Source organism: Sorghum bicolor, chromosome 10 (genome assembly GCF_000003195.3).
Source record: "Sorghum bicolor cultivar BTx623 chromosome 10, Sorghum_bicolor_NCBIv3, whole genome shotgun sequence".
NCBI lineage: Eukaryota > Viridiplantae > Streptophyta > Magnoliopsida > Poales > Poaceae > Sorghum > Sorghum bicolor.
In genome coordinates this window covers 7,381,441-7,491,180 of record NC_012879.2, presented here as the reverse complement: position 1 = coordinate 7,491,180, position 109,740 = coordinate 7,381,441, and the positions used below count along the sequence as shown (strand labels likewise).

General features: G+C 42.2%; 14 protein-coding genes and 1 long non-coding RNA gene across 21 annotated transcripts; 6 read left to right on the top strand and 9 right to left on the bottom strand.

The window, feature by feature from the left end:
• On the top strand, window positions 2,681–9,599 carry LOC8080048 (LMBR1 domain-containing protein 2 homolog A). Of its 2 annotated transcripts, XM_021448858.1 has the most exons (14): window positions 2,681–3,003; window positions 3,644–3,726; window positions 4,288–4,446; window positions 4,728–4,941; window positions 5,025–5,111; window positions 5,201–5,340; window positions 5,619–5,699; window positions 6,358–6,422; window positions 6,702–6,877; window positions 7,268–7,398; window positions 7,504–7,591; window positions 8,032–8,245; window positions 8,578–8,684; window positions 8,859–9,599. In XM_021448858.1, exons 1-14 carry the CDS (start codon window positions 2,836–2,838, stop codon window positions 9,270–9,272), a joined length of 2,127 nt encoding a protein of 708 aa, XP_021304533.1. In that variant the 5' UTR covers window positions 2,681–2,835; the 3' UTR covers window positions 9,273–9,599. The 2 variants fall into 2 exon arrangements, with proteins under 2 accessions (XP_021304533.1, XP_021304534.1); XM_021448859.1 differs by lacking the exon at window positions 2,681–3,003 and having other exon boundaries at window positions 3,643–3,726; window positions 4,310–4,446.
• On the bottom strand, window positions 10,020–11,231 carry LOC8065481 (peroxisome proliferator-activated receptor gamma coactivator 1-beta). Its single transcript, XM_021448860.1, has one exon. The coding sequence runs from the start codon at window positions 10,815–10,817 to the stop codon at window positions 10,290–10,292; it is 528 nt and encodes a 175-aa protein (XP_021304535.1). The 5' UTR covers window positions 10,818–11,231; the 3' UTR covers window positions 10,020–10,289.
• Window positions 16,897–26,518, top strand: LOC8080047 (probable DNA helicase MCM9). 3 transcript variants are annotated; one of them, XM_021448787.1, is made up of 21 exons: window positions 16,898–17,080; window positions 17,171–17,273; window positions 17,372–17,471; window positions 17,584–17,722; window positions 18,610–18,673; window positions 18,903–19,077; window positions 19,400–19,499; window positions 20,052–20,143; window positions 21,211–21,276; window positions 22,017–22,109; window positions 22,763–22,879; window positions 22,986–23,058; window positions 23,598–23,664; window positions 23,757–23,838; window positions 24,473–24,591; window positions 24,730–24,797; window positions 25,012–25,121; window positions 25,197–25,244; window positions 25,343–25,495; window positions 25,848–25,997; window positions 26,328–26,518. In XM_021448787.1, exons 1-20 carry the CDS (start codon window positions 16,944–16,946, stop codon window positions 25,904–25,906), a joined length of 1,965 nt encoding a protein of 654 aa, XP_021304462.1. In that variant the 5' UTR covers window positions 16,898–16,943; the 3' UTR covers window positions 25,907–25,997; window positions 26,328–26,518. The 3 variants fall into 3 exon arrangements, with proteins under 3 accessions (XP_002438061.1, XP_021304462.1, XP_021304463.1); XM_021448788.1 differs by lacking the exon at window positions 25,848–25,997 and having other exon boundaries at window positions 25,343–25,371; XM_002438016.2 differs by lacking the exons at window positions 25,848–25,997; window positions 26,328–26,518 and having other exon boundaries at window positions 16,897–17,080; window positions 25,343–25,603.
• Window positions 26,994–29,367, top strand: LOC110431309 (transcriptional activator MN1-like). The gene is made up of 2 exons (XM_021450295.1): window positions 26,994–27,798; window positions 27,980–29,367. Exon 2 carries the CDS (start codon window positions 28,258–28,260, stop codon window positions 29,221–29,223), a length of 966 nt encoding a protein of 321 aa, XP_021305970.1. The 5' UTR covers window positions 26,994–27,798; window positions 27,980–28,257; the 3' UTR covers window positions 29,224–29,367.
• On the bottom strand, window positions 32,491–35,176 carry LOC8080046 (putative F-box/LRR-repeat protein At5g02700). Its single transcript, XM_002436677.2, has 5 exons — window positions 34,750–35,176; window positions 34,453–34,564; window positions 33,501–34,361; window positions 33,264–33,413; window positions 32,491–33,012 (listed from the first exon to the last, which is right to left on the bottom strand). The coding sequence occupies exons 2-5, from the start codon at window positions 34,555–34,557 to the stop codon at window positions 32,716–32,718; spliced, it is 1,413 nt and encodes a 470-aa protein (XP_002436722.1). The 5' UTR covers window positions 34,558–34,564; window positions 34,750–35,176; the 3' UTR covers window positions 32,491–32,715.
• On the bottom strand, window positions 35,757–37,007 carry LOC8080045 (blue copper protein). Its single transcript, XM_002436676.2, has 2 exons — window positions 36,585–37,007; window positions 35,757–36,463 (listed from the first exon to the last, which is right to left on the bottom strand). Exons 1-2 carry the CDS (start codon window positions 36,751–36,753, stop codon window positions 35,997–35,999), a joined length of 636 nt encoding a protein of 211 aa, XP_002436721.1. The 5' UTR covers window positions 36,754–37,007; the 3' UTR covers window positions 35,757–35,996.
• Window positions 42,779–47,730, bottom strand: LOC8070784 (cyclin-T1-3). 3 transcript variants are annotated; one of them, XM_021450379.1, is made up of 8 exons: window positions 47,575–47,730; window positions 46,721–46,836; window positions 46,326–46,594; window positions 45,895–45,976; window positions 45,116–45,250; window positions 44,705–44,880; window positions 44,473–44,624; window positions 42,779–43,943 (listed from the first exon to the last, which is right to left on the bottom strand). In XM_021450379.1, the coding sequence occupies exons 3-8, from the start codon at window positions 46,562–46,564 to the stop codon at window positions 43,297–43,299; spliced, it is 1,431 nt and encodes a 476-aa protein (XP_021306054.1). In that variant the 5' UTR covers window positions 46,565–46,594; window positions 46,721–46,836; window positions 47,575–47,730; the 3' UTR covers window positions 42,779–43,296. The 3 variants fall into 3 exon arrangements, with proteins under 3 accessions (XP_021306054.1, XP_021306053.1, XP_002436719.1); XM_021450378.1 differs by having other exon boundaries at window positions 46,721–46,768; XM_002436674.2 differs by lacking the exon at window positions 46,721–46,836.
• On the top strand, window positions 47,961–52,209 carry LOC8070783 (probable glucan 1,3-beta-glucosidase A). The gene is made up of 10 exons (XM_021448895.1): window positions 47,961–48,360; window positions 48,856–48,962; window positions 49,052–49,171; window positions 49,547–49,729; window positions 49,836–49,994; window positions 50,091–50,260; window positions 50,344–50,496; window positions 50,719–51,071; window positions 51,401–51,580; window positions 51,845–52,209. The coding sequence occupies exons 1-10, from the start codon at window positions 48,291–48,293 to the stop codon at window positions 51,928–51,930; spliced, it is 1,581 nt and encodes a 526-aa protein (XP_021304570.1). The 5' UTR covers window positions 47,961–48,290; the 3' UTR covers window positions 51,931–52,209.
• On the top strand, window positions 56,015–58,498 carry LOC8070782 (E3 ubiquitin-protein ligase Os03g0188200). The gene has a single exon (XM_002438014.2). The coding sequence runs from the start codon at window positions 56,200–56,202 to the stop codon at window positions 57,976–57,978; it is 1,779 nt and encodes a 592-aa protein (XP_002438059.2). The 5' UTR covers window positions 56,015–56,199; the 3' UTR covers window positions 57,979–58,498.
• LOC8080043 (chaperone protein dnaJ 1, mitochondrial) lies at window positions 63,446–74,063 on the top strand. Of its 2 annotated transcripts, none has more exons than XM_021450238.1 (19): window positions 63,446–63,765; window positions 63,876–63,915; window positions 64,460–64,552; window positions 64,633–64,724; window positions 65,228–65,311; window positions 65,404–65,442; window positions 65,576–65,710; window positions 65,806–65,847; window positions 65,942–66,029; window positions 66,854–66,918; window positions 67,014–67,076; window positions 67,148–67,220; window positions 67,666–67,757; window positions 69,077–69,148; window positions 69,594–69,650; window positions 70,519–70,567; window positions 70,642–70,705; window positions 72,938–73,027; window positions 73,564–73,701. In XM_021450238.1, the coding sequence occupies exons 1-19, from the start codon at window positions 63,706–63,708 to the stop codon at window positions 73,589–73,591; spliced, it is 1,326 nt and encodes a 441-aa protein (XP_021305913.1). In that variant the 5' UTR covers window positions 63,446–63,705; the 3' UTR covers window positions 73,592–73,701. The 2 variants fall into 2 exon arrangements, with proteins under 2 accessions (XP_021305913.1, XP_021305912.1); XM_021450237.1 differs by having other exon boundaries at window positions 63,447–63,765; window positions 73,601–74,063.
• LOC8080042 (GEM-like protein 1) lies at window positions 75,988–79,135 on the bottom strand. The gene is made up of 4 exons (XM_002436673.2): window positions 78,741–79,135; window positions 78,520–78,621; window positions 77,146–77,417; window positions 75,988–76,493 (listed from the first exon to the last, which is right to left on the bottom strand). The coding sequence occupies exons 1-4, from the start codon at window positions 79,042–79,044 to the stop codon at window positions 76,305–76,307; spliced, it is 867 nt and encodes a 288-aa protein (XP_002436718.1). The 5' UTR covers window positions 79,045–79,135; the 3' UTR covers window positions 75,988–76,304.
• Window positions 84,372–86,203, bottom strand: LOC8080041 (SNW/SKI-interacting protein). The gene has a single exon (XM_002436672.2). It carries the CDS (start codon window positions 86,098–86,100, stop codon window positions 84,580–84,582), a length of 1,521 nt encoding a protein of 506 aa, XP_002436717.2. The 5' UTR covers window positions 86,101–86,203; the 3' UTR covers window positions 84,372–84,579.
• LOC110431391 lies at window positions 91,310–92,274 on the bottom strand. Its single transcript, XM_021450482.1, has 4 exons — window positions 92,166–92,274; window positions 92,006–92,038; window positions 91,692–91,884; window positions 91,310–91,606 (listed from the first exon to the last, which is right to left on the bottom strand). Exons 2-4 carry the CDS (start codon window positions 92,035–92,037, stop codon window positions 91,310–91,312), a joined length of 522 nt encoding a protein of 173 aa, XP_021306157.1. The 5' UTR covers window position 92,038; window positions 92,166–92,274.
• Window positions 96,070–98,459, bottom strand: LOC8070781 (cyclin-D3-1). Its single transcript, XM_021449150.1, has 6 exons — window positions 97,893–98,459; window positions 97,612–97,698; window positions 97,403–97,501; window positions 97,105–97,303; window positions 96,883–97,004; window positions 96,070–96,728 (listed from the first exon to the last, which is right to left on the bottom strand). The coding sequence occupies exons 1-6, from the start codon at window positions 98,208–98,210 to the stop codon at window positions 96,507–96,509; spliced, it is 1,047 nt and encodes a 348-aa protein (XP_021304825.1). The 5' UTR covers window positions 98,211–98,459; the 3' UTR covers window positions 96,070–96,506.
• LOC110430711 lies at window positions 98,991–105,619 on the bottom strand. The gene is made up of 3 exons (XR_002448065.1): window positions 105,226–105,619; window positions 103,126–103,200; window positions 98,991–99,368 (listed from the first exon to the last, which is right to left on the bottom strand). It is a non-coding gene; the product is annotated as an uncharacterized LOC110430711 (long non-coding RNA).

Genomic DNA, 109,740 nt, shown 5'->3' with positions numbered 1-109,740 from the left:
TTGATCTCTCTCCTCGATAGCCAATAAAAGTGCTACTTTTTTATTATTTTTATACATCATCTCGTTAGCTATTTGTAAAGTACTATTAAGAGCCAATACAATTTTTCCTAGCTAGCTATTTGATAACCATTGCGGATGACCTTATTATTAGCAATTGCCATTGAAACTACACCCATAGTTATCATTATTATTGTTACTCCCTAAACACACGGCCATGTGGCCTCGCGTGAAGGTAACTCCACGGCATGCAAAGCCCAATGAATCTTACCGTTCAAGTCACACGAGCACCATGACATACACAACCAGCTGTGTTATGATTAGCATGTGATGAGTAACGGAGACGACTACTTTACTTTTGCAGAACCCACGGGGCGGGCTCTGGTTATCTAGAATAATTAAGGCCTTGTTCAGTTCGCAAAAACTTGTGAAAAACGGCACTGTAGCACTTTCGTTTTTATTTGACAAACATTGTTCAATTATAGAGTAACAAGGCTCAAAAGATTCATCTCGCGGTTTACAGATGAACTGTGCAAATAATTTTTGTTTTCATGTATATTTAATGCTCCATGCATGTGCCGCAAGATTCGATGTGACGGGAAATCTTGAAAATTTTTGCGAACTAAACAAGGCCTAAGCCACGTCCTACTTTTGAGCCGAGAAAGTATGTCATGTGCATTGCGTTGCGTGGCCGAGGGATGCGTACGCCATGATCATCAAACACTGCCTGTACACTGGCTATTCCTTGCTTGCTCCATCCGTGGCCCGCCTTTAAAAGCAGGATTTCGCCGCGGTGTGCCCGTGTCCTGAGATCGATCCCAAGTCCCAACGGAGTGGTTGATGGTTGATGCCTTTGGTGGTGCCTTGCGGAAGCCCGGGGGCGGATCGGAGCCTCGGAGGTGGTTTGTTAGAGTTAGAGGGGCTGAACCGCTGGTCGCTGGATAATACAGTAGCTTTTACAATTTTATTTATGAGCCGAATGGTTGGATATATATATATATGGTTCGTGCTGGACCATATATCAATCTTTTTAAGGAGAAGCCAACAGAAATGTCGACCTATGTAGTAGTAATAGAGAAGCAGGAAGCCGAGAAATATATAAATGGAACTATATAAGTTTCTCTTTTTTTTTAATAAACTGACATGAGAGTGCAACAAAGGCGCGATGAGCCCAGCAAAATAAGGACATGTACATAAATCCACGAGTCGTGGGGACATGCTACTTGTCTTTATAAGCTACTACCTCTGAAAAAAAATATTATTCTAGATTTAGATTAAGTCAAACTTTTTTTATGTTTGCTTCGATCTATAGGAAACATTATCGACCAAAAAATGTTATAAATATATTCTATAGTTAATCCACTAATATTTATTACACATCTCATAGATACTACTACTTTTTTTTGTATACATTTGTCAAACTTAAGACTCACTATCTACTAGGAGAATAAAAATGACACTTTCGAGGATAGAGACAATATATCGCAAGCTTTGCAGCAACTCGCGTACATTTGTCAGCTGCAACTAAGGTCATTTTTAATGGAGAGTTTCGTAGCTTGTTTTCAAGACTATCACGTCATGTGGAATGAAATGAAACACGAACAAAATTCATTTTTCTCTCTTCTTAAAAATATTCCCATGCCATAAAAAAATGCTATGTGATAGCTAGTTAAATACAAATGAAACTCATATAAAATTCTCATTGAGCCTAGCCTAATATGACTCAAACAAAGCCACAATCCATTTCACTAACTTGAGTATATAAATAAAGTTCATCTCGCACGCCTTCTCGAAAGGCAGAAGAAAAAACCAAAATAAAAATATTGTAACAAAAGGACATTTCTAGCCACATATATGCTGTTTATTGCAATAATAATAAAACATACAAGTGAAGGAAAGAAGTGATGCCTCAATAGTTATAGGCACAACTCCAGTAGGGGTGTAAAACAGTTTTTTTTTCTGTTTTGAATTCTGATGGGCCATGTCCTGATGGGCCTTCGCCTCTGGTTTGAAACAAGATACCGTTGCCTGTTGGGCCGCACGGGCGGTGGATGGTCGCGATTTGCCAAGTTTGCACTTGCTTCATGAGCAGCACCGGCAACATTGCAGTTGCGGACTGTAGCTACCGAGCAAAAGAGTTTTTTGTACATTGATGACGAAATTGAGGACTAGCAGTATTGGCAAACGCAGTTGACCGAACAAAGTCGTCGTCGTGGACGTCCCCTTCCGGGTGACAACATGATCTGCTCCTTAATTATTAGTAGGTGCGACCAAGTACAAGTAGCCCGTCTGTACATGCGCGTTGTTACGGACTTACGGTACGCAAGGTGCATGCGTTTCTGTCCTTTTGATTGACGCAGTCCTTCTCGTTCACCATCAAAGCTTTTCACGTTACAAAATGCCACTGTTATTAGTAGTTTATGCAAAACACGAAGCGTACGTGATTGGGCCCGATGCATTCACTTGATTGTGTACACGCTGATATGACGTTACCCGGCGGCGGCGGCGCTACGCCCGGCGATCAGGTCCGGTGGAGCTCGGACGACGCGGTCCCGGTCCAAGTCCCAGCTCCATGCAGCGCTGACGTGAGTGAAAGGCGAAGCCGACAAGAAAGAGACGAGAGCTCGGATCACCGGGGCCCCACCTCCTGACACGTGAGGAGCGGAACCGGTCCGGTCCCGGCCCCACCAGCCTCGCCACCCACCACTCCACCCAAAACGCCAAAGCATTTTTAAGCCCCCCGCCACGCCGCATCGAAAACCAATTCATCCCTTCCATTCTCTCCTCCCGATTCCCGTCGTAGAAGCGAGCGGCGGGAGCCCCGAAGCGGCGCGCGAGATGTGGGTGTTCTACATGATATCGCTGCCGCTGACGGTGGGGATGGTGGCGGCGACGCTGCGCTACTTCGCGGGGCCCGCAGTGCCGGCCCACGTCCTCGCCGTCGTCGGCTACGCGTGGCTCTGCTCCCTCTCCTTCGTCGTCCTCGTCCCGACCGACATCTGGACGGTGCGATCCCTCCGCCTCCTCGTCCTCGCCTCCCTCGCGCCACGCTAGCTGCTAGACTGCAGAGTGCTAGCTAGTGCTGCTTATCTCTGCCGCTCTGAGATCATTTGAGCGTACTGCGGACGAGTAAACTGTGTTAATTGGTTCCGTTGCTGGTAATGTAGTGTCGGAATCGGAGTTTGGATGAACCATATCCATTTGTGAACCTGTTGCTAGTTTATTAAGAAATTATTTAAAACAGGATTAACTTATAAGTAAATGGTGATTCGGTAGCGTACGCACCAGTAGTCTGGTAGATCATTCTGTGTAGGTAATTAATGTCGATGACAAGGTCCTGAAAGGTAGGATTTAGATGGTGAAATCGTCAAATTAGTGTTGGACTTGGTTCTATGACTTGTCAACGGAGGTTATTTTTTTCTCCCTGCTGTGCTGCTTAAAAACCTAAACAAACAATCAAGATCAATAAACCGAGTAGACTTTTGTTGTCGTTGTTTGTAGATTTACTTAAGTAATATGACTGTGGATGGAAAGGCCGACAGGGTGTTGTTACTTGTTACTTGTACGCTATGATGTGCACTGATCTGCAGGGTAGTCTGTTTTCATTCTGTTGGCCTGACCCGTTATGCCATTATCCAACTTGCAGGCAGTTTCTGGCAATGGAGATCAGAAGAGTGACGTTAGATTCTTCTGGAGCTGGTCGTATTGGAGTACATTTATCCTAGCATGGTATGCCAGTGACCACAAAGGCTTGTATTCTGTTCTCGTCCTTCTAGTTGCAGATTTTCAGTGCTGGAGGATTTGAAACGGCATTGCTGCTGTTCTTTGTGTTTCTAATGACATGTCCTTACTGGCTTTGCATAACGTTAATTTAGTGTGAAACTGCTGCGTAAGCATTGGACTTTTTTAACTGCCAAGTTGATCCGCATTCTTTTCTTAAGGAAAAATTGGTCAAGATTTACTGAATATTTTTCTCTCAACTAGATAAATTGGATCCTTTCAGATGGTCGCTTGTGTCCTGCATTCTACAAGTAGTACTATCCCTGGACAATATGATCAAATCCTGAAATCCAGATCGGCATTGCTGTTTTCATTATCAGGATACCATATTGGTGTGAACTCTCACTGATAAGAAAAGTTCTTACTGGCCTTCCTAGTTGCTTTTTTTTTGTTCTTATGAACAGCTTATTTTCCTTTCATTTCTCTAGGTTCACAGTTGTTAGGTCGTTTGTCGACATGTGCATTTTTGCAGTATTGTCATTTGAAACTTCTATCTATCTATCTGAACAGGTCTATTGTTCCCACTCTTCAGGGCTATGAAGATTCTGGAGATTTCACGTTCAGAGAAAGACTGAAAGCTAGCATCCACAAGAACATGACCTATTATGCAATTGTTGGAGCCATCGGCCTTTTTGGACTCATTCTAATTATAATAATGCGCCATGATTGGTATGCTTCTATTGTCTAGTGATCTTTAATAACCCTTGATCGATCTAATATGTTTATGCAACTTGGGCTCAAGTGATTGATGTTTTTAGAATGCACTAAATTTAACTTTTTTCTTAACACGATAATTTTTAAATCTACAAAAATTCATCCACTTCCTTCAATATTTCTTGATAATATTTGCTTTATTGTGTCGAGTCTATTTTAGCAAACTTTTTCAGGGAGGGGTTTATTTGAATTCTTGCTTCACTGTCTTAACTTTACAAAAATGCTATTGTTGGCAGGGTCCGTGGTATCTTGGGCTTTTCCATGGCATGCTCAAATACCTTTGGCTTAGTGACAGGTGCCTTCCTGCTTGGTTTTGGATTGAGTGAAATTCCAAGGAATGTATGGCGAAGTGCTGATTGGACTCGTCGTCTACAATTTTTATCTCATAGAGTTTCGAAGATGGCTACAAAGCTTGATCATGCTCACCAAGAATATTGCAATGCGATATTTGTATGTACTTTTCTAGATCCGAAACAATCATATCATGATAAATAACTGCATTTATCTGAATGATTGTTCCTTTTTAATCCAAGGTTGTTCAAGCCACCTCGAATCAAATGTCCAAGCGTGACCCATTAAGACCTTGCATGGATATCATCAATGAAATACTGACTCAAATGGTATGGATTCTCAGGTACCACGTCAAGTTTCGTTTAGAAATTGACATTAGTCTTAATAATTCATTACCTCATATCTTTTTTTCCCTCAGCTGCAAGATGATCCGTCATTCAAGCCTTCTGGTGGGAAATTAGGGGAACAGGATATGGACTATGATACTGATAATAAAACAATGGCTACACTCCGACGTCAACTTAGGAAAGCCCACGAAGAGTATTATAGGCGTAAAAGGTCTGATACGCTATGTTATTATGTGTTAGTAGCCTTTGTTTATATCATGCATTTTTAGTTAAAGTAAGTTACATATTTACCTCCCTGAATTGCCAGTGCTATCTAATTTAACCCTGAATCAGGGTCATAATTCTCATTTATATACTACTGTAGTTTAAAACAAAAACTCATGTATCCGGCGGAATCCAAACATTTTTTTTAAAGCAAGAGTCCAAAACAATTTTGCCTCTAGTTATTTGTTCACATCTGCTGCTTAATTCTGCGCTATACTTATGCAGTGATTATATGACTTGTGTTGTGGAAGCCCTTGAACTAGAAGACACTATCAGAAACTATGAGCAACGTGATGCTAGTGGATGGTGAGTATTGTTTATGTTGCATAGAAATGGCTATGACCGTTCATGAGATCTATTTTCATAGTGAAAAGGAACACCATATGACAGCATAGGTTCAGCACAGGTAGTTACCGGTCTTGACTATTAATAAACCTTCAATGGGAAACTTTAGAAGTTTTTTGATGTGTCTTTTGCTCTGTCTAATCGGGGAATTTTATTCAGTATTTTTGTTGTTGGATCAAATAATATTTTAGGTTTAATTTAGTCAACAGATAAATCATGAATACAAACTGATAAAATTGCACTAGCAGCAGTAGGAGTGATAGATGGTACTGCATATGAACCAAACATGTTTGCTGGGCTTGGTTTATCATGCAGAAGTTATAAGTAGCATTAGTGATACGAGCAAGTGCAAGTCCAACATTAGAAACGTTTTTCTACATTGGCCCCTTTTCGGCACTTCCAGACTTGGATGGTAACGAAACATGGATATTTCCGCAGATTTACCCTGGATATTTTGGTAGATTTACTTTGTGACATTTCAGCATATGTGCATTAAATTTGTCCGAACTGCCTCAATCATCAAGGCTTGCAAGCTGGTTAACAACTTATAATCATGTGAAAAAATTCGAGAGGTCTGTTTCAAGCATCTGTGCATCTCATTTATTATTAACTTTTACAGGAAATACATGTCAAGTTTCAGGGAAAATCGATCAGGCACACTGGGTTCTTTCCTTGACTCCACAGGTATTTTTCTCCCATTTGAACTTATGTGTCTATCAATATGACGTAACAGCTGGAGATGTCTTGCAAGAATCTACAAGTTGTACTGATAGTCAATAATTTCACATTAATTCAGTCCTAATTTTACAGCTGGCAAGCGTTTCAAAAAAACTTATAGTGAAGATATGCTGTTATACACAACACTCTCATATATCATATCCGACACATATAGGGTTCTGAGCTAACCACCCTGAAGTTTCAATAGTTCATGGTACTGATACAAAGGCACATTGACATTTTTAGAGTTCATTTGGCGCTGTTTACTGAGAAAGCAACTTATGAGAGTACTTGCTGTTATCCTTGGATGCATCTCGGCTTCCATACTGTTGGCTGAGGCCACTTTGCTTCCAAGTGATGTTGATCTATCACTTTTCTCCAATCTTATAAATGCTGTAGGAAAGCGAGAAGTTCTAGTCCAGGTAAGAAATTTGTCCATTTAATTGCTGCAGCTTTGCCTTGTCATCATTGGCTATTAGTTTGGAGTAAAATATACCATATGGATCCCATTTTCACACCCAGGCACATGTTCATTTCTATAAAATTAACTTCTTTTGCATGAGATTTTGTTAAACCTTTGCTTCTCAATTCTATTCATATGACGACCATTGTGCATTAACATGTGAAAAAAAATCCTGGTGGGTTGTCGAAATCTGTTTTTTTTAGAGGATCAAACATTGATGTTCCTTGCCATTCTTTTATTTTATAAATACCGTTGTTCTTTCTGCTTGGTATACTTTCATGAAAGAAAAACTTCCAAAACAATAAGTTTAACCTCATTCTTTTTGCTGATTAGAGTTGCCTCTTAACAGGTTGCTGCGTTTGTTCCCTTGATGTATATGTGCATCTGCACATACTATTCACTGATTAGGATAGGGATGATGCTGTTATATTCGTTGACCCCAGGACATACTAGTTCAGTCAGCTTGCTTATGATCTGCTCGTAAGCTTTCCAGTTTTCCACCTTTTGATACTTTGAATGGCATTAAATGTTAAAAGCTCATTTCTGCATTCCAATCCAGTTTTTACATCAAATGTTTCGCTGCAGAATGGTTGCAAGATATGCACCACCCATTTCTTACAACTTCCTGAATCTCATTCACCTTGGTGGTAATGCTAAAACTACTTTTGAAAAGGTGATAATCTTTGCATGTTCCTTTCTTGTACTGTTTTCACTACATTATTGGCAATGAATAAAATTAATATGTGGTATTGAGTAGCCATTCTTGATCTGAAACTTCCATAATTGTTGTTGGGTTGCTCAGAAAAAAATAATGAAAATATTTTTATTTTTTGATATTTGGGAAAAAAACCATAATTTTTGTGCACACCAGGAAAGATAAGTAGAAAACACATTAAATGATTGCGAGCTTACAGTTTGCATGCCAAATACAGCCCCCTTTCAGATAATCACTGCTCCAAAAATGATCAAATTCATCACCTTAATTTTGTGTTCTTTTAACTGCAAGTGCAGCGTGCAGGATTCTCTTTGTTCTTATATTGGTGTTTAATCTTACCATTACAATATATGTCCCAGTTGACTGCTTTACTGATCACCTCTTGTACTAATATGTAGAGAATGGGAAACATTGATGACGTTGCTCCTTTCTTTGGGAGAACCTTCAACAAAATCTACCCACTCATTATGGTTGTTTATACTCTATTGGTCGCCGGAAATTTCTTCGAGCATTTGATAGACTTTTTTGGGAGCTTGAAAAGGTTCAAGTGTTGGACTGACCAAGAAGATATGGATGGGTTGGATCCATCTGGATTATTTATTCTTCAGAAAGGTAAGAATTTCATTATGTACACATGATGATATTTTGTCTTGTTACCCAACATGCCTCCAGTAATTTGGTACTGCTTCGCTGTTAAGCGCTTATTGGGATTTCAGTTTCCTCTGTCAACAATCAATTTAGCATGCTAAACCCTGCTAATGGTTTCAGAAACTTCAAGCCTGTTGCTAATAGTTTTTTTAAATCATGCTTGGTTTTAGAAGTCATTTTACTCCAGTGCCGGCTTGTTCTATCACATGAGCCTGTTCGCTTGGCTAAAAAGTTATGACTGAAAGTACCGTTCGCTGATTTGTTGTGTCGTCTGATGTATTTGTTTTCTTCTACAGAGAGAAACTCCATGGAACAAGGACGCAAAGTCAGTGAGCATGCAACTCCACTAGCAAGAAATTTCTACTGTTTAGGCAAAGACGTCGAATCTGGAAACATACCACAGGTGCAAATTAATTTGGCTGCATCATGTCCTTTTTCAGTGATGGCCTTACCGTTTGTCTTCACCGACAAAAAGAAATTCCAGTTGTCCGAAACCTTCTTTTCGGCAGATTTTGAGCTCAAATTCAGTCCATTGGGAGGTTCTACTCTCAGCTAATCTTCAACTTGTTTCGTACAGGGCGAGGATACAGTGGAGACGAAGCCGGAACGAACCGCCCAGCCGAAGCACGGTGGCGATGTTGCTCACAGATATTCTTCAGTTAGGGAACAGTACAGCAGCTCGAAACCAGAGGAGCAAGTTCAGAAGGAAATTTCACCGGCCTCCATCAAGCTCGACACCGGAAATTCTGAAGAGCCGGCGGCTCCAGATTCACCGGCTGAGACGGCCTCAAGGTGGGCCTCAATGAAGATGGGTCTTCAGAACTTCAGAGCAAGCATGGGCTCCAAGAAGTTCCTCCGTTTGGGCCTGTCTTCTAGGGCCACCGGGACGAATGAATCTGCTACGGAAACACTCGATGAGATCTTCCGGAAACTGAAACGGCATTCGAACAGCACGGATGCGGATCACCTCGACGACGATGGATTGCCTTGACGACGGTAGGGGCAGCAACACGAAGATGCAACACTGTTGAGAGACCAGCAAGGTCTCGTTTTTCGCTTGACGGAAACAAGAAAAGCTCAGGCTGCGAAGGAGTAGAGGGTAGTAGTAGAAACACAAAGGAGTGGACACAGGATGACAGGGACTTGACCAAGGTACAGAACGTACAGAATTTTGTATGCTCGTGGAGGGACCCAGGTTCTGGAGAAGTGTAAATATGAACATGAACTGGTGTCGCAATGAGAGTAAAACACTAAAATGTACAGTACATGCAAGTCCTAAGTATCATCATCTGTGGGATGCCAGATGTGTTTCTGATCATTGCATAATCTTGCGGCACTGCATCTGCCATACTATCATCTGATGATTGCTTACTCTGAACAGATAACTCCAGAAAAAACATCCGCAACGGAGAATGTATAATAAACTCCCTAAAGAACAGAATAATGCAGAATGAAGGAATGGCAAAGCAGAGTTGTACACTACTGTAGTACTCCTTTATCCGAGAATATTAGTTACACCTGCCATGGAAGACAAGTGTCTTTTCCTCAGAAAAAGCAAAAGTTGGGGCCCCTACCCCTGCTGATGCAGCAATTATGTTGTGCCTTACGACTAGAAAATGCTCGTCACTACATGCCAGAACAGGTAAACAACTCGCTTCCACGACTAGCAGCTAATAACGGACCATAAGCCTGAAACAGGTGCATGATAAGCTTGATTGATCAGATCATGGCAGCAGAGTGACGCGAAGGAGCGAACAGACAGTGCAAGCTTTCATTTAGCGATGATGTTTACAAAATGGGCGAGCCATTAGGCCGCCTTTCGGCACCCGGCCATTCATTCCACGGCAGCAGTCACGCATGACATTTTTGAGAAAAAAAGATACCGAAAGATTGCTTAATCAACAGCGCAAACACACCAACAGCACAGAACCGAGCACCTCGACGCGCTCGTCCACGATCCGCATGCGCATGGTCACCGTCGGTCGCCACCCACCCCCCTGATCGAGCATCACACCACCGGCGCCCGCTTGTGCGCCGCGGCGGCGGCGTTCTGCCTCTCTGCGGCCACCGAGCACCCGTCGTCTTTCTTGTGCCAGCCACCGTGGTGGAGCTGCTGCTGCAGCCGCGTCCAGAAGTTGCCCCGCTTCGCCTTCCTCTCCTCCTCCTCCTCTTCCTCCTGCTCCGCTCGGCGGCCCTCGGCCAGCGCAGCCGCCTCCCTCCCCTCCTGCCGCAGCAGCAGCGCGAGGCTCCCGCGGCGGGCCGGCCGCGGCGCCTGTGCCGACGACGACTGGGCTACGGTCGCCTCCCACGACGAGCACGGAGGGGAGGAGGCCGACGATGATGATGGTGACGCGGACGCGTAGGCGGCGGCGCGCGCGGAGCGGCCGGAGCCGGAGGAGGCGGCGGCGGCGGAGAGGCGCGACAGGCGGTCGCGTAGGCAGAACGGGCACACCCCGGCCGCGTGCCGGTGCTTCGGGTGCCTCCTGCACCGCGCGGGGTCCGCCTCCTTCGACGACTTGCCGGCGCCGGCTGCCATGCTTGGCGGGCGATCTCGGGCACGGCTGCACGAGCACGAGCGAAGCAAAGGGACAAGAAATGGGTGGGGTGGGGGTGGGGTTGCGCGTGCGGGAGCTGGTGGTGGTGCGGCGTGGCCTGGCCGTGCGGGTGACTGCGTGGTGGTCCAATATATGGCGCGGGACCTGGAGCTGGAGCTGGAGAAGTTGCGCGGACGCGGGCGGAGGCGGAGCCAGTGGGCAGTGAGTTGGGTTGGGTGCCGGGGGGAGCGTAGCAGTTGGGGGCGTGCGGTGGTGGAGTGCGTGCGTCCATGGCGTGGTTGGAGCCTCCCTGGGGGTTTCGGTATTGGCTCGGCTGGATGGGCCTGGTCCGTCTGTCTGGCCGGCCGGTGGGCGGCGGGAAGCGCACGCGCACACGACCACACGTCCTGGAGGAGGACCTGACGACAGATGTCGCCGTGTTTTTCTTTTGGTTGAACCGCATCATCGAAAAATAAAAATTAAGGCCTTGTTTAGTTTAAAAAAAATTATAAAATTTTTTAGATTATTTGTTACATCAAATCTTACGGTACATGCATAAAACATTAAATAGAAAAATAAAAAACAACTAATTACATAGTTTATTTATAATTTGTGAGACAAATCTTTTGAGTCTAGTTAATCTATAATTATATAATATTTATCAAATACAAACGAAAGTGATATGGTATTTATTGTGAAAAAAAAAGAACTAAACAAAGCCTAAGCGGTCGACAAAATCAGTCAATATGATTAGGTTCATATAAGCAGATGAAGTACTTGGCACGTATACATAGCTACTCCTACACTGATGACAAAATCGGCCAGTGTGCCTCTTGACGCTCCAGATTTACAATAGCAGAAGGTGTATATAAAACATTTTTAGCGTTGAGCCATCGCAGTAGATTCTTGTAGAAGAATCGCGATTAAAGTTGGTAGTTAGATAGCGTAAACGATGGCAAAGATTGTCAAGTGTCAACACACAATAAATTCTTGCGGAGGAAAAAGATAAGCACACGAGGACAGTGGCGGACCCAGAAACAGACTAAGAGAAGAGCTAAATAACATAGCTAAAATTTTTTTTGCTCGCTCAATCTAGTACTAATAGATATAACTAAGATTGATAATTTAATATTGATTTAAAGTGCTTAAAAACAAAAATTCATAAAAAAACATAAAAAATACTAAATACATGAAGTTTTTTGCTAAAAAGAAAATATGTTAAAAAAATTTGAGTTCAAGAGGGGGGCTACAGCCACCCCAGCCCCCCTTGAGTCCGCCAATGCACGAGGAGTACTCGTATCGTGGTTCGTGGAATGGATGGACGAGTAGCTGGGCCTTGTTTAGTTTACCCAAAAAACTAAAAAAAAATTAAGTTTTTCCCTCACAACAAATCTTACGGCACATATATAAAATATTAAATAAAAATAAAAACAAAAACTAATTATACAATTTATCTGTAAATCGCGAGACGAATCTTTTAAATCTAGTTACTTTATAATTAGACAATGTTTATTAAATAAAAATAAAAGTGGTATAATGTTAAAATAAAAAAAATAGATCTAAACAAGGCCCGTTGAAATCCGCGAAAAAGATCAGTTGACTGCTGGAGTACTATCCCAATCTCTCACGATGCCTCAACGTGCGCGCCGTTGCATTTGGCACGTGCATACCGATGCACTGCCACGCATTTCCGAGGCTAGGTGGCCGTGCCACATCACCTGCAAAAACATGCACGCACGGAGGCTTCCATTCCACGCCCGCGCCGCGCGCGCACCGTGCACGCCACGCCGCAAGGTCGCCTCGTCCTCGCGGCCCGCAGGCCGCAGCTCCCCACGGCCGGCCGGCAGACAAAGCGCCGGCCGCCGCGCGTACGGTGTCCCCTCCGTCCGGGACCGCGCTGGCGAATGGCGACTACCCCCAGGCGCACCTCTTGGGCCTACTACGTGGGGCGCGCGCGCCTCCATCCGCCGCCTTCCAAGTTCCAACCCGCGGGACCTCCACACCCGTCGCCGCGTCGGTCGTCGCGATCCGGCCGCCCATCGTGTCCCAATCGACGGTGGACGTACAGCCGTCGGTACGCGGCACGTACTGACAGTACGCGCGCCTGCTTTTACACGGCACGGAGGCCGGCGTGGCGGCGTTTGACAGCTGAACAGCGCGGCTGCGCGGGCGGGGCCGGCCGCCCACCTTGCTTGGCCTGATTGGAACCGGCAGCCTGGCGCGGGCTGCTTTTTATCGCTTTCCTGTCCGCCTGCCCGCCGCCCGGTGCGCGGGGCTCCCGCCTACGCTGGAGCTCGGCGCTTTTTGCTGTCGCGACCGAGACCGATAGGCGATAGCATTCCCATGCATGGCATGGGCGCGCGCGCGCGCTTGTTTGGAATCGTCAACCTTTGGCTCTAGCTCCAGAAGATGGCGGCACGGGCAGGTGCTGCTTGGCAAGGGCACAACAAGGCACAGCTGATTTGGCTGGTCGCGCAGTGCGGCCAGTGCCGTGCCGTGCCGCGCAAAGAGCGACATGCACGCAGACGCAGGTAAGCGCTGGCGCGCAGCGGCACAGGCATTTGCACGGAGTGATTGTTTGTCTGTGCACGGTTGCGTGTCACTGTGTCAGTGTGTCGTCGTCAATGTTCTCGGGCTTCGTCAAAATAAAAAATTCAACATTTTTCATGAATCTTTAAACGTATGCACGGAGTATTAAATATAGATGAAAATAAAAACTAATTGCACAGTTCGGTCGAAATTGAGGAGGCGAGTCTAGCTAGTCCATTATTGAAATATTTATCAAATATAAACAAAAATGATACAGTGTTGATTTCCCAAAATTTTTTGAAACTAAACAAGACCTCGGTGTTTAGGGCTTGTTCCCAAAACATTTTTCATTTTTTTTTCATATTTCCCGTTATATCGAATCTTACAGCACGTGCATGGAGCACTAATATAGATGAAAAAATAACTAATTACACAGTTCATCTATAATTTACGAGATGAATCTTTTGAGCCCAGCCAGTCCATGATTGGACAATATTTATCAAGCACAAATGAAAGTGCTACTATTCCCATTTTTTTCTAAAAAAATAGAAGTAAACAAGGCCCTTATTTAGTTGCACCTAAAATCTAAGGCCTTGTTCAGTTGCCGAAACGAAAAGTTTTCAGCCACTGTAGTATTTTTGTTTGTTTGTAACAAATATTGTTCAATTTTAGGCTTAAAAAATTCGTCTCCCGATTTACAAACAAATTGTGTAATTAGTTTTTATTTTTGACAGTATTTAATGCTTCATGTATGTGCCGCAAGATTCGATGTGACGAGGAATTTTAAAAAGTTTTCGGTTTTTTGGGTAAACTAAACAGGCCATTTTTTTTCAAAATTTTCAATCACGTCAAATTTTACTTCAAATCTTACAACATATGCATAAAACATTAAATATAGATAAAAAAATTAACTAATTATACAGTTTATCTATAATTTATAAGACCAATCTTTTAAATCTAGTTAGTAACAATAAAGTGCTATAGTACTCAAACTTTTTTTTGGTAACGAACTAAACAAGGCCCGGTCAAGTTTATCGTTGACCTTGGCTAACCCTGTTCGATTAGGCAAGGCTAGTTGGTACTACTCCCTCCGTTCCAAATTTTAAGTCATTCCAAGAATCTTGGAGAGTGAAAGTATTTTCAAATTTAACTAAAAATATAGAGAAATATAAAGATTTATGTCATAAAATAGGTATAATATGAAAAATAAAACTAACAAAGAATCTAATGATACTTGGTTGATACCAAAAATAATATTATTTTGCTATATAAATTTGGTCAAACTTGAAAAACTTTGACTCTCCAAGATTCTTGGAATGACTTATAATTTGGGACGGAGGGAGTACTTTTTAAGGCCTTGTTTAGATCTAAAAATGTTTTGGATTTTGACAATGTAGCACTTTTATTTTTATTAAAAAATATTGTCCAATTATTGAGTAACTAGGCTTAAAAGATTTGTCTCGCGATTTACATGTAAACTATACAATTAGTTTTTATTTTCATCTATATTTAACGCTCTATGCATGTGCCATAAGATTCAATATGACACAAATCTTGAAAAGTTTTTGATTTTTTAGATGAACTAAATAAGGTCTAATTAACTAGTACTAGAACATATCTAGTGCAAACCACAACCTCCGTGAAAACCTGTGCAAACCATGGCAAAAAAGTCATCTAAATTCACCAAAAAAATCACACATGTAGATGATATGATGATACACAACCCTGTAAAATATCTTATCCAAACTCGAATTCATTTGTGAGATATAAAAATAACAAATTTCTAGCAAATTCTGTGGATACCTTTCTGGCTTGAAATTTGTTATTTTTATATCTCACAAATGAATTCGAGTTTGGATAAGATATTTTACAGGGTTGTGTATCATCATATCATCTACATGTGTGAATTTTTTGGTGAATTTAGATAACTTTTTTGTCATAGTTTGCACAGGTTTTCACAGAGGTTGTGGTTTGCACTAGATATGTTCCCTATTTGAAAGTAGTGTTATCGTACTAAACGGTAAATAAAGTCGGTCCCTTATACTATAGTATTATGTACTCGTTATGTATTTGGATAAACGACCGTGTGAACAATAAAACGGTCGATAAACGAAATTGACGTACCACTACGTAGCATTTAAACAAATGTATAATAGGCTAAATGGTGTATAAGAGCATCTCCAAATTCTAAAATTTACTCTCTAAATCATCAGTTAGAGACACGACCAAAATGGTGGAGTTTTCCTAGTGTTTTTAGTTAGTAATAAAACACTACCACTAGTCAAAACACTAGGGAATCCTCACTAGAAGGTATTTACTAGGAAAAGTTTATACTAAATTTTAAATGCTAAAACACTAAGAGAACCCTACACTACTAGGAGAAATTGAAAAATCTGGTTGTGAGAGCTATTCGAGTAAAAGTTATTTTTCATATATTTATACTCTTCAATAACTTTTTTATATCCTATGCATACTCTTAGGAGTCATCTTCGTTCTTCATCTTAGTTAGCAATAAATCCGGAATAGAGTTATCAATATTATCCAATTGGAGAGATTGTCAGATGATTTTTTTTTTCACCAAAATTTCTATTTCTTTAAATTAAAAAGGATATATTTTTGATAACAACATAAAAAGTCTCTTTTAAGTTGCTCTGAGAGAACTAGTTGAGAACTTAAGGCACATCTATGAATTAGTGGGGTACTCTTTCCTTTCAAAAATATTCATAGAGGTGCGAGGCCTTGTTTAGTTCACAAAATTTTTTAAGATTTTCCGTTACATCGAATCTTTGGTTGCATGTATGGAGTATTAAATATAGATAAAAATAAATCTAATTGCATAGTTTACCTATAATTTATGAGATGAATCTTTTGAGCCTAGTTACTCTGTGATTGAACAATGTTTGTCAAATAAAAATAAAAGTGCTACAATAGCCAAAAACCAAAATTTTTGAAACCATGCATATTACGTCCCTGACATGTTATGAGCGGTTTTGAAGGCAGTTTTGTCTTTTTTATTTTTATTTATTTTGACTGAATATTTGTAAAATTATAGTAAATCACATAAAATTCATAAAATAGTAAATCTGATTTTGTTGGACTCCAAATAAGTAGATCTACATAGTGAACATATAATATAGTACATTTTAGTACAAAATTTTTATTGTAGCTTTAGATCTGTATTTTTCTATAATTAATTAGAATAATTCATAGCTATAGTTTGTATGGTACACTTGTGGTGAATTTCTTATGTTGGACTAATTATTATATGTTTAAACTATGGTAAAAATTTCATACTCATTAGATCATGTATAACTTAGTTATTGATTTATTATAATTTAACAAGCATAAACCTTAAAAGAGACCAAAAACCAAACGAGACCAAAGTCGGGCCACGAAAACGATCACCGATGCGCTGCGCTCATATGGGCATGGGCCTGCCAAATTTGGTTTCGGCACTGTATGAATAGCCCACGAAACAAATCAGTAGTGTTTTCCCCAAGCCCACTACACTACAGAGCCGCTCCATACTGTACACCAACTCTGACCATCATCGCCTCCTCCCTCCGCCGTTTCCCGCCCAAATCCCCACCGCCGCCCAAATGTTCTCGTCGGAGGAGGACGAGCCCTTCGCGGCGCAGACGCTTGCGGACTTCCTCTTCGAATCCTACGCCGACGACATTCACCGCATCCTCCTCGACGACGATCCCTCCAAGCTCCATTTCCCGCTTGTTATTGAGTGCGTCCTCCCGATCAGTTCCTCCCGTTCCCGTTCCCGTTACTGTTCCCGTTCCCCTTCACCAAACCCTAACCCCATCTCCTCTCGCAGATTCGCTGAGCTTATGGAGTTCGACCCCAAGTTCGCCGGCAAGCTCTACTTAGATCCCTGTACGTACCTGCCCTTCCTCAGAGACGCCGCACAATGGGCCCAGGTCAGCTAACCATCTGAGCATACAACCACCTCCTGCATCTCCAATTCTCCATGTCAATTCCCCACTCTTTTTTCTGAAACCTTAATATTGCCTTGCAGGACAAGGTGTTGAAGAAACTGGGGAATTTGAAAACCACAGAGACGAAGAAGTCCGTGCATGTGCGTATTGATGTCACTGGATCGCCGCTAGAATTCCCTGGTGCGCACGTGTGCAACTCTTGTGCCCGTTCGAATGCCTGTGTGGTGATTTGGTGGGCCACTTCATCATATCCGAAGTTTGGTGGTGATGAAGGTGTTTTGCACTTTTGCAGAGGTCTCCCCAAGTATTGGAAAGGTGAGGGTGAAGCATATGAGGAAATTGATTGCTCTGAAGGGAACTGTGATCAGATCAGGTGGTGTGAAGATGATTGAGTATGAGAGGTGCTACATGTGCAGGAAGTGCAAACACAGGTCTGTGATTCATATTTCAGGACTTCTTCAATATGTAGACAAATATGGGCTGGTTGCTGGTGAAGCATCACAATAAATTTTGTATCAGCGCGGTTCTGTTATTTCAGATGGATATCTACCCATTAAGCTGGTTAGGTAGAAGCGTCCTTTAAAAATGTGAGAGAATTTTTCTAAAACTAAAGAGGAGTTTCATATTTCTAGCTGGGCTGGCAAGATTATATAATTTCTGTTACATTTTTGTAACACTAAACACCCGTTTGGTAGTGATCCAGATTCTCCCTAAAAATGAATGATTCTCTGTTCAAACAGAATCACTTGCTCAATTCCTTGATACTGATCCAGATACTCCGCTGAAATGAACTAGAATCAGTTGGAAACAACCTTTTGGGTGATTCTACCTCCCAGTGTTAAAACGAGAAACATTTCAAGATGATTCAGGGTGAAATGTTACTAGTTTTAAAATGAGAAACATTTCAAGGTGATGTAGGGTGAAATGTTACAGTTTTAAAATGAAAAACGTTTCAAGGTGATTCAAGTGATTCCGCTCAGAACTAGAAATGTTTCACCCATCCAAACGGGAAGCCTATTTGGGTTACTTGAGTCTGTAAGCTAAAAGATCCATTAGCAGGAGTCTCTGTCATTCTTACCCTTGGTTATATTATATTTTTTTTCAACAAATTGGTGGGGATATTCAGAGTTGAAAACTGTTTGTTGATTGCCTTGAAAGTTTATATAAACTTCCAGATGATTATATTGTGACTTGACAAGTTGACATATAGCAAGAAATGTTGTGACCTCATCATTTCTTCTAAGAAGAATTGTTGGACATTGTAACATACCTTCATACACTGGATAGGCAATACCTAGATTTTCTTTACCTTGAACAGCTTTGAGGTCTATCCTGAGCTGGAGGCTAGGAATCGTATAAATCTTCCTCCATTGTGCCCAAAGGTATTTGATTTCCTTAGTAGATTCTTGTACTGCTGTTTTTTTCCTTGTTCTACTTCTTTTACTGCTGTTTTTTTCTTGTTCTACATATATCTGTCTACATGTAGTGAACATTTGCATTGTTCTCCGTGATAGGAGTACTATTTTTCTTGCCTGTTACATTTTATAATTGGTTGTACTTTTGCTTGAACTGCTATGGAAGCTACTACTTATAATTTTGCTCTGCATCTAGGCTTCAAGAGGCTGTACAAGTGCTTCTTTTCAGTTCGTAGAAGGTAGCACCATTTGCCATGATTACCAAGAAATCAAAATTCAAGAGAATGTACAGCTTCTTGGTATTGGGTCTATACCCCGCTCCATGCCTGTAATTTTGATGGATGACCTTGTTGATAGCATTAAAGCTGGAGGTAAGCAGCCTCTTTGTGATTTATCCATAGGATCATGTGGAATGACTATTGGTATTATTTTGTCCTCCATGACCTCAGTCCTTATCCTGCATTATTTTTCCCCCATTTTTCAAATTTCTCAGTTGTTTTCAGAGCTCAAAAAATTCAGGAGCTTTGATATAGTTTGGAACAGCTTGAACAGTTCACTTTATAGCATTTCAATGTTGGTTTCTTGATATTTTGAAGATGAAAACGTCAAAATAGGAATATGTTGTATGCACTACATGAGTTGTGTATAATGGTCATCCATTATTATGCTTAGCCATGTTTGTTGTTTCTACAGATGATGTCATTATTACGGGTATATTATCTGCCAAATGGTCTCCTGATATTAAGGATGTGCGGTCCAACCTTGATCCTATGCTGCTTGCTAATTATGTGAGGTAATTTGATTATTTATAATTAGGTTGTTCAGCAAGTTTTGATTCTATTAACTTTGAATCTCTTGATCATTAGATTAGAGTTTTAGTCATACTTTGAGCTATGCGATTAGTCAATTTCAATTCTTTATTCTTTGAAGTATTTCATAGCGTGGTATGCTTGATAAGAATCTGGAGGGTCCTGTTCATGCATCCAGATCAATCCTGTGATAACAAATCAGTAATAAGATTTATCATGTTAATTCTAGTTGAAAAATTGTTCATGCTTTCTTATGCCTGGCTTGTATGCAGCCAACAAAATAGGGGCCTTTGTCTACAGTCTGTGACCTGACTCATTGACTAGTTTTGTTTAGTCACTGCATTGTAGTTTCCTTGTCACCATCTACTAAAGTACTCAGATCAGATGTCATCAGAGGTAGTCATATGTTTGGACTGTAGAAGTTTGCAGCTATTTTTATTTGTCCAATGGATGGTTTCTTGTTTCTGGTTCAAGTTTGAACAATGTCAGTTCCTTTCATTTGTTGTTCTTATGTTTACGAATGACTGTGCATTTAGGAGAACAAATGAGCTGAAGTCTGATATAGACATTCCTGCGGAAACTGGAGACAAGTTTGGGTGTTTCTGGGAAGACCATGCTCCCCTAGAAGGTGCTTAAGTTCTGGTTCTTATTCTGTGCCTGGGTGTTTCTTAGACTGATCTAAACCTAACTTTCTACCCTTTAAGCACAAATAATGCATTTCACTTGCCAATTAGTATAAATAAGTTTCTGGGAAGACCATCTTCCTGCAGTGCACTGGGCAGCATCCCGGCAAGGATTGGGTGGCTGCACAACATGAATTAGCTCCGGCTGCTATGTTTTGTGTTTGATGGAGCACTGTCACAAGATGTGCTGGTGAGAGGCATGGCATCACATTGTCCTGTACTACAATATACTGTCTACGTCAGTGTGAAATAGGTGAGTTTGTGTGGACCTTAGACGATCCACTTAGACTCATGTCGGCACGTGATCAGCTGCACTCCTGCAATGCAATGTGACATTGCAGCCCAGTGCTGAGGAAGTGAGGATGATGCTGACGACACAGGATATCATCGTAGGGGAAAAAATAATACACTTATGTGCTGCAGTGGTCAGACAGATGTGCTGAATGCTGATATTGCAACCTTCCCTGGTGGCTGGTGCATTTGGTGTGATCTGGAGTTCAGACAAAGCATAGGATGTTCTAGTCCAACTCCACTGAAAAACAGTTATGGACCACAATCCGCACAGCCTTTATTTGCCTTCTCGGAGGTGGTTCCTTAGATCCTTAGTTAATAAATACTGTACTGACCAGTGACCACTAAGGTGGGATGGGCAATGGAGGATGAAGAGGAAGGGGCTATAACTATAAGAGAGGGATGGACCATGACTTCGGTTGGGTGATCATAAACCTTGAGTGAGGAAATGACTATTTTCTTTGCTTAACTGTGGAAGTGGGCCTCCCCATATTTTATAGTGGGTTCACTCCCAACAAAAATGTCTAAATTAAATCTTATGCCTTAGCTTTTGTCCTAAGTCAACTTCAATTCTTATCTCTGATCAAGCTGTTTGAAAATAGCTTATCTCCCATCCAAGCGAAAGAACCAAATTGAATGCTACTGCAGCTATTACATTAATGTTTACATTACCCAATACTGTACTAATGTAAACTGCTTATTCAATGTCTCTTATACACAGGAAGAAATTTAATCTTGAAAGGCATCTGTCCTCAAATTTATGGGCTATTCACGGTGAAGCTTGCAGGTATGTAACTAAACTGTATTGTTGTCCTACTATTAACTAGTCAAGTAGTTGTACAACTGTGCAGCTAACCTTGATATACACTCTTAGGAATTAAATTGCACACAAATTTAAAGCAGTGTGACTAATATAAGTCATTCACCTAGCTAACCTTTTCTTTTCACTTCCTATAGGAGCAAGAGAGTATTTTCTTTACTTTACTTATTTCACTTGTATGTGGTTCTCTATGACCTATTGAAGTAATTTATCATCAAGCTGTGCCTGGCAGACTATAATTAAACAACATTAACTGCACTACACAATGGCTATCAAACAGAAAACTGAAAAGCTTATACCAAAAACCTGACATAATTCAATTTTCAGTTGCTCATTCATCCTGTCTTGTTCTTTATGTGTGCCATGCGTCCACCCTCATGTGATTCATAAATCCCAAGTCCCAAGGCTTAAAATAACACAGCTGATTCCATGGTGTTGCTCGATTTTCAATATCCATAATCACCTGGTTAAATTTGTATCAAATGGCTGGGAACCCCCAACAGAATTATATTCTATATTAAATGCTTGGTAGCATCTGATAATGACTCCATGCTCCAAAATACTTCGTTAATTTATATTATAAACCTAAATTATAGCGAGTTCTTGTTTTGATTCTAGATTTTTTTTTCCTGTAAAAATGCAGGCTTTTTGAAGTTGTCATATGCCAAATAAACATATTATAACATCACAATGTTTAATGATTCCAGTTGCTCTTACATTAATTGGTGGAGTGCAGCATGTTGATGCTTCTGGAACAAAGGTTCGTGGAGAATCCCATATGCTTCTTGTTGGTGATCCAGGTACTGTATTCATGACATGCAGCACGAGTAGCAATTTCTCCATGGGGGCTGCAAGGCTGGATTTCTTTTGAGAGTAGGTAGGAGTTGTGCCTGTAATGCAATAAAAAAACAGAATAGAGGTTGTAACTATGCGCCGAGAGACTATTGCATGGACATGGACATGGGTGTCGGAATCCAACTTGGACTCCAGTCACTTCAGCCATAGATTTTGGAGTTGACTGGAATCACTTGGAACTCGACCAGGGTGTCAATAAACTGACTCAGAAACAATTTTTAAGACTTGGTGTCCTGGTAACAATGTTAAGGAGTCATCAGAAGAATTTTTTTTAACTGCCAGTTAAAATAACTAAGCGCTGTCATGCTGAGTTCTGTGTTGGATGGATTTGATCAGAGAGGGTAGTAGTAAGAAGTTTATGGACATGATCCTCGACCTTGTCAGTGCAGCTGGGGAGCTGTGGTTGGCTACTGCGCCAGCGAGACTGGGGTAGCGAAGCACAATGAGATAATAGATCGGTCCATTGCTTAAATATGATGGGTATGCCAGTAATAGTAGGCAAAAAGCTTGACCCTACTATTTATGTAAAACGAAGGAAAACATTATTTAGAAAAGGAAAGACAAAATTGCAACTATATTTTGTTCCATTGAATTTCAGGTACTGGTAAATCCCAGTTTTTGAAGTTTGCTGCTAAATTGAGCAACCGCTCTGTGATCACAACTGGTCTTGGAAGCACCAGTGCTGGTTTAACTGTCACAGCTGTCAAGGATGGAGGTACTACGTCTGACATATCATTATGCTGTTTTTTGTTTCATCTGCATCTAACAACGATTTTGTTTTCTTTTTTGTGGTGATGGCGGTGGTGGGGGTGTATTGTCAGGGGAGTGGATGCTTGAGGCTGGTGCTCTTGTTTTGGCTGATGGTGGTTTATGCTGCATAGATGAATTTGACAGGTTATCAATCGCCAGTTTTCTATTTACTATTGTTTACTAGTGCAATTAGGCCCTGTTTGGGTAGTGTCCCCAACACGACAGACAAGTCACGGCAAAGGGAAAAGTGCGGCAGCCTAACCTGTGGCAAGATACGGAAACTAAACAACCACCTCAACTTCTCTGACGAATTTTGGTGAGATGTAGAAGTGATCGAAATACGTCCTTATAGTGCTGTATCATTGTTGAAATTCAAGACGTTCCAATTCCTAAACTATATTAAAACTCATCTGGGCATACAAAATAGTACTAACACCATCCTCTGCACTCTGCAGTTCTGACGTCCGATAAGAGTGGTACATAGATGTATACACATGCCTAGTATAAGATGTCCAAACAGATATAATATGCATGCATAATTTTTACCTGATGCACAGCTCGTCTTATTGTGGTGTTGATACTTCTTATAAGTCATGGTGCCAAATTTAATGCAAATATGATTATTATATGACCTACTTATCATGGAGATCTATGACACCTAAATCTGACATTCTTCACAATAGCATGCGAGAGCATGACAGAACAACAATACATGAAGCCATGGAGCAACAGACAATAAGTGTTGCGAAGGTACTACTGCTTTTAAAAATTGCCAGTTTCTGTACTGCTGACAGTTACTAGTGTGGACTTTAACTCAGCATTATTACTTATTTGTCTTGCAGGCTGGATTAGTTACAACACTCAGTACAAGGACTACTGTCTTCGGTGCCACGAATCCGAAAGGGCAATATGACCCTGATGAAAGTAGTGCTTTTACACATCAAGCAATTATATAGCTTAGTTAGTTCAGTAAAATGTTGTCAGAAGTCAGCACTATGTTACAGGCATATTTACTTCTGGGTTCCACTCTCACCCATAACGCGATGGTGTTATTGAGCTATTGGCTAGTTAATTTCTTAAGATTCACTCGGAGGACTTCCATAACATGTACTTTGGGGCAAACCATTTTCAATTTGCTTAACAATATTAATTTAGCAAGGCATAAAAAAAAACAAATGCATGCTTCTAAGATTTTATGGTTGTCCCTTGCTAAAGTTCTTAGATTTTTTTTTCTTTGGATACAATTTTTTTATTTTTGAAAAATCCTACGGTTTTGTAAAATACTTCTATTTTGAGAAAGTAAAAGGTTTGCAGAATCATTATAAAAAACCTTAACATTGCTAAAACCATTTTTTTGGAGTTTCTGCGCTCAGGATCTCCTCATCGCCTCCCCCCCCCCCTCCTCCTCTCTCTCTCTCTCTCTATTTGTCACATGGTTTTGCACTTCTGCACGTCTTTGGTATCTGAAAGTACAGTTTCTTGGTACCCTTTTTTCTTCAGAACATCCAAAAATGGCCTTTTCCCACTCTGAATATATCTTTGTTTTTTCTCCTTTCAGGTTTGTCTGTGAATACAACACTTTCAGCACCACTGTTGAGTAGATTTGATATAGTTCTTGTTCTTCTGGATACACAAAATACTGCTTGGGATGAAATAGTTTCATCTCATATATTGGAGGTATGTTTTGTTTCTATTTAAGTTGGACTCACTACAGACTGCATCTTGAATAGACTTAATCCATATGCATGAAAATAATCTATAAATTGTCAGTCATCGAACAGAAAATCTATTAAGAAATGTTTTTTCAATGTGCAGAATTTAGATGAAAAGAAAGATAAGACAAATGCTTCTGATGTAGAGTGGACACTCCCCAAGTTGAGAAGGTGGAGGCCTTTGATGTGTTGCAATACAAATAAATTTATTTTAACATCCTCACCTAATTTATCAGCTTCTGAAACTGCTGTTTTATCAGATCGCTAATGAGCAGCAGAATGTTTAAAGTGCATTTAGCTATATCTGCTGTTCTGTCCTGAAAATTTTCGGTCTTTCATTGCGAATACTAATAATACTATAATACTTGAGTATTTCAAATTTAAGGTACATCAATTATGTAAGGAGACAGTTTAAACCAGTGCTGACAAAGGAGGCAGAAAGAGTTATCTCGAGCTATTATCAGCTACAGAGAAAATCAGGAACACATAATGCAGGTTAGCCTTAGACAAGCACATATTCTTTAGCCTTGGCATTTTGCAGCCTCTAAAAAATAAGCTTCTAAATTGCAGCAAGGACAACGGTGCGCATGCTTGAAAGTTTGATAAGGCTAGCACAAGGTCTGTTCTGATCTCCTATGGTTCTTTTCTTCCTTTCACAATTGCTATTCTTGATCCTTTCATTCCTTTGTTCTTACCGTTTATTTTTTCTGCTGCAGCACATGCAAGACTAATGTTCAGAAATGAGGTTAGACAACTTGATGCCATTGCTGCCATATTGTGCATGGAATCCTCCATGACAACATCTCCAATAGTGGACATTGTTGGAAATGCTCTGCACTCAAATTTTACAGATGACCCTGATGAAGAATGTATCCTAACATGTGATTTTGTAGCCTGCTTATTCAAGAATATCAAGGACTTGAGTCATTTCTTCAGTAAAAACTAAAAACTGAATTCGCTTTGATGTTTTTCCTTTTGTTTTGCTGTGTCAATGAAAGTACTTGTCTATTTCTTTGGCATGCCTGCAGTAGCAATGATAACAGGATGTACATTAGATGTCTTCTCTCAGGAAATGTTAATTTTATGTGGTAAAACACATTTCTTGTTGCTAACTGCCTCGGTACCATTTGAAATGCATCATCAGGAAATGCATTGTACAGCTGGATTCTGTAAACCAGCAAGCAGCTTTCCTGTGTGTTTGTTTTTCTTGACATGCCATAGATAAAATACAGGAGAAGCAGATTCTCAAGAAACTTGGACTAACTCAAGGTTCCCCATAATTCAATACAAACATCAGTTGCTGCATCCTTTAGATTGGTTAACCTATGGACTTACGTGCTATTCTGCACAATGAATCAGTGATACGTGAAGGTGAACTTGATACTTATGTGGCTGTTTGGCTATCCTTACAAAATTGCTGGCATAATTAGATCGACAATCAGCATTCCTCAAATGAACTACTAAATCAAGCATTGCGGATGCATAGTTGCATAAGAACGATGACAGTTACTAAACGACATGTTAATTTCTGTTCTCGAAGCTTGTGGTTCATCTAAAAACCCTAGTTAGAAAACTGCTTCTGAGAGTGTAGAAGGCAAAATACTAAATCATGATACTTGCCTAGTTGATGCTTCATCATTTACTGTGATTGAGATTTATTTACTTGCTATTGAGTTAATGTCTAATCAACTTCATGTGCAGGCTCTTGGTGGAACGAGATGTGCCTTGGCAGTTCGTGGTGTATATACTTCTTTTGGGCACGTGGTTTATCCAAATTTTGCGATAGCTGTATCTGATTGGCTTTGTAACGTGTAACGATTTTTTTTAACACTCGGGCTTATATCTTATGACATCTATCTATTGAAATTGAAAGAAGTTAACTCATTGAATTAGTGTGTCCTCTGTCACTCGTTAGTAGTTTTGATGATGTGAAGAGGGGACTGGGGAGGATCTGGAGTTTCAATGCTGTGGAGCGAATCTTCTCTGAACCAAAAGCGGGCCAGTGGATCGGGCCACGTCGCCGGTTAACCTATTAGCCGTAGGATCTGGTGAACTTGCAATATCGACGGTACGATCAAGATCTTAGGCCTTGTTTAGTTTCAAAAAGTAGCTAAATTTTTTCAAGATTTCTCGTCAGATTGAATCTTGCGGCATATGCATAAAACACTAAATATAGATAAAAATAAAAGCTAATTATACAGTTTTGTCTATAAATCGCGAGATGAATCTTTTGAGCTTAGTTAGTTTATAATTAAATAATATTTGTCAAATAAAAACAAAAATACTACAGTGTCCCAAAACAAAATTTTTTGGAACTAAAAAAGACCTTAGCGGATCTATCACCCGTTAAGGTAGGAACCCAAACAATCACGAAGACTCACGAACCCGCTCTGTCGAGCCGCCGAGGGCTCGTCCCATTTGCCACCCACAGCCACAGGACGTCCTCCTCCAGCCGGTCCTCCCAAGCGGCCAAGTCTCAATCCCCGACGCGAGCTCCCTCCGCTGCAAGTGCAGGCCGGTGGCCGCGGCGGCAAGCATACGCCAACTAGCGGCGCCGGCGCGGCCACCGGCCTCTTCACCTCATACGCCTCGCTACCTGCGTCTCGCTCCACCACGGCCCTCGTCCGGGGGGGCTGCGGCCTGACCCCTTCCACAGCACAAGGTGGGAGGCCATCGTCAAAGCAGCAGAGACGCGCGCGAGTGGAAGATCGACTCGCACCGAGATTGTTGAGCTAGCGGGGGCAAGAGCAGGAGCACGCGTGATGATGCAGGCAACCAGAAGCAGTGCTTGTGGTTCGCAGCTTCCCCGTACCCTGTGTGCAATCCCATGCAAGCAGATCGCACAGTTCAGCGCTCCAGCAGCCGGAGCAGCCATTGACATGGATGAAGCTCAACCACTGTTTGACGAAATGCCTCCAAGGCTCCAAGGCAAGCTTCTCACTGAACACATGTCATGCTCCTCCCGTCCTTTAGATGCGCTCTCGCCTTGACTCACAGGAAGCAACAGTGGCACAGCCGCACAGGCTCAGTTCCCTCCACTACGTACTTTCCCTGTGCTGCAAAACTATCAGCTGATGAAGGAGGTGATGGTGGAGAAGCATGAACTCGCAAACTCGCTGCAGTGTCGAAGGTTACCATGGGACCCGTGACTGGCTTAACCAACGATGCTCCTGTAAGCACATAATTAGTATTACCTTGAGAAAAATATTTTACCCATGAACTAGTGCAATTTTTATTTATACTTTGTTCATTCATGTGTGCATAAGTCTTTTAGCAGTTGTCCCTCATTTTTTTTGGAAGGCAAGTCGTCCCTCATTGTTGATTAACTGAAATCTAACCACATGTGTTTACAGAAAATACATGGATCAAGGATATGAAGACAGTATCTCACATTCCGATCAGTTGTTTTCGAGTGGCTAATGGGCTTGTTGGGCTTGAATAGTGGGCCTGCGTGTGTACCTGGGCTTTGCCTCATATATAGCTCGGAACAGTCTCCCGCCGGCGAACCGTCCCAACGAAAACAGAATTCAGAATTCAGAAGCCTTCTTCTTCATCCTCTCTGTTCTTGATCTGCAATTCCCTTCCCAGTTCCCACGAAGCAAATCGTCACCGGAACCTGACGCTTAGTGCGATGGCTGACGAGCAGCCGCCCGGGAGTTGGCGCCTGTTCAAGAAGGCAGTCGCGGCCGTCCAAAGCGAGGAGAAACAGCGGCGGGCGTCACGGTCTCGGAGCGGCGTGCCGTACCCGCGGCTCCTCTCCACGGCGCTCCGGCAGGCGGCCGGGATTCGCGCCGTCAGACGCCAGGCGGTGCTCAATGTACGCCGAAGTCATGGGTTGGGCGTCGCCAATCCTCCTCCGTGCGCAGACGAGGAAACCGGCAAGAACGCCGTCAAGAACCGCGAGTCGGAGCCGCACGGGATGCTCCCCGCCGGCGACGCCATGAAGAAGCACGGAAACGCCGTCCAAGAAGTCGCTCCTCGCGAGGCGGGTGATTACCTCGAGACGCACACGGGAGCGGCGGCGGCGGGCCACTGCAACGTTCTTGCTCCTGCGGCCGCTTCTTGCGTGGGCGAATCGGCGGGCCACGGCTCCGGTTTCATTGCTGGCGCCGGTCTTCCCGAGGCGGGCCAAGCCATTCCTGGCGACCAAGATTCTCCGGGCGTCGACCCATCCGAACAAGCGGGCCAAGATTCTCCGGGCGTCGACCCATCCGAACAAGCGAAGAACAGAGCCTTTGCTGAAGAGCTGTTCAAGAGCTGGGCGGAAGAATTTGGTCTCCGACTACCGTCGACCTCCCCACCGACCTCCTCACCTCCACCGCCGCCGCCGCCCCTCGAGCTCAGGGAGCCTACACCACCTCCGCCTTCCTTCCCGCCTCCTCCTCTGGTTAAGATTTTGACCGTTCGGAATTCTGATGACGCTCAAGCTGCGTTTGAAGCATGGAGGCAGAGGGGAAGGGATGGTGTACTAGTTGATGTTCCTGAAGATGTTCCTCTTCTGGACCTCCAAATCATCTGGGATATGCTGTGTGAGGCGAGTCTGAATATCTTCCTCAATCCAATAAACATAGCCCAGAGGCTTTCGATCGGTAAATAGTTTATTGGAAAACCAGGGTGCTATGAATCTTGTTAGTCACTGTGACAAAAGTTTACTGTACTAATGGTGCTAAATGGCCGTATTGTTCAAATGGGTTTTAATGTGACTTTTCAACTTTAGTATATTTTCGAAGCTTGATAGATAATGTGCTTTGGTTGTGATGTTTGATCACTGCTCGGCTACTAATTAATTGTTCGAAAATGCTTAATCAAAACTGTTTCGCAACTCTGAAAACATAATTCAGTTTTCAGTGTGTTTTGCATGTTTTGAAAAATTCCTTATCTGTCAAACCAGTAATCTTTTGTGAACAACTTTTTGCTAAGGGTGATCATCGAGTTTCTATACGAGATCACTTGGCATTATAGGATTTTTGTCAAAATCATAAAAAACAGCCTCCAACAAGTTGGCAAAACTACTTGGCAATTTGTGAGTTTGGCAAAATTCCCCCTTCACTTGGCAAATATGTCAAGTCCTCCATCGTTTGGCATCACGTGTATCCCAATTTGCCAACTTGTTGGAGGTTTAATTTTGTGATTTTGACAAAAATCCTAGGATGCCAAGGCCTTGTTTAGTTCCAAAAAATTTTGCAAAAATTTTCAGATTCTCCGTCACATCGAATATTTAGACACATGCATGAAGTATTAAATATAGACAAAAATAAAAACTAATTGCACAGTTTGGTCGAAATTGACGAGACGAATTTTTTGAGCCTAGTTAGTCCATGATTGGACAATATTTGTCAAATATAAACGAAAAAGCTACAGTGTCGATTTTGCAAAATATTTTGTAACTAAACAAGGCCCAAGTTCTTTTGCCAAGCCCAAATAGTAAACTGTTGGAGAAAACCTTTTTTTTACTTGCATTTGGTTTTGAGACTTGGCAAAATTATAGATTTGCCAAGTGAGTTTTAGCAAATTGTTGGAGTTGCTCTTAGGCTATCTCCAACAGGAGAGCCATTTGGGAACCCAAACCCAAAATGGGTCTCCAACACAATACCTATAGCCTCCAACAGAGGACCCATACAGAGGACCCACTTTGGGTATCAGGAGAGGCATAACCTAAATTTGGGTATCCTCTCTCCTCAAGACCCATTTGCAGAGAGTGTTGTCTTTTAGGTCTTGTTGTTGGAGAAGACTAAAAATAGGTATGGAACCTTTTACCTGTAGCGCTACCCAAAGGATAAATGGGTCTTGTATTTTGGGTGAGGATTGTTGGAGAGGGCTCTGATCTCTGAAGATGGGGGCTTCAGTCGCTGAACAGTGTCACCAGCGCTGCCACGCAGCTGCTTGCCGTTGGTGGCCGGTTCTTCGAGCGTCGACGACGCGCAGCTGCTTCGGTGGCGAGCGCAAGCAGGATCTGCCAAAGCCGGATAAGTCGCCCTCGCCGTTAAAACTCCTCGGCACCGGAAGTTCTCTCCCTTTCCCCCTTGCTCCGCCGCCAGGCCGCTCCGCTTTGCGGGCGAAATTCACCGCCGTCGAGCCGCCTTCGGACAATAGCTCGCGCTAGCAGCTCCGCCTCGTCTTTTTTTTTTCTTCCTAACCCGGTCACGTCGCCTATAGCCGTCGGAATCGGCCGTGCGCCGGAGTTCCGGTGCGGCTGCTCGCCAGCGCCGCCGCTCGCGTCTTCGCCATGGCCAGCCCGCTGTGGTGACTGGTGAGGCTCTCGACATCTAGTATTTCGCATTAGGTTCGTCGTGGTTCCGTGATGCTTATCGGCACGTTGGTTCCGCCGATGGTGCACAGGACGCGCCGGAACACCGCTGCGACGCCGGTTCATGCCGCCCTTTCCGCCGTCGACGCCGGCCACGTTCTTTGCTCCACCTGTACTCCGACCGTCGAGCCAACCGAGCTTTGGTGAGCATATCCGAGCCACACCGAACCATAGATAGGCCAATTAGGTCCGTCGCGGCCTGCCTACGCCGTGCCGCCGTGCCGCTATGGCCGCGGGTGAGCTCGCACGAAACCATAAATCGCCCAACCGATACCCTATTTGCATGCGCAATGCTTCGGGGAGTCCATAGGGAATGACCTTGTCGCCGGCGACCTCGCCGGCAGCGCGGAAACGTCGGTCAACGGCCGTGCACCCGTGGGCGCACTGTGCACTGGCCCAGGCCCCACCTGTCAGCTTCTGTGGCTGGGTGGGCATGGGTACGAAAGGGTTTTGGTCCTTTTCGATTTTTCAGAAAATGTTAATCTATGTTGTTTCCTGTAAAATGCATAAGTAATTGATTTTTTTTTTGAATCTGGTATCTCTTTTATGATTCATCGGCTAACAAATTGTTAACAACGATCACAAATACATTTTCAAGCAAAGAGCTGGTGATCACCTCTTCACCCTCATTACAAGCGTGACCAACTCATGAGCGGCCCTTTTGCATTCTCTACCAATAAACACACATTCTAAGGAAAGGAAATTTGAAGTCAATAAAAACTTGGTTCCATCTAAAATGCATAAGTAACTGTAGGGAAATGCTAAAAATGTGAACCTTGTTTTGCTAGTTTTGTTGTAATTCTCTGTATGTGTTAAAAATAATCTTTTGCTAGAAACATTACTTGTTCAGTGATGAAAAATGCATAATCTTTTACTAATGGATATATGTTGTTTATTTCAATAAAACACCACGAAAAACGTCCTGTTTGCAGTCGATATGCAATAAGATAATATAAAAATCATACATCGTATAAAAGCCATAGCAGCAGGCTCTCAAATTACTTCAACCTGCAAGCTTCATACCGGTAGGCCACAACACCAGATGGCATACCGGTAGGCCACAACACCAGATGGCATGGGTTTTGCTAGATGGACAAATTTGTTTCATGAGCATCTTTGAGCGAGACAAATCTTGCAACACATGCATAAAACATTAAATAATAAATATAGATAAATAATTAATTATACAACTTGTCTGTGGTTTGTGAGACGTATCTTTTGAGTCTAGTTAATCTATAATTAGACAATAATTATTAAATCCAAACGAAAGTGCTACGGTAGTCAAATCTAATTTTTTTCACCAACTAAATAAAGCATATGTGGTAATTTTGTAACCAAAGAATTTACATTCATTACGGTCATAGCAACGCATTCTCACTGTTATGAGCAAATTGACTTGTGACCATGTGTCATAAATAGCTTAGTTATTTAAATGAATGCTCATGTTGGACATGACGCTTTAGCAGCAGAAGTAAAGTTGGATAGAGTTTTCCTTGATGGCATCAATGGAATATCAAATATCACACATGCACTCATGTAGTATATAAACAAGATCAATCAACGGAACACAGTACATTATTTCTATTCTTTGTTCTTGTTTTCATTACATTCAACACGTTATAAGCGCATTGCTTACAGACTCCGGTAAGAACACGAAGAGTTCATTAACAACTCAGAGAAGAGGAACAAGACGAACGATGCAAGAACAAGAAGAACGATGAGGGGACAATAACTGAGGGGCCATCCACAACATTAGCAGGCTTCCTTTTCAGTCACATCGTCCTACATTATAGAAACCTTTGTATTTTCTGATAACCTCCCATCCAGATGTCTCCTAGCAATGTCTAGTGCCTTGGATCTTGATTGCCATACATGCTCTTCAATACTACCATAGTGATTAGCTCGGTCAATAGTCAAAGCCTCAAGGTTAGGGGCATTTTCTACAATGTGTAACAACAATTCAACTTGACCGGTGCACCCTGCAAATCCAGTGATACTAAGGTTCTTCAGATAGCGATATGTAGAACCTGGAAGCCTCCTGATAAGCTCTGAGCCTTGTGGGAGGGTACGAATAGCAAACTGCAACATTTTAGGAGGAAAAAAAAAGATATGTCAGCAACGGTTGTAATCCAAGGTTCACCAACTTTAAAATATTCTGATAATTTATGTGCAAATAACCAAAGTTGTATACATGTGCAGTTTGACACATTTATTAAACGAAAGCAAACCTTGATAATGACAATGCATTTTTTTTCTTCTAAATGCCGCTGATAAAGTACGAAATACAACAAGTTATATTTGCAAGGAAGTAAAACCATTACAGTACTTACATGTATCTCTAATTTTTCAATGAAAGGAGCAGCACTCAGGAAAGAGGCCAATGATAGAAGGTTAAGGAGATCTTCCGGTAACACCAAAAACTTGAGTTGTAGATACTTTAAAAGTGAAAACTTAGAACCGTTTCCTTGTGGCCATGGCATCTGAAGGATAGAAAACAAAAAAGGAGATATAAAGACAGAAAAATGTTAGGAAACAATTCAATGATAATGGCTGTGGGATATACAAACCTTAAGTGGCAAGGAACAATGCAGAATCATATTCTGTGCCCTTGGAAACAAGAAGGGAAGCACGGTCATAGCGAGGTTAAGAGTTATCTTGCCAATAAGATAGAGCTTCACATCTTTCAGTGCCAAAGCAGTCCCGAGGTAAAAATTAATCCAGCTCCCCTGGAATACAAAAGTCTGCAGATTCATGGCTATGAATTCTATCTTGCTTATCGCACAGTATGCAACGTTCAAGTATAGCAAGCGAGGCAGCGGACGATGCACTCTCAATTCATCATTATCCAGATGGCATCTCCCTATACTCAACCATTCAAGATTAGAGCAATTTGACAACATATCTTCAAGACCTTTACGGGTGATGTTGACCACATCTAGATCAAGCTTCTTCAGGTTGGGGAAACCGCACAATTGGGAAGATGGTTCATCAAAAGACACACAGCTAAGCTGTAGGTGTTGTAGACGGGATATCCTTCCGCCATCAAACAGTTCAATGGGAAATCTGTACCTATCAGGACGGAGCCCCCACCTGGCCGGGAGCAAGTCAAGAGCTAGATTCTTTGCTCGTGACGATAAGGCAAAATTAACCCAACAGTCGAGATGTTCAGCTAGCATGGCGTCAAATTCAAACTTGACCCCAAACTCTTCAACCACCTTGCCATGATATTGTTTCAAGACTCCATTGACATTGTCAATAAACTTCCGAGTATAGTGTTGTGTTCCAGCCACATCTTGGCCGCACATTGCGGCACCATCAAATCTGAGTTTGGGGCAAACTGTCCAGATATGTTTCCACTCATTTGATAAAACACTAGTTCTTACCATTTCCTTTGGTGGCAATTTTGACAGAATCGTGCCTAGCACATCCTGCAACGAAGGAGAACAGACAATTAATTCCATTGGTTGTTCTAGCACAAACTCCTAAATACATCCATAATAAACGTAATTCAGTACATACCACAGGAAGGTCCGAAAACTGGATTGGTGCACCCCTCTGTCTGCAGACAGGCTTCTCATGGCAACGCTTCAGTCTTTTCGTTCTGCGCATAAGATGGTCCTCCATTTTGATTCTGCAAGAAACAGTGCCATGTGAACCGTAAACATATTGCTGAAATCCTAGCATAATAAAACCATTAAAAAAACCCTTTTTGACAGATCGCATATAAACACACATATATAGATAGATGAAGGGCTAAACCCAAAGCAGCTCGCTGGTGGGGGATACAGAAATAAGGAGAAAGAGAGTTTAGCTGACCTTCCGCTGCAAGAGGCGCTACAGCCGCTGCGCTAGGACTACAAGAGGCGGCGCTACAGATTCCTCCGGAGACGCGATGTGCACAAAATAAGATGAATCGATGAAGCCCCGGCTCGCAAAATATATAGCGAGGTAATCTGGAGTAGGACCCTGGGACTCCGATTCATAAGAGAAGGCCGCGGACTCGGACTCGGACTCGTCGGGGAGCGTGGGGCGGACGGTGGTGGGAGGAGGCAGCGGCGGGCAGGGTCGCGCCCGATACTCCGATTGAACCCTATGCTTTCCCTGCCCCTGGATGCTGCACCAGCACCACTGCCGCCGGTAGCTTGGGAGCACGAGGTGGAGGCATTCGGCACGCAGAAGATACAACGAGGTTGGAGAAGGAGAGGATGAAGGGATTTTTTTTTTTTTTAAGGGGAAGATGGAGAGGTTGAAGGTGAAAAGCTCCTCTCGCTAGTCGTGGGCTGTAAGCCTGAAACCTCTATGTTGAGTGGTGGGCATTTTGGGCCAGGTGGCCTGTTAGTCATTTCGACTTGACCGGCCTCCACTGCGCTTTTGGGCCAGATTGAGCTTGTTCGTGATGTGCCATGGCCCATGGGTGATGTTAGGCTGAACTCCTTACGGTACTTAAGTCTTGAGGCAGAAGTAAGAAAAAGTCTACTTTTTCTCCTCAACTTTCACGGAAATTTGTTTTTACTCTCTTAACTTTAAAATCGGACAAACCATCTTTCTTAATTTTTCTAACCGTGTATTTTATCTTTTTGGAGTGATTCCGAAGGCGGTTTTACTATAGTGAATGGTTGTTTTGCTACAGTGACGATGATTTTATCTTTTTTTTTTAAAATTTATTTTACCTGAATCTTTGAAAAATGACTCAGCCTGTTCTTTGGTTTCTTATTGCAGCCTTGAGCACCGACTTATAACGCAAATGAACCAACGTACATAAACATGATAAAATATTATGAGAGAAAAACGTTGTTACCTCGCTAAAAAGCACTGATGAAGAATAGGGCGAAAATCATAAAAGGAATGCGATAACAATAGCAAATGCAAAACTGACAGCATATTACATCCAAGTATCCAACTACATACAGCCACCAGCACAGCAAAAGCACCAATAAAAGTTCCCTGAATCAAAAGAAATCTCTGGTAAGTAATAACTAGCCAAGTCCCTCAACCAATACACGAATCCATGACGTGCCTAAGAACAAACAGCACTGCCTCCACCCTGGTCAGCCCAGCGGGCCCTAGAACGCGCCGAGATGCAGGGCCACGAGCCCAGCAAGGCCCAATCCGGCCCACGCCGCGGCGCTGAGCCCGGTGGCGCCGGAGGTGGAGGTGGACTTCTTGCCCGGCGGCGAGAGGTCCGTGACTGGGCTCTTGGTCTTGGGCGTGACGCCGGAGCTCGAGGGGGTCGACGGCGTGGCGTCGGGGGCGTCTGGGGTGGTGTCCGCGGACGCGGCCGGCGCCGGGGCCTCGGCCGGCGCCGGCGCCGGGGCGGCGGACACCGCCTTGGCCACGTCCACGACGAGCTTCATGCCGCTGCTGCAGTGGCCCGCGACGCCGCAGATGAAGTAGTGCTTGCCGGCGGTCTTGAGCGTCACGGTCGTGCTGCCGGCGCTGTCGCTGCTGAGCGCCTTGCTGGAGGAGCAGGCGGCGTAGTCCGCCGCGCTCACCTCGTCCACCGTGTGCGCCCCGCCGGCGTATTTGAACTCTGGAAAGAAACAAAAGAGTCGCCATGAGAGGAAGAATGCACTTCAGCAGAGTTTTGCTGTCATGGCCGTACATTTGGGACAAAATGCAGCGATGCAGTTCAGAGTATATATGGCGCTAACCGAGAGTGTCGCCGACTTTGAACTTCTTGCCGCTGGCCCAGGTGGCGTAATCGCCGGTGGTCGTCCAGCCGGACGCGTCCCCGACGGTGTACTTGGTCGCCGCCGCTGCCGAGGTGCAGCTCACGAGGAGGAGCGCGGCCAAGGCCAGTGACGCGCCACCGGAAGCCATTGCAGCAGCTACGACCAGGGATCGATGGATCAATCAATGAGGAACGAACAAGGTAGCTAGGACTAGAAGATTGATCAAGGCAGATCCCAAGTGAGATGCAGAGGTGATCCCAAGCCAATGCTTCCCTTTATATCCATGGCATGCACAGTGTATGTGACAGACAGTACGTGTACGTCGCAGCAGCTGGGAGTTGGTGAGGTGGCTTTCGTTGGAGTTGGTTGCGGGTAGGAAGGCTCTGACGATGATGATGATCTTGGATGCACAATTTGCACAGACAGACACGAAATGTCTTAGAAATGACTCTACCCGTTATCATCAGTTTATCTGTCTGTCAGGCACCTTTTATTTGGACAATGAATCATCCATCTCCATGGTCGTTCGCAAAGCTTCCCGCCGGCTTTTTCAGTTGCGACATCTTTCTCACGGCGAACACGCGTCAGACTCAGACGCCATTCTTGCAACGACGGCGAAGAAAGACGATGAGGACATTAATGTAAACTGTGCTGGTGGCTTGGCATTGTCACCGCTCACCAGACAGGTCATCCGTCTGCTGTTGCTGGCCATGGCCATGCATGAAAGGGTTTCATTATTGGTGACTAATTAACAGCATCCAACTCCAAATCTCCAAGGTCGTTTGAGGCCAGATGCTTTATTTACGAAATTAGTAGGAGCGCAGGCCAATCCTTGTACGATGGGATCAAACATTCTTTGTGGACTTATTAGCCCTGCATACACTATTTGGTGCTAGCTAGTCAGGTCTAAAGAAATGGATGCTAAATTATCTTGGCAGATGGGTGCCTGGGCCTGAGACAACAGTGTCGTGTTTGGTGAGTGGCAACTTTACTAGTTCATCATCTGCTTGGGTTAAGTTAATGGCAGGCACCTACTCTGTGGACAATGACCTCTCCAGGAGTTTCGATGAGAGGTTGCAAAGTCTTTGATCCGCATCAATCTCACTAGCTGATCCAGCAGGAACAAGGTGGTGTACTTGAGACCTCGCAGCAGGCTTGTGGAGTAGTAATGTGTAGATGTGACATGAAAGTTTGCAGGTAAGTGATGTGCAATAAGAAGATCATTTGGACCGTGATCTGAAGGCGCAATGAGATGAACATTCAGGTGCTTGTGGGTGGGGTTGTTATCCAGGAGTATTAGAGGACCAAACACTGGACAACAAGTGAACAGAGATTGCTTCCGGTTGGTCAGTCACCTAACATGAACGGGGCGAGTAGGGTTGCTCTTGGTTTGGTATACAGGACGTAGGAGCAGTTGAGTTTGTTGCTGGGCTATTTTCCTTCGTCGATGTAGCATGTGCTACTATGAGTCTAGTCTCATGCCGGAAATTTTGCTAAAAGGAATTCCTTCCACATACTGGGCTAGTGCTCCTCTGGCACGACGCCTGCTTCTCGTGGTTTTTACCGTAGGGTCGTGTATCTTTCATTTAAAAAATATCTCTTTGCAAGGAGTCATAAGGAGCCAGAGTTGTTTTTTTTTTTTACCGTGAAGGTAGAGCTGTGAAAACATATGGCTTCTTCTGGTCTATTCATGAACTTGGCATAAATTATTACAAAACTACCACTGAAGATTTTTTTTGCTAAACGTTTTCTAAAGTAGCTTTAGCTCTACCAAAAATACTGCTCCATAATCTCAAAAAAAAAAAGTTGCTCCATAAGAACGGAGGGAGGAGTCGAAGCCCTGCTAAACTAGCACTTTGGAAGCTAATTGCGCTATGGGCCTATCAATTTTTGATGCCTAGAAGCCCACGTTACTTACACATTTAATGAAGCAAAACTTTCATCAAAATTCTAAATGGGCTTTGCATTCTTTTTTTAAAAAGTCTTCAAAACTTCTATTCAACAGTTTAGCAAATGGGCTTTGCATTTTGGTTAACTTGGCAAATTTCTGGCCAAGTTTGGCATATATGCCAACCGTGTATTGCATTTGGCATTGCATAGCTCCACGCGTTTTCCTTCCCCACGCGTGGTTCCCCTGCCGTGCCCGTTTTCTTCCCGCGGAAAGTTGGAGAGCGCGATCTTTTGGTTCTACACATCGCTGGACATCAACGTCGGCTGTGGGGGAGGCGATGTTCATCAAGCCGGCTGTGGGGGAGGTACATACGCCATGGCCATGGATTCATCCTTCCAGTGCATCGGGTTTCCATGGTGCCTAGGGTTTGTGTGTTGGTGCCAACTGTTGCTTGGACCTTGGAGTCGATGGCGCGAAGAAAATTTTTGTCTGACAAAATAATCGCTAGATCCACACTTTGGGTTTTGCCAACTCAACTTTGCCAAACCATTGGAGGTAACTTTTTTTCTCATGCCCATATTGATTTGAGACTTGGCAAACTCCATGTTTTTCCAAAGACAAAATACAAAACTGTTGGAGATGCTCTAACGTCAAGTCATGAGGGAAGTTAATCGAATATGAGGTGGTTACATGACATATGTGTTGTCACCAATAATGAGCATCTCCAAGATTTTGGCAAAATAACTTGTCATCCATATAATTTTGGCAAAACAAGAAAAAACTACCTCAAACAGTTGGGCAAATCAACTTGATAAAAATAGCAACTTGACAAATCATGACTCTCAGCGCTTAAAAATAGCAACTTAGCATATCAACTTGCCATCATGATTTCTGGCGCGCACGAAGCCTTCATTGCCTTTCCTTCCCCCGCACGCGCGAAGAAAAGAGTGTGCCTCTCATCCGTCCGTGTAAAGAAAAGGTCGTGCCGTCGCCGTTCTTCATTTTTGCTCGACACGAAGCTAGGTCGTCCAGCGTTCAGGTATGTGGTTCCCTCTTTTTCTCATCGTCGATCTTCATACCCAGCTAGGGTAGTCGCCGTCTGCTAGGACAAGGTTGGTGTTGTGGGTAGTCATCGTTCTTCTAGGGTTCATGCTAGGTCTGACGCCAGGGAACCGATCGATGAAGTTACGATGCGGCGACAGCATCATTCGTGCGAAAGGGAGGAGGGGAAGCACACAGAATCAGTAAAAAACCATCTAATGGCCCTTCTTTTTTTCATTTTCGCCAAGTTCAAAATAGCAAACTCTTGGAGAAGAGCTATTTTTTACTCTCTATATTGTTTTAGAAGTTGGCAAGATTTGCCAAGTAAAAAATAGCACTCTTGGAGATGCTAACAACTCTTACATATTTTTTTCAAAAAAAAATGGATATATTTTTTGAAAAACTATTTCTTTATTTTACGTACCTCATGGCTAATGTAGTGCGACAACTAACATGGCACAACAATAGCCAAAACCGCTTTAAAACTTTCTAATTGAGGAGGCAAATCAGACTGACAAAAATTGAGCGAGATTAACGAGATTGTTTTCAATTGGTTATTTGACCGTGTAACTTCCTTATAAGAATGTACAATACATCAATTCAAAAAAAAGAACGTACAATACATGAAGCTTTCATATGTGTGCCTACCCCCGAGTAACAAAATGTTGTCACATAATTGAGCACCGTTATGAAAGTTTTCATATGAGTGTCGACCTCCCGAGTGACACATCATTAAGCATCGCTATGAAAGTAACAATGGCATCATATAGGTTAAACTCCCTTTTATGGCTTACTCCCTCTATCCCAATAAAAATGATGTTCAGGATTTTTCAGACATATTAGTGGAGAAGAAAATTACCCCTAATACCCTTGGTTTGTGGGACTTGATTCCCTTAACAAAGGATGTCCCGTGCTTTACTTCTAATTAACATATTCCCTCCGTCCTGAAATATAGAGCATTGTAACTTCTAAAATTTATAGTAAAACTAGCAAAACATGCCCGTGCGTTGCAACGGGGTATAGAATTTATTATTTGATAATTGTACACTTTTTGTAAAATTTAAATGAGTTTAGTCTAACCTTGAATCAAATAAATATAACCCCACCAAAACAAACAAAACTACCAAACTAATATCGAAATCACCTTGAGAAGAAATAGAAAAAAATCATGTCCCATAAAAAAATCAGAAATCTTCATGTACAGTGGAGGAAAAAGAGTAAAAAATGATATAAAAATATGTATAGAAATTAAAAGGGGAAGAATATTAGGTAAAGAAAGCATAAAAGCATCACATGAGGGTACAATTCCATCAAACAGTCCACTTTTATTGTCGCTCAGTGCAATCCAAAGCAAAACCAACGGCACAGTTAGTGACAAAAGCCCACAGCCACAGCCGCCACATAATAATACAATTAATAGGTAACAGTTCTCAACATTCTTTCATCACAACATTTGTTTGAGTCATACATGAACAAAGCATATGTAATTCCGTATGATTAAGAGGAAGTACCTTGTGGCCACAATTGATGCATCACAAGAGAAGGAACAGCCGATGAGAGGGCGATCATCTCCAATCTCGCTATACTCCAAGACAAACTCTCCGGCCTGCTTCACGACGAGTTCGGCCTCCGCCTCTAGGTCTTCATCGGAATCCTCGTGGCAGCGCTTGGCCATCTCAATCCTGGTCTTGGCACGGGGCAGCGAGTACTGTGCAATATCGACACGCGCCTTGAGAAGCTCTTGCGTGCCCTTGGTGAAGAAGGGGTACTGGATCTGCTCCTCCTCGCCGGTGCGTGCAGCGTGGTCGTCCTCCTGCGCGCGGAGGAGACGGTCGACCTGGCCATCGGCCTTGAGCCAGACCATGAGGGCTCGGAGGCGGTCGTGGCGCTCCATTTCGCGCTCGCCGAGGCGACGGAGGCAGGCCCGCACGGCCATGGCGTAGGCGCGGCGCCGCTAGAGGAGCTCCTGCACCGATTGCTCGTGACGCTCCCACGCGTCGCGGTGGTCGTCGGAGACCTCGTAGTCGGCCTCGCCTCCGCCCTCGGCGGAGGAAGTGGCGGCGGCAGGACGGGGATGGGATGGGAGCGATTGGCGGGTGGACGGGGACGGGAGCGGAGCCATGGGAGGATTGGGGGCCGGGAGCCACAATTTTTTTAAAAAAATTGATTTTCCTCAACTTGGTAATATTGCAACGGAAGAAAAACATCAAATAACCCTAGAAAGTGATGACATAATGTTACATATCTATTTATATTTATCCTTTTTATAAAATTTAAAGTCCATAATTTATTTTATTGATAACCATAACATCTATGGTATTAGATAGTTAATATTTACAATAATATGTAGCTTAAAGACATATTTATTTAATAATAAAAATAGAAAATAGTTAAATCTTATCTCACTCTAATATTACCCCTTAATATGCCTCAGTATTATATTAAAATATGAGAAGTTTGATGCTAGCATTATTTTTTCAATTTAGATTAGGATTGCTATGAAATATGAATCAAGCATCACATTAAATAGGCTACCATTAAATTTTTATAATAATTGAAGCAAGATAACTATAATTTTAATTTTAGAGTAAAAAGCATAGGCAAGCATTTCCAAAAAAAAGTGTACTAAAATTTGTGATATTTTTTGTTTACTGCATGGATCTACATATGTAGAGATGAACAAAATTTGTTTTACAATTTTTAGATTTTTCTATGAATTACTATGTATTTATTAATTTTCAACCGATTTAAAAAATAAAAGAAAAATAAATTGGAGATTTTACATTGGAAACCCTAGAAATTTTTTTATTTTTTTCTACCTTCCATCGTAACGATTCTGGGCTGATTGGGCCTACAAAGGCGAGAGCGGAGTAATATGAAATTTTGCATTAGGAACCCTAGAATGTTTTTTATTTTGTTTTTGCCCTTCTAGAAACGTTGGACGGAGGAGGCGATCAGTAAACCGAACACGAACACGGACACGGACAGGGGCAGAAGAAAATATTTGGCAAACTGAAATTTTCGCTCTTTATAGATAGGTATAGATATAGATATAATACATTCTACATAATGACTATGTTTTGATTTTGTAAAATTTGTTAAAAAGAAAACCATAATTTAAGGAGAAACTCTATAACAGGAGGGAGTAGTTGTTTAGTTATGCATATACTTTTCCTTTCACCATATGTATGCACACAAAACCAAAAGTATTTTCCAAAAGTAAACTCTGAAGAGAACCTTATATCCAAAAGGCTTATTAAAAGCTGACCAATTACCCATACCACAAACAGCTACCTTAGCAGTCTAATCAGATGTAAGTAAAGCCAATCAATCTGTGAGGCAATGATGACCCTCTGATGCAGCCTCTTTACCATAAATAGCCGCATCTATTTTATTGCCAAATAACTTTAAAAGAGTCAACATATGTTACAAACTACCCCGGAGAAGCCATTTATCAAACATCAACAAGTTGGGGTAGTCCACAAAATGCCTTTTATTCCCAAGTAAGTTGGGGCAGGCTAAAATTCTGTAGCTCCCAAGACTGGAACCCATGACCTGAAGGCCGCCTCCACTCAGCCTTGCAGCACCAATAGGCTGTGGCTTCATTTGTAAACCATCTCAGTATCTCACACACCATGTATTGCATTTCAAGGCACCCACAATACTGAATGGGCTTGATGCTTATTTGATACCCCAACTGTGAAAATAGATTCCACATCATGCCCTCTGCCAACAACTAGCCAAAAGGTTGTCCAACTTTCATGACCTTAGCCTTTTAATGTCCCTTTCACCACGATCGTGGTTCCAGTTCCGGTCTGGGGAGCGGTGCCCTTGCTTGTCAGTGGATAGCTCGCCCTCCGTATTTTTTATCATGCGAGCAGCCTTTAGTGAATCGTCCCTGTGTGCAGGATGGGGCCAGCTTTGCCTTCTCTCCTGCTTGATCTTCTCACCTTCAGCAGCCAACTCCACACCATGTTCCAGCTCCCTCTCGATCAGATCATCATCATCCATGATGTCAACCTTTCTAGGAACATCACCTTTAGATTTCCTCCGCTTCTCCAGGGCTGCTTTCACTTTATCCTTATCTATCTTCCTCATTGCATCCATCATTGAGGATGATATTTTGGGTCCATCGTTGGTATTGACAACGCTATCCCTTGCTTCATTCCGAGGTGTCCTCTGGTTTGGGTGTTGCTTCTCAGGATGAGCATGGTCATAGCCATGGTGGCCTGGCACGTTTTGATGGCTCAATTGTCTGGATGCTTGAGGTTCATGGGCAGTAGGAACTTTTCCAGGAGCACGTTGATTAGGAACACTAGCAGGGCTCCTGTCAGTATCATTTCCTTGCAATGGTGGTGGTGCAACAACATTTTGCTCGTAGAGCTCCAAAATTTGGTTGCTAATCTCTGAAAAAAAGAAATAACATAAATATGTAGTGCCAGTGTGTCTTCTTGCCATCATGAGCATCAAAAGTAATATTAGAAGAACCAAAAGGAAACAAAAATAGCATAAATGAGATATATTGAAGGAAAATAAAGAGCCAAAAGAGGCATCAAAGGTAGAAACTAGCTATAATAAATCTGAACAAGAGACAAGGTCTAACAAGACAGTTGTAGTAAAAAAATATTGCTAACAAAAATATATCTGGTTCGATACTAGTAGTACCCATGCCATCCATGTGCATTCCAGTATATATATATGATAAAAAAAGTCAAAAGATCGCCATGTGGTGTAGGGCATGCTTCAACCTAACCTAGATCCACAATCATTTTGAGCACCATATTTGGGTGCCAATCTATGAGATCTCAAGATAGCTAACAAGCAGCAACAACAGCTGCAACTAAAGGTGTTGCATAATATAAGCCCTCATGAAAAATGAATACCATCTTAATGCAGTGCAGGTATGCCCTACTGCATTTCCATTCCGAGACCAACCTTCCAAGTGCCGTGGGGTAACATCAAACTCTTGCCACCAGACCTTCTCACCACCTGACGGAAGCTTGATTTTGAGAAATTTCGCAGCCATGAATATTGCACCGGCCGCAATTTGGTGGGGCTTAAATTGCAGGCAAAGTGAAGTACGGAGCCTGTACACCCCTTTTAAGGCGTAGTAAATAGGCATATTTGAGGATTACTCTTTGTAACAAGAAGAGTAATTTTAGCATACCCATCATTGACAAAGTTCCAGGCAACTTGAGCAAGTGCACTTTGAGCAACCTTGAATCTACCTATTGCTTCAACCAAGGGCTTGTACGGATGTTGGATGTTCAAGTCAAAACCAAGTGTTACAAGAACAACACGTTCCCCAAGTAAAATAAGTTCCTTCTGTTGTTCATATACTTCCTGAACAAAATAAAGCACAGGCAACCACAGTTACCATCTATGACAAAGTAATTAAGAGATAAAGTTCCATTAAATAAATCAGTCCCATCTTGTTGAAAAAACATCATGATTGGTGAGTAGTGACTTAAGAGGAACTGTTCACGGGTAAATACTGTTGTCTGGAAAAAAAAAGATAACTGATTACCCAAAAATAAATAATCAAGATTAATCATCTCAATCAATTCAACTATCTCACCTTCTGCCTAATTCGCTGCAAAGCAGCAGGATCCTTTTTGTTGATGATCTCATAGGAAAGGAGTACGACATCCCTTAGAGATCTGATGGTTTCTTCAACTTTTCCCGCCAAGAACATGCAAACGGTTGCAATTGTCTGCATGATATAACAAAGCATACATATTGTAAGTTTAAATTAACAATTTATGGGAAAACAATATCCCTAGCAAGGAAAGCAAGCACTGTGGCATGAGATTGTACACTACAAAATATAAAAGGATTACTGTCAACCAACTTACTTTTGTTATGCATATGAGGAAACAACTTTCAGCACATGAAAAAGAAACAGGAGGCAGTGTGTTACAACAGATCTTAAATAGGTGAATATCCTAAAAATGATACTACTGTGTGCTGGTAATCTATCCTCCCCACAGGGTATCATGCAATACACATATGCACAAAGAGAACAGTCCATAGAAAATCTGCAAAGGTTTAAGTTGTAATCTATACCACCATCCCAACTTCCAACACCTGTCATTTATACTAGCAAGTAAATAATTAAAGGTATGAAGTACATGTGGGAAGAAAGCATTGCATCTAAAAAATGGGTGGTGACAGAAAAGAACACAACGATAACTTACCACGTGCTATGGTAGCACAAACTACCATGTAAACAAGTGATTGACAGGTGAAGGACAATTATTTGAACGATAAGTGCTGAGTATCACTTCACAAATAATACCAAAACACAATGAAATAAAATGTTCCACAAAAGGCCATGTCATTTTCAATAAGACTTACCTGCCTGTCATTTTTTGCATGAGATTGGCGAAGGAAAAAACGATGACAGAACACTATAGCTGTAGCAATCGTAACTTGAGGCCTAAATTAAAAAAAATGTTTTCAGAAGGGAAAAGTAACATATATACAGGTACCACTTAGAACAAGAGAGCATATAATCTAAAGAATTCATAAACTACAGCAAATAGGGCAGATGCTACATGATACTAGGGTTCAGTATGATTTGCAGTAAGTACTAGCAGAAACCAGAATTCTCACACAATGCAGTGGGAAAACAAATGATTAAATTGCCACTTGAGTAGCCAAATTATTAAAATGTTTGATTGCTTACCACTAGAAAGTCATTTTGCGTATCATAAATATTTCACTTCTGTTCTCCCTCACTAGGGAATACAAGTAATTAAAACATTTGTGGTAGAATGCAAACTTACACTTGAAGCCTCATCCCAAAATCCTGCAGAAAAGTGCAGTATGCCTTGCGAAAATAAGACTCCTTCTTCAGATCAATGCCATCTTTCCTTGAAATGGAGTTTTCTTCTATTTCTTTTCTACTAAAATACCATGAATTACCAAGTTTGCCACCTTCTGCATGTCTTCCATACGGGATTCTATATGGGCTATTTTCTACAATTCCATGATGTGAAGAGTCACTTGTCTGCATGACATCCATGTAGGGCGTTCCTCTTCTCTTCTCAGCAATCTGAAGAAGTGAACAAGGTAGTGTTATTATTTGCAAATTTAACAGAAAAACAGTCCAATTGTTAGAAAAGAAAAGGGAGTTAAGAGCTAAAAAATATGCAAAAAATTATACGCTCAAATGACTTACCTAGGGAACAAAATATGGCACCAAAAGGATGATCAGAACTTGCTCAAGCTAAAACGAGGAAGGACAATAAATTCAGAATGATGGTTTTCCAATTTGCATCAAATAATCTTCATTTACTGCATAATAACATGCAGACAATTTCATGAAACTACACTTCAGACCATGTTACAAGTTGCTACATTAGATACTCCATCCTTTCCAAATAATTTTATTGAAGTTAAGGTGTTTTTTCTCACTGTAAGAATAAATGCAGAGCTGTTCTTCCTATTAGTTACTCCACCCGCTCCAAAATATAATTCACTTTAGCTTTGTCCTAAGTCAAACTTCTCTAACTCTGACCAGTTTTAGAAAAATGTATTAGCACTTATAAGTTCAAGTAAATGCAATATCAACGCATATTTCATGGAGAATTTATGGAAAACAATTTGATAATGTGCATGTCAATGCATTTTTCTATAAACTTGGCCAAAGTGAACTATAATTTGAGTGGAGGGACTACTTGCTTGACCTAAATAAATCACGTAAGCTATAAGCTGCACCAAATAAAAGCAAAATACCAACGTCATCCAATATCCATGGGCGATCCACCAAACTAAACTCCTACAGTGAAAACCGTTACGCACACACAAAATTCACAATTTTATTAGCCCACCAGTTGCGACTTGCGAGGTTCATCTATGTTCAAAAGCAGCAAAATCAGGCTCCCAGTCTCCCGCCCACCACGCAAATATAACCGGATAACTGCTACCGCACGCACCCGATCTCCCGATGAATGAGTACAATCAGGTGAACCAGGATTCCGCACAAATAAATAGAACAAACATAGGCGGAATGGGATCGGGTCAGAACATAACCTGAGAATTCAGGAAAAGTGTCGTCGCTTCCGCCCGCGGCACGGCAGGGCGGACCGATCCCGGGATAAGCGCTGCCGGAGGGGCGCGGAAGGCGAGCGGCGCCGGGAAAGAGGGGGGGGAGGGGGAGGGTGATGGGGCGGCGGTGTCGAGGAATTGGGGAGGCTGCGAACCTGCTGCATGCGGTGCGAGGCTAAGCGGGTCTGGTTTTGCTGGGCTGGTCACGTGGGCTTTCAGGCCGAATTTATGCATAGAATGGGCTTACCCAGCCCACCAGCCTAGGTGTCTCTTGAGGCCCATTCGTCACTGCCTCGCGACCTCGGCCCGGCCCAAGTCTTTCCATCACGCATCAGCGTCGTCAAAGCCGTCGTCTCCGGGGAGCATCTACCTCCACTCCACCCCCAAATGTCATGTCACGGTCTCACGGACGCTCCTCCTGCTGAAGCCACCGTCGGGCGCGAGGAGCGACCTCGCGACTAAAAAAAACACCCGGAACCTTTCCTTTTCGTGGATTCCTACCACTCCCTCGACGAGGCAAGCAGCAAGCGTTAATTCCATTCCTTAATTGCCAATGGCGACCGACTGCGCCAGTACGGCCTTGCGGCGGGCGCCTTGGGATAAACTCCGCGGCAAGGAAGGCACCCGAACCCCCGGGGGCCTTAATAGCTTCTTCTTCCCGTGGCTGAGGCTCTGGTCCCGCTCGGTGGTAGGGCACCGGCATGGGTGGTCTTGGATTGTCTGGCTTCGTGCTGTTTTCTTGGGTGCTTTTCTTGTGCTGCATCTTCTCAGGTGAGATGCTTGATCGTGCACTTTAGAGTTGTGATGAGTTTTATGTCTTTTAGGGAGAATGATTCTATGCTGATCTAATTTCAGGCAAATAGTAGACTCCAATCAGTAGACGTTAGTGCAAATAGTCCATTATGCTATACATATGAATGTATTACAATTCTGCATGGACAAGGACAAAAGATATTGATGATTGAAGAATTGCACTGTATTCACATACAGTATTCTTTAATATGCTTTTACCGATTCTACTTAAGTATATTTTTAAAAGAAATTTGAACTGAAATATGCAATTTGCTGTAGACACTGTTGATATTGGTTAGCTAACTGAGTCAAATATACCTTTGTACTATTGAAGAAAGTAGTTGGTAAAATTTACTGAAAATTTTACAGTTTAATGATTTCTTGTTAAAAATGGTAACCAAGCTGCCAGTCTTAGTCTTGGTGTTCTCAGTAAAAGTTTTGCATAACACCATAAGTGGCTATTTTTTTCTGCAGTGGATGGACTGTCTAAGGTGAGGGGTGTTAACTTGGGAGGATGGTTGGTCATTGAAGGGTGGATTAAGCCATCACTTTTTGACGGGATTCCAAATGGGGATATGCTCGTAGGTGGATTGATCTTAGTTATTCACTGTGTGTTCTTGGTAAACTGATGCTTGCATGGTTTTGATCCTCTATTGGGTTTTGTTTGCAGGATGGGACACAGGTGCAGATCCGCTCAGTGGTATTGAATAAGTATGTTAGTGCAGCCAATGGTGGTGGCTCAAATGTGACAGTGGACCGTGATGTGGCCTCAACGTGGGAGACATTCAGGGTGAGAGTACATGGAATGTATTAGTTTGATTTCAAAGAAGTATTAGTCTGCTGGTTTGTGTTTTACAAGGGGATAATCCCCTGCATTATTACAGCTACAATAGTATCTCAAATGTATTAGTCTGATTTCAAAGAAGTATGAAGCGTATTGGTATGACATATCTGTAGTTTAACAGTTTTTTCTCCCTAAATAGTTAGAAATATGTCCATTATCATTTTTATTATCTTTTGCCATGTGGTTAGTATTGAAGCAAATGCAAGTCATTGAATTGCCATGTGGTTAGTATTTACCTGCACCTTTTGGTTTTCTAATTGTCATTCCTCTTAATATTGATCGAGCTTAAGTATGGCCTTACTGGTTTTCCTTTTTAAACAGCTTTGGAGGGTGTCAGATAATGAATTTCAGCTTCGATGCCTTGGAGGTCAATTTTTGACAGTGAACAGTGAAGATGGTTTGATCTTGGCTACTGCAAAGCATCCATTGTCCACCGAGACTTTCTTCATTGAAAGAAATGCTGGAAGGGTTCATATCAGACCTCTGAATGGAGGCTATGTGCAAGTATTGCTCGGTCCATAGTTTCAAAATTATTATATGTGATTGTCCCTTAGTCGCCTTCATTCAAGTTGTGCCATTAATAAGACATTGCAATCTCCTTTTAACTTAGGCGACAAACAATCATCTGCTTATTTCCACTTATCAATTCCAACCAGGATGGGATAATAATTTAGCGACGTTTGAATTGGTGATTGTTGCCAATAACTTGCATGGGGACTACCAGCTTGCCAATGGTTATGGTTCCGAGAAGGCGAAGATGGTCTTAGAAGTATGTCTTCGGGCACTCACTTTCTTTGGAATTTGCTGGACAAATCCTCTTTTGCTTTATGCATGACATCCCTTGACTCTTCCTTTTTCTTTTAAGGAGCACAGAAGAAGTTTCATTACAGCAAACGACTTTGATTTCCTATCTCGGCACGGAATTAATACTGTGAGAATTCCTGTTGGATGGTGGATAACACAAGATCCTTATCCACCTTCTCCATTTGTTGGAGGGTCTTTGGCAGCCCTGGACCTAGCATTTTCATGGGCACAGTATGTCGTGCTTCCAAACTCTTCTTTGCAGTATTTGATATCCCTGATCTTTCCTGATGCTATACTTACTTCTGTTGGATCAGATCTTACGGTTTGAAATGTATAATTGATCTTCATGCTGCTCCTGGTTCTCAAAATGGAATGGAACATAGTGCGAGCAGGGATGGTTCTGTGGACTGGCCCTCGCCTGAATATATCTCACAAACACTGGAAGTTATTGACTTCCTGGCGACAAGGTATTTGTTCACCTAGCATTTCATCTTAAACCATTCAAACAGTAAATTGGTAATTACCTGCATTTCTCCTGAGCTGGTTCTCCACCATCAAAATATGTCAGCAGTTGCATCTCCTCTTACTGACTATGAAAACTGTATTTGTGTGTAGCTTCCGATGTTCTTAGATACCCCAGTCCATCCTTGAAATGTTATAGCCAGCTTTCCTGGACTTGTGCTTTGCAGGTATGGAGGCCATCCTTCCCTTTTGGGTATTGAGCTTCTGAACGAACCTTCTGCAGCTACAGTTCCTTTAGATGTTCTAGTGTCCTACTATATGAGGGGATACCAAATTGTGCGAAACCATTCATCAACTGCATATGTTATTCTCTGTCAAAGAATTGGGAATGCAGACCCAATCGAACTCTTTCAAGCTGGTATTGGTCTTTCAAATGTTGTAGTTGATTTACACTACTACAACTTGTTTGATCCATACTTTGCCACCATGAATTCCTCTCAGAATATTGAATTTGTTTACAAAATGAGAGCACCACAGTTACAAGACCTTAAGGCAATGAATGGGCCTCTTGTCTTCATTGGTATGTTTACTACCCTACTTACGTTTTTACAATAGTTCTGCTTTGCCCAAGTTAATAGAGTACCTACATACTATTGTCCTGTAATCGTTCCATCTTATTTTTTAAATGCTGGAGTTGGGACCTGTTAGTCATTACACAGTCTACATTTTCTTTCCGGTTCTGATGGATAGCTGTCACTTGAAAGTTGAAACATGTGCGCCAAACCACCAACAGACCCTATTGTTCTGTTTATTTTATTCCAGTCCTACTTGATTATTTCCAAAGTCATGTACTGACATACATCATCCTGATTTGTACTGAACATGGTGCTATGTCCCTATGTTGTTCAGGTGAATGGGTTAATGAATGGGACGTACAAAATGCATCACAGTACGAGTATCAGAAGTTTGGCAGTGCTCAGTTGGATGTTTATGCTAACGCTACCTTTGGTTGGTCATACTGGACACTTAAGAATGACATGATCCATTGGGACTTCGAGTGGAATATTCAGAATAAATACCTATTATTCAGTAAGTACACTGGCCATGCTAAACCATGCCTGTATTTCTCGTCTATTACGTCATTGACCTTACAACTCGGAAGTCATGACTCTTGTTAAATTGTGTTTATCTGGTACTGCCCTGGCATAATAAGTAACTGATTCCATGTATGCATAAATGTGTTATTATAGAATGGAGTCTTTTGCATTGTTATTTCTGTGGATATTTGTGCACAGATACTGAGCCTGTTTTGGATCTCACGAATTTTCACCATAATATGCTTCTTCTGTCCAGGTGGTTCATCCATGCTGAAGACACCAAGCTTCCTGCTGCTGCTAGCGTTAGGATGGGGAATTCACCTGATCATCATGCCAAGATAACCTGGATTCTAGGACTGAGCTGATTGAGAGTGTGGATGTAATTACATATAGACCACCGAAGTCCGAGTTATAGTTGAGGCAAATTTGGGTGCCTATATCTTTCTTGTATAAAGCCATCTCCAGTTGTTTTTTTCAGGAAAAAAAAACAAAACCTGGATTCCTGGAACATCCCGGAGGCTGCAGCGCTACCGGCAGCGTCGGCCTAAATTCAGGGTGAAAAGTTTTTGGTTGTCACATCGTCAGAGTGTTTGAATAGTAATAATAAAATAAATTAGAGAAGATATAAGTGTTCTGCGAGATGAATTTATTAAGTCTAATTAATTCATTATTAGCACATATTTACTGTAGCTTTTTTATAGAACCACATTGTTAAATAATGGATTAATTAGGTTTAAATAATTTGTCTCACAAAATAGTCGTAATATATATAATTAGTTATTTTTAGTCTATATTTAATAGACCATGCATGTGCCAAAACATCTGATAAAATAGGGAGTAAACTTTAACAGGGAACAGCTGCCGATTGTTTAGTTCACACCAAATTTTTTTTCAAGATTCCTTGTCATATCAAATCTTGCGGTACATGCATGAAGCATTAAATATAGACAAAAACAAGAACTAATTACACAGTTTATCTATAAATCACGAGATGAATTTTTTAAGTTTAGTTAGTCTATAATTGGATAATAATTATCAAATAAAAACGAAAATACTACCGTATTCAAAACTTAAAAAAAAAATTGGAACTAAACAATGCCAGAAGATGTTGAGGAATCATTTGTTCAGGATGGAAACAGTAGCGCACGCCCTCACAGACAGTAGTCGGAACTGGCCGGTCCACCGGTGTCGTTATGGACCCTCTGACATGATTGCCGGAACAGGAGTGGAAGAACTCCCAACGGCTGTGGTGGCACGGACTCTTGTAACGCACCGGTCGGATCCGCGTGGCGTGGACCTGTTGTACTTGTGCGAGCGTGAGGCGGACGGCTGGACCGGGTCCTCAGCTCGAAGCACAGTGCCCGGCGCCTTGACTTTTCTGCGTGCGGTCTCGGCACGCCGCCGCGACTGCAAATGGCAGCTGGTGTACCGTATGCATTGGTTTGGAAAAAAGGTTTTTCTTCCTTGGCAGGTATACGACCTTCGTTCGATAGTTACACTGCTAGGGCAGTGGGCCAGTGGCACATCCAGCTGGGCATTCGGGTTTTTTTTTCTGTGTGTGTGGTTCAAATCTCTGGTTCTTTTCTTTATGGTATAGAAAGAGGTGAGATTATGTGCCTTTTTCTTCATTTTATATTTCTTATTAATTTTGTATGTCACTATTCCAAAGAATTTTCTTTTTATTCTATAATTTCCTAGTTGTTCTAAGGAATATACGCGGTACAAAGTTCGTGATAGGATATGAACTTGAATCATTGTATTTATCTGTTCATACGAAGAAAACAAATATGTGATTTTCTAAATTAGAAAATCGAAATGAAGCCTTTTTTGTTCACAGTGTGTGTGTGAGAGAGAGTTAAACGTGTACTGTAATATTTTTGTTTTATTTGGCAATTAGTATCCAATCATGGGCTAATTATGCTTAAAAGATTCGTCTCGCAAATTACTCTCTAGCTATGTTTTTTGTTTCATAAATAGTCTATATTTAATACTTCATACATGTGTCCAAACATTCGATATAATAGACGATAAAGTTTATCTGACCCAACCAAACAAGGCCTTATTATTCACCAACACGCAAATCGCCCGACATAAGGTCATTCTGGTGGATGATCCGTCTATAAACTAGGAGCATACCCCGCGCGTTGCTGCGGGAATCGCAGATTAATGGATTGTGTAGTACGATGATGTGGACTATACTTATTTGTCTTGCTGGCGTGGTCACTACAGTTGTCATATGTGCTATTGGATTTTAATTGTATATATGTGGTAGCACATTGCATGTTGAGATAAATAGTTATTGAGGTTTTACTTAGTGGATTTTAACTCAATATGGTAGTGCATTGCTTAGGTGGATAGCTTGCATGCTTAGAGAAATACTTAGTGGGGTTTAGGATTATAAGATTTATTATAGATTAGAGTCATCTACACCTAAAGATACGCCATAAGAGGCGATACAATCAGCTACAAAGGTCACAAGACCTATGACATTTAGAGATATTACAAGAATTAAAATCAAAAGTAACTCTAGTCATTCAGTTTTTTGTCTATCTGTATTTAGTTCTCGAAGAAATTATATTTCTAGAAAATAGGAACCTATCAGTTCTAGAAAATTCTAGGAATAGAGTATTTCAGTTTTCGATTATTTTTGGTGCGTCTTGGATTCTAACCGGACTTTTTCAGTAGAGGTTAAAAGTTAAGACAACAAAAAAATACATAGGCTCTAAAGCAATTCTGGGCAACACTACCACTATTTTAGATAATATCAGTTGATAAGAGAACAATAGCAATATACTAGTAATCAAACTTTCTTTGGTTATTTGGGTTTCTTAGGCTGTGTTTAGTTTCGGAAGGAAAAAATTTCGCGACACTGTAGTACTTTCGTTTGTTTATGGTAATTATTGTTCAACCATAGACTAACTAGGCTTGAAAGATTTGTCTCATAAATTTCGACCAAACTGTGCAATTAGTTTTTATTTTCGTTTATATTTAATACTTCGTGCATGCGTCTAAAGATTTGATGTGATAGGAAATCTTGAAAAATTTTGGGTTTGGGTTGGAACTTGGAAGTAAACAATTAGTATTCAGAATTGAACAGGAAACTGATTGTTTTCGGTTCTTGCTCTTTTGGTTCACTATATATGCCCCACTCCTACATACGGCGGAGAGCTCAAGAACAAAGGCCTATGCCAAGTTCTTGATTTTGCTTCTCCCTTTCATGAATGTCATCCGTACCCCGTAGTTTTCTTATGATTTTAGGCGTGTGTTTTACATTGGAGCCCACGTGGTCCTACCAAATTTTGAGCACTATGTTAGCATCAAAGGGCCGAGGGAATATTCAATATACCAAATTACCTGTATTGTGCAGGGCACCAGAGTCATCACATTAGCACAAAGGAGTCAAACACTATTGATGAATAGTGATTAACTGTAAGTCTTCACTAGTTTTGTCGAAGTTTGTGGGAGCGTGGCGCAATCCCTAATAGCAAAGGCTAGATTTGCCCCCCTGCTTGTAATCAACAATGGCGAGAGTATCAATGAATAGATGTGTAAATGGATAATAATATCCGATTGCTATGTTGTTATCGACACATGAGTATGTATAGTCTTCTTTAATTTAGAACCTCTGAACTAAAACATCAAAAAACACCTTCATGTTTGAACTTGGCATCAAAACAACAATCATAAACTATCTAGGGTGTACAACTGAGTACTTATCATGCTATAACATGCAAGGAAGTCGATTAGAAGCTAAATCATACAAGGGCGGAGTGACACCAGCGATCTTAAACATACTCTATAGTAGCACTAGTGCGAAGCAGCTGATGACCCCCATCATTCATCTAAGGGCGTGTTTGGTTCGTTGCTGGCCACAGCCTGGCTTGCATGCCGCAACCAGGCCCGACGTGGCCAGGCTCGTCACATGCGGGAGGGTTCGTTTGGTTCTCGTTCCCATGCATGCAGGCCCGCTTCATCCGCTGTTTGGTTCTTGCAGATCTAGCGTAGAAAACTGATAGCATGTGTCTCTGACGCTGGTCCGACTGCACAACATACGCTCAAGCTTGCACGGTCGGAGCCTGGCTCCAAAGAAACGGTCGATTCATTCGTTCTTTCACAGCCTGGCCGAGAGACATCTATTGCATGCGCGCAGCCTGGCTGGAAGGGTCAACCAGGAAACCAAACATGCGGGTGCCAACATTTGGAGGGCCTGGTTCAAGTTGACCAGGCAACCAAACACGCCCTAAGATCTTGCATGGTGATTCCGCTGCCTTTAGAGGTGGCTGCCTTTCCATAATAACCTCATGGCTCGAACATCTAGACCCCTAATTCGATTTTGGTGATTAATGATGACATCATGCTCTGAATCAGACGTCCGGGGGCTTAGTATTTTTTAACAAAGTAAACCCTTGCACACTTCTTATACGAGCAAAAACAGATGGATGAATACTTATATATTCTCCACAACCCGTATACTTACAGTTCATCAATAATCTAGTTCGTACTTAACGGACATCCAAAGTTCCCATACCAACACAAGGCATCCCAGTGCACTGCTGCACGACCAAATCACCACCAAAGCATCAATACCATGGATATATTTCCTCTGATAAGATGCTTTATGCTTTCAAAATGTTTTGCATGTGTTTCTCCCCACTCCGTCCGCCTCTCGGCGTCTGCGTAGCAGAGCGTAGTCCAACCCATGCACGGGACGAGTACGGGCGTGCGACCTACTCCGGACACCTGGATGGCTGGATGGTCGCGGACGCCGAAACCCCGGTACCGAAAGCCCCGAACCCATCAAACCTGACGTGCGACCGCGACTGCCCGCCGCCCAGCCACCAGACGCCACGACCTCACCATTTCCGTTTCCATCACCCCTGGCCCTCTACCAGTCAGTCACCACTTTATTATGCACAACCCCGCGCGCGCGCCATCGACTTCGTCCAAGAAACGCACCCCGCCCGCCCACCAGTCCACCACCGCCAGATGACGACGACGCCTCGCCACCATGCGGCGTCGTCGCCGCCGCTCGCCGTGCTCACGCTGCTACTGCTACTGCTGCTGCTGCTCGACACCCCCGCCGCCGCGCAGCAGCAGAGCCCGTCGCGGGACAAGGACAACGGTGGCGGCGCCGTCGGCGGAGGAGGAGAGAGCATGCCGGGCCAGTCGCCCAGCTTCAGCGCTCCCATGATCGTGCTGCTGGTGGCGCTCATCGCGGCCTTCTTCTTCATCGGCTTCTTCTCCGTGTACATGCGGCGGTGCGGGCGGGGCGCCCCCGCGGGGCCCGGGATCCCGGCCGCCGCGCTGCTCGCCCTGTCGCGGCAGGAGCAGCGGGACCGGGACCAGCAGCAGCAGCAGCAGCAGCGCGGGCTCGACCCCGCCGTGGTCGCGTCGTTCCCGACGATGAGGTACGCCGACGCGAAGGAGCTCCGGGTCGGCGGCGGCAAGGACGTCGCGCTCGAGTGCGCGGTCTGCCTCAGCGAGTTCGAGGACGACGAGGAGCTCCGCCTGCTGCCCAGCTGCAGCCACGCCTTCCACCCGGACTGCATCGGGGAGTGGCTCGCCGGCCACGTCACGTGCCCCGTCTGCCGGTGCAACCTCGACCCCGAGGCGGAGACCGCCGCGGCTGAGGCGGCCACCAGCTCCAGTGAGGCGACGGCGACGGGGGAGGCGCAGCAGCAGCGGGATCAGATGGCCATCGACGTGAGCCACCATGGTGCCGAGGAAGAGGAGGAGGAGGAGGAGGAGGACAGGAAGCGCCGGGAGGAGGCGATGGAGCTGGAGCGGATCGGGAGCCAGCGCCGCGCGTTGCGGTCCCGGTCGGGGCGGCCGGCAGCGCCGCCCGTGCCCGTCCCGCGGTCGCACTCGACGGGCCACTCCCTCGCCACGCGCCTCGACGGCGACCTGGAGCGGTTCACGCTTTGTCTGCCGGAGCACGTGCGCAGGGAGATGGTCGCCGCGGCCGGCGAGGAGAGCCTGCGCCGCACGGGGCCGCGTGACGCCCGCGGCGGGAACGGCGGCGCCAGGAGCGCGCGGCTCGGGTGGTCGGACCGGTGGCCGTCGTTCATCACCCGGACCTTCTCCTCGCGGGTCCCGTTCTGGTCCGCGTCGTCGAGGAGGGCGCCCGACCTGGCGGAGGCGGCCGTGGCAGCGGGTACGACCGGAGGAGCCACGACCGCGAGGACCAGGCGTGAGAAGACGGGCGGCGCCGCGTCGGACGGCGGCTCGGTGACCCCGGCTAAAGGCAGCGTGCGCTTCGACTGCCTCGGCGGCGTCGCCCCCGGCGTGACGGGCGCGAGAGTCGGCGCCGCGGCCGGCGACAGCGAGACGGAGGAGGACGTGGACGAGGACGACGAGGAGAAGGCGATCGCCCGGCAGCGGCAGGCTTGAGCGTGCGCGGAAAGCGGCCCGCATGTGCTGCTCGCCTACTTTGCCCCACTCGTCCGTTGAAACGGCAACGGCAGCCATGCATGTCGCACGACAAACTGCACGTGGTCTGGTGTGGTGGCGTATCGCACTTCGTACGTATCAATGCGCGGCGAGAGGATTTGGACGAGACGAGGCGCTGCATGTCTGGAGACGTGATGTGCAGACGTATCCAGTGTCCAATCCATCGCCATGTGAATGGGATCCGCGAGACGAAGCAGGTGGCACGCGAGTGGGAACGCACCGCTGAAGCGGTGATTCCGTCGTTCAGGTGCAAATAGTTTCTTTTTCCAATCTTTTTGTGTTAGCGTCTAGTACTTCTCACTTCTCAGGGAAAAAAGGAGTTATTATTGATTCATTTCTTTCGTTGCCGTTGAAGAATTGGAGGTGTAAGGTATACTTGAACTTGGGCTGGGTCAAAACCTGAGAAAATAGTATTTAATAAATAGATTAAGGAAAAAAGATCGAGATAAGCGTTGACTGATTATTGTGTCTTTTAGTTAACACTGGCACATAGTTTATCCTATTCCCGGATGGAGACGGATGGTTGTGAAGTTATGCAACAAACCAACGGAACACTGTCGTCTCAAACATGCATACGAACTCTCCCGTGAAAACAATCAAATTCATATGAAATTTAAGCGTGTGAGCAACAAAATGTGTGTACACAGCCCGGTTTATACCGTACATAGCGCGCTCGGTCACGCGGCCGTTTGTGGCGTGACGGTGACAGAGGACACTAGGGCCTTGTTTAGTTGACCCCAAAAATAAAAACTTTTCAAGATTCTCCGCCACATCAAATTATACGGCACATGCATAGAGTATTAAATATAAATGAAAATAAAAATTAATTGCATCTAGATGAATCTTTTAAGACTAGTTACTTCATAATTAGATAATATTTATCAAATAAAAACAAAAATGCTACAGTCCCGAAAATAAAAAAGTTTTCGAAACTTCAAGTCAAACGATACGGCAGTACTACTGTGTGTCCAGTGTCCACGCTGTTGCTGCGTCTGGTCTATATTGTCGGTTGACGTCCATCTTCCAAATGCTCGAGAGCTCCCAGCCTCCCACCGTTTGACGTTTGTAAACAAAACCCGGGCCCGCACTTTTGAAAACGGTGAACCTTCTACAGTAGCAGATATCATATCAATGGCACTCATACCTCCCGCTGACGTGGACTCGTCAGTTGGCGATGCATCGTAATTCTGTAGCCTCCGCTTAGCATTATTACCCATGAAGCATTTATGAAAGTTTTTATCTCTTTTAATTATATTGACACCTCAGTGATTTACTGATGTAGCAAAAAAGTTATTGAAGAGAGATATAGAACCAAGAAATCGTTTCCTCTTCAAGAAACGATGTCTTCATGTGTATCAAGGCATGAAAAAAGATAGAAAGTGCATTAGAGCAAGTATTATAGTAGGCTGTAAGCCAGCTAAGGCCAGTCTCAATGGAGTTTTATGCACATTAAATATGCTGATGTGGCGCTATAGTAATGAAGAGAGAGATGATAAAAGTTTTATGGGAGTGCACTGTTTCCAAAATATAGATATGTTGGAAACTGGGCTATGAAACTACCATTGAGGATGGCCTAAATGCTGAGGTGGAGGAGAGAGAGTAAAAGCGGGCTGTAAGTTTACAGCCGGCTCAGACACAAAAACCAAAAAAGTCTGTGAGACAGACAAGTGGGCCATATATTAATAGTGATGAGCTAACCATTATATGAGTGGGCTGCAAGAAGGCTGTAAAGAAGTCTTACAGCATGCAGCTGGCTGTATTATAATACTTGCTCTTAGTGAGGAACTGCTAGTTTCCATCGCCTTCCACCAGATCCAATGTGCAAGCTGCCGTCGCTGTGCAGGGTACGTCGTTATAAAGCAGGCCGCCACTTTATCTTCGCTCAAGCCGTTGCTGCCGCAGGGAAGCGAGTTCTGCTGCTGGCACGGCTGCCACTGCCGTGCTCGCCGCCGCAAAGGCCGCGCCATCGTCGCAAGCCGATGTTGCTGCAAGGAAGCAAGCTCTTCTGCCTATGCCCGAGCGGACACACCGCCACCGCCGCGCTCTCATGCCGAGGCTTGAGCTGATACACCGGTTGTGGGTATCGATCGAACTCGACAACTACTAGAGTAGATGGAGCTCTCGTCTTTTGCATTGATCGACAATGTCGCTGGTTCTTGCTCAGATTATTAGTATATTGTGCGTTCTAAATTTAGATTAATTTATTCATCTTTGATTTATGTCTGCACGATTCTTGAAAAAGAGCTCTCCTACCAGGCATATAGGCGCTCTGTGTGACCGTTTCTTGGAGGGCGCTAGCAAAGAACGAGAGAGAGAAAAACACATAGAAGATCTGAAAGATGGGAGAGAGAAACATGGTGAATGATTGGTTGGATTTTTATTTTGATCATAGTAGAAAATTTTGCATCGGGAAGAATAGTTTTTTGACACGATGTCCTATGCTATAGGAACTACAATAGTTTCTTTCATTGGGATTGCCCTTAGACATGGGATCTTTAAACTGCCTTCGAAACTCTCATCTAATTTGCACATATACAAAGACTTTCAACAACTCCAACAGTTTACAATTGAGTTATGCATTTTGTTTTTTTAGAAAAAAAACTCAAAAGTTACACTCCAACGGTTTGGTAATTGGCTTTGGCAAATTTGACAACTTAGCAAATGGAGGGTCAAACTATGCATACATGTAAAAGTCCATAAGGCTTGACATTGGTGTTTTTTCGCGACGGAGAGACTCTTCCCGCACGCCTACTCCTTCTCCCATGCGCCGCCGTTGGAGTTCCCACACGATTGCTCCGTGGTGTTGCCATTTTCATTGCTCCATGGTGTCGCTATCTTTCGTCGGAGTTTATGTTGCCGGCTTAGTGGAGCCTCCAGCGACCTGGAATCCATCGGTGTCGTGCCAACTAGCTATTTCAGGATTTGCTGGCCGGTTGGATGCAATTGCTGGTGACCAAATGAATTGGCGAATGAAAACAAAAACAGCGCGAACTGACGGTGACGCGCAAGTAGAAAAAACGCGGGCAACAAGTAGGTACATGATTTTATTTTTGCAAAAGAATTATGTGAAATGGTTGAAGATGGACTCTTTTTAACTTTGGTATTTTCATTTGTGAGTTGACAAACTCTATATTTTGCCAAACAAAAGAAATGCAAAACCGTTAGAGTTGCTCTAACAAGTAGTACTCTAGTAGTCACGCCTGGTACGTTTATGCTCATCACAGCTACTTTTCAGCTATGGAAAAGTATTCTTCTCTCAGAATAAATCAGAATCAACTGAGTACTGTATACACTGATACACCTCGTCCAATTGACCAAGTATCACAAGGTGTAGTCGAATTGTCGCTAGTAGCCAAGATCAATGCAGTTCTAGAGATATTTATGATGTTCAATCTCCATCAACTAAGCAAATTTCTTAACATGTATTTATTAGGGTATATTTACATCCACTGATACTAAAAATCAGCTAGTTAGTAGCCAATAGCTAGTAATTTTTAGCCAATTAATTTTTAGTAGGGGATGTTTGGATCCACATACTAAGGTCATCTGCAGTGGTTATCAAATAGCTAGCTAATAGAAATTCTATTGGCTCTCAATAGCACTTTACAAATAGCTAGCGATATAACATATAAAAATAATAAAAAAGTAACATTCTTATTGGTTATCGAGGAGAGAGATCAAATAGCTAGCGACTTCCTAATAGCTAGCGACTCATAAATAACTAATCTAGCACGATCTTTAGAAAACACTCTCTCACAATACTCTTCACAATAGCTAGCGACTTTCTAACCTAGCTATTTGTAAATTGCCATTAAGAGACAATAATATTCTTCTTAGAGATCAAATAGCTAGCGATTTGAACACCATTGTGGACGCCCTAAGGTCAGTTTTAGTAGAATTTCTTTGGAGTTTTATGGACATTAAATATGCTAATGTGGCACCATATTAATAAGAAAGAGATGATAAGAGTTTCATAGGAGTATAGAATTCCTTGGAGATGAAACTCTTCTATACTGTTTTCTAAAATATGAATGTGTTGGAAACTGAGTCATGAAACTACCATTGAAGATGACCTAATAGGCGGTTGGATAATAAGTAAAAGGTGTATATGAACTATTAGCACCTATTAGCAACTCCAAACCTGTTAGGGCAGTCCCAATGGTGTATTGATGATGGTTTCTATCCTTATTAATTACTCTGCCAACTAAGCAAATTGCTGATGTGGCAGTAGATTTATTAAGGAGAGAGAAGAAAAAAAATAAAGAAACGGTTTCGTAAGGAGGAAACGGAGTCGTCGCAAAAGACCGATGCGTGAGGAAACCACCCGATCAGCGTTGGAGAGAAACCGATGGTTTCCTTCTGTCTCCGCTCGGATCTCCTACTCCAAGCTGCGCCCTTGCATCTTCCATGTGCTGTGACATGCCCCTTCAGCTTTAGTGCCTCTCTGCCGATGCAGCCGTGGAGCTTGCGAGGCTACCAGAGAGCAGGCGCGCAGGCCGCTACAGAGCAAGTAGGATAGTTCTGGAAATATATGGTTCTTGAAGCGTATTTGATTTTCTTTCTTTGCCAGCGTCTGCTCTGTTTGGAACATGTAGAAATATGGCAGTGTGTGTTGTAGAGATCAGTTGACACACTTGATCCATCTTATTTTAATGAGTCATTTAATTTATCTTTTGAATAAATATTGCTATAGAAACTATGGGTTGGGAAAGATAGTTTCTATGTATATTAATTACTCTTGGAATGTACAACTAGAAATCGTTCATTGGGACTGCCCTTAATTGAACTAACCATTAGCTGCTCTCCTGCTAATAATTAATATGTTTATTAGCATGTCTATTTGGATCCACTAGCATTAAGTAGCTACTCTCTCAATTTTAAATTATAAGACATTTTGTTTTTTCTAGATATACGATTTTTGTTATACACTCAGATATACTATGCTTACGTATATAGAAAAGCAATGTATCTTGAGAAACCAAAATATCTTATAATTTAGAATAGAAAGAGTAAATTTTAATGCTAATGGATCCAAACAGGCCTGATTGCGAGGGACAAGGGCTGCAAGCTAGAAACAGCCAACAGTAGTACAGTAGGCAGCTACCAGAAATGTTTTTCGCTGTTTCGCATTCATCGGACCAAATTTGCCTCAAAATCCTTTCGCAAATATTTAGCCGTTTCTGGTAAAATGTGTGTGTGTTTTTTTTATTTAATAAAGGTGAAATGAGTTTCAAACGCTGCAAAAGGACCGAAAACTCTCGAGCCAATAAAATAAGGCCCATCAAGCATGGAGTCGTGTTAAACGGAGGAAGCACAAGGCCCATCATCTGCTAGGCCGGTGAGGCAGCCCATTTCCCCTAAACCCTCCCAGTCCCAGAAGCATTTGTCTTCCTTTCTTCCCCTCCAATCCACGATCCCCTCTTATAAAAATAAAAATAAAAATCCACAATCCCCTCACATGCCGCCGCTCTTCCCTCGCCGTCGCCGGGGCTTCACGACCCGGCACGCTTCCGGAATCATCTACCAGCTCTTCTACACCGCTCTGATTCTCTGCAGGTCTTGTTGATCGCCAGATTCGCCAGCCCGGTGACCTCTCAGCCGAGCGCTCCAGACGGCTGCAGTCTCCGCATCCCGAGTCCACATTGGCCCGTTGCGCCGCCGCCCCCCATGGGTCGGTTCGGGTGGCTCCGGCATGCCTCGAGGTTCCTTGCGCCCCGGTCGGGCGAGGTGAGACGAGCGAGCTCTCACTTACTTCCCTGTCCATTTCCCACACCTGTTTGGGTTTTGGGGAGTGCCAGACTGTCACTTGTTTACTCTGTTTGGAGTTTTGCTTGCAGGTGGCCGTGCAGAGGTGCGCATGGATGCAGCCGAACACACGTAATCTCCGTTCCATTTTGTGTGTTTTGTTTGATCCCTTGCTGGTTTGGGTTTGAGAGAAGTTTTGCTCTTTCGGATGAAAATCTGCTAATGAAAATTGAGATAATTTGGTGGTCTTGGGGGAAAATGGCACAGCTGATTACTGCTTACAAACCGTTCATTTTACAGGCTGTTGACTTGCTAATTGCTGTGCAATGCATTTTCTCGTTCATTTGTTTTATTGTTACAGGTTCTTATTATTTGAATAATTGTAGATTTATATTCAAACTACACTAGAAGAAAGAACTCTTAAAATCACATCCCGATATGAATATAGTACGGAGGGTTATTGGGAAAAACTGCCGTGCCCTGTCTATACTGGATGTGTTTCTGTGTTTATTGTTGGAGAAGAATATTAATATTATATGCCACTGATACAATATAACTCTTGACATCTGCAGTTGGTAGATGTAAATTCAGGTCAAGCGTATACATTTACTGGCTACTGTCATATTTCTCTGTTCCTTACCCATGCTTGTTTGTGTTTTCTTCTGGAGAATTGCAGCTTGCAGCACTACTGGCATCTATATTGGCGATAAGTTCTATGGTCGATTCATATTGACACCATTTGTATTGAGCCGGAGTTTTCATGCTACAGGTTATTACACTGGGTTTACGCATCACAATTACTTTTGCAATCACACAGGGCAACTAAACATTAATGGTTTCTTTTGCCAGGTCACCGTTGTTCGGAACACAAGGACTACTACAAAATTCTTGGTGTTCCTAAGGATGCATCACAGGATGACATCAAGAAGGCATTTCATTCTGTGAGTATCATTATAGTTCAGTTGATCTTGAGATATTCCAAGGCTTGCTCTTGATTGGACTATTTATTTAAGATGAGCATGCTGTGAATCTAATATCCATTGACCAAGTGGCAATCTCACCTGTTTCCTATCTTTTCATACCATCATGTGCGATGCTGTACATTTCTGAAGAAGGCACTACATGTGTGATTCTTCACTTGTTGTGTAGCTTCGTTAGGTGTGCTGTTAAATCCTGCCAGCAACTGGAAACTTATTTTTGTTATTATACAGACTATGGATATTGTATACTTATATGGCCTTCAAACATATATGCTTCAAGAATTTGAACATACTGGAATTAGGATGAAAGTTAGGCAGATATGTTGAACAATGAATGGGGAGGCAGATTCATTTGTAAATAATAAGTCTTCAGCATGCATGTTAACAATATGTTCCATATATTAAAAAAATACAAGTGGTGTGATTCTGATGGTTTTGTTTGCTAATTGAATCAATGTGTGTAGCTTGCCAAAAAGTATCATCCGGACACAAATAGAGGCAATACTGCTGCAAAAAGGATGTTTCAGGAAATAAGAGATGCATATGAGGCAAGTAAGTTACCGCAATTTGTGTTTTTCTGTTGCTTTTTTCATTATTGCGCCAAAATTAACAGTCTTGTTATTGTCATTTTGGACTCCAGACACTACGGGATCCTTCAAAGAGAGAGCAATATGACATGGTAAGTTGTCATAGTCTTTTTTCCTTTTTTTACACCTTTATAGGAAATGACTTGGATTTTTCCAAGCCCTTTGATTGGAGTGATTTATTTTGGAATCTGGTACAAGTTTATTTTGTGTTGTGTAATATCGCAGCTATTTTCTAGAGGGTCAAGGATGGAGCATGACACATTCTCAGGATCCAACAATCAGAGACATGATCCTTTCACAGAATTCCACAGACAGAATGATGGTCGTTTCTCTAGTAAATTCTATAAAATATTTTCTGAGGTGGTTTCCTGTCGCTGCAAACACATTTTACTTCCATTTGTCATGTCAGTGCAGACTGCAGAGTATGAAGTGATGCTTATTTTCTTGGATTGCAGGTTTTCCAGCAAGATATAAACGCGCAGGCAAATGATATTAAGGTTCATTCTTAGGCCTGTTCCTATTTTATTTTAAGTTTCGTTTTCCTTTTGTCTTTTTTTTTCTTGAACTTATTTTATATCTTAACTTAAGTAGGTAGAGTTGAATCTGTCTTTTAGCGAAGCTGCCAATGGCTGCATAAAGCAAGTGTCCTATAGCGCAAAAAATGTTTGTGATTCATGTGGTGAGTACACTTTTATGCTGGAAGTTATTGCCTGGGAGCATTTTTTATTGCACTTGGCTTTTGTATGCGTATCTGTTAAATCAAAATTTAAACCTTTGTTTTCATGCAGTTACTGTTAGTAGGCACTTACATAGAAGTCATTTTCTGAAATGAGCTTTCAACTGTCTCGTACATGTGCTTTGACATTTTTTCTAAATTTTTTGTTTATCGATTTGCGCATGTTGTCTATCCAAATAGTTTTTCTGTTGAACAAACACCTACTTCAGAGACACTATTAGTTCAATATCTGTTTCCGTGCATCTAAAATTTAAGCTGATGGCAAGATAACTCTGGTGTTCATTTAGTTATTTATTTATTAGGATGCTATTTCTAATACTATTTGTGTTCTTTGTTCCCGTCATAATCTTTTGGAATCAACTTATGGATGGTAGTTATTTGAATGAAGCATTCTTTAGAAAATAATTATCGTCTGAAATCTGTAGGAAGATTGTCATATGTTTACCAGGCTTCATTTGGACACTCCATGGGGTTTTGTGAACAATGTAATAGTAGTAACCAATCATAACCTTGCGACTTGTGACACTAGCAAACTTAGGACACCTTAGGCCCCACAAGGTAGTTCTATTACTGTACTAGATGGGACTTGAAAAGCTAAGATTTATGAAGGATAACTTGCTGAAGTATGTAACGTTAGAAATAATTAATTGATACTAAAGTTTTCTTTGCAAAGCTGCCATCTTGCTTGTACATATAATAATGATCATCCTGATTTAGCCCATATCCTCTTTCTTTTCTCATTAATACTGATTTTGTTTTACTGTTAGGCGGGAGAGGTCACTTGCCAAATGCAAAGATATATGTTTGTCCCTCATGTAAAGGTTTGGGAAGAGTAAGTACTTGCTGTTAGTTTCAAACTTTCCATGCAGATACATATGGTACATTCATATGCTTTGGAGTTAGGACATCACATGTTGGTTTATGCAGGTCACTATGTATCCATTCACAACCGTTTGTAGTTCTTGCAGAGGTGTTGGGAAAGTAATAAAGGTAATATTCCTGCAGGTACCATAAACATTTAGTGTGTTTTGTCCTGTCTCATGGATGATAGTTTTCCACAGGATTACTGCTTGACATGCCAAGGTTCAGGGGTGGTAGATGGTATGAAACATGTAAAATTGGATATACCAGCAGGTACTGTGCACTCAGCTTCAATTGCCTTCTTTTGGTTTGTTTCTTTTCCAGACATGTGCACATGCTCATAAGTTTAGATTGTTTGGACTTTGAAGTTACTGTGTGCATTTGTCCTATATCCTAATGGAATTGCAGAGATATCTGCATTGGTTCTACTGTAAACTTTCCACCACAACTTGTATGTAGTTGAGCTAACACTTAGCTGCCAAAATCTAGGTGCTTTTACATACTATACCTAGTTGCTCTTTTCACTCTATTAGAAGGTTTTGGTTGCTTAATAGTTTGCTGGGGCTGTTTCTGTTTCTCGTCTCTTTGCATGTACAGCTTGTTGCCTGAAGGAGTTACACTCTGCCTGATGTTTACTATAGACTGAACATGTAACAGTCGAGTTTTCATTGTATTGTGTAATAATTCATTGAAGATTTTCTTGTTTTCTGCAACATAGGACTTGATTCTGGTGACACAATCAATGTACCGGAGGCTGGAGATAGTGGTGGACTTGGTGTCCGATCTGGAAATCTACACATAAAAATTCAAGTGAGAGTCCATATCCATGCATGGTTCTTTTTATACATATAAATCGATCTATAAGTTAAGTGGATTCCACTACCAAAAAATTAGTTACCTAATCAGAGAAATATCTGCAATATAGGCTTCTTGTTGTTAACTGTTCTGGAGTGCCAGTCAGAAACGATAGAAACAAAGCAGTTTTCAGATGTTAACTTGTTTTTTCTTTATCTTACTAGAGTGTCACAACAAAGTGTATCAGCAAATTTGATTGATTGTGCTTGTGAAACCATGTGTTCTTTCTAGAAATGGAAGTAACACTAATTCTTATTTGGTGTGCCTATAACAATCAGAAATTGTGGATGAGAATGGAGGGTCAATCCATAGGTGGTAGGAGGTGTTACATTTCTCTATGAGTTTGGTAGGGTCTGTCATGATTTTAATAGAGATTGGAAACTATGGATTCACAAAATGAGCGGTTCACATTCTGCTGGGAAACCATGCCTTCAATTCCAGCCATCGTTACATGTGCCTGGTGTCATGCCTACTTAAATTCAAATGGCCTTTGGTAGCACAAAATGTACAATTCGCTTTAAATAAAAAGCTACTTTTACTAGAGACATGCCGGTAAGTGATGAATTGTATGCTCCAGCAGTTGTTCCAGTTCTGAAGGGAAACAAAAAGGGAAAGTCCCATTTGTCAAACCATGCCTGAACCCGAAGGATCCATTTCAAAGCTCAGTCCTTGCTAACCTATCGTCGATGTCAGAATCAGTTTCTTCAAAGCTTTCTTCAGGCCACTTTGTGTTTACGCTGGCCTTTATTCATTTTACTCAGGCTTATTTCTAGACTTGGATGGTCGAGCACATTCATTTCTATTGAATGCCAATAGCCAGAAATACCTCCTCAAAGATACTTAAGTTACTACCACTGGGAGCATTAGGTTAGCTTGTTTGGTCCAAACATATTACTAGTGAAGGACCTGTGACCATAATATAATGGATGCTTGTAGCATTCTTATGTCGTGCATGTCCTTTGCTAATTTGTCACCAGGCTTGATATGTCTCAATGTGATTTGTACCTGTGTTTGATTGTCACAAGCATGTAAGGTTGAGACCATAACCAACACCCTGTTATTAGGAGAGATCAGGCAGTAATCCTCTTTGTTTATAACTACTAACTGCTGATGGGTTTATAGGTGTTGTGGGTGCTGTTTTCTGTACTTATTAGAGGGTAGAGGCTATATCAGCTGCGGCCATTACGATTTTTTATATTTTATATGCAATTTTATTGTTGTCTTGTATCAAAGAAAATATCTTCTGATTCTCCAGTCAACTGTGTATATCCTAGGTAGAAATTGATCCTGTGTTTACCCGAGATGGTGCTGACATCCATGTCGATAAAAGGATAAGCTTCACACAGGTAATAGCTTCAGTTGTCCTATTTTGCTCCTTTCCATTTGAACATTCTAAAGCTATGCTATTTCTCACTCAGCCTCAGGAATTTTTTCCCAACCATAAATTACATGTCGTCCTTCCCCTTTATTAGTTTATGTATCATTAATCTAATCTAACCTTCATTTCATGACAAATCAAGGCCGTTCAGTAAAAGATTTCTTGACTTTACTTTTGGTTCCATCATAATATTTGACTCTGGATTTAACTTTAAGTTTCTGGCATAAGATCAACTAGGGTGTCAGTGTATTCAGAATTTGTAGTTGGTTATAACGTCATTATTGCAACATTTTAAAGCTGGCACTTCTCTAACAATTTTGATTTTCTTTGACATTTCTGTAAAGAATGAGTTTGTGCTTTTATAGTTTACGTGTAACGTGTTCATGCTGATTTTCCTTTTATAAAACTTGCAGGCAGTGCTTGGTGGAAAAGTTGAAGTACCTAGTTTAAATGGGAAAACAGAAGTGAAGGTAACAATTCTAGGTGGAATCGTACATGCGTGTACACTTCCTGTATCATCTTATCTGCTTCTTGTGTTGCTTATCTATAACTGCATATATGCATGGAGCCTATTTCAATTCAAATTTAAAATGCCTGGTAATAACTTGAACTTATTTTTAACGGGTACATGTCTCCATGCACATGGTAATCTCTGTTTTGTCGAAACATATCTGCGTGTACTTATTGAGTGGATAGGCTTTCAAGTTTAAAATAATATATTTATTCCCCACCAGTTTTTCTTCGAGAAAATTCGGTCAACACCATTGAAACCTATAACTATCCCTTATGTTCCATTGAAAAGTTTAGTGTCCCATTATTGCCATCCATTTGGATTTTTTTCTTCCCTTCTGTGCCATTACTGCTAATTTTTAGTAAATTTAGAAGCTAACGCCTTTAAATCATCATCTGATAGCACTAATTGTGACTATTTTACCTGTCACACACATCGCCGATTGTGCATTATTTCTTCAGAACTTCATTTTTGCGAGAGGTACATTTTTTTATACATAATGGATGAATTATATTTCCGTTGAGACGCAAACATAATCACAATTTTTCAGTGTGCATGCATGCTCTTATAAGAGGAACAGTAGGATGGACATGGACTTATTTATCACTGCACAGAAAAATTGAAGGCCTACAATTGTCTTTTCAGAACCAACTAACAGGCCAGTAACCAGCAATGGCACACATGGGAAAGAAAAATTAGAATTGATGGCATTGAAGGGAACCATAATTTCTGATGACACATAAGGGATTGTTGTAGGTTTCGATTGCATTGAAGAAATTTTCAATTGTCATCATTTTACCTAATTAACATCTGGTGAATTTATCCAGATACCCAAAGGAGTCCAACCAGGGCAAGTTGTAGTTTTAAGGGGGAAAGGTAACCTATGAAATTTGAGAAATGCCTCACCTGACTTTTCCTAGTAAAGTGCTGATGATCATAATTTCTATCAGGATTGCCAGATCCGTCAGGATACTTCGGGGACCAATATGTCCGATTCCGAATTCATTTCCCCTCGTAAGCTGACTATCCTTTTCTTGGCACATTTTTTGCCAATATACTTTTTTTTTTCTTGAAAATGCAGGAGAGCTGCACATCATTATATTAACAAGATGACCGACATACTCCATATATATCAAATTGTTGGTGTTCTAGTTCATTTGATCATCTGCCCTTGAAGTAAAAGTATATTGGGTTTGTATTTGATTGGTTACCTGTTAGCACATTTCAATTTTTTTTTTTGATATAGTGGATTTGTTATATTCTTCAGAACAAAAGTAATGATTAGTTATCCATGAAGCAGAAAAGAGTCGAAATTGTACAGATTTAGTGGATTTGCTGAACTGTTTGCATAGCCTGAAGTCAACCCAGTCTGAAGACAGATGGTGAAGCTGTTCAGTTGGGCTAGCTTTAACTGAGATTGGCATATGATAACCTCTTAACAAGTAACATGCTCAGTTTGGTTGAGTCTATAACTCTCTGTATAAATGATAAATGAAGAGTACCAGTATGAGGTAATTCTAAATCGTCACAGTTTATGTGCTTCAATAAATGACATTGAAGCATATGCGGATCAGCCACCTTTCCTCAACAGCTTGAACTATAAGCAATATTTAGAATACTGTTCCATCAGACTCAGCATCTCTGCTCTGGAAAATCGAGTTGGTTGTGACTGTGTGCCTGCCATTGTCATCATTTTACCCTACACTTTGTTTTATTTCCCACGTAGCCACTGAATAAATTATGGAGCAAACCACCATTCCATAGCTGTGGCAGGCTGTCTTGCCACCCTGTTCCTTACTTCTTGTCTCCAGATTTGATGAAACCTCCAGATAGTCTCCTCTGTCCTAGCAGATTCGTGTTGAAGTTGGCACCTGCCATCCTCCATGGCTTCGCCCCCTTGTGGTTCACCTTTGAATCTGTTAAATTCCCAATGTGACCTGTCCATACTTGTAGACCACCTGCTGGAAGCACTGGTGTCGATGCTGTCCTTTCTCTGGCACCATATCCCACTGGCCTTCCTGTCAGCATGGTCTGCAGCATTGTAACGCTTGTGTCCATTCTAGGCTATTTTGTTACCAGTGCTTTGGGTGGTAAGACTGATAATTGGGCCTGGTGGTTCAAGGTGGTTAGCAGAGAAATTGGAACTCCGGCATCCTGTCCACCACTGTTCACTGTCTGTCAGTGCGTTTGGCTTGTGAACTGGAGAGAAACTGGGAAGGAACAGGCAGGGACTGGGTAAAGCTTGAGCGTTTTTCTTTCTTTCTTGTTTTTTCTAGGGAGAATTCTATGGTTTGGCAGTTATATCCTGAAGATTGTTATGAGGGGTGAGCGTTGTTTGTTAGCCTTGAGGACATGGCAACGGATCTAGTGCAAACTCATCTCCCATGCAAACTGTGCAAACTCTAATCTGGACCACAGGATGTTGATCCAAAAGGCACGGAGAGATTGTGTCATTTTGCACTTAATCGCCCGCTCTTAATACACTTTTACAAATCCCTACTTCCACCTCTCCCATGCGCCCACTTGGATCAACATCCTGCGGTCCAGATTAGAGTTTGCACAGTTTGCACGAGAGATGAGTTTGCACTAGATCCGTTGCCGACATATAAAGTGTTATCTTTATTCTTTTTTGCTGCCATTGAAGCTTGTAGTGTAAAATGCTAAAAAACCCCCTAACCACAAGTAGTTTATACTTGATGTAAAACATGGCACTCCTTGGTCAACAAATGGAAAATGTGTTGCCACACCAGGCATTGTAGTGACCGAGCTAGGAGACCAGAGGTTTCGAAAAATGAGCAGTTTGAACATGACTGCAGTTTGTGCAGGCTGCAACAACTCAATGTTGTAGGTGGCTTTTGGAGATCTCTTTTTGTCCATGGCAGTCTACAGGCATACAACTAGTTGGATTAGATTGTGCTCATTGCATGTTTGCTCTTGCACTCTGTGAACGCTTATCCTAATGGGCCTAGTAATAATAGAATAAAGTGTGGTATTTGTATCTCTTTTTACTATGTATATTATTTGTATTCTTAGCAATTTCTTCATCAATATATCAGTTTACAGCCTGGTTTATGCCAAGTAAACATTTGATCATTTGATGGCCTTTGTATTACTCCTTTTTGTTCTTCTAATTCATTCTAAATAAAAGTGCTTGATTAACGGTCTTAATTTTGTTGCCGTTTTGGTTTTTTTATGGTAAAACACTTGCCCCTTGATTTAATTCATAGCACACATTTTATTCTGCAGGGTGGTTACTGAACGTCAGCGCGCGCTGCTGGAAGAATTTGCAGTAGAGGAAGCCACGAAAGAACAGAACACTTTTGTAGCAGGAAATTGGTAAGTTCAGGCAGATCCTCACAACTGCATAATCACATGCACACAAACAACACATGCATTTACACAACAGCAATCCATCCCCCACCCTTCCTAACATTTGAATGGAAGTGGAATTTTTGTTTCTGACTGCACGATTCAGTCCATCATAGAACTGGATTTGCCATTCTATACTGTCTTTGTTTTTTTGTATTCTGTTTGACTCATAAATAAACTAGTTTATCATGCTAGCATGTATACTCTGCAAAATTTGATAATCTCAAGCTTAATTTTGCCTCTCTTTGTTGTGGTATTCGTCCATTTGAGTTATTCTTCTACTGCAGCTGATATTTCAAATTGCCATTTATTATCTCTTTTCCTTTCTATCCAATCAAACATAAAGCACATACATACATTGAAATTCATTTCAAAAGAAGCAAAGTCCACTGGTGTCAGCTTACTGGTTGGTTGCCTTTTAAAAGATATCAAATGTGATCTTTGTGTTGCATTCTAGTATGTATCTTCTGGTCTGGTAGTGATAAAGATGAAATTGTAAACAGGCTTTATCAGCAGCTATCTACTGGTTGATACTTACAGGTGGCGACTAGTTGCAGAAAATATGACAAGGCAAAATGTCATGATCGGAGTCGGCATCCTCGTACTGATTCACCTGATGCTGAGCAAGGCTATGAGCTAAGGCCCAAGTTCACTTGTGCTGGGGCAGTGGGGCAACATCAAATACTATAAATTCTTCGAAGATTCAGCTTAATACAATGAAACAATGGTTGCGATTCTTTAAAGATTATTTTCACCCACTAGAGATCACAATTTTGAAGAAGGCGTCGGTTAGAAGGTTGCTGCTTCCTATGGTAAAATATTACAATAATATCTGCTCACATAGTTCTGAAACTATATGAAGCTGTCAATTGAGTAAAAATTTCTTGTTTTTTTCCCTCTTTCCGTGTAAATGTAATGTGGATGCTCTAAAGTTGGAATAGTTCAACGTGCTGGGTGAAATTTATTGTATCTTTTAAATTCGCGCACCCTTTATCTTCGATCATATTACCTTTTTTTCTACACCCGTGGTACCGTGCCCATCCCCCAGGTCGGTCATGATGCCTGCCTGCCTGGTTGCGGCTGCAGCTGCTCGGTTCAGGTTTCTCAAAGGCGGAATGTTGGGTGTCCCCCCCCCCCTCCCCCCCCCCCCCCCCAAAAAAAAACAGTTATCTCACATTGTTTGAAAAATTGAGATATATATTGGAAGTACTTGTATTCAAGAAATGGAAGTTAATTTTTTGTCTGGAAGATTTCTGCCTTGAACCGAAAATCGATTGTTAAAATTGTCTGTAGCCTAATGTTTTTGGTTGAAGCTTACCAATTCCCTCCTTAAGCAACACACTGGATCGGACCCTGGTGGTGCTTAGCAGTCATGTTCCCGTTCCGAACGGAACGGGAAAACGTTCGAACATGTACATTCACGGAATGTGGAACATGAAGCTGTTGCCAAGTTCCTAGGCTGCTAAGCCGTGGTGCCACGCTCTGACAACATGGACCGATGGAATGGCTGTGTCTAGTCACTGAGTAGTTGGCCTGATCGATGGAATGGTGATAGCTAAAAGAGCAATGTGATAGATATTAAATCTATTGATCCATTAGGCAAGATAGGTCTACCTAGTTTCTCGTAACAAATTCTTTTTTTTTTCTGTTTGTTGGGCTTCTTTTTTTCCCTGAACAATCACGGTTGGTGACAACTTTTTAACCGTCGGTCATGGTTTGGACTTTGGAGTAAACCAAGTATTTTGGAGTGAACAAATAAGTTCGAATCAAAGTTCACTTGTAAATTTTCTGTTTGATGCACCATATCTGCATAATAATTTGAAAAAGGCCTATTTAACTCCCCTAACTATTGGCAGTTTTCTATTTTACCCCCTCACTTATAGAACTAGCGAAGCATTGAACACCATCAAAATAATCCTCTGATCCAGTTTTGAACACGATTTCACTGACATTGTGGTGAGTCAGCAAATAGTAGAAAAAAAGGAGGGTTAATCTTCTAAGTCCTAATAGATCATGTCTTGACTATATAACTTCTTCAACTATAAAACATGATATTATAGCACTTAAAACATCTAATTATATTCAAATGAGCCTCGATGGTTTTGCGTGACTTTTTTTAGGCTATATCCCAACACACTGGCCTGAGTATCCATGCTTGCATGCATATACTCATCTATTCTCTCTCTCTCTCTCCATACTCTTTACAGGCTTGCCCCACCGATCGATGAACATCACACGACATCCTCGCTCTCTTGCTCCACCTCACATCACTCCTCAATGGCATTGAACTCATTACACCATACCCCACTGCTACATCCTCCACCCCTCTTGCTTTTTCCTCGTATGGCTACCTAAAAAACTGAAGGACCAAATGGGAGATCAGAGGAATTACACTATATCCTGACACATTGGCCTGAGTATCCATGCTTGTATGCATACTCATATATTCCCTTCCTCTCCATACTCTTTACAGCATGCCCCACTATTCGATGTACATCACATGACCTCTGGTCTCTTGCTCCACTTGCTCCACCTCACGCCACTCCTCAATGGCATTGAGCTTATCTGATCCTTTGTCATTTGACCATTTCTACATCCTCCATCCCTCTTGCTTTCTCCTCATATGACTACCTCAAAAACTGAAAGACCAATCAAGAGTTATATGCTGCTCATCGAGCAGTGAGGTAGCCTAGAAAGAGTAAGGAAAGAGGGCAGCAGATGGGCCTACGTACAAGTATGGATACTCAGGGCAATTGTCAAAACAACAAAATGAATTGTCTTCAAAACTACCTCAAAGAGTTATTTATACAATTTTTAATAATTTAGGGGAGTAGATAACTGATTTTAAGATAATGGGATGAAGCAAACAACAGTCAATAGTTAGGGTGCTAAGTAGAATTTTTTCTAGTAATTTTAAGATGTCATCATGCTACTTTCTAAACTTGTATCTCATAATCTCATCTCAAATGTAGAAAATATTGATAGTTCTGTCACATTTAAATGTTTGACATGCATTCAAAATGGACAGCGGCAGTGTTTTTCCATATATATCTCATGACTACAACATTGACAGGAATAACATACATTTCTGAGGCGTATGCAAGCTAGTGAGTGTACCGTGTCAAAAGCTTCAGCTAAAAGGATCTGAAACAGGAGACACTCAGAAGCTAAGGAATCCCAGCGACCCAGCCTGGACTCGAGATGTGGAAACTGATGTAACCGGAAAAAACACCACTTGGTGCCTTTACGGTTGCAACTCACGAGCAGTAGCCAAGGCTTCTTGAAGACTGGCTGCAGCCTTGTCGTACATTAGAAAACCCATGAACCAGAACTCATGGCCTTCAACAGAAACGACCTGAATGTACTTCTCAGCGGAATTTACTTTGCTTACTGAAGGATTAGCTGCTCTTAGCTGGTGAAGAGGAATGACCACCTGTTTTTGGAAAGTGAAGAAAAAAGTTTTAATGAACACAGTCATCTGTTTAACTGAAGTCCTACTGATAATTGAACATCAAAATGGATCAAGTAACAACTGGGACAAAAGATCCAAGTTAGGTGTGAAAAATTAACATGCATCTTCTTAAGTGACAATCAGTGCTTCAGCATTCAACCTAGTTTCATCCAGGGACAGCGAAAGCACCATTGTTAGAGTTAGACCATGTCCTCAGTAGAGAGATGGTAACATAAGCCTTGTGATTCTGTGAGCATAGAATCAACTTGTAGTTACCAGTGCACTTCTTTTATGATTCAAACTGGCATTTATCATAAATGGGTAAGGCTTGCAAACTAACCAGACTGCAGTTGTCCCCTTTTTTGTTTATAATTTAATATATATTTCTTCAGAATGGAATGGAACTGAAGAGCATCACTATTGTCATCCTCAAATCCGACGTCATTTTTACCAGTGATCACTAAAAAATAAGTTTACCTATTCTCGCGTAGTAAGTTAGATTTATAAATCTACGGGAAACTAACAATGATGAATTATAGAAATCAAACCAGTCAAAAATATGATGAACTGATGTGCAGAAGAAAGGTTGATTTCAACAGCGATAACTAGATGCTAAGAAGGGAGTAACCCTTACCTTGTAGTAGCTCCATTCAGTTTTATTTCCAGCTTTGTATGACAGAGGATTATCACTGCAGAAAGCAATTTTCGCTGTAGAAATATACAAGACTCCCATGACAGGACCTGCCGATGTTGAGAGATAACAAGCATAGCATATTTTCAGCTGCTCATCTGGAAGAACTTCGAAGGTCTGCTTAAATATTTTTTCATAGCCTCCTTCTGCTAAAACTTTAGTCCCTTGTGCTAGGCGTCCCATAGCAGCTTCGGTAAAACTGGGTCCAGTCTTGACTGTTAAGGAAATGGCATATTGTCAGGCAAAGGGGAAACCATGTTTATTTCCCACGTCAATTAGAGTTGAAGGTTAATACAGAATCTTGCGGGTTGGCTATCAATTATCAGCCAAATGTCTCAGTTCATATTGAAAGTTTTCTGATTTGAAGTAAATAAGGTGAATGGCTACAGTACCTACACACACTAGTGAGAACCTTCACTTGGAACAATAGCCAAATTCTTGGAAGATCTATATCACAGCCTATGATCTATAACTATAGTCAGATGATTTGAAGTTTGATCACGAAAGTACCATTGAAGTACATGATAATGTGGAGGACTCCTCCACCCTGGCTTTGTCTTAAGAGGTGTCGTGCTTCAAACTTGGGTTGGATGGGAGTTCCAACGACTACCAGAGTTCAACGTTCTAACCGGTCAACTACAAGAAACTTGGCCATCACAAGTTCTAGGAAAATAGGAATTTAGCCAAAAGACTTAATCAATTGATACCTAAAAGGCAATGGGAAATCTTACCTAAAAGGTATTTAGTCGTAGCATGGTGTAAGGGGTTTGGTCAAAGTGCAAGCAAAGACAAGTTTACACATGCACTTGTGAACATTCAGTCAGTAGAGACACCATCGAGTTAAGTTAGAAGACAAGCACGTGAATCAGTTGAACTGAAGATGAAAAACAGGCTTATCCTCTCCCCACAAATGATTCAGCACACTACATGCCAGATAACATGCTACGACTAAGAATGTCTAAGAAAGTTCAACAAGATCATCAGTAGAATTACAAGTTCTTGGGCAACAGGGCTTAAAGAATTGTTTTAAAACAAAGTAAACCTATGAAGATACTTAGCCAACAAGGCATAAAGCATATGGTAAAGCTTCTTTTGTTGGGACAAAGGTTCAAATATCCTGCTTCCCCAGCTCTACATTCCCCAGACCCCAACATTTGCAACTTTATATATGGCGATTCTTTCCTTTGGTAGTTAGAAAGCTAGCACATCCTACCAATCCGTGCACGTCAAGGAATGAATCACGCGAGTATATGAACACAGCGAACCCTTCGAAGGAAAATAGAATGTTATCACTTAGCAGGGGTGCTGAGATCTCACAGTGTTGCCACGTGTCGCGGCTGAGGCTCTCGACCATCTTGGTGGTCTCCCCCCACGACTTCCCCCACCTCGACAGCGTCTCCCTCATCACCTCCACGGCGCCTGATGATGGACCAATACACAGTGAAATCAGAAAGCAAAAAAACAAAAACTACTCCAGATAAAAGAGCAATACAGCCGCAAAGCTAGGTGCGAGGCGTGGAGCTAGCGGGGTCTTTTACCCTTAGACGAGGAGGATGCGGGCCCGCGGGACACGTACTGGCTGGACTCCGCCGCGGCGGCGGCGTGCACGTGCGTCGGCGAGTCGGACGTGAGCTTCTCGCTCCAGGTGACCGTCTTGGGCGCCGGCGCGGGCGGCGGGGGCGGCGGATCGACCGTCTCAGCCGCCGGCGCCGGCGGGGGCGGGGAGGGATCGGGTGCGGGGACGGCGGCGGCGGCGGCGCTTGCGGTGGTGTCGGCCTGCGCGGTGGAGGCGGAGGCCTCGACAGCGACGGCGGGGTGCATCTCGGCGGGCGGCGGCTGCATCTGAGGGATGTGGGCGCGCCGCGGTGGTGGGGGTCCGAGGAAACGGAAGCGGGGGAGTAGGGTGGGGGTGGTGGGGAAATGGGGGTTGCGCGTCGCAGAGGAGAGCGTGCGTGGGGGTTGGCGACTAGTGGCGTTGGTGTGGTGTGGTGGGGGTCAACACGTTTCAGTTCCTTGTTGCAGCAAAGTCGCAGCTAGCTCGCACGCGGCACGCGGCGCTGCAATTACAACGGGCGAATGCGTGCGATCCGGTTCGCTTGCGTTCCATCGGATACGGCGGGTTCTAGAAGCGGACGGGTCTGGGCTCCTTCGGGCCGTGCTGACGTGCTCCACTGGAGGATATTGGATAAAGTAAAAAGTATATTTTTTCTCTTCTAATTTTTACGAAAGGTCGTTTTTTCTTTTAACTTTAAAATCAAATAAATTATTTTTTTTTCAATTTTTCAAACCATACATCTTACCTCTCTAGAGAGGTTTTGAATGCGATTTTGCTATAGTGAATAATAGTTTTGCTGTTTTGTCTTTTTATTTTTTAGTTATTTTAGCTAAATCTTTAAAAAATCATAGTAAATCACAAAAAAATTATAAAAATATAAAATATAATTTTGTTAGACTCCATATAAGTAAATCTACACAATGAACATATAATATGGTATGTTTTAGTATAAAACTTTTGCTATAAATATTTTGTATTTTTCTTTTTTTTATTTATTTTGGCTGCATATTTGAAAAATTATAGTAAATTACAAAACAATCATAAAATATAATTTTGTTAGACTTCACATGAACATATCTACACAGAAATATTTTTTCAAATATGTTCATTGTGTAGATCTACTTATGTAATTTACTATAATTACATAAGTAATTTCTGTAATTTACTATAATTTTTCAAATATGTAGCCGAAATAAATAAAAAAAAGATAAAACCTTTATAGAAAAAATTTGTACTAAAGCATACCATATTATATGTTCATTGTGTAGATCTACTTATGTGGAGTTTAACAAAATTAGATTTTCTATTTATATGATTTTTCTGTGATTTATTATGATTTCAAAGATTCAGCTGAAATAGTTAAAAAGGAAAATACAAAACCACTCTTACTGTAGCAACCCACTATTCACTGTAGCAAAACCGCTACAGGAAGGTAAAATGCATGGTTCGAAAAGTTGAGGGTTGTCCGGTTTTGGAGTTGAAGGAGGAAAAGCGGACAGACTTTCGTAAAAGTTGGAGATGAAAAGTAGACTAAATTCCTTGGATAAATAATCATCAAATGGGCCAGAGCCCATAATTATCGGTCTAACCAATATTATGGACACAGAATAAGGACCTGTTTGATCACCTTTCTAAGCTTGGAGCTCTATAAATTTTAAAGCTAAAGCTCCAAGCATGTGCTCTAAAGTTAGTTATAAATTTTAGGTCATACTTGGATTTCTTAGACTAAGAACTATGAGCTAAAGTTTAGCCGAAGCCTAAACATATTGTTAGTTCATTAGTCTATAGAACCCAACTATTATGGGCTAACAACTAGTTCTAGTCTATAGAATCAAACAATTAGTTCAGAATCTAAATAGGTATGGACTAATAAGTAGTTGTTAATTTTTAGCTAGCTATTTTTTAACTATGACTAACAACTAGTCTTAGTCTATCGAAGCAGGACCTGAGCCCACCTCATATTGAAACATTAGACCATACTAAAGTACTCTAAAGTTCACATGAGAATATGCAAACGCACTAAAAAAAGGTCCTCAACGTCCCAACGTCCACAGCTCGCCACCGTAGTACCAAATCGGGACATTCCAAATCAGATATTGCAACATCGAACGAGAAAGAGAGGCCGTTGCTTCTCTAAACTTTTCTCTTGCTCTTTTTTTACTACCCCAAGTTAAGGATCCGACATTATATGTAGACTGCTTCTAACTTTTTTTATACAACGACACATGTGCTTGGGTTGTGGAATGGATTAGTCCATCATTTACTCCTAATTTATGTGTGATTTATGGAATAAGGAAACAAATTTACTCTTATTTTGTGTGATTTATAGAATGAAATGAAATGATCCATCGTAACTTTATTTCTCACAAACTAATAATTAGTACTAGTGAGAGGAATGAAGTCACTCTATCAATTTAAGAAATAGACTCATGATGCACCACATCATCTAGAATGGAGTGATTCCTCAAACCAAACACCCTAGGTTGTTTGGATCCTTTCATTTTGGAGGGCTTAAGATCTCCTTAATGAACTAGGCTATTTGGTTGAATTTAACATTCTATGACTTCTCAAAGTTTACATGTAAGCCCATGTAAAATTTATAGGGTGAGAGTTCTATAGATTACCGTGCTTATGTTTCTACTCTGTAACTTATAGCATGCTTCAGAAATGCGTCACATAAGTATCTTTTGTATTTGTATGGCCAACAGTATTATACAAATATATTTCATATATAACCATATTAGTTTAATTAAGCTGTGCCTATATTATTATAATTATTAGAATAAACGGGCCTGATAGTTCCATTATGTTTGAGACAAAAAAATGTGGCATGCCAAGTTCATGGCCCTCTAAAAGAGGACTATATTTGAAATAAAAGACCATTGAAACACGCTACTACTCAAAATCACAAAGTCAAAACAACTGAAAGAAGAAAACCCGTTTATGTAATAGTGATATTATTTATGGTCATTTCGATAATTACCATATTTCAAATTTTAATTTTTCAATTTTTTCTGTACCGTAGTTATATCATTAATAAATAGTTAAAATGAAAATATGGTGAGTTTCTGACTAACTAGCAATCGTTTTTGCATAGTAAATATCGTAACAGACCATTTCTAAATATTTTCATCTCTACCCACTAGATGAATTCTCTCTTCATGCAAGGTGTCCACATCATTCCTCACTAAGTGACCCACTAAATCTTTTATCTCTTCATGCAAGATGTCCACATCATTCCCCACTAAGTCCATGTCATTCTATATTAATTATAAAAAATAACCATATCATCTATATCATGTGAAATACTTTAAATATTTAATATATTCACATACAAGTTATGTACATAAACTATTTGTTTCATCACCAATTAATTCCTCTATAATGTAACCAAATATTAGTTTTTGTTTTATTAGCTTAGTAATTTTTTACTAGATCTAATCCAATAAAATACATGCAAGTTAAATTCATATGTGTACATATATAATAGACTAAATACCATATAATAATACTATGTATATAATGTTTTATTTTTTTAAAAAAATCCCGCAGCAATGCGCGGGGAATTCAACTAGTTTCAAGGCAGTAAAACTTTTGTAACACTTATCTTGTTGCAATGTACTCCCTCCAACCACCAAAAAATATAATTCTCGCTTTTTGGGAAGTCAAATAGTTTAAACTTTGATTCAATTTATATAAAAAAATAATAACATTCATAATACAAAATAAGCACCATTAGATAGGTTGTAGAATATTTTTATAATAAATTTATTTTGAGCCACAAATGCTAATACTATTTACTATAAACATGGTCAAACATGAGCTAGTTTGACCGGCACAGTTTACATAATTACACTCTTTTATGGACACAAATAGTATATGGACACGGGCATGCCCTTAAAATGCAGAACTACGGGTGTCAAAAATCTGAAAAATCCGTGAACTATAAATCGGTTTTGCTAGCGCCCGGACGTTCGGACGGACGCACGTGTCCGGACGTTAGGTCTGTACTATAACTTTCCCCGCACGCCTGCATCCCGCACTCCTCCACATGAGACCGCACCGCTTACATCTTCCCCTCGAGCGCCTGCATCCCGCGCCCGCCCACATAAGCCCGCACTGCTTGGACCTAGTCGTACTGCCCCAACTGCATCCTGGGAGTCCTCGCTTCCACCCTCTCCGCTGCTCACGCGCATCCACACGACTAGCAGCTACGCGCGGGTGGCTAAGCCAGCATCCAGAGGAGAGGGGGAGGTGGCAGATGTCCAGTCGGTGCCAAAAGGAGAGAAAGAGACAGAAGGTGAGGAAGGAGAAAAGCGAAGACACAATACAACACCCGATCTACTTTTGAAACATTCGGATACAACATTTGCAACATACGTCTGAAGGCAGATGAAACATATGAAATATGCATCTAAAACACACTATCTGCAACACGAGATATACTTTTGAAACATTTAGATGAAACACTTGCAACATTAGTAAAAAAAAGCTAAAACACTTGAAACATGCTAATGAAACACTTGCAAAAAAACACCATGCAGCGTCCAGATCAAAATGCTTGCAACATGTCTAGAGAAGAATTACTTGTTGCAACAAGCTACTGCAACGGCAGAAACAAAAAGGCAATGCAAGGTGCAACATCAGAAAAAAAAAACTAATGCAACATCTCATATAGTAGTACTGCAACATTTCATGCAGTAGTACTGCAACATGATAAAATTGAACATGAAACATGAAAAGATGAAAACAACTCAATAATCATCTTTCAGTGCTGCAACATTTGTAAATGGTAATTTCAATAACCGAAATACCCTATTGCAACAATCTCAACAAATAGTATTCTCTTTCTGCAACATATGATTCACACGTATTGCAACATTTGAAAATCATCTTCTGCAACATCCCCAAAAAACTATTACAACACAGAGACAACAACAACAAAAAAACGTACAAAATAGCAAGGAGATGGGTTCCGAGGTCCAGGATGCTCTAGCCCTGGCCCATCACCTTTAAGCTCACTGGATGAATGAGGAAATAGGACCTCAGATCTCATCAAAATCCTAGCCACCATTGTGTGCCTTGGATCCAGACAAAGAGGAGGAGGAGGAGCTCAGATCTAGAGGATGGGGATGGGGATGAGGATGAAGAGGGCTCAGATCTGGAGGAGAAAGAGAAGGAGGAGAAAGAAGGGAGGAAGAGGGCTCAGATCCAGAGAAAATCGACCTACCTCGTCAAAACCACCGCCATCGCCCTTGTCTGAAGAGTGGGAGCAAGTTCGCATGGAAGTCGTGGAGAAGGAAGGGAGCATCGATGAGCAGCGCGGGGCGGTAGCGAAATGGCGTGCAGCGCGCGGCGTCTGTCCCGACAAGCAGGCGAGGCAGCAAGGGGAGAGGCGCGAGCACCGGGAGGGAGGGAGCGCCGATGAGCGGCACGGAGCAGCAGCGAAGTGGCGTGCGGTGTTTGTCTTGACGAGCAGGCGAAGCGGCAACCGGAGAGATGCGAACACCATAGAAGTAAGCTGTGGAGAAAAGGATAAGGAATGAGAAAAGCAATGTGTGGTTAGTGCGGAGTTACATATATCTGCAATAGAATAAGAAGTGGGTGCGTGGAATCGGCGTCCGATAGTCCGGACGCTCGGTGTGTATCATTACCGACTATAAATAGACCAATTTTACTCAAACAAACAGAGAGCCTAACAGAATTTCAGCCAAACGTTTGAGTTTGACCCAAGATCACATAAACAACAATCTCATGTTTCACATGAAGCATAGCTCTAGCTACCAGTTCATAGCACAGGAGCGCTAGCTATTACCATCTTCTCAATGTTTCTTCCCCTCCTTCACCTTAGCCATGTATTGATCAAGTTCGACGAAGGGATCATCGGCTTCTCCACACTCCTCAGGCATATCGAACTCAACTGGCCTGTCCCTCTCGCCGACGGCAGGCCGCTCCGGAGCGCCAGAGAACACCTTGTCAGGTTTGAACCTGCCCGTCCTAGCTATCTTCTCGATGTGCTCATCCGCGCCGCCGCATACAGCAGAGTCGCCGTGCTTGCTGGGCCTGCAGAGCATCGACAGCGCCGCCGGCTGCACGGCGAAGAGCCTCCCCGAGTAGACGTTGTACTGGTCATCCGCGGCGAACCCGGAGTCCATCCCCGCGTCCTGGTTGAACAGCCGCTCGTCGTAGGCGAGCTCGCCACCAGCGCCGGCGCCGCCTCCGGTGCTAGCCATGCCCAGGGCAATCCTCTCACCGACGTCCCGGTCCCTATCTCTCGTGATCCTGCTCTTCTTGCCGCTCGACGCCGACGCCGACGCCTCCCGCCGCTTCTCGTACTCCCTATGGCGCCGCCGCTCCTCGCGTACCATGTCGCGCTGTATCCTCTGCTGGCTCAACTCCGCATCCACTGGCGGCGCCGCAGCAGCGTCGGACGCCATCTCCATGAGCGCCCTGTTCGCGATCTCACGCAGTTTTTGGCTCTGCTGCTCCTTGGCCTTCATCTTGAGCTCCTTGACCACTTGGACGCGCGTCTGGATGGCCTCCCTGGCCTTCTGCTCCGCGACGTACAGCGCCTCCGAGAGGCTGGCGAAGCCGTCGCTGACCTGCACGTCCTGCATCCGCCGGTCGTCTGCCGCCGCCTTCCAGTCCGAAACTCTCGGCGGGATCTTCCAGTCCGACATGTCCTGCCGCGACACGGGACGCGGCGGCGAGTGCATCACGGTGACGGGCGGCGACCCGGCCGGGCGCGGCACCCGCCTGCGCCTGTGCTTGGGCGGCAGGACCGGGTCCTCCTGCGCGTGCTCCACCCTCACGATCCGCTCCTCCGCGCCCGAGTTGAACGCCGCCGACTGCCGCGCCGGCCTGTACTTGACAAGCGTTGGATCGTCCCGGCTACGCGCCGGCTGTACGGCGGAGCGGCGAGCGTCGATGATCGCCTGCAGCGCGGCCCGCGTCCGGGCGGTGGTAGCCTCCACCTCGTCCTCGTCCTCGTCGGCGGCGGCGTCATGATGATCGTGCGCAGGAGCGATCCTGGGGACGAGGTCGGCGTGGCTGGAGTAGACGATCTTGGCGGCGTTCTCGCCCTGCCGAACGACCGCGCCGAACGCGACGCGGCCGCGCACGTCGAAGGTCACGGCCAGCACGCCGTCGTCGTTGGATCCCGGCGCCGCCTCGCGGAGGCCCATGGAGAGCGGGTACTGCGCGACGTGCACCTCGGGGAAGGCCCCGCCGGCGCCGAAGTCCTCCTGCCGCCTGGGCACGAGGCCGGCGCGCCGGCCGTAGGGCGGCACGGGTTTCGCCGCCAGCATGGTCACGGGATCTGTCGCGACGTCGCAGCCGTACATGATCGCGGCTAGGGCCTAGGGCTACTGATTGGCAGTGACACGGACGCGGTGCGTCGATAATATAGAGGAGAAATCTTTAAAAGACGAAATTCACACCATGGGATCTGGCACCTAATTTGTCCACGTCATCTTTTTTTTTGTCCTCCGTTGGATGTCGATCGAACCATCCACATGCAGCACAACAGCTACTGAATTGGCACCGGCAGTGACACGGACGCGGTGCGTCGATAATATAGAGGAGAAATTTTTTACCGAGGCCTTGTTTAGTTCACTCTGAAAACCAAAATCTTTTCAAAATTCTCCGTCATATCGAATCTTACACCACATACATAAAGTATTAAATATAGACGAAAATAAAAACTAATTGCACAGTTTACCTGTAAATCACGAGATGAATCTTTTAAGCCTAATTACTTTATAATTGGATAATGTTTGTCAAATAAAAACGAAAGTGCTACAGTTCCAAAAGAACTAAACAAGGCCCGACTTCGCTACTTCGGAGGAAGCAATGCGACGCAGGAATCGGAGTCGGCCCAATTTTTTACAATTTGGCTCTTTTTTTCAAAAAATTTCACAATTGGACCCCTGGAAAACTTAAATGCAGAAATGGACCCAGGGGGTCGGCGCCATGAGTCATGGCGCCGAGGTATCACGCCTCGACGCCATGGATCACGGCGCCGAGGTCCCTGGGGCAAGCCAGCGTGGATTCTGCGTGGCGGCTTGTGTGGCAAAAAAAAAAAAAAAGTGTCGGCGCCACAGATCCTGGCGCCGAGGTATTGGGACAAAACACCCGAGGCCGCGTCGTTTTCTTCTTCACGCCCCCGCCCGCCTGCCACCGCCGCAGCGCGCCTGCCGCCGCGGCCCCCGGCCGGCCAGCCCCGCCCAGCCGCTGCGCACGCCCCCCGCGTCTGCTGCCGCTTCCCCCGGCCGCAGCCAACGCCGGTTGCGGCTGCTGCCCCCGGCCCGCCGCGGCCGCCGCGCCCGGCCGCGCCCCGCCGGTGTCCCGGCCCCGCCTACGCCGGTGACCCGGCCGCGCGCCGCGGTGCCCCCGGCCGGCCCCGCGTCTGGCCCCGGCCGGCCCCGCCACTGCCCCCGGCCGGCCCCTGCTATTCTCAGGTAATTTTTTTTCTTTTCCTTATTGTATAATTGTTTAGATAATGTAGTTAGTTTTCTAAGTTTTATAATTATTTAAATAATTCATGTAGCAATTTTCTATATTGGTATTAATATTGGTATTATTTATATGAATCTTGTTATGTAATTTAGAGTTGTTTATTTAATTTAGAGTAGTTTATGTAATATTTCTAGAATTTAAAGTAGTTTATGTAATATTTCTAGAATTTAATTTAGGGTTTTAGGGTTTAGGGTTTAGTTAGATTAATCTAGTTTGTAATTTTAGTTAGAGAGGGGGCTCTGCTCTCTAATTCTAGTTTGTAATCTAGTTTGTAATATTTAGGTGTTTTATTTTTATTAGTTGTATGCCTATTAATATGGTTGTTTTGTATATCAATTAGATGGACAATTTAGTAACCTTATATCATGGAGGAAGTGTGGAGAAAGATCAGTTTGGCAATGTTGATTTTGTTGGAATGGAAACGGTCCCTTTGATATTTGATGAGCGGCCTTTGTTTTCTGAATTGATGGGTAGTGCTCGTGATGAGCTTAAATGTAATTCGAATGAAGAAGAAATCTTAGTTGAGGGGGTCATTCACCATGGCGGGTCAGGGACAATTTTTAGGCGGTTGGTCCCAATTGTATCCGAGGTTCAATGGGACAAATATGTCAAAACTGTCATGAAGAGTGAGTTTAAATGTTTGGATTTGGTTGTGCGCAACTTGTCCAATGAGCCAGGCCCTCTAGTGGATTCTCCTCTTAATTGGCAACCACCCATTGGCCCTCTAGTGGACAATCCGGCACCCTCAGCTTCTCTGATACCCATTCAGGACGTGGGTGTGGAAGATGTGGTTGTCGTTCCTGATGCTCAATCCGGTCCCAATGAGGTTGGCTGCGTACATACCCCTATGACCCAGACAATTCCATGTAAGTGGCGTAGTTGCATTATTCATTTTGTTAGCATTCCTTCGTTCGATTTAGTTGTCTCAATTGTATGCATATTTGTGGTTTTGTTGTAGGTGACAATCCAAGTATTGATTGTTGTCATCCTGTGCCTCCAACATTTAATGTTGACGCAGCTTTTATAGCATCTAATAGTTTGGATGTTAATATTGAGGATGATGAGGAGCCCTATGGCACAGCTAAAGCTGTTGATTCCGATGATGACCGGCCAGTTGCACCTTTAAGTGAACAAGAAATGGAGCTTATCAGACGTTTTTGTCCTGATCGTGATCCACTAGTTCACGAGTTTAGTGACCTCAGTCATTCTCAAAATGCTTATGCAGAGGGAAGAGATGATGAGCTGCTGGAGGCTCCTGAGCCTGGTGAGAGTGTGCAAATTCACAAGGGCATGATCTTTAATGATTTGCCCAGCTTAAGAAGGTGGTTGCAACAATATTCTGTAATACGTAAAAGACCCTTCAAGGTGATGCACTCCCATGTTGAGCGCCGCTACACGGTTGTGTGTGAGATGTCAGATTGCAACTGGAGGGTCTGTGCTCGTAAACAAAAGGCCACCGGGAAGTTTAAGATCACAAAAATTGTAGGTCCACACACTTGTGCCCAGACTGACCTTCAACAGAAGCATCGACAGTTGACCTCTACACTTATTGCTAGTACGTTATGCACAACTTTAAAGGGTCAGCCCAACTTGAAGGTCAGAACAATTATGGACATGGCTCAGAAGATATTTAAATATGACATAAAGTATGGCAAAGCATGGAGGGCAAAGCAAAGGGCCTGGAAGATGATATATTTGGACTGGGAGGAGGGGTACGAGCAGCTGCCAGCAATGTTCAATGCAATGAAAGCAGCTAATCCAGGCATGCATTACGAGTACATTCCGAAGCCTAATGAATGGAGGAATGGGAGGCAGATATTCTTTCGTGCATTCTGGTGTTTTCCACAGTGTGTCCAGGCCTTTAGGTACTGCCGTCCAGTGTTATCAATTGATGGTACTTTTCTGCTTGGCAAGTACATGGGCACTCTTTTGGTAGCCATTTCCTGTGACGCTGACAACGCATTGGTTCCTTTGGCTTTTGCTTTGGTGGAGAGAGAGAACAAAGACAGCTGGGGTTGGTTCATGCGCCTTGTTCGGATACATGTCATTGGCCCACATAGGGAGGTTGGTGTCATATCTGATAGGCACCAGGGCATACTCAGTGCCGTACAGGAGCAGATTCCTGGTTATGCACCCTTGCACCATCGTTGGTGTACTAGACACCTTGCAGAGAATTTACTTCGGAAAGATGGTACGAAGGACAACTTTCCTCTATTCGAGGAGGTTGCTCGAATGCTTGAGGTGCCGTTTTTTGAGGAGAAGTTGGAGCAGTTAAAAACCGCAACAAATGCAGAAGGTAGGCAGTGGCTGCTAGGTTTGATGAGGGAACCTGAGAAATGGACAAGAGCCCATGATAATGGTGGATGGAGGTACGAGTTTCAGACTAGCAACATGGCAGAGTCATTTAATAGTGTGCTCAAGGGTATACGTGCCATGCCAGTCAATGCCATTGTATCTTTTACCTTTTATAGACTAGTGGCCTGGTTCAACGATAGACATGCTCAAGCATTGCAATTACAGAGTAATAATATGAAATGGGCACCTAGAGCTAAGAAGCACCTTGACAAGGCAAAGGAAAGGGCTAGAACACATGACATAGAGTGTTTTGACCATGCCACTGGCAAGTACCAGGTCACTGAAAGGGGTGGTACAACGTCAGATGGTGAGATCCGACCATCAAGGAGTTATATTGTTGTCCTGACTGATTTTTCATGTGGATGTGGGAGACCAAGACAGTACCACTCTCCTTGTTCTCACTATATTGCAGCAGCTAGGCATCGCAACTTTGACTACGAGACCAAGATACCATGGGAGTTGAGTGTTGATAGCCTTGTGCTAACTTGGTCGCCCCGTTTTGAGCCTTTCCTAGATGAGGGGCAGTGGCCAGAATACATTGGCCCAAGGTACATTGCAGATCCAGGTGCTCGCTGGAACAAACGTGGAACCAGAAAGCGTACGAGGCATAAGATGGTCATGGACCAGATTTCAGGTAGAACGAGGCGAGGGAGAGCAACCCCGTTTGTTGCTGACCCCGAGCAAAATCAATGTGGCAAATGTGGTAGACTTGGACACAACTCGCGTACTTGCCATTGGCCGCTAAGTCAGGTGCACTTAATATTCTATGTACTTTAGTTGTTAAATACTTTCATATGCAACTTACTTTTTGGCAGACATACATGTTCTAGTGCTCCTTTGTTTAATATAATGACATTGTAATGTATTATTTTTTTCTGCTTAATTACTAACTAATGGATCAAATTTGTTTATAGGATGGAGCAGTTCCACCTCCTGGATCCATACTACGAGGTGAAGCACCGAGGACGACTCACTGCCGAGGGGGCGGTACTTACTTTGATCTTTGCTTTTCATTTATTATTAATTTGTGTACTTATGCATTAAATAACTTGATTGTATGGTTGCAGGAACTACCCCCGCTTCGACCTCGAACGCGTGACAAGTTCGAGGAGATGCGGTATGACGACAGGTACACACCTCTGCTGCAGAGGGCTGGCCTGGATGTCATATCGTATCAAGTTCGTCGTGGGTTGCCTCCAATTAACCCCGCGGCGATCACAGCTTTGGTTGACAGGTGCACCATTTATCTATAGTAATCGTATGTTTTTTTGAACAAACTTTATCTATCTTTCTGAAAACCCTAACAACAATGTTCTTTAAATTGTAGGTGGAGGCCAGAAACTCATAGTTTCCACCTACCTTGTGGAGAGATGACTGTTACACTCCAGGACACTCAGAAGATCCTGGGTTTGAGTGTTAGAGGTCGTCCAGTTATCGGACACTGCAGGCCCGATGGTTGGAGGGCCAGAGTTGAGGCCTTCCTTGGAAGACCACTTCCTCCGGAGGCACCGACGCAGCGCACCACTGGGGTACCAATTGCTTGGCTTAGGCAGAGCTTTGGTAATTGTCCGGCACATGCGGACCAGGAGACAGTTGCCTACTACTGTAGAGCTTGGATCTTGCACCTATTTGGGTGTGTTCTTTTCCCTGACGCGACAGGGGACACTGAAGGTAATGTAACTACTGAGTGCAACGAGGCCACTTTCCCTTCCTCTGGGCATCTGGATTCTCATCAATCGCTGCCTTCGCTCGGCGCACACGCTCAAGCTTCTTTTCCCTCTCCTCCCGAGCCGCAGCAACACGTCTTCTTTCCTCCTCTTCCTTGTGCTCCCTCTTTTGAGCCTCCTCTCTACGTCTCTTCTCTAATATCTCTGCACGCTCTGCATCCCACTCCTTTAGGCCTTGTAGAAGCCGCTTGTCGGACTCCTTAACCTCAGTGTCGATCCACTGCTCAAAATCACACAATGGTGGAGGGGTCTGCAACAAATATATTTGTTCAAAAATTAAAATCATGCTTCGTAGGACACAAATTAATAAGTGCACAATAGAAAAAATAACTTACAATAAAGTTACTGCGGCGTTGTTTTGGCGTAGGCTCCCAGGCAAAATTCGAACACATCCAATACCTCTGCCGATAGGTTTCCTCGTCTTCCGAAATTTCTACCTTGCAAGGATCACCACAAAAGCACATAGGTACTGGAACACCGCTAGGAAGCGGCTTGTGGATGTACGGACTACCGGTCGTCCGGCCATAGCTACAGTTCAAATAATTCAATTCTAAGAAGTCATAGCAAATAACGATTGAACCGAAAACTACAATTTACCAAATGATAAATAATAAGGAATTAAATTTATCGAAACATGTCGAAAGGTTACCTTGGTTTGCTACTTTTTCCACGACGTGGCATTCTACGATTGCATAAGAAAAATATTAATCATCCATTCAAAAAACTATAAATGGTTTATCTAAGTCTACAACATACGTGTAATATAGGTCAAATCAATGAGTCAAAAACTAATATGTCAAAGAGTATACCTGGCTCTTCAAGATCTATGGAACAAATCAAACTTTTGATGGTCCAAATATTGAATCCAAATTCGTGCTCGGTTTTTGGAGAGAAAGAGCCGAGAGGGGAGATGAAAATATGAACCGTGTCCAAGGGTAGCGAAGGTTGTCGGCCGATTTGTAGCAGGGAGCTCGGCGCCGTGATCTGTGGCGCCGAGCTCGGCGCCTGCCACGTCAGATCCACGAGAGAAGGCAGTGCCAGGACCTCGGCGCCGTGATCCATGGCGCCGAGACGTGAAACCTCGGCGCCATGATGCATGGCGCCGACCCCCTGGGTCCATTTCTGCATTTAAATTTTCCAGGGGTCCAATTGTGAATTTTTTTCAAAAAAAGAACCAAATTGTAAAAAATTGGGCGGAGTCGGCTCCGAGCGTTCCTCCACCGTGCACCGACGTCGGCCGACCGGAGTTTTGGATCCATGGGCTGGGGCGAATTCCCAAATCCAAAACGATTGACGGACTGCGGCAGTTCTTTTTTAAAAAACTTTTCACTTCATAACATCAAATATTTAAACACATACATAAAATATTAAATAAAAATAAAAATAATAAACTACACAGTTTATATATATATATGTATTTTACGATTTTTTTTAAATCTAGTTAGTTTATAATTATACATTAATTATTATAGTTATATAGGTGTTATAGTATCCATTTTTTTCGCGAACTAAATCATGCGTGAGCGGACGGATTGGAGAGCGGACAACAGACAGCGGCCTGCGGCGCCACAGTGGATTGAAGCGATATTCGTGTTTGCGCGGCCTTTGGACGATGACAATTGACACCGACGGCGTGCTGCATTGGGTATTTGGGTTGGGCCTCTTTTTTTCATGAAGAAAAAGAAAGACACGTCGCTGGCCAAAAAAAAAAGCTGCCGCCACCTCCACACTTTTTTCGGGTTCTTTTTTTTTTGTTGAAGTACCCCTCCATTGCACATCTCGTACTTCCATAAGTAGGTTATTTCACATAGGTTATTTCACATCTCTTTTCTTATTGTATTTATGCTAATTTTTTTAGCAAATTAGCGGTCATATTTTATCATGCCTTAAAAATCTTGCACACTTTTTTACTAATATAACATGCGAAGGCCAAAAAAATCTTGCTTAAGGTTAATCGCCAATCAAATACTTATCAATTTGATCAAACCTGTCTAGGGTGAGACTAACAATCAAACAACCTTTAAACCTTTTGAAATTTTTATTTAGAGAAATGCATTGGCTATGCTATAGTGGACGGAGTTACAACATTTTGCCTCCAACATTTTTAAATGAGAAAACCATTTTTATAAAAAAATGTTTGATTGCGCTCAGCCACGCCCGACCTGTGCTGTGCAAATCTAAGTGCTTCCAACTTCTCCAACGAATGTTTGATCGGTTCATATAAAAATGGTTTTGCCTCTGAATTCTTAATTGTAGTAGCTTCTCTAGACGAGCTCATCACACTCTTTTAAAAAAACGTTTGGTTTCGATCTTAACCTAGTAGGTTCTCTGGAGGAGCTCAAACTCTTTTGAAAAACATTTGGCTGAATAGTTGCTCACTTGCAATATGGACAATTTTAATTGAGACATGAAATGCTTAAAGATGGTGCATAATCCGAAGAAGCCATCTTTTTTTTGGCCGGTCTTGCAAAAACGGCTCATAACTCTAGGTCCTTTTCTGTGTGGAACACTTTTGCTTTTGATCATTTGATATAGCTTCATCAAGAGCCGAAGAAGGGAGCTGGTTGGGAGAACTAATGGTCTTGTACTTCTAGTGGTAGGAGAAAATATTTTCTAAAATTGTGCAATCCATTTGTATATTCATATTACTTGCAATGAAATCTACGAACATGATCTTAGAGCATCTCTAAGAGTCTCTAAAATTCACTCCGTAAATCATCGTTTGGAAAGGCACCTGCGTAGAAACCATTTTCTATAAGTTTTCACTTTTCAACAACTTTTCTATATCCTGTGTATAAACATTTTAAAAAGACATTGGAGAGCATTTTTCATCAAAATATTTATTCCTAGCAACTTGGAAGGATATAGAGAGTCTCTTGAAGAAAATTTTTTATTCCAAATTTCTTGTTAGCCAAAGATAGAAAAAAATGACTCTTTCGAGTACACATAAAATATAGAAAACCTATCGGAAAGATATAAAAAAGCAATTTTTGTACAAATGACTCTTTAAATAATGTTTTAGACAGTGAACTTTACAAAGATTTTTGAAGATGCTCTTACTCAGTTATATTTTAGCCTGCAAGAAACAAAAGAAAAAATTGAGGCCCGCGAACTAAAATGTTTGGTGACAACACATTTTACATTTTTACCATCTTTTTTTTTGTACCCACGATTTGTATGACGAGATTTCTTCGCCGATCCGCGGCGGGACCGAACACGTACCGAACTTTATTTTCCCTCGTTACCATCGTATATAAAAGTATCACGAGCCATGATCACTGACCGACCGTCGTGTACATATAGTACGTGCAAGACACCAAGAGGCTCCATAGGAAACCTTTTGCTTCCTTGGCCGCAACAGCTCGAGATCTGTCGTTTGCTACCATTATTTGTCTCTGTCACAGAGATCTGCAGATTTGGTCCTTTCAGAGTTTGCAACCTTGGCTCTTTGCATTGAACCCAAAAAAAAAAAAAGGTTTCCTGTGCCCGGATAAGGCAACGGTAAATCCGTTACAGGACACGCCGTTTCAGCATGCATGCATGTGCCGATTCGTTTGAGTTTATCAGACAAATTTATCTGTCATTTAGCAGTATTTTTTTTTAAAAAAAATCAGCCAATAATACTTTCTATTATGGCTTATCAGTTAAATGAACAAAGCGACGGCACGAGCCCATAGAATTGGATGCTTGGCCGCGAAACGAAACGCACCGTAGAAATTTTGCATGACTGCTTTGCGCTGCAAGATCTGCTGAATAATGCAATCCGGCAAGAGCAAAGTCTGCTAGACTAGTCATGGCCCGGGTCAAATTCTATATTTTCTAGAATATTTGTAGATAATATATATTTTCTGTAATATATTTATTTGGAGATGTAGTGATATAATCCTGAGCAGTACTTTTTAGCGAACGAACATTATTTCCTCTAATAACAAATAGTGTTTTCTTCTCATAATAGTTCAGGCTGGACAAAAATGACATAAATCGAGCAAATAGGTAAATACTGAACGGGTGTCACAATCTCACAGGTGGAACAATATGTTACTGACAGTTCAGGATTGTGGATCACACCCTCCGTCACAGAAAAAAAAGAGTGCAATTCTAATTTTTTATGAAGTCAATCAACACTAAGTTTGACTAAATCTATAGGTATTGATGTTTATGATAGCAAATAAGTATCATTAGGTAAATCACTACAAATTTGGTGAAAAAATGATATTTACTATAAATTATTAAATTTAGTTGAACTATATAGAAAAACTGACTTGCTCCAAATCTAGAATTACACTCTTTTTATGAAGGAAAAATAATAGCATTTATTTCTACGGCTAGCTGTTTCCAATAGCAGTGGCATAATACGGTATTCCACAGTGATAAAACTATAGCAGCAAGTGAGCACACTAGGGTGCGATTACCATCCAAACCACCACCAAACAACAAAAGGTAGTCAGGAAATTGGTGTGCACTCACAAAGATATAATAAGTTCCCTAGTCACTGTAATGATCCTAGATCTTGAGCTAGGAAAGGAATAGCTGCACCCCTTTTACTGTGTTCTTTTTTCATGAAATACTTTGCACTATTTCATACTCCCTTTTACTTGAGATAAGTGGAACAAGCTTGGATTTGTAGAGACATGCCATGGCAGCATGGCTAGAAAATCCATTATTAAAAATGTAGACAACTCTAGACATTTTTAAGGAAATGCAAAACACAACTTTCCTCTTCCAATCTGTTCTGTTTCCTTGTATTTCCAATTCAATACCCAAATCAAAGCATCCCTCCTGCAAAGGTTCTTAGAAAGCAAATAAGGGAGCATGAATACAAGATGCAACAAAAGAATTATCTCATCTCTACAAGTCTACAATACACAAGTCCAAGGCTCTATTCCACTATCACCTAAACCAATCCAGCAGTAACCATCACTATCACTGGACTGTCAATTGTCAAATAGCTTTGCATGCCCAAAACTCATAAATTGGGAACAAGTTATAAGCCCATTGCAAGTCATGGCTTTTACCATTTCAAAGTCAAACATGGTTTATAGTTTCTTTTGATTCTTTTGATACTGTGAACTACTTGGGCACACCAAAATTCTTCTGAGTGATTAACATGCTTCAAGGCTTCAGGAACCTGACAGTGAAAATAGGACCAATCATCTGCAAATCCTCCTCCTTTTGCATGCTGATGAACTTTCATTGCATACTGGAGCTCCAGCACTTATCTCCTCACTTTGTTGGCTTTCACATGCAACTACACCGAGAACGCCTGTAGGGCTGTGCTGCTTGGGGAAAAGTGAAGAGCCATCTGACTTGATAATAATGTCTCCCATAACAATCTTGTCTTGAACAATTTTATAGCATCCTAATACTCTTTCCTACAATGTATTGAGTGATATAAACAAATTTAGCAAGTACCAAAGTATAGATTGCTATAAATCAAGGCATAAGCTAACTCCTTTAATAAGGTACTGAGTTTCTATAATCCAATTCATTTCTGGAATCTGGATTGCGGTGATGTGTATGCAATACCTTTCTTAATTCTTTGCGACAAGTTGCCACGCTCTCAAGTACTGAACTATCATGTTTCCCCAATGCCACAAGAGCTATACTTGCAGCAACCTCTGATGGTCTGAAAACCAATAGCTCAGCAACTGTAGACCAAAATCCCATCTTTAGGAATCGATAATCACATTCAACTAATTGAGTGAAGAAAGGGTACACACACACACACACTTGTACTTAGAATCATACCTTTAGATGTGCTCAAGATAAGTTCAACCGCGCGAGAGAGTATGATTTCGGACACATCACCGTCACTGAATTTGTGAAGATAGTAGTCAATAAATGAGCAAGGAGTCACAGCTTGCATCCTCCAACTCAAGGTATTGAGCACTAAAATCTCCATTGTGTGTATGGTATTAGGCTCAAACACATACTCTGCATCCACCACCTATCAAAACATTGGCTCCAACTACTTTAGAAATACATGTTTCACACAATATGTGCAGATCTAGTTTCAAGAAGTGCGCCGATCTATAATTGAACTTGCCTGCAAGTCTAAGGGATTGAAGACAATTGTTTCCTCCATTTTTGCAGCCAAGGACAGGCAAGCCACTGTTAAGAGTTGTGTCATCCAATCTTTCTCTAGCTGCAATATAAAAGCAGTTGCACCATGACTTGGTTGGTATTCATCTCGGTACAATCAATAAATCCAGACGGCAAGAAATGGATGAGGCACGAAGCTGAGAAAGTCCTTACAGCATTATGGTACACAGAGAGAAATCGGTCCATGTAGTTCACTGACAAGACCACCGTCAAAGGCCCCAACTTGTAATACTCATGGACCTGTACATCACTCGTTGCAAACAACGGATTCGATTAATCACCAAGCTAAAATAATACGACGAAGCGCAGGTAATAAATCAGGAACAAGAGGACCACAAAAGGCGAGAAAGATGACATTTTTTTTACCAAGTTTCTCCACAGCACAGCTCATCCTGAACACACAGATCAGTGAAAGAATCAGGAGAGAAACTCACCTTCCAAATCCAATCAATGGCGGAATTCCTGATGGCCACCAAATCCGACCCGCCCGGCTGCTGCAGCAGCAGCCGGTCAGCGTAGCCCTCCATGGGAAGGTGATGCTCCTCCCTCACAAGGTACGCCTCAATGCAGCTCTCTGACTGCAGGGGGAAGTCAATCGACAAGGCCCCTGAAGGAGCGTTGGCATGGCGCGGCGGCGGCCGAAGAACACACGAAATCCCTTCTCTTTCTTCCTCCTCCTCAAGGTCGAAAATGGTGGTACTGTCCTCTGAACAGAGGAGAACGGATGCAGCAAAGTCGAATCTTGGCGTCATTCTAGTATTTCCAAGAACCACACACTACTAGGCACGAGCAGAATGCAGCAGGATAGGTTGGGAATGTTGCACTAGTTATTTGCGGCATATCATTCCGTTCCAGTTTGCATCGTCCCCCTCTCCCTCTCTCCTAACAAGGAATGTCTCTATTAGCTTCTGTTCTTCGTAGACGAGAGCAAGAAGACGATGGGGAAGAAGGCAGGAAGGGGAGGACTGGAGGAGGCTACTGTAGGGAGAGGGGTTTTGTACTTTTGTTAGACCTGAGCATTTTAGAGGCTCACGGTAGGGGTAAAAGAAATAAAATAAAAAAATCCTATCTACCATCTTTCCTCCGGACGTGTAGGGTCTAACTTGGACCGCTTGTGCATTTTAAGCAAAAATATAATATAAATAAATATTTTGGACTGTACTTAAGTTGAGAAAAAAATATGGATAAATAAAACTATGAGTTGATTCCACTTGCTAAATTTTAGCCAGCTAAAACTATTTTAGCTACTTTTAAGTGACTATTTTATTCACCTGAGAGTAGATAAAATAGTTTTAGTTGACTAAAATTTATCAAGAGAAACCAAACAAGCTTTGTGCCTGCACCCTGTCCATGAAGACTTGCGGGCTAGACCAAACCCAAGACTTGCAGGCTAGACCAAATCCGACAGGTTCTGGCGGGCTAGATGGTCCCTGGCTCCCTGCTCTAGATGGGAGGAGCACGTCTAAATTTCTCATGACCCGACGAATCGTCATCAACTATTACATTAATATGCGTGGGGAGAGAACTCATGATTTGCTCAAACCTTTGCTCACATTCATACCCACTAGCAGCTATTACATGAGCTACTCTATTACATTCTCTAGGGACAAAATCACATTTGAATCAATGAAAATTTGCTTGTGCCATGAACTTCATCTCTAAAATCAATCCACCTGACGAAGTAGCACCATAGTCATTTGAATGGAAAGCATGTTTGACCTGTGTTGGGCATCAGTTTCTAAGATCAAATTACTTATTCCTAATCTTGCAGCCTCCTAAATCCCATGTAAACAGGCAATAATTTTAGCTTGGAAAGCTCCCAGCAGATGATTCACTTTGCCTTTGCTTGAGGACACAACATCGCCATTAGAATCCCTGTTAACAAAGCCCCATGCCCCCATCGATGATTCCTGCATATATGTGCATCACAATTCAACTTCAAAATTCCTGGAGGAGGCTTCTTCCATCGCTCACGCTCCCTCGAAGAACATTGGGTTGCATGCATTCAGTGTAGCTCCAAACCTTTTGCCTTTTATACACATGTGCACTGATGACATTTTTTATCTAATTCTATGCATCTATTCAGTTATCTAGTGAATGGTACTCTTGAGTGCCAAGATCCTTTGATGTGCATTGATGAGTTAGAAGGACCAAAAATCTAAGGCCGCCATAGTTAAATCTTCAAACTCTATTTTGGATCTAAATTTCTAGTGTATTGTAAATTTTACATATAGTGCATATGTTTGAGTTAAACCTATTTGTTGCATTCACCCTCTTGCTCTAAGAACAACACATCCTACATAAAGTATGCTAGTGTAGATGCCACGATTTAATTTCTTAGTTTTGTTGCATAGGTAGAAGTCAAGAGGTGGCAGGGTCACCACCACTGCAAGCTTATATGAATGCTTTGTTAACTAGAACTTACTTGTAGTTGAGAAGGATAAAAAAGGTGAGCAGGTACGAACGTTTACTCAAGACTTGAGCAAGTGGTAGGGCCATGTTGGGAGTGATACCCAAATGGCAAAGGTTCGCTTGGGTAAATTAAGGACCGATGAGTCATTGCTTTTATGTATGGGCACATTTCCATGCAAACAACATGTTTGTTGATGGGAATGATAAGTTGAGTACCATGTTGTGCTGATTCACCCTATGGATTTGGTGCATCTTGGGCAAGAAGTAGTTGAGTAATATGGAACCCCCTAATCATTACTATTCATTGGGCGTCTTAGCCCAACATGAGAAAGGTTGGAGGCATGAGTTATCCCTTATAGACTGATGGGTCATATGGATGGTGGCTTTGCTTTCGTGTTGGAAAAGTTGTACACCCATGCAGGGTTTTGAATCAATCCGAATTGTCATGCTCTCGGTTATGAGCACACACTCTTAATTTTACTTCAAACATACAGTCTCAAAATGGGTTTATGGAAGATTGAGCTCATGTTACATGATCACTTTATTTATGCAAATTCTTGATGATTGAATTGTAAGTCATCAATGCCATGTCATTTATTTATTACCACCACTTCATCAGGATCTTTTGCAAATTATATTGGTTCACTCAAAATTATTAATTCTTGCGCATCCACCAAAACTTAGTATTGGATATGTGCTACAAGTATCATTGTACTTATGTGCTGCTACTAAGTTGTTTTGCAAATGCCTAAAGGGTGATGTTACCATGTTGTTCCATTGGGGTTGGCAAAGTGAATGCATAGTTGGAGCCCATCCAAATTATGGTGGTGATGCTCTATGGGCAAAACTGCTTACTTTATTGCTATGTCTAGTATTATTGTGTTGCGTATAGTAAGTTTAAGCCTAGGGGAATCTAGCAGGATGGTCATCTAGCTCAACTAATAGCATCTAATGTTGACATCATCTTCACATGTAGATATATCATGTGTAGAAGGAGGTCTTTATAAGATTTTGAATTTAATTTGGGAACCTAACATATGAACAAGACTTGTAATTAAACATTTAAAACTTGATCTCATATGTATCCTTATAATGGTTGCCATGATATGCATGTGGACATAGATGAATTTTTGGGACACATACTAAAGATTTCTGGGGTTAATTTGTTCAAACTCCACTAGTGGAGTGATCGATGGACCGATAGCTTGGTTTAGGTGAATTAGTTAGACAACTGCTCATAGTCCATCCTATTAAAATTTAAAAGATACCTTCATAAAGTGATATCGATCATGTAAGGAGGGACATTGATATGTATTCATAATTTAGTTATTAATGAAACTAATTAAACAAAGGTTCATTCAATCATTCGTATTCATCATTATTTTAAGGCATGCATCCCTAGTCCACTTTGTCATCTACAGGGCAGTTCACTTGAGTCGTTCATCATCATCAACAACAAGTTGTATTAGCTAGGTTCTTGCTAGGTTAAGGCCACACTGTGTACATGTCAGTGTGAAACCCCAACTCCATGACAACACGTAGGAAGGCCAAACTCCAAGGTGAAAGACAGAGATAGTGGTTGTGTCTCCATAGCGGCCAGTGCTAATAGAGTGGTAGTGGCACCGCCGTTTGCTGGTCCCGTGGTGTGGTGATGCACTCAAACTCGTGATATTTCCCATAATACTATGCCCAAAGGGAAAATAAAATCCATAATACACATTACTAGAGAATGTCTCCAAGCACGCAACCTACATTCACCCTAGAGTGTCCTTTGTCTTCTCAATCATCCTTTGCAACATATATTGATCGGTAACCAAGTATTGGGGCCAAGTCACATGTAGCCATTCACATTGTGACTAGCTCAATTGCATTCATTACTGCACACATTAATCAGAATACTTGTGCTCATCAATCACTAAAACCCCATAATCACCACAATGGGGCCTTGATGCATTCACCTATGATCTAGATGGGAGCAAATACACATATCATGGACACATTTTGTCATCCAAGATAATGACCAGCAAGCAATGTTCTAGCACAAGTATTATGTTGAACTTGTGGGATTCTTAAATCCAACTTGTTATTTTGTGAGTATAATCTGTAGGCTTCTCAACCTTTTATTTTTAAATAAGAAAAATGCACCTCAATGTAACTAGACATTATGTTAGTAGAGTCCGTTGACTTTTTAAACCTTTTTTGAAATAAAACACAATTTAATGTAACTTGTTCTTTTGTTGGTAGCGCTTTATTTGGCCCAATGTAGCTACCATCACTATACTGTTTAGCTCTTGAATCACATCCACTATTGAAAATATTCCATGTCTTCCCAATATACTGGTACGACAACTTACCTTCTATGTCATCCTGATGATAATTTGTTTGAGCTCCATATATTATTGTTGCTATGTTTGTTATTCTCAATGAAGAAAATCCATTTTTTCTATAACCATCTAACAAAAGAAAGAGAAGGTACATGTGTTCTATATGTTTCTGCATGTGTTCCACTTGTCACTAATGTTGGATGAAGGAAGCCAAATGCCATGTAGGTAGATAAATCAAAACATGGTTATCTCGAGGAAATTTAAAAATATTAAATGAAATGGACATTAAAAGAATTAAAATAAAATTAATAAAAAATTTTAGATGAAATATTTAGGCAAAACAACACCTACACATTTAGTCATATGTGTTGGTCTTGGAAACTTCTATATATAATTATTTCCTTTAGTCTTCATGTTTGTTTTAGTTTACCTATGTATGACATGTCACTTTCTTTGTCCACTACCAGTGGCAAGTGGCACACATGCAGAAACACATATGACACATATAATTCCTCTTTCTTTATTAGATGATTATAAATAAAAGAGATTTTGTTCATTGAAAATAATAAACACACATCAACAATGTTTGGAGCTCAATCAAATAATCACCATGATGGCCCTGAAGGTAAGTTTTCCTATTAGTATATATTAGGAGGATGAGGAATACCATCAGTAGTAGCAGTTGAGATTAAAAAACTAAACAATATGTCATGGGTAGTTGTATTGGGCAAGATAAAGGGACACAAACAAAAGAATGGCTTATGTTGAGAAGCCTTAAAAAGGGTTGAGAAGACCACAAACACTTCCAACAAAATAATGATTTAGATTGAGGTACCTTTTTCTTTCAACAAAAAGATTTGGAAATGAAGCACAAAGATAATAACAAAAATGGCAAGTAAGGTTAATAAAGCCCATAGGTTTACAACACTACCTGGGTTCGAGCATTGGTTGTTGTTGTTGGTCATCCTGGACGAAGAAGCCTCAGTGATTTACTTATCAGCTCCATCTAGATAAGAGGTTTGAAGTTTGATACAAAACTCATCAGAATTAGTAATATAATCTTTGTTTCTTTGGTAGTCAAAAGCAAGGTAGAATGTGACGTAAAAATAACAACATAATTTGTAGTAGTCATGAAATGGATGCAACTATTAAGAAAATAAGACGTAGTTTGCAAGTTGGCCGGACAATAATAGAATCAAGATGAAATTATTGCGTGTCACATGAAAGGTGGATATTTTCTTGAAGTCAAAGTAAAGTTGTGATATATATGTTACAAGTCTTCAACACTGAATAAGATACTTTTGAAAATACCATAATGAAGCAAATAGCCAGATTATTGACAGTGCATTCGTTAATATTTTTTTATGATTCTAGTAGAGAGATATTCATAATTGGTCATTATCGAACTCATAGACTTTTAGTAGTACCATGTGATAGCAAAACACACCTAACGAAGAATAAATAGTTCGAAAGGACCATCGTGACGTGCATCATGCGCCAATCTCCACCGCAAAACTCCACAATCAACAAGAACACAAAGGAGCACATTGACTAGTCAGCGTGCATCAGGAAGTTCTTTGCGGTCGCCATGCGAGACCGATGCTTGACTATTGTAGGTGACGACCTAATATCCTTGATATTAGCAACCTCGGATTGGTTGACTATGTACAACCTTGAGGGCACATGTCACCTCCACTGCTGGGACCACTGTAGGCAGCGTTGGAAATGACATATCTCTGAATGTTAGCCGCATGGCATGGTGCCCCTCAGATTGATGTTACTTTCCTAGGAACTCCGTAGTCAACAAATCTAAGGCTGCAAATGATGACAACAAGTAGATCTTTGCCCTCCTATATTTCTCCGCAGCCGAGCGTGTGATATACCTTTTTATGGACTGCTTGGTTTTCTTCGGTGATCGTTTTTGAGTTGAATGGCATGCGAGCCACATGCCCACATGATGTGCACAAGAATCCTTGCTAGGACTATGTATTCGTGCATGTTGTTATATGAGAAAATGTGTAGCTAATATTAACCAAATATGAAGTAGCTTATTGTCAAAAATCTTCAAACAAATCTATTATTAACAGCCTAGTAATACGTCACCATGGTGTTCCAAAAATTTTGTTCGGTATGAAGGACATGTAAGATGTATATGTGACTTTTTTTGGAATAGATGTATATGTGACTTAAATTTTCTATATAATACAAAAAGGGATGAAGGCACAGATAGGTAAGTGCTCCAACTCACATAACAAATTGTCTATAACTCTCTAATTCTTCCTGTGTGACTCCTTGATAGTGCTCACTACTTCTGTTAAATAAAGGCCACCTCTAATCCATGACTAATTAATCATGCAAAATATATTTGTTGACCTCTTAATTTCTATGGTTGTTTGGATGAAGATAGAAAAAAGATCATACTAACCTTAATAAAATCTTAACTGAACCTATGAATGCAATGTTCTCAAATCCAACTCATTATTTTCTTAATTGCGCTATTGCAATCGATCTTGCTGCTTGCAACAATCAACTATATTGATCGTGAACCCTTAACCTCTAGTGCCCCATATTCATCATAAGATAATTTGTTGGCCTAAATTCCATCCATGACTATCACTACTGTTATCTTCATAACACTACAACGGTGTCTTTTTGGCAGGCGATCAAAATCACTTTACCCAGGTAGGCAAGCAGTCCACATGCATTCAGTCCGTTAATTGCTTTTAACTGAGATAGTCAAATTGGACCGCCTCCGAAAAGGTACTTTTGGAGGCGAGTGGACTATAAAGCCTACCTATGAAAATAAATAAAAAATAAAAAGTTCCAGGTTCTAGATCCAGCTCTAGTTTTCAGAGCCACCGTCACCAAGATCCTCCACGCCTGACACTCGCCACCCTCCATGCTCCTGTCACAACATCCCTAGATCTACCCGCTCTAGAGTCCCACCACCCATGAATATACAAAGAGGGAAAGGGAAGAGTGAGAGAGATAAAGAGGGGTAGAGAGAGGGGGGAGATGGAGAAAGCTATACCTGTCCCGCTGCCACTGCCTTCCACTGGATTTAGCCACCATCCTCTAGATCTTGCCACCCTCCACCAGATTCCCATCGGATCGAACCCATAGGATGCAATATGCCAACCATCGGATAATAAGCAAGCCCACAGGATGTGAGGGGCCTGGCATGACCACCCGTCGCCTAGGTGCCTAGCCACCCGTGCTAGAAGAGGACCCGCATAGCGCCACCCACGTCGGAGAGGTCCCGCTTGTCCTACATAGCAAAGCAGGGCCCGGAGTGGAGTGGAGAGGGAGCGAGCGGCTACTGCTCTGGTCTAGGGGTTGCGAGCGTAGGGGAGAAGGGGAAGGAATCACAAGCGCAAGAGAAGGGGAAGGAGAGACCGCTGCTCCGCTCTGTGTGGCGGCGAGAGGTGGCGAAGTGGAGAGAGAGAGAGAGTTGCCTTTTATAGTTAGGGTTTGGTGTGGGCTGATGATGGGCCTCGAGCCTTTTAACCAAGGTGGGCCTTCTAAGGGGCCCGCTATCTATTTTCCAATGGGGCCTCTCTCTACATCAATTTTTAGAGGTGGTCACTGTAAATCGATTTTACGAGACATGCAATTTTAACTGCCTCTCGTAAATTGGTTTTATGAGACGGACAATCTTGACCACCTCAGTAAATAAAATTTTTGCCTCCGTAAATGTATTTTGTGAGACAGTTAATTGTGACCGCCTCCTTAAAAAGGTATGTCTCATCCTCATGCATCTTACAATATAGTTGAATTTTGTGACCACATCTGTTAATGTTTGGACAGTGTCTCACAAAATCATTTTTATGGTAGTGTAAACATAAGTCGTTTATTCATAGGTATCCAACAGAACAAGAAGTTACACACGTCTTAAGAAATCTTTGCATGCCCGACACATGTCATTTGGTTGTGAATGAAAGGAAGCCACTATCATTCAAGGGTGGACAAACAACAAGCATCTCAAGGAACCTTTGCATATCCACCATGTGCCATTTGGTTGTGAATAAAAGGAAGAAACTTGTCATGAGGAGGTGGTCAAATGGAAACTTGGCGGAACAAAAAATTTAAGACGTATGTTAGGTATGTCCTAGAAAAAATGAATATTAATGATAGCCAAAATGCTTAGGCAAAATTGAAAGTAGGACCCAAAAGTAACTTCAAATTACAGATACTTCTACTATCAAACTAGTTTCCTTTGCCACCTTTTTGATCAAGCCCCTTTTTGCGAAGTTCTCTAAAAGAATTTGCTTATGCCAATAAAGGTAGAAAATTATGTTCTGTTACCGAATCTATGATGCTTGTTTTGTGAAAATCAATCTTCACCTACCATGCATGTAAAATCATGTTCTGTGGTGAAAATATGTTTTTTTAATTACACAAGTATACGTAGACACTCAACACGTGCGCACACCCTATATGAACACACGTACACAAACTCTGCCCATATGAGTATCTTTGAAAGACTGTGTCGGTACATCTCTAAATTGATAAAGTCATCACAAGCGTCTTGCCATCGACAGAAATGTCGCCTATGTCATGAAATTCTAAAATAAATCAAAAAAAATACGAGCAACCATATCCGGTCAAGGACTGAATTTGGATGGACAAGTTCCATAACAAAAAACCTAATCAACTGAGATAGACTTAGCAGATCTTACGACAATCATTCTTTTATCATTAAATTATAACATTTGTTTTCTTTACTATTAAGTACAAAAAATGTAACAGATTTCTTATGGCCCGTCAAATGTCCACATGTGACTTACTGGTGGGCTAGAGAAAGTCGCAAATATGTTCCTCAAGACCCACGTAGCAAGTAGCTATTTTTTTAGCTCATCCGGATTGCAAGTCCTAGGCCTTGTTTAGTTTCTGTAGTGAAAAGTTTTTGGATATTGTATCACTTTTGTCGGGTACCATAATCCGAGATACCCAAAGCAGAGAACCAAAAACCCCATTCACTCCCCTTAGTAAGGGCTAGGCCGACTAAACAGTCATTTTCCGTCCCACTCGAGACCTAATGATGAGGCCTCGAACGGAGCCGAGACCAGTTCTTTTTCTCCGCCTCGCCCGAGACCCGACATCGACTCCTTAGACAATACCAAGACTCAGCAACTCCAACTCGCCCGATCCTACGGTTCGGGCGCCCTTCTCCCGTTGGTGCCCTTGAGATCTCCCGTGACGTCAGCCACGATCCCGCGATGGGGTCGCAGTACAGCCGGATAAGACAGGAATCAAATCTCCACCGCGCTCACGCCTGAGTAGAGCAGGGCATGACACTCACTATGCTATCTACTCCCTTCACTATGCTAACTGCCTCCATCACCGTGCTTACGGTCGAGACCGGGGAAGACGTTCAGACATCAATATCAGGTTCCTGTGGCCACACACTCATCGGGATCCAGGGCATGGTCTTCGACCAAGGGGGTCTCAGGTCTCTACATCAGTCAATGAACAGTGGTCAGCACACCCGCTACAGGTACGGACATCCCGTCCGCAGGACAGGCATGGCTCGGTATGGCAGCCACAGGGACAGACACGCCTCATACGACAACAACGATCGGCTACAACGCCAAAAGAATGGAGAGCCACTCTACCACCGTACAACACCATACCTCAACTCAGCCTCAGATTCGACTGCAACGATATAGTACATACACATGTATCTCCTGCCTCTCCTTGCAACTAAAAAAGGAGGAGACAAGGTCCCATTCTAGGGGACATCAGAACACAACGAAACACCACACCACACCACAAAAATCCACAACATTCCTACGTGAGACTTGGGAGCACCTCCCTCTCCCACCCCGTTTGTAACCCTTACTACAAACACTTCGGTGCAAGATAATATAAGATCTCCACTCTCAATGGACGTAGTGCACTCTCAGCGTGAACCAGTATAAATTGCTTGTGTCTTTCTTGCATCATCATCTGGATCGAGGGCACGTAGATACAAATTCACTCGCCTGTGGTAGGGCCACATGTCCAAACACCGACAACTTTCATTTGTATTCGGTAATAATAGACTAACTAGACTCAAGATTTATCTCGCAAATTATAGACAAATTGTGCAATTAGTTTTTTATTTTATCTATATTTAATACTTCATGCATATGCCATAAGATTCGATATGAAAAGTTTTTGAATTTTGCGTGAACTAAACAATGCCCTATTCGTTTTGCACTAGTATACGCCAAACGATTTTTATAAAAATAAAGAGTACACTTTTTTGTTTAAGGTGTGTTTGGGACTGCTCCACAAACTCCACCATGGAGCAGCTCCACAAAAACTGGAGTTTGTAGAGTACCTCTTTAGGTGCTCTCACAACTCCACTCTTTTTCCTCGAACTGAGTGCGTGGAGCTGAAACTGCTTGGCTAAAAAACATGGAGCGAAGGTGCAAAACGTGGAACAGAGCAGTCCCAAACACATCCTTAGAGTCCATTTTTTTGAGGTTGCTACGGGAGTAAAATTTCAATGCACAATAATATAAAAAACTATGCCGAGTCAAAATATATAGACTAACATACTATTCTGATCCACTTGCAAATAAAAAAAGCACAATTTCTAAAAAAATCATCAATTCGCCATATGTATTATCAATATGTACTTTTTTATTTTTTCTTGGCTGCCGCCTGCCCTGGCCCACCCCGGTGTCTCACTGCGTCTCGCCAACGCCCACCGCGCTGGAGACGTCGTGCTCGAGTTTGGCCTGGGCACCCGCTCGCTCACCGTCACGCTGCTATCACTGTCGAGAAGGTCTGTAACATTTGCTTTGCGTGTTGTTTCCGTAGCTGGGCTGTGTGCTAATTGTCGTTTGCTGAAACTTATAGAGACCTTCTAAAACGAATTGGAATTATGTGAAATGGTTCAACGTGTTTGGATGAAGAAAGTAGGTGATGCAATATTATCATTGATGAGTCAATAACTGCGAGTTCCCCATTGTCAGTCAGTGATGTTGTAACATCGCTAAATAAATTAGAGAACATTGTATATATTAAGCGAACATCACTAAATACATCATAAAACATCATCTGTATATTACGCAAACATCGCAAAAAACATCATAAAACATCATCATGTATAATATATGAACATAACATCTCATAAAATACAAAAATTTAAAAATAAACATTTAATAAATAAATAATTAAGTAATATAAATATAAAATAAAAATAACTATAAAATACATAAAGACAAAGATAAAAAGGGTAAAGAAAGAAAAGGAAAAATAATAAAATATAAAAAATGAAATAAGACAAACAATTAATTAATTATAGTAAAATAATAAAAGATATATAAAAAATGAAGGGAATAATGTAAAATAAAAAATAAACAAAAAATACAAATACAAATAAATAATTAAAGTACGAGGAAAAATAAAATAAGATAAATAAAGATATAAAAGTTGGAAAGAAAAATTAAAAAAATTCACATGAAACAAAAAATTAAAATAAATTAACAAAAGGAAATACAAAATAATAAGAAAAGAAAATGAAAGAAATAAAAGGAAATAAAAGAAATATACA

What these genes read in the sequence shown, in the direction of transcription:
- LOC8080048 (XM_021448858.1), top strand. Translation starts at nt 2,836, where the DNA reads ATGTGGGTGTTCTACATGATATCGCTGCCGCTGACGGTGGGGATGGTG. An exon ending in TCCCGACCGACATCTGGACG is followed by an intron (nt 3,004 to 3,643) that starts GTGCGATCCCTC and finishes TCCAACTTGCAG; the next exon opens with GCAGTTTCTGGCAATGGAGA. An exon ending in GAGTATTATAGGCGTAAAAG is followed by an intron (nt 5,341 to 5,618) that starts GTCTGATACGCT and finishes ATACTTATGCAG; the next exon opens with TGATTATATGACTTGTGTTG.
- LOC8065481 (XM_021448860.1), bottom strand. Translation starts at nt 10,817, where the DNA reads ATGGCAGCCGGCGCCGGCAAGTCGTCGAAGGAGGCGGACCCCGCGCGG.
- LOC8080047 (XM_002438016.2), top strand. Translation starts at nt 16,944, where the DNA reads ATGTTCTCGTCGGAGGAGGACGAGCCCTTCGCGGCGCAGACGCTTGCG. An exon ending in CACAGCTGTCAAGGATGGAG is followed by an intron (nt 22,880 to 22,985) that starts GTACTACGTCTG and finishes GTGTATTGTCAG; the next exon opens with GGGAGTGGATGCTTGAGGCT. An exon ending in AGACAATAAGTGTTGCGAAG is followed by an intron (nt 23,665 to 23,756) that starts GTACTACTGCTT and finishes TTTGTCTTGCAG; the next exon opens with GCTGGATTAGTTACAACACT.
- LOC110431309 (XM_021450295.1), top strand. Translation starts at nt 28,258, where the DNA reads ATGGCTGACGAGCAGCCGCCCGGGAGTTGGCGCCTGTTCAAGAAGGCA.
- LOC8080046 (XM_002436677.2), bottom strand. Translation starts at nt 34,557, where the DNA reads ATGGAGGACCATCTTATGCGCAGAACGAAAAGACTGAAGCGTTGCCAT. An exon ending in AGTTTTCGGACCTTCCTGTG is followed by an intron (nt 34,362 to 34,452) that starts GTATGTACTGAA and finishes CCTTCGTTGCAG; the next exon opens with GATGTGCTAGGCACGATTCT. An exon ending in TTGAAAAATTAGAGATACAT is followed by an intron (nt 33,013 to 33,263) that starts GTAAGTACTGTA and finishes AAAATGTTGCAG; the next exon opens with TTTGCTATTCGTACCCTCCC.
- LOC8080045 (XM_002436676.2), bottom strand. Translation starts at nt 36,753, where the DNA reads ATGGCTTCCGGTGGCGCGTCACTGGCCTTGGCCGCGCTCCTCCTCGTG. An exon ending in CAAAGTCGGCGACACTCTCG is followed by an intron (nt 36,464 to 36,584) that starts GTTAGCGCCATA and finishes GTTTCTTTCCAG; the next exon opens with AGTTCAAATACGCCGGCGGG.
- LOC8070784 (XM_021450379.1), bottom strand. Translation starts at nt 46,564, where the DNA reads ATGGATGTCATGCAGACAAGTGACTCTTCACATCATGGAATTGTAGAA. An exon ending in TGCAGCGAATTAGGCAGAAG is followed by an intron (nt 44,881 to 45,115) that starts GTGAGATAGTTG and finishes TATTTTGTTCAG; the next exon opens with GAAGTATATGAACAACAGAA. An exon ending in TACCCCACGGCACTTGGAAG is followed by an intron (nt 43,944 to 44,472) that starts GTTGGTCTCGGA and finishes TCTTTTTTTCAG; the next exon opens with AGATTAGCAACCAAATTTTG.
- LOC8070783 (XM_021448895.1), top strand. Translation starts at nt 48,291, where the DNA reads ATGGGTGGTCTTGGATTGTCTGGCTTCGTGCTGTTTTCTTGGGTGCTT. An exon ending in TTCCAAATGGGGATATGCTC is followed by an intron (nt 48,963 to 49,051) that starts GTAGGTGGATTG and finishes TTTTGTTTGCAG; the next exon opens with GATGGGACACAGGTGCAGAT. An exon ending in GAATAAATACCTATTATTCA is followed by an intron (nt 51,581 to 51,844) that starts GTAAGTACACTG and finishes TCTTCTGTCCAG; the next exon opens with GTGGTTCATCCATGCTGAAG.
- LOC8070782 (XM_002438014.2), top strand. Translation starts at nt 56,200, where the DNA reads ATGCTTTATGCTTTCAAAATGTTTTGCATGTGTTTCTCCCCACTCCGT.
- LOC8080043 (XM_021450237.1), top strand. Translation starts at nt 63,706, where the DNA reads ATGGGTCGGTTCGGGTGGCTCCGGCATGCCTCGAGGTTCCTTGCGCCC. An exon ending in TTGCGCCCCGGTCGGGCGAG is followed by an intron (nt 63,766 to 63,875) that starts GTGAGACGAGCG and finishes TTTTGCTTGCAG; the next exon opens with GTGGCCGTGCAGAGGTGCGC. An exon ending in CGCAGGCAAATGATATTAAG is followed by an intron (nt 65,848 to 65,941) that starts GTTCATTCTTAG and finishes TAACTTAAGTAG; the next exon opens with GTAGAGTTGAATCTGTCTTT.
- LOC8080042 (XM_002436673.2), bottom strand. Translation starts at nt 79,044, where the DNA reads ATGCAGCCGCCGCCCGCCGAGATGCACCCCGCCGTCGCTGTCGAGGCC. An exon ending in CGCATCCTCCTCGTCTAAGG is followed by an intron (nt 78,622 to 78,740) that starts GTAAAAGACCCC and finishes GTCCATCATCAG; the next exon opens with GCGCCGTGGAGGTGATGAGG. An exon ending in CCGCGACACGTGGCAACACT is followed by an intron (nt 77,418 to 78,519) that starts GTGAGATCTCAG and finishes TTTCCTTAACAG; the next exon opens with TCAAGACTGGACCCAGTTTT.
- LOC8080041 (XM_002436672.2), bottom strand. Translation starts at nt 86,100, where the DNA reads ATGTACGGCTGCGACGTCGCGACAGATCCCGTGACCATGCTGGCGGCG.
- LOC110431391 (XM_021450482.1), bottom strand. Translation starts at nt 92,037, where the DNA reads ATGCCACGTCGTGGAAAAAGTAGCAAACCAAG. An exon ending in GGAAAAAGTAGCAAACCAAG is followed by an intron (nt 91,885 to 92,005) that starts GTAACCTTTCGA and finishes TTTGAACTGTAG; the next exon opens with CTATGGCCGGACGACCGGTA. An exon ending in AACGCCGCAGTAACTTTATT is followed by an intron (nt 91,607 to 91,691) that starts GTAAGTTATTTT and finishes TATTTGTTGCAG; the next exon opens with ACCCCTCCACCATTGTGTGA.
- LOC8070781 (XM_021449150.1), bottom strand. Translation starts at nt 98,210, where the DNA reads ATGACGCCAAGATTCGACTTTGCTGCATCCGTTCTCCTCTGTTCAGAG. An exon ending in TCTCTGTGTACCATAATGCT is followed by an intron (nt 97,502 to 97,611) that starts GTAAGGACTTTC and finishes TTTATATTGCAG; the next exon opens with CTAGAGAAAGATTGGATGAC. An exon ending in GTCGCAAAGAATTAAGAAAG is followed by an intron (nt 96,729 to 96,882) that starts GTATTGCATACA and finishes AATACATTGTAG; the next exon opens with GAAAGAGTATTAGGATGCTA.